Below are 128611 nucleotides of genomic sequence, written 5' to 3' on the forward strand. Positions count from 1 at the left end.
CTTTTTCCTCCCCCTAATTTAATCGCGAAAGCAGAATTGTTGCTATTGGAGTGATTCACCATCAATGCATTGCGCAAGCTGGACCACAATCTGGACAGACGCCAATATTCAAAGCTCCTTTCCAGTGAAAGATACGTCGTCACTGAATAGGAAGACGAAAGACGGAGAAGAGAATGTGGATACGAATGCTTAGAATGGAGCTTTTATAGCGCTGGTATTTCGGGCTCGTTGTCCGAGAACAATACCCCTTACTATTCGTAGCCGTATCCAGATCAATTCCCAAATTAAGCAGAGTTCCTTTTTCTTCTTCCAGGTCAACTACATTTCAAACGTGGTTATTATCAGGAATCATGAGGCTTGCATCCGAAGATTTGCGGGAGGGAAATGAAGCGTCTGAAAGTATAGGGTGCCAGTCATTCAATACCAACAAGTCACGGTAAGGTGGCGATTCTTTGGCATTTTGGGGCGAAGCTCATTTGCAACCCAGAATTAAATATTGAACTTGCTGATTAGATTTATTTATCTACTATGACATGTTAGTGATGGTCAAAATAAGTAATTTATTCATCGTGTGTAGTCCCACTGTTGACTTCCTGAAAAACTACTTTTCCAGTAAGCACACTTCTTCTCATTAAAAATTAAACTGAAGACATCTATTCCAAACATAAATATTATTAAGAATTTTGCATAAACATATTTGCGCATATATGTAAACATATATATTAAACGAAAGCTTGAAACTCGGAGCATGAGTCCTTGAGAATTACCAGTTTTATTACATGAGTGATAAGAATAAAAATTGCGAAGGAATTCAGAATCGTAGAACATGTATCAAGCGAATCAAATCACAGTGTCTGGGAAACATCCAGCCAGGGTTTAATTCAACATGGCCCTAGTTCAAACTTTTACTTTAAATTTAAATCCCAAATAGCGAACGAGTGAAAAGAAAAAGGGAAACGTCAAGGTCACCTAAAGTTGAACCCAGTGTGAACGGGACTTAGCAAACCACCCCCGAAATTCAAATTTGGTTTGACCAGGAGCAGCGTTAAAATGTTTTTGTATGGGCAGGTACAGTTCAATCGAGTAGGGTACCGCCCAGTCATTGATTAAGGGCATTCTCATCATCATTCACTCTACACGGCTAGTCAATGTTTTCGGTACCAGGCTACTTGTCGGCTCTGCACAAGGGCCACCATTCTCCACTCTCTAGACCCTCGCTCGTCCAGCTTCAACTCATGGCTACCTGTTCAAATGTTGCGGAACAACTTAAAGCTTCTCTACTGCCATGAAACCAATGATATTGCGCAATGCTCTCTCTAATCTGCATTATAATATAGTTACCTTTCAAATTTTCTAGTAGGTTTGTTGAGTCCTTTTAACCACGGAGTATCCTTGGATAGGGTGTCCACCATGACGTTGTGGAGGCCGGGAGCATTGCTTAATAATCAACACACTCTTGCTTAATAATCAACATAATGTCATGCCAGTACCGCTGGTGCAGTAAAAACACTCACACTTCTGTCATGAACAAACTATTGATAACCTTTATTTCTATCAACAAGAAACCAGTCGGGATGAAGAATTCTTGTTTAGTCGTGAAATTTGAAGAACGATCAAGTATCGGTTCTATGCGCAGTGTCATTAGAAACTGAAGGTCGTATTCACAGAAAGAAGCATTTGAAGGACAGTGCATTGAAATGTTGGAAGAGAATGTTGCCATTGTGGACGTGAAAGTACTGATAATTTTAGGATATTGTGGATATTGAGATTTGTGAAGGGAATGTTTAAACGAAAGGGATTCAAACGGCTCCCCGTCCCTTCGAAGCGCCTGCTTAGAGCGGCAGATGTGCCAGGGGATTTTATTGGTCAGGGAGGGGCGATGCGCTGCGGGGAGGACGTGGTGGGCAAACATTGCGTCTCTGGATAGGGCAGAAGTGCCGGACGAGACTGAGCCTTCCCCTGTTAGAAGTTCAAACTCACACGTGCTAGGGACGGCTGAGATGACTGGTTTAGATCCTCTGGCGATCGATGTAATGGCATGATGGTAGCCCTTTCTGCGACTGCTGGAGGAGTCCAGTGTAGGAGAAAGATCACGAGAGTCCGCGTCTGACCATGCGAATTCAGAGAGGTTCCAAGAGTTTTTGTGACCGTGTTTCCTTAGACGTTGGGGAAAAGGCAACGGCTACATAATCTGAATCTAAAGGGAGGATTCACCACGTTTGAATTTCTCTTGGCGTGATCATTGCTTTAGTCTGTACTTGCCGATATTCTAAGTTACTTCAGTGGAACTCACTCTATCAACTCGCACATGAAAAGCTACTGTGGTTATGGTTTGATCCTTGCACATGTTTCAATGGTCGATGCACTACTGTAGCTCCAGATATCGAAGGAGCTTTCACCTCGAAATGAATGAGATATTGTACGAGGTGATCGAAGAGACGAAGAAGATATTCTTCTGCTTGAATTGGAGACATGATTGAGCATGACTGTCATTGCAAGATGATGGCCTCCAGCTTTCCCAGGCTGAATAATAGTCAATCGAGTCAAGAATTGTTTTGGCAAAAGGCGAAAAAATCTGCTGATTTCCGTCAACGTTAGGAACCGTTACAGAAGCATCGAAGACAGCAAATATCGCAGACGTCTACAAATGAGTTGGGGGAAACCATCGATTTAACTAGCGACTAATCTCTGAGAGCAAATCAACAACAACGGACTCAAATTCCGTGTGCTCAAGTCGACGCATTAAACTCTCAAGACTGCTATCAATCATTTCGTGAAGCGTCGGCCACAGCTTGCAATGGCAAATTCGATGGGAGTTAGTCTTGTCGACGCGAACTTGGCGGAGGGTTAGAATGCACACCTGAACGAAGCTCCTCACGACTGCAATTCAGCCGTTGCCAAACACTCGCATGGAACAATGGCGATTTCATTGATTTCGTGTTCCTCCAAATCATGGGTGTTCGCACTTGTTTCCACATATGATACTTTTTCAAATATTTAGTATTGTTTCAATAACTACTGGAGTTATTGGTCATGTAAGTTATTATATCAACAATATCATGCTATGCACCTCATCTCTTAAGTTCCATCTCCTTTGCTTCAATCATATTGAAATGTTCAAATATTTTGTAAAAAACATGAAAACATCACATTTAGATTTTATCTTTAAATGTTTTGATGTTCACTTCCAACGTCTATTAATCAAACAAGGGAAGTACATGTTCAAAAGTGCCTTGTGGTTAATCATTGCATAATAAAATTTAAATACCATTTTTTTTTGTCATTAATCATTACAAAGTTTTTTTCTAGATAAAAGTGTTTGTTTATAATTCATTGTTACAAGATTCTATTTAAGAAGGTTATATTTCAAATAATTGTTCTAAAATCTTTCTTATTATTGAACTTAAGTATTATCTAATTTTTAGATGCCACTTATCTTTGCTATTCATTATCTAGAAGCAACCTAGCTTATAGAAGCTTCTAAACTTGATCCTACTAAAATCTATATTATCTGCCAAATTTCAACATTATCTTTAACAAAAGCTTTAATCTTTAAAGCTTAATAATAAGTTGACACTAAATTAGCAAAGAGACTATTATAGAATCTAATCAAATAACTTGCACATATATCTTTGCCTTCACTAAAATTTGAATCTATAAATAAATAAATAAAATTTTAATTTATAATTTGGATTAAAATTTTGTAAAAGAAAATTTACGATTTTTTAAATACATTTTTTTTAGAAGATGTTATCATATTTTAAAAAATAATTAATTTTTTTACATTAAAAATTATAATTTATGCTACTTTAAAGGTTGTTATTTTTGTTGCAGTGCTTTGTTTTATTTAATATTTTTTTCTCTTAAAATAAATTTAGAATTAATTGTATTGTCTTATTATAATTTTATAATCACCAAAATTAAAAGAGATTATATAAAAATATATACTCTTACTTAAAAGTAATATAATAATCATAACAATAATAATCTAGATAAAAATAAAAAATATTAATATCTAGTTGGGCAATTTGCTGGTTATCCTAAAATATTATAGCAAAAACTTATAAATAAAAGGTTGTTATAATACTATTAAGTCTATTTATAAGAATTATTTTATTTTTAATATTATTGTAATATTTAAAATTAATAATTATATTTTACATAATATACTATTTTTATTAGATAAATAAATTTATTTATTTTTTGAACTTGTATCTAATAAATTATATTATATGTAAGGTAAAAATATTTTTTTTATTTTTAAAAAACATATGTGATTACCAATTAGAATATTGAATTGATAAAACTTTAGAGAGGTATTTCTATATATATATATATATATATATATCTATATATATAAAAGATGATACTGAATATGAAAATATGCACTATTCATATATATATATATATATATATATACACACACATACAAAGAGTTGTGTTTGTAATAAAAATTTACTTATAATTTTTTTTAATGTATCCAAAATATTTTTATCTCACAGACAAAAAATATTGGTAGAACTAATAAAAATTAAAACATGTATATATGATCTGTTTAAATATTGATGATCTATTTGTCATGAAAATCATTCATTATAAACAACCAATTTGTATATACTTTATAATATTTATAAAAAAATATTGTATTTTAAAATAAGAAAAAATAGAACACATAATAATGATTTGTGTAAATATCTAAGGAGTGAGAGATGCAAGCATGGAATAAATATAAAGTTAAATAATTATGTTATTTTTGATATTTTTTTAAACTAAAAAATCCATCTAATAACTTTATTGTCACCGTGAATTTTTATTTACTGATTCTTTTTTGTTTTCCAGATTTGATGCTTTAAGTTATTTTCAAATAAATAAGGCTTTTAACTACATCATCATAAGCACATATTACAAATTCTTAATTTTATCCATTCTATCTAACCATAAATATTTTTTAAATATTTCGAGTTCTATTGGAATTTTGATAATTTTTTTTTCACTTTAATGACAAATTTGCAAGTATTAGAAATTTTTGGATTTAAATAAAAATTTAAAATTCTATTTTTTTTTAATATGTCAAGAAAAATTATACATATTTTACATCAAAATAGAAAGAAGTTTTATTACAAGCTTTGAGCCTTTTATCTTATTGTGCAAGGTTTGAAAATAATACTCTTATTTAGTTTTAGTTATTTTAAAGCAAAATTTTAAGTATATCTTACAATGATCTTCATTAATCTAAATTTAATTTAAAAAGAGAATTAATGGATTGAAGAAGTATAAAATTATATAAACTTTTCTAATTTTTAATAAATTTAGTATGAATTTTAAAAATAGTTTTAAATCATATATATACATAAAGATTTTAACATATCAATTGTTTCATTAATCATTCTATTGGCTACATTAAAATTACAAAATAATATATAATTATATTAAAAATTATATATTTGAATATATAATTTAATTAAAGTTTGCTAAAATAATCATGGTGTTATAAAGATGATAGTATGTGTATGATTTTTAGATTTTTATAGAAAAAATAATTTGAAAAATATTTAGAATTTTTAGTTAGATTATAAGAAAAATTAAAAATATTATATTATGAGGCATGTTTAAGATTATTTGTAATTTCTTTGTATAATACATATTATTTGTTAAATTTGTAGAATGAATATTGATTAGGTGTTCTACATGTATTGATTGTGAAAATCATGCATAGTTAATGTTATATTTATTTTGATAAATTGGAATAAGTTGAAGTAAATAGAAGTAAGTTAAATTATGTCAAACTTATAATATTTTTTGAAAAAGCTTCTTAAAAGCTTTATAAATGCAAAATTGACTTTACAAGTGTTTATAGGTGTCACAAAAAATATATATTTAGTCCAATAATTATTCATATAATTAGGTAGAAGTAGGTAAATATAGATTAATTTCATAAAGTCTTCTACAGAAGCTTCTTAAAAGCTTCATAGATATAGTTTTGACTTTAGATGTATTTGTAGGTTAGAAACTTAGCCAACAAGTTAATCATGTGTTGGTAGCTTGTGGAACAAGTTAACTCCATGTACTAGATTATGAAATAAGTTAACTATGTCGCACATACATAAATAACTTGCCTTGCAAATTAAAACATGTAGCTAGCAAAGTCAACTCATGTTGGAGGTCTTATAAAATATTGTCAAGTAGCTCCTAGTTAGAGAGTATATATTGAGGCAAGAGTGAAGCCTTCTTCACTCTTGTCAATGTCTTTTTAGTCCTTAGACTTGTTTCAATACTTTCTAGTCTACTTGTTTTGGGTATTAGCCATTCTATTTCAAAATTATGTCAACTTTGAGTGACTTTCTAGTTCCTTTCAGTGATATAAGAGTGTGTTGAGGATTTTCTTTCTTCAAGATTTATGTCCTTCATAGTTAGATAAGAGTGCTAACATACTTTTTTGTCTTATTATAGAAGTGAGTGGATTACTCCACTTATTATTGTATTTTGAAGGTTTCAAACTATCCACTTTTGAACAAATTTTTTTGTTTTTTAATATTGATATTTTCTTTAAAGACTGTATATTATCCCTCTTTGTAGAAATTTTTATTTGAGATTGTAGATTACCCTACTCTAATTTAATTTTTTAAATTTGATTGAATTGTCTATGGAAGGAAAGATTATGGATGCTACTCTTAGCAAAAGTAAAAATAGACTTGCAACTAGTGCAAATCTTCATGAGCTTTTTTATATTCTAAGAATAAAAATCTCACGTATTTTCAATGTCAATCATGGAGGTACTATGCCTACACCTATGGAAGAAGTTGAAAGTCTGCAGCAAGAAGTTGAGTGGTTGAAAGAAGCAAATAGATCGACTTTACAACCAAATCTAGGGAGTTTTTTTTTTGTAAGTATGATACGAACAAGGATTAGTATGCATGAAAAGTTTGATGGAACAAGATCAAAATTTCAAGGATTTTTCAATAAGTTAAGCTTTATCTAGAATTATACATTTTCCAATACCTCGATGGATTTTTTCAAGTTGGATTCATAGGTGCTTTTCTATCAAGAAGTACTGATTCCTCATTTGTACCCTTAATGAAAAAAGATTTGTGATTCCTTTATGATTTGAATTCATTCCTAGAAGTATTTACGTCCACATTTGAAAAAAAATAATTGAGAAAGAGTAGCAGAGACCAAGCTTTTATTTTTACGATAAAGATTATAATTAACCACCATATATGTTACTGAATTATGATTATCTTCTTCTAATTTAATGGAAGGAATAATTATGGATGCTACTCCGAGTAAGAGTAAGAATAGATTTGCAACTATTGCAAATCTTCATGAGATTGTTAACACTTTAAGAGTAAAAATTCCACATATTTTCAATGTGAATCATAGAAGTACTATACCTACACCTATGGAAGAAGTTCAAAGTGTGCAATAAGCAGTTGTGCACTTCAAGAAAGTAAGAAGATTGACCTCACAACCAAATCCAAGTGCAACAAGTCCAGCTCTATCTTAGGTTGCATCCTTTCCAATACTCCAATGGATTTATTTAAGTCAGATTCATAGGCACTCTTTTCTCAACAAGTGTTCTTTCTTCGTTTGCACCTTTAATGGAAAAAGATTTGCAACTCCTTTATAATTTGAATTCATTCTTAGAATTATTTACAACCACATTCAAAGAAAGTGTTTGAGAAAGAGTAGCGAAGATCAAGCTCCTCTGTTTATAATAAAGATCACAATCACCCACCATATATGCTCATGGATTTCAAAACCTCGCTTGTAATGTGGATTGAAATGACAAAGCCCTTATCAATCAATTTTGATATATATTGAGGAATAATGTCAAAGACTTGTTACTCAAAATACCAAAGACAAAATCTTTAGAACAATTTATTGTTCAAGCTATTGCATGTGAGAATTGATTATTTGAAAGACTTCAAGAGCAAAGATATGTCTAAAGAGGAATAAATCAAATAATGATGGCAGCTCTTAAGTTTTCAAAAACTTATTTATCAAAGCCAGAATTAATGCAAATTAATACAATACGTTTTAAATCCCTCAAAAAGTAGAAAAAGAGTCAATGTTATCAAGAGGACTTATGCTTATATTGTAGAGAAGCTAAACATACTGCTCAACATTGTCTAAAAAAAATAATGCAATTACAAAATGATAAGTGCAATTGCCAAAGAAGATAATGTATCAAAAAATGAGTTGCTCCAACTATAATAGGGACCATGTAACTGGAATCATATGCAACATCTAGCAAAGATCTTATTCTCTCCTCTGATCTTTCACCTTGTTTTACAATAGAAGTCTCTTTAAGACCAAAAAATTACAAAGTCTTAGCCTTGTTGGATTCAAGAGCCTCAACTTATTTTATAGATGAAGACTATGTCAAAAAATAAGATATATTCTTGGTTAAGAAAATCAAACTTGTATATATAAAAGTGATAGATGGACGTTCATTATCTTTTGGAGATGTTATACATGAAACTATTCTTATAGAAGTAGCAAGTAGTGGTTATAATAGTTTAGTAATATATAATGTGATTAAGTCTCCTTCTAATTCAATAATTTTAGAATTATTATGATTAGAAAGATATAATCCTCAAATAGACTGAATTTCTTGTAATCTCAATTTCTCCTACAATATAGTCCACGTAGAAATCCATAAGTCTAGTATATTCAAACTTTTATTGATAAGGTGCAAGAGCTTTCATGTATGCCGCAAATGAAGGGCTATCTTTGGCTATATATGCCATGCCCATTGTTGATAGTGAGAAGATATTAAGTGATATTCCTAGCAAGTATCAAGATTTCCAAGATATTTTTGAAAATAAGAATGCAGATATTTTTTCAAAGTATCGTCTTTATGATTATATTATCAATCTTCAAGAAAGAACTCAACTATCATTGAGACCAATCTATAGGCTATTACAAAAGAAGTTGGTTGTATTTAAAGAATACATTGATAAGAATTTCGTTAAGAATTTTATATGCCATTCTAAATCTCCAACTGATGCTCTTATCTTATTTGTAATGAAAAAAGACAGAACTGTGGATGTGTGTAGATTATTGAGGATTTAATAAAATCACTATAAAAAATAAGTATCATCTACCTTTCATTTCAAGACTTCTTAATCAATTAAATCAAGCAAAGATTTTTACAAAAATAGAGCTATAAGAAACATACAACTTGGTTCCCATTAAAGAAGGAGATGAATGAAAGACCGCTTTTCAAACTAGGTAGGGACATTTTGAATATAATATCATATCTTTTGGACTCACAAATGCACTAGCTGCTTTCCAATATTTAATAAATAATATCTTATGTAAATTTCTTAATGATTTTATCATCTATTATTTCGATAACAACTTAATCTATTCTAAAATATAGAAGTGCATTAAGTTCATGTTTGTCATGTATTACAAAAACTATAAGATGCAGGATTATATGCAAAGATGGAAAAGTGTATATTCCACACTACTCAAGTTGACTTTTTGAGATACATCATTTCTAATGAAAGCCTTATGATGGATCTAAAGAAGGTCCAAACTATCATAGATTAGAAGATTTCTAAAATAATAAGAGATGAACAATATTTTTTAGGCTTTGCCAATTATTACCAAATGATTATCCAAAACTTTTCTCAAGTTGTAGCTCTACTTACATGTTTGACTTATAAAAACAAACTTAAGTAGAACAAAGAAGCCAAAACATCATTTATTACTGTGAAGAAGGAATTTACTTATGCATCAACTTTCTATAGCTTTGACTTTTCTAAGGCATTCTTTATGGAAATAGATGCATCAAAATTTGCCTTGAGTGCAATATTAAGATAAATGGGAATTGATGGCAAATTCCATCTAATAGCTTTCTATTCTAAAATTTTTTAGTAGCCAAGTTCAACTATGAGATCTATGACAAAGAACTTCTTTGAATTATGAATTCATTTCAAGAATAGCATGATTATCTAAAAGGTGCTTTAAGTCTAGTCATATTATATATAGATCACAAGAACCTAGAATATTTCATGTTGGCACGTGTTTTGAATTGTCGCCAAGCTCGTTTGAACATATTATTATTAAGTTTTGATTATGAGAATATATATCAACTTAGAAAATAACATAGCTTATTAAATGCTCTTATCTTGCACCAAAAAAAGGAGATGTATCTTTTGATCAACAAAAAATAATCTCCTTGAAGGTATAGTATTTTCATCTTTGAGTAATGAAATCAACATTGATTCTTGATTCGACCTTTGTCAAATAAATTTAATTAAGTATGTCCTCTGATACTCTTATTAATAATATCAAGAATCTATCTTCTGAATCTCATGATAATTCAAAGTTCAAGTTCAAGAATAACCTTCTCCATTTTGAAAGATGTCTATATGTTCTAGAAGGAGAAGCATGTTTACATATTCTTTAAGCACGTCATGACTTTTCAGCAGCAAGATATTTTGGATAAAATAAGACTTTAGAGCTTATATCCAGAGATTTTTTGTGGTCACAAATGTAGAAGGTAATAAAAGACTTTGTCTAATCATGTGACATTTATTCAAGATCAAAAACTCCTTGTTATCGGTCCTATGGACTTTTCCAACCATTGCCTATAATTAAATAACTTTGGTCTTTCATTTTTATGGATTTCATTATAGATCTTTCAAGTTTAAGTTCATGTGAATCTATATTTATAATTGTAGATTGCTTCACCACAATCGCAAATTTTGCACCACATACAAAATATATTTTAGATGAAGAAATAGCTAAGCTTTCATTGGCAATATCTATCGCTATCACAAATTATCAAAGTATATTATATCACATAAAGGAACTCAATTTGTATCCAAATTTTGAAGAATCCCATTTAAGATTCTAAAAAGAGATATAAAACTCTCTTTGCTTTACATCCTCAAACTAATAGGCAAACAAAACTGGTGGATGAAGTTTCGAGCAGTATTTGAGGTGTACCATCAACTATCATTAAGATGATTGGACAACTCTTTTACCATTGGCAAAGTTTGCATATAATAATTTGATACATTCTTCTACTCAACAAATATCTTTTTTTGCTACTTATGGTTATCATCTATGACTTGATACTTTTGACTTTTTAAAAATTAATAATCTTGCGGGAAAAGATTTAACAAATCGTTTGTCAGAGCTACATGTAACAATGAAGACACAATTAAAGGAAGCTCAAGAACAAGAAAAGATCAACACAAATGCCCATCGCATGGTAAAATTATAATGCAAAGTGGGTGATAAGGTATGGAATTTTTGTCGTAACATCTAGACTACTCATCTTTGTAATAAATTAGATTATTGTAGGCTAACATTTTTTTTTATTTGTAAAAAAATCAATCCTATTGCTTATTGATTACATCAACCTAATTCTATAAAGATCCACCCTATATTTCACATGTCCCTTCTTGAGCTATAGAAGACAACAAATATCTCCGAAAGAAAACAAATGCCACTTCTTCCTAAAATAGTGGATAATAATCAAGAGTGCAAAGTGAAAGAAATCTTAGATTCAAGGCGGCATTAAAATAAGTTGGAATACCTTATTTATTGGAGTAAATATGATATTAGCAAACGTACATGGGAGCCAAAAAAGTATATTGAAAATATAGCAAAGAAAGTTGAGGCCTTTCATCTATGACATCTATCAAATCAAAATGAAGATTTATAAAGCTCTATCAAAGATGATAACATGTCAAAGACATGTATTAAAAGATGATGCATAAACCAATAAAATCCATGTCAATGAAAAAGTGACAAAATAGAAATAAGGAAGTATGTATATTAAAAAAAATTGAAAAGGCTTATAGCCAAAAAACAAGAAAACTTGAGACTCTTGAAACTAGACTAGAAGCAAGAAAGGAGTTGACAAGAGTGAAGAAGACTTCACTCTTGTCTCTATATATACTATCTAAGTAAGGACTATATGGTGATGTTCTATAAGATCTTCAATATGTGTTGACTTTGTAAGATACATGCCTTGACTTACAAGACAAGTTTTTCTATATGTGGACCACATAATTAGCTTGGTCTTCAAACTAACAACATGTGTAGCACATGGCTAACTTATTGATTACTTTTCTAATCCAAAAAGTCAATTATAGATACCTATAAAGTCAAAGCAATGTACATAAAGCTTATAGAAAACTTCTATAGAAGATATTATAGAATAAATTTACTTTTACTTACTTCTACTTATTTCTATTTATTTAAACAAATAATTATTGGCTTATATGTGTATGTCCGTGACATTACCCCCTCTTCTAGAGATGAGTTCTACAAGGATCGATTGTCATATGTTGAGAAAATCTATGATGCAATGAATTGTATTTGCTACATACTTAGATCTTTGTTCTCTTCAAAGATGGTTGATAGGGCCTTTCAACCATCAATAGTGTCCTATATTAGGGCAAAAAGACCACCTTGTTATTTGATCATTGTTGAGGCCTTCATAACTTCCTTCAAATAAAATATTTGAAACAATATTAAGAGTTGTTCCTACCTCTAATAAAATTACCAAACATCGGGAGTCTCTTCCAAGGTCATGATATCAAATGCATTGTATCTTACCATCTATTTGAGGAAAAACATGTCATTCTTGAGGATCTTTATCTCGATTGTATCATCTTGAAGGTTGTAATAATTACAATGTCTCATCCAACACGTCAGCAAATAAAGGCTCTTTAGTTGAATCCATTGGTTGTTGGTTTTCCATCTTTTTAGTGTCACAACTACAAAGAACCTACAAACAAGGATTAAAAGTAGAATGTTATCTTGCTTAGATCTTGTTTCTTTTATATGGAAGGTTTTCATCTTAATTTTGATGGATATTGTCGATGAATAGATTCCACCGCCTTTGTTGCATTTGCAAGATTCTTTGTTAGCTTCCAAGTGCATTCATTAATATCATATCCGCAACAATGGACAAGATATTTTAATTTATTTTGACACCGCCTTGAATCTATGACTTCTTCTACTTCCGACTATTTATTATTGTCGACTTCTATAGGAAGAGATGGAGTTTGTCTTCTTCTTGGTATGTCCACTGTCTTGAATGGTAAAGAAGAGACATGTGGAATACTAGATGGATTTTCATTGACTCTAGTAGGTGTAAACGATAGGCAACTGGATTGATTTGTGTAGATATAGGAAATGGTCTAAGTCTATGATAGTCCAACTTATTATAAAGACAAGTCATTTTGATATTGCAATGAAGTAACCATATCTTCTCACCCTTGTTGAATGGTGCTTGTTCCTTTGGATAGACATCTGCATTGATCTTTTGATATTCTTGAGCTTCTTTTAATTGCGCTTTCATTGTTGCATGTAGCTTTGATAAATGATTTGCTAAATCTTCTTCTACATGATTATTAGGTTTTAAAAAGTCGAAAAATTAAGTTACGAATGATAACCATAATTGACAAAGAAAGGTAATTATTTTGTCTAAAAATGTACTATATTATTATAAGCAAACTCTGCCAATAGTAACAGAGTTGTCCAATCATCTTGTTGGCAGTTGATGGAACATATTAAACACTGCTCCAAAACTTGATTATCATGCTCCGTTTGTCCATCAATTTGAGGATGGAATGCCGAAGTTAGTTTTATATCTACTTTTAGAATCTTAAAAAGAGTCCGCCAAAATCTTGATACAAACTGAGTTCAGTTATCTCATATAATATCTTTGAGTAATCCATGAAAGTGATAGATGTTGTTAAGAAAAAAATTAGATGTTTCTTCACCTGTGATAGATTTTATATATGGTACAAAATCTGCCATCTTGATAAAACGATCTACTATCATGAATATAGAATCATATGAATCTAAGATTGAAAGATCCATGATAAAATTCATAGAAATAAAAGACCATGATTGTTCTAGAATAGGTAATAGTTGAAGAAGTTCAAAAGGTTCATAACGAGGAGTTTTTGATCTTAAACAAATCTCACATGACTAAACAAAGTCTTTTACACTCTTCCATATTTGTGGCCACTAAAAATCTTTGAATATAAGTTCTAATGTCTTGTTGTATCCAAAATGTCCTTTTGCTAGAAAGTCATGACATGCTTGAAGAATACGTAATTGTGCTTCTCTTTTTAGAACATATAATCAACCTTCAAAATAAAGTAGATTATTTTTGAAGTCAAACTTAGAAGTATCTTAGGACTTAGAAGAAGGATTATTGATATTGTGAACTAGAGATCAAAAGACATACTTGATTGGATTTTTTTCACAAGAGTAGAATCAACAGTCAACGTTGATTTCATTACTCGAAGATGAAAATCCTTCAGCTTCAAGAGAATTATACTTTGTTGATCAAAAGATGCATCTCCTTCTTTTGATGTAAGATAAGAATGTCTAAAAAGGACGTCTATCAAACCTTGTTGTTTTTCGAGTCGATTTGTGATCTTGAAATCAAATCTTGATAAGGACATGCTCCAACGGGCTTGGCGACAATTGAAAATACGTGCTGACATCAAGTACTTGAGATTCTTGTAATCCATATATATGGTGATTAGATTAGAAGCACCTTCTAGATGATGATGCCATTCTTGAAATGAATCCACAATTACAAAAAGCTCTTTATTGTAGATTTCATAGTTAATCTTGGTTCCTGAAATTTTTTTGGAATGAAAAGCTAATGGGTGAAGTTTATCATTTATTTCCATTTGTCATAATACAATACCTAAAACATAGTCTGATGTGTCTGTTTCCATAGAAAATGCCTTAGAAAAGTTGATGCGATACAAGATTGGTGTAGAAATAAAGGCTGACTTCAAAGTTTCAAAAGATGCTTCAGCTTTTTTACTCCACTCAAGTTTGTCTTTATAAGTCAAATGTGTAAGTGGAGTTGCAACTCAAGAAAAGTCTTTGATAAAGATCTAATAACAATTCATTAAGCCTAAAAAGTATTGGACATCTTTTACTGTTTTTAGAATCTTTCAATCCATAATTGTTTGAACTTTTTGAAGATCCATCATAAATTCATCATTTGAAATAAGGTATCCTAAGAGGTCAACTTGAATAATGTGGAATACATACTTTTCTATCTTGGCATAGAGTCTCGCATCTCTTAATTTTTGTAATCACAATGAACATGTAGTTCATGTTCATTTGTATTTTTAGAATAGATCCAATATCATATAGATAACAGACAATAATATCATCTAAAATCTCTCTAAAAACATCATGCATTAAATGTTGAAAAGCTGTTGGTGCATTTGTAAGTCCAAAAGGTATGACGTTGTATTCAAAATAGCCATACTTAGTTCAAAACGTAGTCTTACATTCACATGTTTTTTTAATACGTATTAGATTGTATGCTCCTCGTAGATCTATTTTTGTTTAGATCTTAGCTTGATTTAGTTGATCAAAAAGTTTGGATATTTAAAGTAGTAGGTACCTTTTGTTGAAGGTGATCTTATTGAGTCCTTGAGAATCAATAGACATCTACAATGATCTTTTTTTCTTCTTTACAAATAAGATTGGAGCTTGTGTTGGTGATTTGGAATGGTGTATGAAATTTTTGGCCAGATTCTCTTCAATATATTTCTTGAGTTCAGCCAATTTACTTTGTGATAAACTATAGATTTGTCCAAATAGTGGTTATGCTCTTTTTTGAAGGTCAATTGAGTAGTCACAAGGATGATGTTCTAGAAGAGTATCTGCATTCTTCTTCTCTAATACATCTTGAAATTCTTGATATTGGTTGGGAATGCCACTGGAAATCTTTACATCATTAGAAACAAGTGTGGCATAAATGACACAAGATGATCCTTGTTTTGCAGCATGCAAGAAAGCTCTTGCATCTATAAACCTAGGTTTAATTGCAAGAGACTTATGACTTTCTACTGGATTAATTTTACTCTTAATTATACTTTTAGAAAAAATTAGGGTACAAGAAATCCAATCTATACAAGGATTATATTTTTTTAATCATGATAAACTTAAAATGATTGGATAAGAGGGAGATCTAATTATATTAAAGATTTTATAACTATTATGACTATTTATTGCTTCATCTATAGGAAGTGTTTCATGACTAATATATCCAAAAGACAACGGATGTCCATCTATGACTTCTACATGAACAGCTTTGGTTTTTTGTACCAATGGTATTTTATGACTTTTAACAAATTCTACATTTAAGAAACAAGCTGAGGCTCATGAATCTATCAAGACAGATGCTTTATAATTATTAAGTACTAAACACACATCTATTATAAAATAAAGAGAGGATTTTGAGGAGAGGATAGGACCTTCATTAGAAATTGTACACGATTTCAGCCGCACGGTCTCTATTATAGGTTGACAAATTTGTTTTCTAATACATTATCTTCTTTAATAGATGTTCTCTTTATTTTGTGATTTTGTTGCTTCTTTGAATAATATTGAGTAATGTCTTTAGGTTCTCCATAATATAAGTGCAATCCTTCTTGACGGCAATGAATCTTTTTTTGCTTAGTAAGAAGTTAAAAATGTACCATATCAATTTGCATATCCTTTGCTTTTGAATGTATGTATTGAAGAAATGTTGGTATTGCCATCGAATTGTAGTAACGATAAGGCCCATTTGTACAACTGTTAGATCAAAATTTTAAAAGTCGATTGTCACATTTCATAGGAATTTCAATTACTTGACTCAATATTTGAGGATCAAGTAAGTTGAGCATCAATTTCTTTATTTCATATTGTAATCCATATAGAATTTGGCTTATAAGTGCTACATCATTCTACTTGATATCAGTTGCAAGTTGTCAAAAATGTGAAGCATATAACATTATAGATCGATTGTCTTATTACAAAATATGGATCTTCTTGGTTGCAATACAAGTTGTATCATCTTCTCCAGAATTGGATCGGAGTTTCTCCAAAATTCCTCCAATATATCCAATATTGGATCTTGTTGTTTAAGAAAAGATAAAAACTATGATAATATTCAACATGAAAGAATTATACCAATGAATCTAACTTATGATCTTGGAGTTTGATAGCTTTGAGGTTGAAGTTCAATCACAAGTTGTACTTGATTGATAAATCCTTGAAATTTGGATATTGTACCTTCAAACTTCACGGGCATGGCAATGCTTGGTTCTCCAATACTTAGAAGATATTCTACTATGGGTGAAGAGACATGATTTGGTGCGGATGTTGAAGTAGCCCTAATTATCTCTATATCGTCACTTCTTGCCATTCTTGTCAATCTTTGTAGTAGTAAGCTAAGTTGATCCATTATAAGTATTAAATCCCTCAATTGCTCTTACATTTGTGTCGTTGCATTCATCATTTCAACGAACATTGTTATAATAATACTTAAAAAAATATCTAATACTAGTGAAGACAAATAGAAGAAAAGACTTGAGAATAAAGAAAATACTAAGAGCAATATTAGTTTAGAAGAAGATAATCCGCTATTTCTAATATACTTATGTCTTATAATCAGAAAAAGATAATCCACTCTTAATCAAGACTAGATAAAGCTTTGATATTGTAAGTGTACTCTTATCAATCATTCAAGGACATGAACTAAAAGATGATGCATAAACCAATGAAATCTATGTTAAATAAAGAATGACAAAATAATAATGAAGAAGTACATATATTAAAAGAAACTGAAAAGGCTTATTCCCAAAAGACAAGAAAACTTAAGACTCTTGAAATTAGACTAAAAACAAGAAAAGAGTTGAGAAGAGTGAAGAAGGCTTCACTCTTATCTTTATATATACTATCTAACTATGGGCTACGTGGCGATGTTCTATAGGACCTCCAATATATGTTGACTTTGTAGGACATATGCCTTGACTTACAAGGCAAGTTTTTCTACGTATGGGCTACATAGTTAACTTGGTCTTTAAGCTAACATCATGTGTAGTACATGGCGAACTTGTTGACAATATTTTGAATCTAATAATATAATTAAATACACCTATAAAGTTAAACTAGCATCTATGAAGCTTCTAAAAAACTTCCATAGAAGTTATTATAGAATTAATTTAATTTTACCTACTTTTACTTTTTTTTTACTTATTTGTACATGTAATTATTGGCTTACATGCATATATTTGTGACATAACCACTCTTTGTAGAACTTGTCCATAGAAAAGAGAGTAATATCACGGACATATACAATTATCCCAATAGTTACTCATATAATTAGTTAGAAGTAGGTAAATATAGATTAATTTCTTAAAGTCTTCTATAGAAGCTTCCTAAAAGCTTTACAGATGTGGTTTTGACTTTAGATGTGATTGTAGGTTAGAAACTTAGCCAATAAGTTAACTCCAATTAGAAGCATGTGAAACAAGCTAATTATGTGGCATTATTATGTTGTAATATAACTATATGGTGAAAGATAATAATATGGATCTTTTCATAGAAGAGCCAAGTTAAAAGATAAAGAAAAAAAAAATATAGATAAAAGATAAGAAGATATTAAAACTTTTAATAGTAGTACTACTTTTTTAAAAAATTAGCTTCTATTTATTGTGTAGGACCATAAATAAGGCAAAATAAGATAGATTAGAAAAATAAAAGATATAGGCACATGCAAGATAGAAAGAGGAGTTGATTTTAGTAGAATTTAACTCAAAAAAGATAAAAATTATTACCTTGAGAAGACTAGTTATCGATGAGGGTCGAAATCAGACCTTGAGGCACAAAACCAAGCCTTGACAACGATTTTGGGGTTCTTTTAATGACTTGACAATGGGATTTGAGAGGAGACTTGATAGGATTTCTATAAATGATGATTTTGGAAGATTTAAGTGAATAATGACCTAACAAGAGCTTGACAAAGTTGATGTTGTTTTCAATGACACTGATTTTTTAAAAATATAATAGGATTGACATTTTGGACAATTTCATGAATTTGATAACAGATCTATAGATGAAATTTTTTAAGTTTATGGATGTAGTTGTGCTTGATGTGTGTTTTGAATATGAATTTGATATAACTATTAGATTGAAAAGCATGAAGGTTTTGTAGGTTATAGTTTCAAAATTTAGGATTTTGAGGACTTATGAGGTTCTCTTAGATACCTATGAATTATTTATTAGATTGAAACAAAGTTTTTCACATAAGTATTCAGCTTGATTTTTAACAAGTGTATAAAATTTGGATGCAAAGTAATAGTTTAATCAAGAGTAATTCGCTCTGAGAGATTGGGATCAAAGTCCAAAAAAGAGGTTGGTTGACACCTAAGCATATTTTTGAGATTATCGTCTATTTAGTAATTTTGATCATTTTAATTTTTTGGTGATTATTTTTAACTTAATTACTGAAAAATTTGTTAAATTTGAGTTGAAATCAACAGTTCAAACAATAGTTATCGAATTTCAAAATCTATTATAAGGTTGTTTGAAATTTGTTTGAGATTTTAAAAATTAATTAGGATTTGGTTAGGAATTAGGATTTGGTTAGGGTTAGGATTTGGTTTGGTTTAAGGTTGGTTTAAATTTCTTTAGAATTTCTTGAGGATTTTTTAAAGGTTTCTTTAAGTGTCAGGGACAAGAACTCGATGAAAGCTAAAGAGTAAGTGAGACTTTTCTCAAAAAGAAATAGGACAAAATAGAAATATGTATATTAAGAAAGAAACTGGAATGCCTATTGCCAAAATACAAGAAAACTAGAGACCCTTGAAACTAGACTAGAAGCAAGAAAGGAGTTGACAAGAGTGAAGAGGGCTTCACTCTGGCCTCTATATATACTATCTAACTAGAAGCCACGTGGCGATGTTCTATAAGACCTCCAATATATGTTGACTTTCTAGGCCACATGCCTTTGCTTGCAAGGCAAGTTTTCTATGGATAGACCACGTAGTTAGCTTGTTCTTTAAGCTTCCAACATGCATGGCACATGGCTAACTTGTTGACCAAGTTTCTAACCTAAAAGTCAACTATAGACTCCTATAAAGTCAAAGCAGTGTCTATGAAGCTTCTAAGAAGCTTCTCTAGAAGATATTACACAATTAACCTACTTTTACATACTTTTATCTATTCATATAGGTAATTATATGTATGTCCGTGACATTACCCCCCCTTCTAGGGACGAGTTCCACGAGGAGCGGTGATTATATATTGAGAAAATCTAATATGCGGCGAATTGTATTTGCTACATACTCTGATCTTTGTTCTCTTCGAAGATAGTTGATGGGTCCTCTTAGCCATCGATAGTGTCCCATTCCAGGGCGAGAAGACCACCCTGTTATTTGATCACTGTTGAGGCCTTCATAACTTCCTTCAAATAATACATTTGAAACACCATCAGGAGTCGTTCCTATCTCCAATAATATCACCAAACATCGAGAATCTCTTCCAAGGTCGTGATACCAAACGCGTTGTATCTCACCATCTATTCGAGGAAGAACATGTCGTTCTTGAGGGTCTTCATTTCGGTTGCGTCGTCTTGAAGGTTGTGACAATCGCAATGTCTCATCCGGTAAGTCAGCAAACGAAGGTTCTTGAGTTGAATCCGCTGGTTGTTGGCTCTCCATCTAATTAGCGTCACAAAATGCAAAGAAGTTACAAACAAGGATAGGAAATTGAATGTTATCTTGCCTCAATCTTGTCTCTTTTATAAGAGAGGTTTTCATCTTGGTTTTGATGGATGTCGTTGATGAAAAACTTTGACTTTAGCTGATGCATTTGCTAGATTCCTGGATGGCTCCCATGTGCGCTCACTAATATCATATCCGCACCAATGAACAAGATATTCCAGCTTATTTCGGCGTCGCCTTGAGTCTAATATCTCTTCCACCTCAAATTCTTCATTATTATCTACTTCTATAGGAGGCGGTGGCATTTGTCTTCTTCCTTGTATATCCACTGTCTTATATGGTTCAAGAAGAGACACGTGGAATACAGGATGGATCTTCATTGACTCCGGTAGATGTAACCGATATGCAACTGGATTGATCTGTTCAGAAACAGAAAAGGGGCCAAGCCTACGATAGTCCAATTTGTCACAAGGTCGAGTGGTCTTGATATTGCGACGAAGTAGCCATACCTTATCACCCACGTTGAGTTGTGGTTGCTCTTTACGATATACATCTACATTTATCTTTTGTCGTTCTTGAGCTTTCTTCAACTGCGCCTTCATTATTGCATGTAACTCTGACAACCGATTTGCCATATCTTCTGCTGTAGGATTATCAACTTTTGAAAAATCAAAAGTATCAAGTCGTGGATGATAGCCATAATTGGCAAAGAAAGGTGTTTGTTGCGTGGAGGAATGTACCGTATTATTATAAGCAAACTCTGCCAATGGCAGAAGGTTTGTCCAATCATCTTGTTGGTAGTTGATGGTACACCTTAAATATTGTTCCAAGACTTGGTTTACGCGCTCTGTTTGTCCATCAGTTTGAGGATGGAAAGCTGAAGATAGCTTTATGTCCACTTTTAAAATCTTGAAAAGAGTCCTCCAGAATCTCGACACAAATTGAGTTCCCCTATCCGATATGATATCTTTAGGTAATCCATGATAGCGATAGATATTATCAATGAAAAGCTTAGCTGTTTCTTCACCTGTGATAGATTTTGTACATGGCATAAAATGTGCCATCTTGGTGAAACGATCTACTATCAAAAATATAGAATCATAAGATCTTGAGTTTGGAAGATCTGTGATGAAATCCATAGAAACAGAAGACCATGGTTGTTCTGGTATAGGTAATGGCTGAAGAAGTCCGTAAGGTCGATGTCGAGGAATTTTTGATCTTGAACAAATATCACATGATTGTACAAAGTCTTTGACTGACTTCCACATTTGTGGCCACCAAAAATCTCTTGATATGAGTTCCAGAGTCTTATTATATCCAAAGTGCCCTGCTGCTGGAAAGTCATGACGTGCTTGAAGAACACGCAAACGTGCTTTTCCTTCTGGAACATATAGGCGTCCTTCAAAATATAATAGATTATTCTTGAACTCGAACTTAGAAGAATCATGAGACTTGGAAGAATTATTCTCGATATCATGAACAAGAGGGTCTGAGGACATACTGGACTGGATTTGCTTGAGAAAAGTTGAATCAACAGTCAATGTTGATTTCACTGCTCGGAGATGAAATTGCTCCGGTTTCAAGAGGACCGTTCTTTGTTGCTCAAAAGCTGCATCTCCTTCTTTTGGTGCAAAATAAGAACGTCTAGATAGGGCATCGAACAAACCTTGTTGTTTTCCTGGCCGATAAGTGATAATGAAGTCGAATCTTGACAAAGACATACTCCAACGAGCTTGACGACGATTCAACACGCGTGCTGACATGAAATACTCGAGGTTCTTGTGATCTGTATACACAGTGACTGGACTAGAAGCACCTTCTAGATAATGACGCCATTCTTGAAAGGAATCCACGATTGCAAGAAGTTCTTTATCGTGGATTTCATAATTGATCTCGGCTGCTGAGAATTTTCTTGAATGAAAAGCTATCGGATGAAGTTTGTCATCTGTTCCCATTTGTGATAAAACTGCACCCAAGGCAAAATCCGATGCGTCTGTTTCCATAAAAAATGCCTTGGAAAAGTCAACACGATATAAGACTGGTGCAGAGACAAACGATGTCTTCAAGGCTTCAAATGCTGCTTCCGCTTCTTGATTCCATTGGAATTTATCTTTACTAGTCAAGCGTGTAAGTGGAGCTGCAACTCGTGAGAAGTCTTTGATGAAGATCCGATAGTAATTGGCAAATCCCAAGAAACATTGGACATCTCTCACAGTCTTTGGAATCTTCCAATCCATGATTGTTTGGACTTTCTTAGAATCCATCATAAGACCATCATTTGAAATGATGTATCATAAAAAGTCAACTTGAGTAGTGTGAAATACACACTTTTCCATCTTGGCGTACAATCCTGCATCTCTGAGTTTTTGTAATACTTGACGAACATGTATTTCATGTTCTTCAACATTCTTAGAATAAATCAGGATATCGTCTAGGTAGCAGACGACAAAATTGTCTAAGAATTCACGAAATACATCATTCATGAGATGTTGAAAAGCAGCTGGTGCATTCGTGAGTCCAAAAGGCATGACATTATATTCAAAATGCCCGTACCTGGTTCGAAACGCAGTCTTCCATTCATCTCCTTCTTTGATCCGTACTAGATTATATGCTCCTCTTAGATCTATTTTTGTATAGATCTTAGCTTGATTTAACTGGTCAAGGAGTCCTGATATCAAAGGTAATGGATACCTATTCTTGATTGTGATCTTGTTGAGTCCTCGATAGTCAACACACATTCGTAAAGATCCATCTTTTTTCTTTACGAATAAAATTGGAGCTCCTGCTGGAGATTTTGAATGGCGTATGAAATTCTTTGCTAAATTCTCGTCAATATATGTCTTGAGTTCAGCCAACTCATCTTGCGATAAACTGTAAATTGGTCCAAATGGTGGCTGAGTTCCTTCCTTGAGATCGATTGAACAATCGTATGGGCGATGCTCAGGAAGAATATCTGCATTCTTTTTCTCAAAAACGTCTTGATAATCCTGATATTGACTTGGAATGCCACTTGAAGTCTTTACGCTTTCAGAAATAGGTGCAGCATAAATAGCAAAAGTTGATCCTTCTTTTGCTGCGTGTATAAATGCTTTTGCACCTATAGGTGTGAGTTTTACTATACTAGACTCATGGTTTTTTACTTGGTTAATAGAACTGTTACTAATGCTCTGAGGAAAATCAAGTTTACGAGAAATCCAATCTATTCGAGGATTATACTTTTCTAACCATGATAAGCCTAAAATTACTGGATTAGAGGGAGATCTAATTATATTAAAAATTACGCAACTACTATGACCATTTATTACTACATCTACAGGAAGTGTTTCGTGAGTTACATCTCCAGAAGACAACGGACGACCATCTATGACTTCTACGTGTACAGGTTTAGTTTTTTGTATTAATGATATTCTATGACATCTAGCAAATTCTTCATCTAAAAAACAAGATGAGGCTCCTGAATCTACCAAGGCAGAGGCTTTGTAATTATTAGGTCCTAAACGCACATCTATTATAAAACAAGGAGATGGTTTTGAGGAGAGGATAGGACCTTTATTAGAAGTTGTACAAGATTCCAGCCGCACGGTCCCTATTGTAGCTGGACGTACTCGTTTTCCGACATACTGTCTTCTTTGACAGCCGTACTCCTCATTTTGTAGTTACGTCGCTTCTTTGGACAATGTTGAGCAGTGTGCTTAGGTTCTCCACAATATAAGCACAATCTTTCTTGTCGACGACGAGACTTTTCTTGCTCAGTAAGAGGTTTGAAACGTACCGCATCAATTTGCATATCCTCTACTTTCGAAGGTATGTGTTGAGGAGACGTCGGTGTCGCCATTGAATTGTAGTAACGTTGAGGCCCACTTGTGCGACTCTCGGATCGAAATTCAAAAAGTCGATTGTCGCACTTCACAGCAAAGTCAATTGCTTGACTCAATGTTTGAGGATCAGGTAAATTAAGCATCAATTTCTTTACCTCATATTGTAATCCGTAGAGAAATTGACTCACAAGTGCGGCATCATCCCACTTGATATCAGTTGCAAGTTGTCAAAATTGCGAAGCATATAATGTTACTGATCGATTGCCTTGTCGCAAAATACGGATCTTGTTGGTTGCAACACGAATTGCATCATGTTCTCCAAACATGGATCGAAACTCCGCCAAAAAAGCCTCCAGATTATCCAATATTGGATCTCGTCGTTCAAGAAAAGATGAAAACCATGACAATGCTGAACCTGAAAGAAGTGTACCAATGAATCTTACTTGTGACCCTGGAGTTGGATAGCTCTGGGGTTGAAGTTCAATCACTAGTTGGACCTGATTGATGAATCCTCGAAACTTGGATCTGGTACCATCAAACTTCTCGGGCAAGGCAACTCTCGGTTCTCTAACACTCGAAGGGTGTTCCATTCTGGGAGAAGGGACATGGTTTGGTGCAGATGTTGAAGCAGCCCCAATCATCTCTATATCTTCACTTCCTACCATTCTTGTTGCTCCTTGTGGTGGTAAATTGAGTTGATGCATCGCAAGCATTAACTCCCTCAATTGTTCTTGCATCTGTGCCATTGCACTCTTCATTTCAACAAGCTCTGCCATAGTAGCACTTAGAAAAGAGAAGATGTCTAACAACGCTCAAAACAAATAGAAGAGAGGAATTGATAACAAAGAAAATACTAAGAACAATATCAGTTTAAAAGAGGGTAATCCGCAACTTCTAATGCGCTTATGTCTTATCAAGAAAAAGGGGTAATCCACTCTTAATCAAGAAAAGATAAAGCTCTGATATTGTAAGTGTACTCTTGTCAATCTGTCAGGGACAAGAACTCGATGAAAGCTAAAGAGTAAGTGAGACTTTTCTCAAAAAGAAATAGGACAAAATAGAAATATGTATATTAAGAAAGAAACTGGAATGGCTATTGCCAAAATACAAGAAAACTAGAGACCCTTGAAACTAGACTAGAAGCAAGAAAGGAGTTGACAAGAGTGAAGAGGGCTTCACTCTGGCCTCTATATATACTATCTAACTAGAAGCCACGTGGCGATGTTCTATAAGACCTCCAATATATGTTGACTTTCTAGGCCACATGCCTTTGCTTGCAAGGCAAGTTTTCTATGGATAGACCACGTAGTTAGCTTGTTCTTTAAGCTTCCAACATGCATGGCACATGGCTAACTTGTTGACCAAGTTTCTAACCTAAAAGTCAACTATAGACTCCTATAAAGTCAAAGCAGTGTCTATGAAGCTTCTAAGAAGCTTCTCTAGAAGATATTACACAATTAACCTACTTTTACATACTTTTATCTATTCATATAGGTAATTATATGTATGTCCGTGACATTAAGATATCTTTGGAATACTTTAGGATTCTTTTGAAATTCTTTGAAGGTGCTTTTTGATTTCTTTAGGTTTTTTTTAGGATTCTTTAAATTCTTTAAGATTTATTTTTATTTTTTAAATTTTATTTAAAAAATAAAATAACAATAACAATAATTGGACTTAATTGATGTTTGATTATGTTTGTTAAGCTTATATAGTGATTTATATATGATTTTATTAGAGTGATTAAGACTTGTTATTGCAAATCCCTTTTATCTTTTACAGCCAAGTGCCTAGAGCATTCTCAAGCAAGACTTCATGTAATACTACAGTGCATACATAAATAAGTTGCCTTGCAAGTTAAGACATGTGGCTAGCAAAATCAACACATGTTGGAGGTCCTATGAAATATCTCCATATAGATTCTAATTAAAGAGTATATATTGAGGCAAGAGGAAAGCCTTCTTCATTCTTATCAATGCCTTTTTAGTCCTTAGACTTATTTCAATACTTCCTAGTTTTCTTGTTTTTGGCAATAGCCATTTAAGTTCAATATTATATCAACTTTGAGTGACTTTCTAGTTCCTTTCAATGATATAAGAGTGTGTTGAGGATTTTCTTTCTTCAAGATTCATGTCATTGATAGTAGGTCACTCATAGGTTAGAAAATTAGTCAATAAGTTGGCTATATGTTGCATATATTAGCCACTTATATTAAAAAAATTAATACATGTTATACACATTTGCTACTTATACAAAAAATTGATTAGATAGTGCATAAGTCCGAAACATGTATTAAAAGTTAAATACATGCTATGTAATCTATAAGAAGATATCCTAGAATTACTTAGTTAGATAGTATGTATGGAGGCAAGAGTGAGGCCTTTCTATTACTATTAATGATTTTTTTTTTTTTTTTTTTTTTTTTTTTTTTTTATAGTCTTAATTGAAGACTATCTAATTTATTTATATTTGACAATAGCTATTGTAATTTTAATCTTATATCTATCTTTAATATTTCTACTTTCTCTGTTTTTGTGAAATAAAAGTATATTATCTTTTCTAAGTTTAATTGTATTTTATATCATGAGAAATACATATTAAATTTTAGCTAAAATATATAATAAAATAATCATAAAACAATATTTGAATAAAAATATATTACATTATTTTAATTTAGAAATTAAATTATTTTTAAGATTTAATATTTATAACTTAATTTATAGGATTTTATAAATTTATAAATTTACCTATATTCTAAATCTTAAACTTTAAACATAATTATTAGAAGAAATTTTATGACTGTGTTAATGTCAATGATATTTATATCAATATTAAAATATATATATATATATATATATATATATATATATATATTATATTATATTCTATAATATAACATTCAATATTTAAAATTAATATTTTTCCTTTTGAAGTTAATATTTTTTACTATCTTTTTATTAATAGCAGATATTTCAAAAAAAAATCTCAAACAAAACTCTTATCAAGATATATAAACTACAGTACTCCAATCTATATATGCCAAACCAATTTTTTATAAACTATTTGTTTCTTATTTTGAATTTCAAATGACATTTTATTTTGAATTTAAATACATATTTCTGCTTTTTAAGTATAATTATTTACCAATACTAAAAATTGTGTGAGAGATATTGTACACCTAACTTTTGCATCAACAGTAACTTTAAATTATAAGATTTAAAGATAATTAGATTGATATAATGAAAATTAATAAATTTATAACACAACTATTCAAACTTATTTTCAATTTTTAATTTAGAAATCCATCTTATTATACTAGTAAGAATATATATATATATATATATATATATATATGTTTCTTTGAAAAAGCTCTCAATTATTGTCATATTTATAAATAAAACTAAGTTTTATATATATATATATATATATATATATATATATATAGTATTTTATAATAAAATTTTTATGCACAAAATCATTCTTATTGATATTATATGTATAGAATGTCAAATGATATTTATAAAATGATACTTACTTTTCATGAAGTAAATTATTATTTTTAAATATATGAAAGTGTGATGTTTAAAACCATTGTTTGAGTTTTTTTTTTTTTTTTTTTTTTTTAATTTTTGAGAATATATACATAGATTAAATTAATATTATAAAAATATATTTTGGATGTAATAAAATTATTATTATTTTTTAAAATCACTTGTATTTGATTCAAATTGATCGTAAGTTTACAACAGATTTATGTTTAAATTGAACATATTATTTTGATTTTTGGTGGTTGTTACGAAATTTTAGGTATACTCGAAAATTAATGATTTTTTTTCTTTGTTTGTTTTTTTTTGTTTTTTTGTTTTTGTTATGAAGGGCACATCTTGCTTCTCACATTGAGGTATTTCATGTGTTTCCAACATACACATGAATAAATCATATAACTCAAACTCAAAGAACAAGGTTGAAGCTAAGATCATGCCCCAAGTTACCATACGCGCACCCATAATGTCTATACACACACCCATATTATCTTTACACACACCAAAGACTTCCCATTGGTTCATCTAGATCCCATTTCCCTTGTCCTTGCATGGATCCGGGTCCCTTTTCTTCTCTCCCTTTCCCCTGAGCGGGTCCCGGTCCCCTTCCTTTCTTGTCAACATTTCAAAAACCTCCTAACTGAGCACTTTTTGTCAGCATTGACGTCCCTGAATTCGCGAATGCTCCGCAAATGGCTCTTTCACAATCAGAGCTTCCTCGAAAACCATTGCTTTCTTTGGAAGTAGGTACTACAATTTTAAGTCACTTAAAATATTGTATGCATATCCTATGGGTTCTGGGGAGTAGGGATCCACAGTTGAGAGACAGTGAACGGTATATTGACTCTGATCTCGCAATGCAAGGATCATGTCCCCACTCTACAATTAAGAAATACGCAAGTGGAGCGAGTGTTTTGACTGTACACGATGAAAAGAATCTTCCCTCACATGAATTCATACTTCTTCTCCAAAAAAATGGGGCTAAGCTCACACTTTTTCCCCTCTCAGCATTGATTTTGTGACAGTGTTGATGTGGGCAAAGATAATGTCATGAGGGATCACGACTTAAAAAAGTCATGAGCTACACAACTCTACAACCTAGCAGAGTTTGCCGGAAGCACAGTAATCTTACCTTTTACCCACAGAGTACTGAAAAACACACAGTGGATTCCCCGTGATTTTGTACAGATTAACAGCGTGGAATCTTAGAATGCAAGCTGTGAATAGATTTCGCCAAGTCAACCGCCGATCTATAATCACTTCTTTTCAGTATCAAGACGCGGTAAAAATCGTATACCATTTCTTGCGAGATAACGCAAATTCCTAGCATTAAATTTTGTAGAATAGAGGTTGCAAAATGTTGCTAGGTTGCAGAAGGGAGTAGTGAGATGAACCATAACTCCGTTCAGATTCTGCGGGGGTTAAGACGTTGAAGTAACATCAGTCGCCACGCAACCGAATTTAGGGGTGCTTCATCGAAAGTGGAAGCAATTGGCAGTCCTCACACAGTGATGGCAAACGGGTTCAGAAGTCGGAGCAGGAAAAAAGGGAGCATCCGCAACGAAGAGGATGGCAGAGTTCACGTTTGTGATGGGATGAAGAGGGGAGAGAACGACAGCGCAAGAGTCATAAAGCTGTGAAGGGATAGAAATTAACACAGACCGAGTCCGTCTCCTCCGCGCTCAGGGGAAACGAAGAGAGGCGGCAAGACCCTGTTAGGGAATGGAAGGAAGAGAAAAGGACGAGCAGGAGGGGACCGGGACCCATGCAGGACAAGGGAAAGGGGATCTGGATGATCCCAAGGAAAGTGTGTGTATAAACATCATGAATGTGCATGTAGCAACTTGGGGTGTGCTTGTAGCTTCGTCTGAAGAAAAATTCTGTAACATTTGTTATTAAAAATGTGTTTATTTTCTTTATTTATTTGAATTTTTAATCTTATTAACGTTTTTTTCTTTTCAGGCTTTTGGGTTTATTAACACACATGCATATATGTATGTACTTTAAATGCAACTCGCTCAATAGATAAATATTGTTATTTTAAAATTAATGATTTTAATACTTGTTTCTGGACATTTGATGTATACATTTCTAGACATTTAATGGACATTCGTGAATAAATGATCCTAACATATTTTTTTATTGTTTCTCTATGAACATTTCAGAAGTATTTATTATGTTTTCTCAGTGCCATTTCACAAATTTACCATATCGAGGTCCATCTCCAGAACTTCGCTGTGTATACCCTGCGATAAGTTTTATATCCGGCCTGATGCTTCTGTTGGTCCGTCAATTGCACAGACCATGGTCGCGGGTTCAGGTCACAGGCAATCCCGTTTGTCCGGGGAGCACCTATTTCCACGTATTCATCCAATATCGTCCGATATGTATCATCCATCTACGACCAAGAGCTTGTGAAGAAGAAGAACACGGATCCGTGTGCGCTCTTTCTCTCGTCTTCGGCCCCGTCGTCGTCGGTAGCGCTGTGAGCAAAATTTGCCGCTATGGTAATGATTCTTCTCCATCTCTATGGCTTTCGTTTTATTTGTTTATTTTATGATTTTCTGCGATTTCCCATTTCTCATTTTCTGGAATGGAGGTGATAGATCTTGGGTGTCAGGTGGATTATTGAGTTTAGGGTTTAGGGCGGCAGTTCAATCTGGGATTAATGTTGAATGTTTCTTTTCTTCACGTTGAAACGGATTTATGTAATCGTGGAGTATTCGATAAGATAACTCGCAGTGGAGCGTATTTATGCTGTGAATTCTTAGGTTTACTAAATTAGGGTTATCGGTATTTAGGGACCAGTCGATTGTGGTGAAGGATCATGGTTTTGTAAACGATAGTGGCTTCCTTTCAGCTGATTTTAGACGGCCAGACATCGTAACTGTCGTTGGAAGTTGCACTGGAAGGGTTCTACTTTGTGATGTCGGTATCCTCGGGGCGTGAACTCTGAGTTGCTTATGGTATGGTTTCTGCGTTGCACAGGCTTCAGAAAAGAAGATGCAGAACTCCATGCGGGAGATTAAAGTGCAGAAGCTTGTCCTCAACATCTCCGTGGGAGAGAGTGGAGACAGATTGACTCGTGCATCCAAGGTATTTTGCAGATTATTTTTGTATGTCCATTGATTGCTGTTAGCTAGGTTTAACTTCTTTGTAATTTGTGTCAGTACTTCTGCCATTCTTAAGCCTGTTCGCTTGCTCACGTCAAGCGGATGGTCGTAAGATGGGCTGGGGCTGGTCCCTCATTTATGCTTCATTTTCCTTTCAGGTGTTGGAGCAGTTGAGCGGTCAGTCCCCCGTCTTCTCAAAGGGTACGTATTTATGCTTGTTCATGCCTCATGATATCTCATAAATGGATTCTCAAATAAGGGTTAATGGCAATCATACCTTTGGAAGCAAATTCAGAGTTATTAATTTATTTTTCTTACACGAGCATCCGCTTTGCAGCAAGGTACACTGTGCGATCCTTTGGTATCAGGCGTAATGAGAAAATTGCATGCTATGTCACCGTTCGTGGTGAGAAGGCGATGCAGCTCCTTGAAAGTGGGTTGAAGGTGAAGGAATACGAGTTGCTGCGCCGCAACTTCAGTGAATCCGGATGTTTTGGATTCGGTATCCAAGAGCACATCGATCTCGGCATTAAGTAAGTTCATCGCTCGGCCAGCCCTTTTGACCTCTGAAATACGTTTCCTCCAGAATGAAGATCTATTTCGTATCGGAGGAATGCATCTCACCAACTGATCAGTTATATTGCATCCTACTAAGTGAAAGATAACTCTTGCTTTTTACCCGTGGCTCAACATTCATGCCCATTTGTCTTCAGGTACGATCCTTCCACAGGTATCTACGGTATGGATTTCTACGTTGTCCTGGAACGCCCAGGATACAGAGTGGGCCGAAGGAGGAGAGCCAAATCCCGTGTTGGTATTCAACACCGTGTCACCAAGGAGGATGCCATGAAGTGGTTCCAAGTTAAGTACGAGGGAGTTATCCTGAACAAATCGCAACAAATTGCCTAGATCTTCATGTCTGTTGTGTTTGTTAACTCCTAGTCGTTTCACTTTATTGAGGATGGAGGCAGGCGAGTCTTGTACCTTCACGTAACTGAATCTAGCGAATTCCAACATGATACGAATTCCTGATACTTAAACAGGCTTGGCATGCTAGCTATTGTGGGGTGTATTTTTCTCTGAGCTGGATGTCTTTTTGGCGTTTGTGTTTTTCTTTGTGACTTCCGTTGGCGCCGATTTCATTTTGTAATAGTTTGTGCCCTCATCCATATGGTTTTGACTTGGAAGTGTATGATGTAGTTTTGTATAATGGAGTAGTGATTATGGAGTGTATGATGTCTCGTGTCTTGTGAACTCAATGGGTCAGTTGCAGCAGAAATTTTCAAAGTGATATCTGAACGTTTTCATTGTCCTAAAGCACCTCAAACGGCCTTGCAAAATTACTTGAACTGCCCTAACAATCAAAGACCCTCCGGTGAATCAGAATGTATTATCGTGTAGTTGTACCTTGCCTTTGCTGTCGGGAATTGTCGTGCACAATTATCGCTAATGTTTAGCTTTTGAGTTGAACCTACACTACTCCAGTAAAAAGCCCATATTAGTCTCTGAAAGCGTGAACAGCTGTGAGGTAGTAGAATCAACTCACCCTCCCCTAGACCCTTCGGTTATTTCATCTGGAATACTGATGCAGCCTTCGCAATCCACGTCTGAGACTGTAGTAAGATGACGGAAGAAGGGTCGAATAGGTCACTGAAGGACAACTCGTCTTCAGAATCCTTTAAAAGCTGGAGAAGAGGCTTAAATCCATAATCATGCGCAATTTCCTCTTCCATCTGACTATTGACTTCTAATTACAACCTCCGCTTGTGGACAATTCGCATAGTCCTAGTGTAAGTTCTGTGCACATGGAATCGGGTTCTTGTGAAGCGAGTGTTCCTGGAGTGCACATTGATTCTTCTTAAAAAGTTATGTATGGGTGCCGAAGTCTAACACAGTCCACCTTCTCCTGCTTTAGAACCCAGAGTGGTTAATTTCACAGAGAAAAAAGAGTTTAGTGTCTCTGTTGGACGCTTCTTTAACATGCTGGCTTCGCACAACGCGGCCAAACCGACGTCTCAGGCATATCGCCCAAACCCGAAATGCCTTCATGGCAAATCCACTGGCCTCTCTTCTATGCCTATGGTCACCACTCATAATAATTTGCTGGCTGTTGAAGATTTAACAAACACCTTGACGTGATGAATGCTTTGATTGATTTGTCACTTAGGTTGTAACCTCGCTTTGGTTCGGCTCCTAGCGACGTTGCATCTTTTCTAGTTTTTTGAAAATCGAAACGTTGAAAAGGTGGGGCGGTTGTCATGTGGTTACGAAGGTGAACTTGCGGAGTCGTTTTCAATAGTTTTGTTTTGTTTCTGAGTGGTGAGGTGTAAGCATTCAAAATCACTCGGAAATTAAGGAAATTAGGTTTTGGGTAGGGAAAAGTTGTCGCGGAAGTTTTAGTTGAGTTGTTGTTTTTCGGTGGTTTGTGGCAATATTCTGCTACGTTGATTATCAACTAGACGATAGATTTATTGCTTTCGTGGGAGCTATCCAAAAATTGGCAAGCAATGGTTGTCTGAGAGATTTTTTGGAAATTGAAGAATCTGGACATTGGGGCTTAGTGTTAGTCAGAACAGAAATCCGAGCCTAATTTTGAAGATCTCTCTGAGGATTTTAGAGTAAGTTTATCTCGTTTCGAAATGTGAAGGAGACTTTCGTGCAATATAAGATTATGGAGAGAAGCTTGTTGAATTGCAGGTTTCCTGATGTTGAAACTGGAAAGCAGTATTATGAGCCAACTGATGGGAAGTCTGTAACTCTTGAAAATGAAGCCTCAAATAAGAGACGGCGCACGGATCTGTATGAAAGGCCGTCTCTCATGCAGCTCTGCGTGCATCAAGCGACACTAATTTTGCCTCAGCTTGCACACCAGCTCCGTTTTATTCCAAACGATCTTGTTGTAACCCTTCTTCAAGGTTTCCTAAGGAGGTTTCCAGCTCCATCCTTATCAGAGCTGAAATTTGTCTGCGAGGCTTCCTGGAATCCCCAAAATTTGAGTCTCTGTGGAGTGCAGCCGATAAATTCTAGGGGTGTGCAATGTATTTCTATTCTGCCTAACCTTGTGCGGCTTGATTTGAGAGGATGGTCATGGCTCATGAACCTCGATTTTCTTCCTGGTATGTTACTAATTCGTTGAACCCTGAATCTTTTGTGGTTGGATACTGTCGGTTCTCTCTTTTCGTGTGATTGTTAACTTAAGTTTCGATTAGAGGACCCACTAGACATCCATAGCGCCAATTGCGTGCACTTTGTTTACTCAGGTTGTAAAATACATTGTACTTCACCCGAATTTGGATCTGAATTGATTTGCAGGTTTGAATTGTTTGGAGTGCCTGGTTTTGCGAAATTGCGTGCACTTACCTCCCGAAGCCCTTCTCTATATTCGAGGTATGGTATCTCTTTTTCCCTTTTTGATCGGTAACTCATTGTATACTGCACGAAATTCATATTCTCTTCTCTTCCTTTTCAGTATCATCCTTCAAATGTCCACCACATTGCACTGAAGTTCTTCGTCTTATTGGCGGCCCACAATGTATATTTTAATCATCTCTTACCTTCCTGGAGTGCCTTTCAGAGGACACAAATCTGATGAAGACTTTTCAAAATTAGTTAGTGTTTTTGCGTGCATGTTGTGCTATCCTCGAGGGTATGTAGAATGGCATAATCTGAAAGAGTGAGTCTGTGAATGATGTGAGTGCAGAATTACCTCAATTGCAGTGCTTAGATGTCGAAAATGTATCGGCCATGACTGACAATCTTGCCACTTACATCGTATCCGGTACTGCGCCTTCTGTTTCGCCCTTGCCTTATTATTTCCACGTCCTACTCTCCTCATGTTTGGGTTGTGCTGTTTGTCTAATACTTTTCAGTGTCTACGTGAACTCTTTCTCAGTTTTATACCTTACTGCATATTATCTTTTGACCCTTGATTATTAATTGTGTTTTAGAGTTCTCTCCACACTGTTGACAGGAACCTGCAATGAGTGCAGGGTTGACACGTCTTCGGGCTTTAAACATTGGTTACACCTGTATCGGTGACAGCTTGGTAGAGGTTCTCACGTATGGATGCCGTTTGCACACTTGGGCCTCCCATCAAGACGAGACCAGAGTCGAAGATATCAAGTTAGTTACAGAAAGTGGTCACCATGGAGTAGAAACTCTTCTGAGACAATATCCTGTTTCCAGTTTGGTATATTGGCGGCTTCAATCCACTCAAATCACGGATGTTGCTGTTGCTCACTTGCTAGGTGAGATGCATGCTTGGCCCACGTTGCAATTATAAGTGAATCTACAAACCTATCTTGTTGGATACGTTTATTATAACTTGCAGCAACTGAACCCCACAATATTGGTTTTCGACAGCGATACCAGATTTGCAACTTCTTGACGTGCGGCTCACAAACGCGACAGGCAGATCGTTGTTTGCTCTGAAAGGTGAGCAGCTACAGTCTGCATTGGTCTACTGCATTGGTGTATTGCATAGGTCTTCAAAACAATGCAAATGTATGTCAATTTACGTTCTAATTCAATTAAAATAATTATGAAAAAATCATGTGACGTTACATTATTAATTTTTTGATTTTGAAAGGGTACACTTCTAAACTTTTAATGTGGCTAAACAGCTATGCGCAAATTGATTGCGCTGCCGAACAATGCTAAACTAGCAGCCCGAACAAATGCAATGTTGGCCGGAGTATTGGAAGGAGATTGCGGCTGCAGGGCCATGGCACGACAGTCCAAAGCCTCAAACTCGGATGCGGTCACTGATGAGCTGGATGCTTTGTGGCAGCAGGCTTTTGTCCAACTTCTACAAAGAGCAAGCTCTGAAACTCCGCAATGACATCGATCATCTCATGTTTCCTGGATAATATTAAATGGTACCATTGTGTTGCACCTTTTACATATGGTAATTCCAATAGAGATTTTGCTCGAGCAGTGACTGTACGACGTAATCGAGGTTGGCTTCTGTCAGATTCTGATGCCAAGAGTAGAGGTGCAACAGCCTGCTTTGTCGTGCATTTTATCACACGGCAAGGAGGTGACGGACAAATGAACAAATATTACCTTGTTCTCTTCAGTCATTGCGTGCGTCAATTTTGATGCTAGCTGTTGGACTCATGAAAAAGGTTACTAATTACTTGGAACACAAGAAATGTATGTACATAATTAATTAATTGAAAACCTTAGTGGTTACTACCACTTGACCCTTCAATATTGGTCAAGTGTTCAAGCGCTCTGTCATCACTGTTTGAAGGGCCCTGTAATCAGTACAGGATAGGCACGTCGTGGGGTTGAAAACATTGGTTGCACCTGTAATGGTAATATCGTAGTCGAGGTTTTCATACATGAAAACCATTTGCGCACTTGGTCCTCAAAACAAGAAGAGACTAGAGTTGAAGATATCATATTAGTCGCAGAAAGTGGTCACTTTGGAGTGGACTCTCGTCTGATTCAATATCTTCTTTCCTGTTGGGCAAATTTGCGGCTTCAACGCAATCACGTCACATGTGGCTATTGCTGACTTACAAGCTGAGATACATGCATGGCCCACATTGTGATGACTTGAATCGAGACCCCTGTGGATTCCAGGAGATATTAGATGGTTCCAGTGTGATCCACCTTCGACAACCAGGATGTCCAGAAAAACTTTTGTTCAAACACTGAGTAAATTCCGCATTTAAGGTTGGATTCTGTGAGGTTTGATGCCAAGGGTGGAGGTGCGACAATCTGCTCGTCGCACATTATGCATGTCCCGAAAGTGGGCGGATGACGAATCACTAAATACTAAATCGTCCACATCAGTCATTGCACTGCTTAATATCAAATTCTTAGCATAGGTTACTTGGAGAATCGATGACCGAGAAGGAGAGATCTCCGTGTTTTTTGTTTCTACACCTTCGAAGAAAAATAGCAGGCGTGGCTGTTGCGCCCACCTAGTTTGACAAGAGTGGAGCATTAGAAAGCTGAAACATAGGCAACCTTGACTGCAACCTTGACAGCACAAGGGGGGGTTTTTAAGTTGTTAGGATTTTCTTGTACACTTGACACAATGAGATCATATGCAAAGCAGTGGCCTCCGTTTAGAGAGCAAATCAATGTTCAAGGGAGATGAGAAGCCAAAATGAAGTCCACACCACTCTTCATGCAAGAAGAACAATATCTCTTTGTCAACATTGGATTGTTTATTGGGAAAGATAGGCCACATCCAACAAGATTTTACATTGGTGAGCAACTTTTAAGTGGTTAAAGACCTAATTATGCTTGTTGTAGTTGTTCTTGTTTGTTTTTATTTTTTTTGTTTTTATTTTATTTATTTACTTATTTTAAAAATCAAAACATAAGAAGGTTAAAATTGATTTAAATATAGTTTATGTTGAAATAAAATAAATAATCAATCATGCTATAATTTTTATTTTATTTTATTTTATTTATTGGAAGAAATGTGTAAAACGGCTTCTTAACTTATATAAGTTATGGTAATTAAAGAAAAGTTTAGGAAGATACTTCTTCTATTTGAAAGTAAAAAACAAAAGACATACTTAGGAAAATCTTCATTTTTTCCTATTGTACCTTTATAGTGATGTACATCTTTTAAACATAGGATCCTAATTTTGATTCCAAGGTAATTTGAAACTCAAAAACAACTCAAATTAAAGAGGAGTTTTACAAAAGGAGGGCAAAACAATTCTTAGGTATGTACAAAAATCTACAACTTGCTATCTAGAATACTCGATAAATAATACAAATAAACTACAAAAAACAATCAAGACGTTAATAGAAGTAGTTAAAGATGTCTTTTAGATTTGAGAATTGATCAAGGTTTATCTATTTGTTGGAAAAAGCTAAGTGCAACAACTTGAGATGTTTTAAAGTGGAAAAAATTTGATTTATAGCTCTCATCTTAATTGGCAAAAAAAAAATAAAAAAAATAAAAAAATCAAGATTTATAAAATAAAAGATAAAAGAGCTAATTATAATAAGAAGTAAAAGATCAATTTTAGAAGGCTTTCAGCAAGCAAACAAGAAACATGTAAGTAACACCACAAATAAATTTATTGTTATAAAATTAATAGGAAAAGAAAAGGAAATCAATAATAGAAAAAAAGAGTCAACAAGAAAGTAGTTGTTAGAGGCAATATGATAATTTGAGAGATGAGTCCTCACTAAGACATACAATAAGATTGGACAAAGAAACTAGTGACATCTATGAAAACTCAAGCCAATGCTCAAAGAAAATAAATTTTCTAAAAGAATTTGGCATTGTGGAAATAACATTGTCCATACAAAGTATTGCATTAATCTTTAAAGATAGCTTAGAATAATCTCCAAACATACAACAATAAATAATTATTGAAATATTGACAAAAAGTAGATTTAAAATATTAATAGAATAGACTAATTTAGATGAACAAACTTTAGATATGAATATTATAAATCCAATAATGTGTTTGCAATATGCCATATAATTTGTAGTAAATGAAGAGACAAACCACTAAAAAATGAATGTGAGCCATAATTAAGAAACATAGGATTTTGATACTTAAGGTAAAAAGAAACATAAGACAAAAAAACCTTCTATTTACTACTTAAAAATAAAATAAATATAATACAAACTTGTCTAGATGTTGCTATTAGATTAAAGTGATTAAAATAAAGAAAAATCTAAAAAAAGATGATTATTAGATAATAGAGCAATAAAAATAAATTAAAGTAGGCATGAAATTATGAAAGAACAAAATGGACATAGATTGTTCAATATATGACAAGAATTTCCAAACATTGGATATTTTTAAAGATAATTTACATCTTTTTTAATAAAAAACTAAAGAGTTTAATTACATTGGAACTCAAGACAAAAAAAAATTAGCCTCTCTTTGGTACTACTGATTTTAAGAAGAAGTTTAGTTTGTATGATTACAATAAAGCAAATATTAATTTTTGATTAAGATTCAATTTAATAGCTAAGATTACTATAAAAAAATGAATTGGAACCAACAATCTTTAGTATAGGAGATCCTTAGGCTACAAATGCAAGGATAAAAAAGTCTTTGTTGGAAAAATATAACTAAATAAATAATAAAAAAAATAAAAGAGATGTAATATATTACAACCAACCTAAATTTTAAGGTAATTCAAGCACATGGAGAAGATGCATAGAAACAAAACAAATGCAATGGAACAAAAATGACAAGAAAAAAGAAATATAATATACAAATGAGATGGTCTACAAACTCAACCTTGATTAATTTTAGATTAATTGAACAAAGCATCTTTTTTTTTCCAATTTATCTCAATACCTTACTTTGGCGATTTCAAAAAATAAATAATTCCTAAGGAAATATTGAAATAAAAGGATGTTTTCATTTTTTATAATCTAACTTAAAAATGGTACATAAGTGATTTTAAAATAAAATAATCGTATTAATTTCTTATAAGATATAAGAAGGAATTTTTAAAAATATCAATGAGATTAAATGTCCAAATATATAAGTTTTTAAATATCTATATATTTTTATAAATTTAAATCTTATTTTTTACAATAAAAAGAGGTTAAAATATCAAATTAAAGTATCAAAAATAAGGAATTATATTTTTAATATTAAATCTAAATATAATATATTTTTTTGTCTAAAAACATGAACTTTGCAATGAAAGAGCCTAAGGCTTAGAGACAATATTATTTGAAGAATCTTATTTTTATATTTTTGAATGAACTCTATGTTATACTATGAACTTAAATAAAGCCAAAGTTGAGGGAGTAAGTATTGTTATATCAACTATATTAAATAAATAGTAAACAATGTAGATTGTCAACTTTATAAAAAGCTTCTATAGATCATCTTTAAAGGATTATATACAGATACTTTTAGCATTGCTAACATCTATGTATTAAAGAAGTATTTAAAATACGAATGATTATTAAAAGACATGGTTGGTGACTTTAAAGAAGACAAATCTTAAAACATTAGAAGAGACTAGTATTACAAATATACAATAGAGGAAGATTCTAAAAGCTTCTACTTGATCCTATAAGGTTCTAGAAGGCTCTTGATGGTTTTGAGAATGCCCTAATAGATTCTAGTAGACTTTAAGAAGGTTGTAGAAGGTCCTAGTGGATCTTAGATGGTAATAGAAGATTCTTTGGAACTTTCTTTATTTCTAAGTATCAAGAAAATTTCTCAAGAATCTTCTTTGTACCTTGTATATATAAGAGTCAAGGTTGAAGGAATTCTTAGTCTCAACAAAGCAATCCGAATGGCTTATTATATGCATTGTAGTCTTATTCTTGTGCCTAGTCATAATTTCTTATTTAAGATATAAAAAAATATCTAAATATTGAATCTTGTGAATTCTTGGAGTATTATTTTATTTAAATGATATTTTTGTAAAAATTTGTCAAGACTAATATAACATAATATTGGAATATGGTCTTCTTAAATAGAAAGCAGATTATCCATCTTCTTAAAAATATTAAAACACTTAAGAGTTTGAAAATTATTCTCTTTTAGATTGATTATTTCTTCTTGTTTTATTTCGATTAAAAGAAGTTAAGAGGCAAATTTCAAAATAATCAAAGTGGATTCAATTATAAATACTCTTGAAGCATTAATAGTCTAGATAGAGACCTTCTTTTAAGTAAAATAAATATTTCCATATTACCATATATAATAACCAAAGAAAAAAATGACAATAGCTACTCAATAAGTCATTCTAAGAAGTTTATTACTAAGGTCTATTTTAATTTAAAAAATATATGTATTTTAGACTATAATTTAATATAAAAAAAAACTAAAAATTAATCTTTTAAAGAAATTTGATGGAATTTTTTTATAATTTTGTGGCTTTCTAAATTAAATAAAAATTAATTTTTTTATTTCAAATTCAACGGTTTTTCACAAAAGCATCTTGTATTGGTCCAGTTAGAACCTTTCTTTCAAGTCAAGCTTTGTCTTAGATTGCTCCATTAATTAAAAATAATTCTTCCATATTTCCTAATTTTGAAATATTTTTAGTGATATTTAAAAAAGAATTTGATAAAAAATATAAATGTTTATGCAACAACTATAATTTGAAGCCTTTGACAAAAAACACACTTTGCATAGGTTTTTGCCTTGGATTTTTGACAATTAGCATTATTATTTTAGAAGAAAAAAAAACCTATGAATACATTAGGCATCTCACTATGGAAGAATTTGATCTTATCTTGAAATAGGATTTACAATCTAAAAAAAAAAAAATACATAACATGTTTAAAAATCTAATTTTAATAATTTTAACCAATCTAAAGTATCTTATTATATTCTATTTAATTTCAAGTAAATCTTAAATAATTCTTTAAAAAAACCCTACTTAAATTCTAAGAAAATCACAAGAAATTTTTAAAACATCTTAAAGAAATTATAAAGAAAACTTCAAAAAATAAAAAAATTATATCTATAAAAAATATAAAATAATCATAAGAAATTTTAAAATATTTTTACATAATTCTAATTAATGTCTAATCAAATTTTAATTAAATTTTAATAGAATACAATAAAATATTAATCAAGCCTTAAATAAATTCCTAAAAACCTTATCAAATTTTAAATAAATTCTACAAAAAGTTTTCAATTTTAATAATTATTTATTTAATTATTGATCTTGGTTTAATATCTTTTTATATCTTGATTTATTAACTCAAAATAAGAATAATTTTTTTGAAAATAATTGAATTTATTTATTAAGAGAAAATGCTCTTAATTTACTTGGATATTAATTGTCTTCTTTTGCCAATCTCAATGTAAACCTTCTAGCATCAATATCTCGTTTTTGAACCAACTACTTGCTTTTAAAATTAATGCAATTGTTGGAAATTAATTTAAACATAATTTTTTTTTTTTTTTTTTTTTTTTTTTTTTTTTTTTTTAAATCCAACTACTAAACCATTCAAAATCTTAGAAATCCTTATTTACCTAAAAATCTAGTTGTCCAATTAAGATTAATATTATATTACACATTAAATATAATTACGTTCAAAATTCCACAAAGTTTCTATATATATATATCTACTATCAAATACAAAAAATTCATCAAAATTTAATCCTACTTTATTCTACAAAAAATAAAGTTGCTAAAAACAATCATAACTTTGTAAAGTTTTCACAAAGTCATAAAATTTTTTAATTCCTAAAAACAAATGCTTAAAAAAATATAGGCAATGTGGATAGATTCTTCTATGTCATAAATTAAAAAAAAGAGATTATATATTAATATGTAATCCTTCTTGTGTCTTTATTGTACTAGTATGTTTGGATGCCTAAGAAATAAATCTCTTCTTTTAGTAGATTTTGGAATCTCTTTTTGCTTTAATGATTTAGAATTTTTAGCTATGTATAAAAAAATTATAATTAAAAAATCTAAGGTCGTTTATATAAAGATCATAGATAGTCAATTCTTATTCTTTAGAGATATTACTCATGAAAATAATCTATTATAAGTAACATAAAAATATCATAGTAATTAAGTTATATTCAATATCATTAGATCTCTATATAATTCCAAATTTTAGGACTTTCTTGGTTTGAAAGATATAACTCTATATAGATTAGTTATCTTATTTTTTTTTTGAAGTAATATTACTTGTTATCATTAAATTTGATAGAAAACACCATACATCTTATACATCTAAAACCATTAAGTCTTTTTTTACTGGATTTAGAGTTTTTATAAAAGCAATTAAAAAGTGTAATATTTTTGTTGTTTATGCAAATCCAATATTCAAAGGAAAAATATTTAAATAATATTTTTTAAAAAATAAAAAGACTTTAAAGATGGATTTGAAAAGGAAAATGGGTTTATCTTGCCAAAATATTATCTATACAACTATGCTATTGATCTTCAAGATGGTCCACAATTATCTTTTGCTTCAATTTATAACTTATCAAAGAATGAAATTATACAATTCAAAAAGCATATTGATAAGAATTTAGCAAAGAATTTTATTTGACATATAAATTTTCTTATTGATATATCTATATTCTTTGTAAAGAAAAAATATGGATCTTTGTGGATGTATGTCAAGTACTATGGTTTCAATAAAATTATTCATAAAAAGTTATTATTCTTTGTCATTAATATCTAAGCCCTTTAATAAAATGGATTAAACTAAAATAGATATTTATGGAGCTTATAATCTAGTAAGCATAAAAAGGATATAAATAGAAGATTACTTTTAATATAAGATATGGATACTTTGAATATAATGTTATATTTTTGGCCTTATAAATGCTCCAATAACTTTTTTATATTTAATAAATAATTTATTCTATGAATTATTTAATAAATTTATTATATTCTATTTTTTTAAAAAATAATTTATTCCAAGACTTTAAAATATGCATAAATGATATATTTTTTTCTCTTGCAAAAATTACAAGATATTAAAACATATGGCAATTTGGAAAAATATATGTTTTATGAGCCCTAAAGAGAATTCTTTATTTTAAAACCTTGTGTATCTCATATTGGCTTGTATTTTAAATCATTTGTGATGCCATTAGAAGATGTCTTTCTTCAATTTTAACTTCAATATTACATATCAATCATAAAAAATAATAATTTGTAGATATTTTATCAAGATAATTCTGTCTTTTATCAAAAGAAGGAGAGACAATATGCAACTTGCAATAGAAAACACTCTTGAAATCTAAGAAATCTTGTATTTGAGCAAGTATTATATTAATTCTAATAGATTCTTTGTTTCTTCATTAAATTCATACAACCTTAATTTTAGACCTTCTTATTTTTGTTGTTTAACATTATTCTAATACCATCCACAATGATTTTAATAAATTCAAGTTTGAAGATTGTCTATTATACTTAGGAGAATATTTTATATTCCAAAAGAGCTATTATACCTTTGTCTTCTTTGAACATATTATGACTTTTTAGTTGCAAGATATTTTTAATTCAAAAAGACATTGAAATTCACTTTTAGAAATTTTTTGTAGCCTCAAATGTAAAAAGATTTCGAAGAATTTTTCTTTTCTTACAATACATGTTCCAAATTAAAGAATCCTCAACATTACCTATATAGACTTCTTCAACCATTGATATATTATAATACAACTATTGAGTGATTTTTTTTTTCTTTAAGAAGAACTTAATTAAAAATATAAAAAAATATTAATTTAAAAATATAAAAAAGTAATATATATATATATATATATATATATATATATATATATATATATATATATATATCAAATAATTTAATATTAATGCTATATTTTTGTAAAAAATATTTTTGTTACTTTGTAGAATTATAAACAAGAAAAAAAATAGATTAGCAAAAAAATATTATAAGTATTTTTACATGAAGGTAAAGAATAAATTTTAGAAAAATTTACTAAGAAAAACCTCAAAATAATATCCATGAAGAATTGGTTGTGAACCAAGGTTAAAACCACACCTCAAAGCACAAAACTAAATACCTATAGAAAATTTAGGATTCTTTTGTTACTTAAAAAAAATTATTGATTGGAGACTAATTCAAAGACATCTAAGATATTTTTTGTATTAGCATATAATATTTTGTGAATATTTATGAAAGCTATATTTTTAAATTTAGCTAATATGTCTCAAAAGATATTTGAATTCCATCAATAGCATCCTTCTAGATCTAAAGTCAAAATATGTGTTAGATAATACTCTTATCTAATATATCTAAATATTATATATTTTAGACTTTGTAATATTTTTTAAAAAACAAATAGAAATACATTCAAAATTTTTAGAGCTCAAATTTTATATACGCATTCACTAAAAATTCTAAAGTAGTCTCATTCCACATTAAGATTGCAATACAATGACTCAAAAAATTATTTTAATGTTTACATATTTTGAAAATAATGGTGTATTATAAATGAATTTTAGTGAATAATAACACGTGGTTTATATATCAAATAAATTACTCCTTTATAGCTACCAAATGAGCCTATGTTGAAAGAAATCCATTATGTAATTGCGGAGCTATAACCAATCTAATTTGGAATAGTATTGGAAATGTTTTTTGAGTGTGGTGTTTAATTTTTGGATTCTATCAATTACTCAACATTATAACATTTTATCATCATTAGATTTACTATGATAATATTATTACTAATCTAATGACATCATTAATGCTTATTAGTAGTTATAAAAGCACCATTCTTAATTACAATTCCTAGTACGGATATATTCTAAATTACCACATTCTAAGACTTTTTTGAATCTTTTGCAAACTTTTAGAACCTTCTAGATACTTATAGAATCTTCCATAATCTTTTAGAAAGTTCCATAGGCTTCTAGAAGACTCTTTAGACTTCTAAAAACTTCTATAGAAAGTACCTTGTTGGTTAAGTTTTCAACCTATTAATTACCAAAATATAAATATAAAGTCAAATTGATGGAATTCAAATATGTTTATGAAGCTTCTAAGAAACTTATCCATAAGATATTATTAAATTTATTTATTTTTAATTACTTCTATATAATTCCTTTAATATTAGTAAATATAAATATTGATTATGTTTGTGATAATAGCCTATAATAGAAGACATTGGTGATTATTATTAATTATAAGGATTGATGAATCTTTTAACTTAATAAAGATAGCTTAAATATATGGCAAACATTATGCCATACATCTTTGATCTCTTTTGCTTTTGATTAATTTTAATTCTATTTCTTTTTATAAAACTTGATGATAAAAAGAGATATGATGTTCACAACATACAACCAAATTGCTAGACATATAATAAAAGAAATTCCTATTTGATCCTAGAAGATTTTAAAAGATACTATTTAATTTTAAAAGGTTCTAAAAGATTTTAGATGATTGTAGAAGATTTTCGAGGGTATTATTTACCTATAAATATTAAAAAAAACTTTAAAGAGCTTCTTTATACCTACTATATGTAGAAATTAAGATTGAAGAAATCCTTAGATTCAACAATATAATTCTTATGGCTCAAGTTGGACCTTATGATTTTATTCTTCTACCTTGTTATAATTCTTTGCTTATGATATAAAGTGAATTTCTTATGTTTCAATTTTTAAAATTTTTAGAGTCTTTTTCTACTTAAGTGGTATGTATATAATAAGTAAAATATAAAAAAAAATAAAGAAGATAATTCTTTCAATTTTGGAAATATTTTAGCAAGATAAGAAGTAATAACATAGAAATTATTTAAAACTAGAATATGATTAGAAGATTTTTTAAAAAGCAATCACTTCAAATATTTATGAGAAAATAAAAAAAAATTGAAATAAAAGTACTAATAAGATTTCAATTAAGAAAAAATCGCTTCTTTTTTAATTGAATAAACTGATATTTTATTAAAGAAGATGTAGCTCTCGTAGACACCTTCTATTAGAATTAATAATACAATTAGATCAAAGCATACTAAGATCTTCTTACATAATGAATGTAAAATATCCAAAAGACATTGAAGTCAAAGATCAAATCCATAAGACATGTTCTAAAAGATGGTAACTTCTCTAAATTTTTTGAATAATTTATGAGATTCTATTAACACTATTACAAAGAAAAAACCTCAATAAGAAATAGGTATATCATAAATACCAAAATTAGATAGAAATCGTCCAAGCTAACATCTAATAAGACCTCTAAAACCTCAATTTATAACAAGTTCTTAAAACCTGTTTGAAAAAGTTTTCAAATCATAAAGATTGAAAAATTGATAGCCAAAGACTAAGATCTAGGATTTATTAGAAAGGACAAGGAGATATGTGTTCTAAAACATTTGTTAATGCACATTAGTAAAGACATTCAAAAGCTAAACTTAATTCTTTTCAAGACCAATATGGCAATCAAAATAAATAAACCAAAATAATTTTAAAATGCTTATAAAGAAATTTTGTGCCAAACTATATTTATATCACAAATCTTTTAGAAAAGAACTTAAAATGTATAATATAATAGTACATGAGATTCTAACCAAGTTTATAAAGAATATGATTTTAAGTTTAGTCATGCTTATCACTACTTCTAAATTATTTGAGGCCATCAAAGAAATAAAAAGAAAAAAAGTTCTAAAACTTAATTAAATTTTTATATAATTATTTAAAATATTTTGAAGACATATCAAAAGTATTACATAATTATGGTTGATTTTATATATATATATATATATATATATATATATATATATATATAGATATAATAGACTTTTTTAATATGTATAGTAAGAAGAAATGTTATACTTTTTTACAAAAGAAATAAAGTTCTTTTTAGGCAATTGACATCCTATAATACTTTTCTATTCTATATATAATATGTTTTCTAATTTTCTATAAAAAAATACTCAAATAAGTCCTTATAGAAATAATTAGTCCAAATTAGACTATTTTCTTGTCTTTGCTACATGTACATATACTCAATAATATGTTAGTAGTTCAAAAAGCAATCAATTAATCTAAGAACTTTAATCAACCTTTATTACTTATAAATAAAAAAATTATAAAATTTCTATTAGAATATTTTAGAAGTATTTATTTATTATTATTAAAAAATAAAATTCCAATAAAAACTACTATTAATATTAATAGCTATCAAGGTATTCTTTTTCACCTAGAAGCAATAATTCAAAATTTTACATGGAGTAGCATATAAAAACTCACATGTAAAATAACTACTTAAAATATTTATTGCACATATTTTTTTAATAAATATATAGAAATTATAGATTAAAAAAAGCCATAATGACCTTTCTTTGTAAATAGATAATAAAAGTCATATACCTAAGAAAATATTATATTTAATATTTTATTAAAAAATAGTTAATAAAACTATTTTCAGAGCCAAAACTACCTAATAGTCTAACTATCAATGGATACTAATTTTAAATCATAAGTGGCCACCAAATTCTAAGAAATTAAAAAAAAAAAACTTATGATAGAACATAGAATTGCCAATCATCAGATCTATTATTCATCCTAAAAAAAAATCATATTTCTACATAGCAAAAAGATGCAACAACTAAAAAAAATTATAACTATAATTTGTAAAGATCTTTTATTAAAAAAGGAGCCAAAATCAAAATTCAACGTCTATGTAGAAGCTATTCCATGTTGAGAACATATTGTAACCTTCTACTTAAAGTATCAATAAAAATTAGTCAAGGAAATTTCAAATCCAAAATCAAAAGATTAAATAAGATTATATAAATCAAAAGATGATACTAACCTAATACTAGTTTCCTAACTATAAAATCTACTACAAAGCATTGAAGAAGCTGGATGGTTTGCAATCCTAATTCTTTTTGCAACTCTAATCTATAAATTTGGTGCTAAGTCAAGAATTTTGTTTTTTGGATGCCAATTTCTTTTCAAAGCTTGCACAAAGAAGGAAAAATATAGGCAAAAGATATAGCATTATAGTAGAAGGATTTGCAAAAGTGTTAAGAATTGCCAAAGTCTTAAAATCCAAAAAAAAGAAGTGAAGATACATGTATGTTGATTTGTGACTTAATATTTAAATTTTTCTTTAATCCACTTTTACATTCATGAAATATAAGCTCAAACTTAATGACTTAGTAAAATTTGGTAAACAACCTTTCAAAAAAGATAAACATCTAAAAGATCTATTAGCCAAAAAATAAAAAATATTTTAGAAATAAAATTTTAATTTAATTAAAAACACAATTGACTTAAAATAAAGGTCCAAAAAAAACAAACAAACAAATAAACAAAAAAAAAAAAAAAAAAAAAAAAAAAAACAATATTAATATTCTTTGGGCACAAAAGTTTAGTACTCAATATGTAGCAAGCTAAAGAAAGTAACGAGACTTTTCTCTATTATTTATTTTGCATCCTTAGAATAGATAAGATAATTTTATACAAACTTTGAGACTACAACTAGATACATAGAATATAGGATTAGACTACTTTCTTAATATAGGATTAGACTACTTTCTTGATATTCAAGCTAAATTTACATACTAGTAGATATGGACCTTGGAAAGCCTTCACTTGGTAGCAAGCAATATTTGCCACTAAATCAATTCTTAAAATTCAAAAGATTTAGAGTCTTATAGAAAAAAATTACAAAACATTTGCCTTTAGATGATATGGATCCAAAAAAATGCTTGAACATTTGTATAGAAGTAGTGGGTTGATTCTAAGATAAGACAAATTATATTATCCAACTTCCAAGAATATAGACATATGACCTAAAACGCCACAAGCAAGAACATCTCTATGAAAACAAAAGTCATCCTAAAAAAAGAGATAAAAGAGGGAATGAAAATTCATTGGAATACTAGATATCCTTCCAGCAACCTCATCATCCATACGATAAGTGAGAATCAAGAAGGTGGGATTACGAAGCATTCTAACATACTTACCCCAAAGAATTAAGGCCTAGGCAGTCTTCATCAATTAATTTATACTATTCATATACCCCAATTGCTGTGTCAGAAAGAAAGGAAGTAAAGTCTAGGTTACTAAAAAAAAACAAAAGGGAACACAATAGTTATTTGTAATTTGCCGTTTACCCTTCGTCTCGGAAGGCTGGGTCCATTTCTATCCACATTCCGCAACCGTAAGCCGAATCTGAGCCTTCATCAAATGCTCCAGCTAAATAAACAACATCGCAAATTCCGGACACTTTGCAGGCATTGCAATGTCACAACCGCAGTTTGGAGCTGAATGAACTCCACAAAGGCAAAACCGCTTTGGTCAAACCCTTCTCCACAACACACGATTTCTGCATTCAGCCAAGCAGAAAGAGCTTCTAACGCAGAATCCGCAAAAGCCAACCTGTGCATTGGGGGTCATGTGCATTGCAAGCGGCTTTGCATTGACAAACAGAACCCCGCTCATGTTCTGGAATTGCTTGGGTATTAGCATGGTCACAGCCAAGCTTTACAATCCAAGTTGACCCAAACTTCTAACCTTGACCAAATTGACAAGATCCAACAAAAGTTTCACAATCTAGCTCAAAAGTACCTGCAGCCAGAAGACATCCATTTCCGTTATCTTGATCACCATCCGCGCCCGCTTACAACGATCTTTTAAGCCGACAAAGGAAGAAACGTGGCAGTGCTATTTCATGTGAAATGAACATCCACAGCTAAAACCGCAAAATTCAATGCACTTGAAACGTCGCAGTTCGAGCAGTCATTCCAGCTGGAAGCATATCCACCTTACGCCGACTTCCAGCAAGCAAACCCTCGCGGGGATCTCGAGAATGTGGTCAAAAGTAACTGAAACGAGTAAACGAACATGGGATGCATGACTTAAGAGTGGCAAGTGAGGCTGGGTGTGAAGTATAAAACTTTATGAGCGTGATCGTAGCAGCAGCTCCGAATATAGATTCGACCACGCGCTTGATTGAATTATTCTCGAAAATCGCAATCAGGAGATTACCCAGCCCTGCACTGCAACGCTCGTCCATCCACATCGGTAATTTGCATAATTCTGGATCACTCAAAAAGGAAAGAAGGCCAAATCAAGAGAGACGGAAGGTGGATATTACAAAAATAAAATATTCTTTTCTTAGGAAACTAATACATCTTTCTACAATAAATGTGTGAGTATATATATATATATATATATATATATAGATATTTGTGTGTGTGTTTTGTGTATTTTCTCTCTGCTTTAGTATACAATTAACCTGAAAAATTAATTTAGTTGAAAACTTTAATCTGTTAAACATTAACGATTCCACTGGGTTTTGATGACTAAAGACGGTATATGTTGTCAAAAACAGCGGCAGCTGAAAAGAACCCAGCTCGTATACATCCCCCAGCCACCAATTAAATTTTCAAGATTCATCTCTGACAGATTCGCGTACACGTAGCTGTCATTAAAATTCACGAAAAGAAGTGAGAAGCATCCAACTCAGCAAAGACGCGGAATCTCAAAAGCGGCGACCACACATTGAGAATGCTATTGGACTTATGACTACATCAGAAAAATGGAGGTACATCAACACATTTTATGTCATCGCAGTCAAGCCTACCAGACCTTGATCCTCCTCGATAGCAGTGAGAAACGTGCTATGTTCGGCTCAGGAAGACGAGCATTACCGCTGCCACTGTAGGTGCAGTATCCACCATTCCACGGCCCTTTGGATTTTGGTGACTTAAGGTCCGATCCCGGCCAGCTTTGGCGTCATAGCATGACGCACTGGATTCGCTGCATTCGTGCTGCCAAATCGAGGAACAATCTTAGTAAAACGAGGATTATCTACCCATTCATGCAGCTCCTTGAATCATCGAAAAGTAGTACCATCATCAACGTTCGCGTAGTGTCCGGTTGTAATCTCTGCTAGAACTCCGCATCCGACTCAATGTCTTTGTGCATTGTGTTAGTGCCCCAAGTGTTCGAAAATTGCGATGTATGGTCTTCCGGGGGGTCCTGCTGTTTCCGTCGTGTGGAGCTCTGGATTGCAGCAGGATGTTCCTTCACACTGTCAGACGGACTGTACCTCAAGATACGAAGCATGCAAAAAGCTCTCCAATGTTCTAGTGACGCGCCATCGGCGCCTCACGTGATTCGGACAGTAACCGGACGTTCGTGCTCGTGGTTGTCCGACGACATGCAGTGCAACATTGCGTCCAACCAGTCGAAAATGGATGAGTCTGAGAGCACCCCACCTGAACTTCGTGGGTTACTCAACGGCATTCCATCGCACAGGTTGCATTCTCCAACACCATCCGATGCGCGAAGCGAGAATGGACGACAGTTCCACTGTGAAGCGTGCGGTCGAATGGCACCCACAACCTCCATCGAGACATCAGCAAGAACCCTCACATTACGTCAACCGTAGCCCAGATAGAACCCTAACATTACATCGGCAGTACAGGGTAGTGCGAGCTGAAAGTGCTTCCATAGATGGCAAGTGGCAGCACTCTTGGTGCAATCAATTGTGTATGTACCCCTTAAGGTTGAAAACATGGTACACGGCATTCCTTCACGCCAGAGGTGCTTCGCACTACCAGCCTGGTCGGGAATCCTAAAGAATGTAGCAAGGCTTGAATCGTGCCTCAATAAAAGAGAATAGAAAGAAAAACAAAATATAACAAAATAAACCAAGTATTGTGATAGTTCTCAGTAGCAGAGGAGGATGATGATGATGCAGATGAACTTCAATCTCTAGTGCAATTTACAATCTCCTGCTGTGCGGTGCCTCAACCGAAGCCAACACCGGCACCCAATTCCACGGCTTCATGCGCCACACGTCCGTTCCTTGTGCGTGCGGTGACCACAGGCTCGCACCACCTCTGTTCAACAAAGATCCTCCACGCGCAATCTCTTCGTTGCATCCGTGCCAGAGCCCAACCCCACCCTCTTCTTCGGAACGAACGTGCCCGCCATCTCCACAGCTGGATACCGCGCCGTGTAGCTCAGACCCAGGCTCTGTCGCCCTGTAGATGAACCTGCCGAGCCTTGAGCGAACTTGCGCGTCGAGGATGACACAGGCGGCGCAGGAAAAGACTCCGGATCGGATAAAGCCGTCGTTGCCCTCAGGGGGAAGTTCAAGAGTGCGCGCGAGCCTCGCAACTTGAGTGCTGCCCTGTCGTATGCCAATCCCGCCAGCTCGGCCGTGTCGAAAGTTCCCAGCCACACTCGGGCGCCATTCTTTGCTGGATCTCGGATCTCGGCTGCGAATTTTCCCCACGGCCTGTGCCTCACTCCTCTGTAGTGCGGCTGCCACGCTGTTTGCTGCTTCGCGCCCTTCCTCTGCACCGTCATCTTCTCGTGCTGTGAGGGTGGGGAGACCTTAAACCCTACTTCGCCAGCGGATTCCTTCGCATCCGCGCCGGCGGATTTGGGCTGTGAAGCGGGCTCCTCCAGCAAATCGAACAGCGACGACATATCGTCGCCGATGCTTCCGTCCAGTGGAGGTAGTGCCTCGTCGACCTCTGAGAACTGCGCAGCAATGGACTCCGACCCTTGGAACTGCACTCGTTTGGATCCCGATGGACTCGAAACCGTGCGAACTACGGCCACATTGACGGTATCTCCAACTACGGCTGTTCGCGTCTGCACTTTCCCAGGTATGTCTAGCGCCAGCAGCGGCTTCAGACTCCTGCATGGCCTTGACTTCGTGCTCTTCATTGCGTTAACCGACCCCAACGTCGAGTATTCGGCCACGTTGAGCGTGTTCACGAACGCTCCCACTGTCTCACGCATCTGCTCTGCCAAGTTGGTCCCCAGCGCCTTCTTCAGGCTCTGAGACACCGATGTCGCCCAGCTCAGTCCACTGCTCGGCTCACGCGCGTTGCTAGCTTTCCAGCTCCCCTCCGCGACCAGCAAACTTTCGCCAGTGCTACCATTATCGCTGGAGTGGTGCTCGAAGTCGAACTGCGAGTCCAATTTCGGAGACTCCATCAAACTCAGGTAATCCAAGGCGAAACCAGCGTTCGGAGTAGGGAGACAGTCAGGAACCGCAAACTGGAATGGGCTCTCGGGAGCGCGCATCGCCTCCGGCCCAGGCTCAATCACGCCATCGTCGTCCAATTGCGCGCAGTGTCTCGCGGTATCCACATGTGTCCTTCTCGCCCGCTCCGCATCCTCGTACCACAACCCCCCGACCTGCGCACCACGCCACTGGCTTGCATGAACTGCAGCACTCATGTTCTGAAACCCACGTTATCGATGAACTTCACGCTGTTTCTGCCTCACTCGACACCCTATCACTACGCCACTCCGATCTGAATTGGTCACTGCTGGAACAAATCCCTCCTGAATCGCATCACAACTTTCTTACGCATTCCCTACGACTGGATGCATAAATACTTCCGTCGGCCAGGCTGCTGATGCAAGGATCGACTCGAAGCAGTCACGAATGTGCGGAGAGATTGACTGAGACGGTCCCCACAGATCTAGTGCGCTTCCAGGCGCTGACTGTAGGAAACACAACCATCATCACAATCATTAAATCCTGAGCTTCGCGCGAAGCCCTCACACCTGACACGCACGAAAGGCGCAGCCGCATCTCTGCAGTGTAATGATAAGAGAGTGTGTTTGGCAATCAAGTTCAAAAAGATAGATTTGGACACGCTTTCACATTGATTTTCATGTTTTTCAGGACTGAGACAGCGAAGAATTTTAGGATCTGGATTTTTTGAGTTGGGTGAATTGTAAGTTACTGTAGGCATTTAAAAGATCTTAGGACTTAATGAAGATTACAACAAATTTATTTTATTAGCAACGTTTGCAGTTTTGAACTATAGAAATGGATGGAAAATTGAAACCTAAATAACCTATATTATGTAAAAATTAATTACTAAATAAATGAATAATTTTTTTATTAGTTTTTATAAATAAAATATTAGATATCAATTTTATATACATATTAATAATAGAATCAAAGAGTAAAAAGTCTTATCAATAATTATATACAATAATTATTATACATCATTTCATATAAAAGATAGTAACAAATAGAATAAGCAAAATTAGCAACCATATTAGAAAATTTAAAACACATAGTTTAAGAAAAGATCTTAATAAAATAGAATTAAGTACTAAGCAATTATTAAGAATTCTAGATAATTTTATCATATTGCAAAGACATTGCAAAATCTGCAAAAAAATAAAGATATGAGTTAATTAAAACCAAAACATTAGAATGTTAAGAATTAACCATAATCATAACAAGATATTTTTTCAACTCAAATTTATGCTTTTATTTTTAAAAAGCCAAAAAAATATATATATAAAAATACAAAAAAGATAACAAATAAAAAAATTCAAGTCTTATTATAGTTGCAAATTTTTTGGTTTTTAAGATTAATTATTTAAATTTTAAATAAAAGAAGATTCCAACTATAGAGCATATATACCACAAAAATAACTATGTATAAAAGCATGAAATCTATAATACTATATTCTAGTGTTATGATGGATTAGGTTATTTCAATCTTAATAAAACAATTATTCAAACTAGGAATTTAAAGTTACTTATATCAAGATGTCACATGCATAGATGATTAGCTAGATAAGAAGTGTTTGGTAGAAGGTAAATATTAATAGGTTTGATAATATCTTATAGACAAGCTTCATGAACACAGATTTGGCTTTACATGTATGTATAGGTAATTGATAGGTTGGAAATTTGGCCAACAAGTTGGCCATGCATCATACATGTTGGCAACTTGTGATATAAGTTAGACATGTGGCACATATGTAGGAAACTTGTGTTGCAAGTTAGACACGTATTGGAGGTTCTATAGAACATCGTCATGTAGCTTTTAGTTAGACAATATATGTAGAGGCACAAATGAAGCCTTCTTTATTCTTGTCAATGCCTTTTTTCTTCTAAGTCTTGTTATAAGTGTATCTAGTATTCTTGTCTTTGGCTATAACCATTCTAATCATAATATTATACCATCTTTGAGTGAATATCTGTTCATTTCTAATGACATAAGAATGTATTGGCCCTTTGGTTCTTTTTTATTTATGTCCTTTATAGAAGATACTAAACCAATATAATCCAATAGCACTTACCTATATAAGAATATTGCACATATATAATCTCTTAACACTCACTTATATTGATATAATAAATCCATATAAATCTACAATACTTGTATATGACAAGATAATGTACCAATTCAATATTGTGACATCTATAAAATTCTAATATTATAATAGATCTATCATTAGTGGAAGAAAAAAAACCTATAAATATTTAAAATTATTTTAATTTATATTTTTAATATTTTACTAAGTACCACCTTTAAGTAATGCATAGTTTATTAAGGATTGAAATAATTTTTTTAATCTATAGCATTAGTTTTATTAGAGCCAAAAAATACAACATTGTACTACAATAAATAGTCTTTTTTAACAAAACATTATTTTTTAATACCACATTATCATACAAAATCAATATATAATTTTTATTATTAAATTAGAATCTTGATGCAACCTATATTAGAACAAATTGCTAAAGTACAAAATATGTAGTTAGAGTTGAGAGTTCTTATTGAAGAGTTAAGAAGGTAAAATCTATATAAAATACAAGTCTCTCATTTCTTCAAATTTCTTTAAACAAAACTATGTAATTTTATTATGTAATATTAGAGATTTAAATGATACACAAAGAATCTATAAACAAAGATATAATATTTAAATAAAATTTAATCTAAATTAAATATTTAAAAACCAAAATTTTCTAATATATTGAAATAAATAAATTAATTATAAAATTTAATAAAATACATAAAAATCAATTATCTACTTAGAAATTCCTTGTAGTAATTATAATTTTTATTTTTTAAAAAATACATAATAAAATATATACTATTTATGTAATATTTAGTCACCTTTAACTATTAAATTTGGTAATAAAAAGATATTAGAACTAATACTCTTTTATGGACCTTAAGAAATTAAAATCAAAGATTAGATTAGAATTTACTTTGAAAATATTTTAAATAAATCTTAAAGTATTTTAAGTTTGATTAGGTAAAGAAGGTAGAATTGATGGTCATTTATTCAAAAAAGAAAAAAAAAAAAAAAAAAAAGAGACATTCTTCAATGCATATATATATATATATATATATATATATAACCAATGAATCAACCTTTATTTTGAAAATAAATTCCAATTAGTATCTTTTAAAGAAGCTCAAATTAATTAAAGAGGCTCAAATAAAGTCAATGTATGACATGCAACACAAGGTTGTAAAATGGCAAGATATATATATATATATATATATATATATGTGTGTGTGTGTGTCCCTAGAAAATTCTTCTAATATTATTTGTATCTCTGGACAAATTGATCTTTGACTCCAAAGATCAATAATGAATTGGAGATCAATCTCCAAAAGAATACAATTAAAAAAAGTCTTGAACTTTTACAAAATTACATAATTTCTACTCCTATCCAACGTGCTAAATGGCATGGTATTCTACAGTGAGACTTTCACATGCAATGCAACATTATGTGGGACAAGAGTAGAAAAGAAAAATAAATAAAAATAAATCATACCTCATATGTTTCATGCATTATAAGAGAATTGCTGTGAATGTATGTGATTATATGGAGAAAAATAATTTGCAAAAACACTAATTTCCCTGACTATCATAATTCGGCCAGTTTCCACATCAAGCACTGCAGCACCTTGATACCCCACCGCGGCGTTCCGACTGGCGTTGCAATGCAAGGCTTGACATCTCTCCGGATCACGAGTCCCAAAACTGTTCACTCAAGGGGGCCCTCGAAATGAAAATTGAAGCTTCTGCCATCCTCAAATCATATGTCCTGGTTCTTTTCCTTCTCCTCCCAGTTACCTGTGAGCACCATCTCGACACCACCCCTGCGAGATTGCTGTCTGGAAGTCGGCGTTGGTGGATTTGCATCCAGCTGGAAAGGCTACTGAAACTGCGACGTTGAACAGCTGTAACGATGCCAATGCCCTTGCACCTCCAGAACATGAGCGGGGTTGTGAATGTCAATGGAAAGCCGCTTGCGATGCGCTTGACCTCCGATGCACGGTTGGACTTTTGCGGTGCTGCGTCAATGACTCTTTCTGCTTGGCTATATGTAGCAATCGTGTGTTGTGGAGAAGGGATTGACCAAAGCGGGTTTGACTTGTGCAGTTCATTCAGCTTCAAACCATGGATGTGACATCGCATTGTCTAGACAGTGTCTGGACTTGGTGATGATGTCTATCAGGTTGGGTTTTGAATGATGCTTGCGATTGCCCAATGTGGATGGAAATGAAGGTTAAACGGCAGGTTAGAGACAACTATTGTGTTCCTATTTTATAGTAACCAATGCTTTGAATCTAATTTAGTGCATTAGAAGTGACGCATAAAATGACTGATGTGAATGATTTAGGATTTAGGATTTTGTGATTTGTTATCGGCTCACTTTCCGTAAATGTGTAATGCGCAACGAGCAAATTGTCTAAGCTTCAACCTTGACTTTAAACCTAAAAGAATCCAACCTTAAAGCCGGAAGTCTTCCAGTGTTCGCGCAAAATCTTTTATGGACATTGTGGATGTCGAAGGTGGAACATACTGGTACCATCAAATGTCTACTGGAAGCCACATGTGTCCGATGCAAGAGGCATACCACAGTTATTGCAGTGTGGGCCATGCATGAATCTCAGCTTGTAAGTAAGCAATAGCCACATGTTACTTGATTGCGTTGAAGCCGCAAATTTTTTCCAACAGGGAAGAGGTTATTGACTCAGAAGAGAGTCCACCCCAAGGTGTCCTCTTACTGTGACTAATTTGATATCTTCGACTCCAGTCTCTTCTTGTTTTGAGACCCAATTGCGCAAACGACTACCATGTGAAAATCCTGACCAAGGTATTACCAGTACAGGTGCAACCAATGTTTAAATGTCGAAGACGTATTATTCGTGCATTCATTGCAGGGTCCTGTGTACAGTGTAGATAGAACTCTTGAATACTTATCCAGTATTAAAGAGTCAAGCTGTAGTATCCACTGAGTTATTCAAGTTTACAGAAGTTTATGCAGACACCGAAAAGTAAAAGACGGACATGACAAACCAAACATAGCGGAAGGGCGTGAAATCAACAAGCTCAGCATGAAGCAGAGGCGCATCACGACAGGTGCTGCGCCGGGAATGATGTACGCGCTCAATCAACAGTCATTGTCGGGATACTTACGTGAACTTGGCACTGCAGGTTAGTTTGTTCTGCATGCACGTTGTCCATAGCCATCCTCTTTCTTAACATGACAATCTAGCTACTCTCGCGAATATCATAATCTGGACAACTTCTTTCCTCGTTTCTGGGTTCTTGAAATACATATTTCCTTATAAATACTATTTTCGTAGTTTCATTCGTATGGCTGCAATAAAATTCTATCAATAAGAATAAAGTGAAAATGACCATAACAATAAAATTAAGAAACTCAACGCCAGCATTTGCTACATTCTTGTGTATGTGACATAAGAATAATGGTTTCAGGAATTTGTAGTTTTAGAACTCTACCAACAATTCTTGCTCTTCTCGTGAAGGACTGTGGATAAAGTTTATGAATTGAATGTGCATTTGAACTCTGCTGATTAGGCTTTAAGAGTTTAGTTAGTACTATTCATCCTTGCATTCTATTGCTTTAATTGTATTATGTTTTGCAATATTCACAGTTCATGAGAAGATAATAAAGTCCTCCGTTTCATTTTGCGCTTGAAACATATTCATATGTGAATATATTATTTCTTTTTTCTTTCAGAACTAGTCAACTTAAGTTTAACAGTCTTTGCTGTTTCAAAAAGAAACTGTAACTGCAGTCATGACACTATTTTTGCCTCTTTTTTTTTCTTTTTAAAAAAAAAAAAAAAAAAATCGTCTTCGAGTGATTAAATAATTCCTTTATTCTACAATAGATTACATTTTTAAAAGTATCTTATTTTTTAATCCCATTCTTATTTTAACTTCTCCATGTGTAGCTTCGTGGAAAAAACTCACGTGGCTATATGAACAAGGGATATGAATGTCGATTCTCCACATTTGGGCAATTAAAACTCTGACCTTGCTTTTTGTCAAAAAATTTAAAAAGGATAAAACAGTTTCAGAATAACTGTGGTTGAGCCAATCAGGTCACCACCTACGTGAAAGCTAAAAACAAGACCACCGCAAAGAATACAACAATACCATATAGTCATAAAACAACATACCAAGCAAGTAAAACAAAAACCAGTTTCGAAGAATATCAGCTACAATCATAAAATCGCTTCGGGATGTTCTCAAAATAATTACATACAACTAGATCCAAAGCGACTCTACAACAGAGAAATTGCAATTGCAGACAAGAAGCCATCAGTGCAAACTCCAGAACGATGCCTCTTCCTCCCACAGACAGCACGGGCATGGGAGCCCGAGCCTGGGTACATCTGCGCTGGTGCCCGTGCCACGTGGCTATCTTTATATGTCACACTACGTCGAATGTCGTCACGTTTTCAAAAAAAGAAAAAAAAAAAGGAAAAACGCGTGCTTAAACTGCTGCCTCGCTTATAACGAACCCGCGAAATTTCATGCGGAAGCTCGGGTTTCTAAATCCAGTTGTCAAGTTTAATTAAGAAATACACAGAATTAAAAGATTCTCGCTTGCGCACATCCTTAGTTAAAAAGGATTATCAAAGGAACCAGTTCTCAGTCCATTCCCAATGAGGGAACGGATCGGGGGTATGGGGAGGTGGATAATGACGCGTGGCAAAAGTGGAAGTGTGTGCCGAATTGCTTGGAAATTGGGACTGCATGAAATGGATGAATGAATAGTTGTCCGCAGGTAGTTACTTGTTACACATCGCACGAATTTCAGTGGATGAAAGTTAAGTACTGAGAATGGTCATGTTATTGAGCCCTTAGGTATACTTCACATGGCCCAAGGGCTGAATAACATGATCTAAGAATCTGAATAAAGATTTCAAAAATCTTTTGTGGATAAAGTTTGTCCAATGCACTTTCATCCTTTCCTGCCGCATTCTTTAAGTTAATTGGTTGAAAGTTAGTAAGTATTTTGCATGTATAGAATGAAGTATTTAAAGAGAAAGACCCCTTTAAAAAACATACAAGAACAAAGCACACCATCAAAAGAGTAACGAAAAGCACAAAAAGTAGTAGATGAATGATATCCAAAAATTATAAAAAGTGATGTGATCAAAAAAATTAAAGACATTCATGTTTGATGATATTATAGAGTTTTGAAATATGGAAGGTGTGGTTTCTAGTAAAACTTCTATTATGAGGGTTTCAAGGTCAAAGACTTCAATATCTTTTTTCCTCCCTCTCGGACACTTTAACGTTAAACAACGAACATATTGGCAGTTGAATAGAAAAAGTTTCGAAAAGACTACAAACAAAAAAAAGAAAAAAGAAAATAAAGTGTGAAAATCGTAGACCTTGTGTCATGAGTGAGTATGAGCCAATTTTCAGAAGTCACACTCTACAGCTTCAGAAGTGAAGACATATTGAATCCATGATCTTGTGTCAGAGACGACTACAGTGACACCTTGTTGCAAGAGTCGTGGACTTTTCTCAATTGAATCCAGAAAGAATTGACAACCTCATTCTCAACTACATGAGTTGACTTCAGTTGGAAGCATACCCAATTGTAGCGTGTTTAATGAAGGCCCTATTTTGAAGTGGTGGCTAAACTTAGTACTAGACAAATCCACAGGGAAACTTGCAACTGTCGCTAATCGCCTCCTTCGTCGAACTGGCTCCAGTGGTCAAATCCCCAGGAGAAAATTGGTCAAACCCACGGGGACCACAGTTTGTTCGGCGCAACGTGGTGCGTGATCAACAGTGCCGATGTCGGATATTAGCAACTTAGGGATAAAGGTTTGTGATTGCCTGCAGCGAATCTATTGGCAGTTGGCCTAGCTGGTTTTTGTGGCTCGTAGGTGCTAGCTCACTGCAGGATGGCTTGCCGGAACAAGAGCGGTGGCACGGATAGCAACTGTACAGTTTCTAAAAATTCTGCGCTTTTTTTCCCCCCTTCTTTCCCATGATCCCGTTGTTGCTTTAGATTTTGGTCCAAATTCAATGTCTGGTGGAGGAAAACCCAATTTTTCCGTTCAATGACAAGCTTCGTTTCTGCGAAACTCTAAAGCGTTGATCTGATAGGATTAGAACGTGCTGGTAGTTGGGACCCTAGCCTGTGGTTGTTTATTGCAGACTTGAATATTGCACAGGACAATGTTCCTAATTTGTCCTTTCTTATAAAGGTGTTCTGGAAAGGATGCAGCTTTGACGTGAGGTGGGACCCTTCAGGTGGATTGCCGAAAGTCCCCGTACGGCTTCGAAGATTCTTCCGCGACATGACTATCTTGCAAGTATCGCTACCCGATTTCAATGCATCTCTGCAATCGCTTCTGGATCGAGTACATGGGTGGGGAATGCACTCCCATGCTTCAAGCTCAATTCATGTCTGTCAGTTGCCCGTCGTGTTATCGATTTCCTCCAAATTCCGCACCACCTGAATACTGCTGAAGACTGTCTGATTTCAAAAAAGTTGACTTGATTCTTGTTATTCTGTAAAGAACAATAAAGGAATCCTTCAGTAGAATGTTCACCAAATTATTGACGTACACAGAACTATCTGAATTTCATGTTTCAGGAAAAATGTGCAACTGAGAGAGCGTAGGATGGTAGAGATTAGGGTTTGAGGTAGCTTTGGCTGCTTCGATTGACACAAAAACATCTAAGCATGACCCAGGAAATTTGAGAGCAACCAATGTGAGTATAGGAGCAGATAGAATTTGTAGAACGTAAAAATAAATAAAAATAAATAAAATAAATAAATCAGACTATCTTTTCTTTATTTTAGTTAGAAATATATACATGGAATTATATGTAGCAAAAGTGTAGAATAGAAGCTTGAGTGATGACAAGACCAAAGCATGAGGATACCCAATAAGCAAAGTTACTTTTTAATCAAACAACACAAACATTTAATATAAGATGGCAATAGGGTTGGATGAATTATAATTAGTTAGCCAAAGTTATCTAATAAAATTGTTTCTTGGTGAGAATATTCTAATTGGATTTGAAGGTATGGCTATGCTCAATTCTTAGTGGGAACAAACTCTCATAAGATTCATGTAGATTCAAATTTGATAAATATATATATATATATATATATTTCTTCTAAATCATGTATTTTTTTTATTACAATTTGTAGTTGATTGCCACCAATGGATCATTTTGTTGAATAAGAGCTTAAAAAAGAAAATAAATTCTTTTTGTGTCCAAATAATTGATATATATATATATATATATATATATATATAATTAAAAAAAAACAAATTTTGAAGGTATCTTTTAAAAAATTCTAAAACAATTTTTGTAAAAAAATAAATAAATGGAATACATACATTTTAATCCTAAAGCTTATTATATGATTTTAAGTTGGTGAAAAAGAATTTTATAATTTTTTTTAATATTTTAAAGACTTCAACTTAGATTATGCTAAAAAAATATTTTAGACAATTCTTAAAATATTGCTTTTTAAGTAACAGCTGATATTTGACAGTTTTTTGGAACAAGTCCAAATAATAATAAAGTGAATAAGTCATACTTCTATATTTTAGTCAAAGTAAGATAATGATGGAAATTGGAAGATTTAATAACCAACATGGTCATAAAAAAATAATTGAAATTTCTTTTAACAATCTTTTAATAAGAAACATATTTTATTTGACAAGAGAACATTAGATTTTAGATTTTTTTAATTTAAAATTATATAAAAAATTACAAGTATGAAAATAACAATATCAATTTTAAAAGACAAAAAAGACCAATAACAACAGATGTTTTGGACACAAGTAGAAGAAGCAAACATTAAGACTTATAAATGCAAAATACAACAAATAGAGATACAATACAAAGAGATGAAGAAGGTTTTATTCTTATAAGGGATATATAAAAGAAGAAGTTGGCTCAATAAAGAGATTCAAACTTCATTTTTTTGAAAAACCAAATAACTCAAGATTCAGTAGTGATATTTCTAAGATTACTTAAAATATTAAATCTAAAATGTTGTTATTAAAATTTTATTACCATCTTTAAATTTTTGAAGTATCACTTGATATTTTGGTGATGTATCAAATGATATCAAGTCGACCTAACATATTGATTTACATTCTACATCCATCCTTCTCACTCTTTTTTACTATTTATTATACCTTTTAAGAAGTTCTCAAGCCCTACAAATAGTGGTAAAATAAGTCATTTTAGTAATAATGCATATGCCACAATTGTCCATCAGCTAAAAGATCCATCAAATTTAAAAAAACTCCATGGTTCTAGTAAGACATAGGTATGCGGGAAACACATGAGTAAGATTGGAGCTTTGATGCAACAAACTGTCCAGATGAACAAAGAATCAAAAGGCAAGTTCAAACTTTTTGGAAAAAATATATTAGGTCGATTATATACTTTTAAAGCAAAATTTGTGGTTGTATAAAACTACTAAATGGATACCACATTAGCGCCAATGATAAGAATTGGACATGAGATATATACACAATAGTTGCAAAGTTGGAAGACTACTATTTATTCTTCAAAAAGATACATGCTTTGTATAATACAAGGTCAAATGTGACCTTGTTCTACAAAAAAAAAAACTCCAACATAATAATGGACACAATGCCATTGCAAATTTCTATGATAGTATTAATAACCAATCTACCAAATCTATCATCCGATTTAAATTTGTTGCCTAAAAAATTGCTACTTGAGAATACTTGGGAGGCTTTACTACAAGATAAATTTGATAAATTAGAAGAAGTGTATAAAGAAGAGCATAACTTCATGTTATTTTCTATTTTTCTCTTATCTTTGTCTATTCCATCAACATTGCCTTTTGTATGATGTCCATTGTGTGACAATACTCCTATTATCACCCCTAAAACGAGAAGTCACCTACTTGTCTCAAAGTCCAAAAAAAAATCTATGAAAAGACGCTATATGATAGCCAATGCATTTACAAAATCATCATAATAGAAAACTAGTGTAATAACAAAGCTCTTGGCTCTATTAAAGCAAAAAAGTGAGAGAGCTAAGGCTTATTTGTAAAAAAAAAAATTAGAAATAAAAAAATATTAAAAAAGAATAAGATAGCATTTGAAAGAAAAAAAATTAATTGTAAAATAGGAAGAAAAGAAGGTGATTCAAAGATATAATAAAAAAGATAAGTTCTTTAATCTTATTTAATATCAATTAATTCAAAAAAAAATTATAAAAAAATAAAATAAATTATAACTCTTATAAATAAATTATATAAATAAAAATTTGGTTTTTTATTTTAATTATATTCATTATTTTATGTTTTAAATTTTATGATTTGCATTGCCAAGTTGCACCATTATCAACCTTAATACTTGATGTATTAGCCTAATATTTATAATATAGGATTAGCACAAGAAGAGGTGAAGAAGCCTTAGGTGTAAGATTCTAGAGACCTTGGATGTAAGGTTTTAGCATGGCCTCAAATGTAAGGTTTATGGTTCTTTGGATAGAAGTTTATAAAAGCCTTGGATTTTTGAAAACACTACTTTTTGAGCTATTGTACACAACTATGGAATTTGATGGATTTTGTTATAAACCTTAGAATAACACATTACATTTTATAATAAATTTAGTCTTACAAAGTTTTTCTATTTTATTACATTGTATTTCTTAGAAAATAGCCAGTCTTACAAAACTATAGCAATTGGAGCCTTTTCTACATAAAACCCAAAACTTAGCAATAAAAATAAAAATAAAAAACAAACCTCTTATGGCTAGGTCTAAACTGACTTGTTTGGCTTAAGAAATAACTATATCTTATACAGAGTCTTAACAAGTCAAAATTCTATACAATTTTAGTTGGACACTTAGAGAAGAAAATCCTTTCAAGTAAGATATATCTATAGAGACCAACTTATGTAAAACTTCATTGATGCTCCATGCAATGAAGTTGCTAATATAAAATTCGTGCTTTTCAAATTATTCTGTAACATGGATGTCTTCATTGATGGCAAATAAGCTTAATCAAATGAAGAATTTATTTCAATCAAAGAAAAAGGAATATGGTACCGTAATGAAGCTACTTCAACTGAAGGCTTATGGTTACATTTACACATTGTTGCAATGTCCTATGTTTCATTATATTGCATAGAATCTACAAGACAAGAGATGTCTCGTGTTTCATGATATTGTATGAAATTTAAGAGACTAAAGAAGGTACTTAGGGATAGTGCATTACAAATTCAATATAAAATGACAAATAAAAGACCTATGGTGAATAGAATTAGCTCCTTTTAGATAAAAAGACACCCATAAATTTTTTAATTACCATTACAACTAAATTAGATAAGTAAAATTAAAAGTAATTTTTTACCAATGATAGCTCTTCCATAATTCTTTTGAGGTGCTCTACAACTTTTATGTTTTATAGTTGACATAATATTTGGCTATAATATGAAATTTGATTATAATAAGGAACATTTTGTTATAATATGTAATATTTGTTTATACAAAGAGGTATTGAATTAAGAGAAGGGGTGTTGATATAATCCTCTAAATACCGCATGTATCTTAAATTCCAATATACTACATCATATAATTTTATTCTACCATTGGCACTTCTCTTATATCAAAATCACCAATAATAAATCACTTCTACCTACACACTTATTTTCTATTTCTTTACACATTAATAAATTTTAATATAGAATATTAGTACAAATATGTATGGTATATAGGATATAATAGCCATATAAAAAAAATGAAACTCTACTCATCTATTACTCTATTTTTTAATTTACTCTATTTTTTATAGTTTTAGGTGCATTGAGATTTTACAATACATTGCACAATAATACAAAGATAAAAAAAAATACAATTAAAATCAAAATGGTTATTTTTATTCTTACTTATGCAATGCACAAAGAACACCATATATTGATAATTCTAATGGTTGAAGATCCTAAATCCTATACTTGGTTGCAATAAACTAGTATGAATCTTGCATTGGTATAACACCTAATGTATAATTGTATGCTATGGCTTTATTTCAATTTTTTTTTTTGAAAAAAATTGATGCTCTTGACAAGGAAGCAAAATTCTTTGATAGTTCTTAGTTAGTCTCTATGAATTCAATCATCCATACATTGTCCAAATTGATCAATATATTATGTAAAATACAACACTCAAAAATATAATCTATACTAAATTTTATATCTATTATTTGAATGAGTTGGATATTGATTTCTTTGAATAAAGCCTACATGTCTTTTAAAATCTCAATGCAATGCTCATTTTCAACTTGAGCTTTAGGAAAATAATAATTAAATTTTATATTGATCAATTTTTCATTGATTAGAGATTTATAGCTAAAAATAATCATCTGGCTCATACCATATGCCAAATCTACCAATAAGTGCTACTTAGAATCAAAGTATTTTTTAAATTTTTTGAATATTTCCATCTTCTTGAACACTGTTATGTTTGTATACAATCCAAACCACTTAGTAATTAACTTGATGATATGGTGGTCAAGGCCACAAACAACTAGGGCATTAACAAAATACTTCTTTTTCATGTCAAAGAATGTATCTCTATCATCTTTAAAGCATTGGTTTAAAAAAAACTATATTTTATTGATAAGTTTGATGAAACGTTTAGATCCTAAAAGACTAAAAGATTGGCTAATTTGAAGCATGTGGATAATATTTGTCTACCATAGATACTAATTTTTGAATTAAAAAATTACTTGAATTATCCAATTTATAAAGATACACATTGTGATATTGCTAATATTCCATGTTTTTTTCAATCTCCCAACATTGGTTCTATTCTTGTATAATTTGAAATGCTCCACTACTACAAGCAATTGCCAAGCAATTTTACTTTGCGGGCACTGATTTTCATTTTTAAAAATAAGGTGGTCTTTAATAGCTAAAGCACCATTTAAAAGCCCTCCCTTGATATTTTAATGGTTTGGCAAAACTAGGCATCATGTTTTTGCATAAAATAATTCAAAATCTAATCAATCAATTTGGATATAACAAGTGCTATTGATTGTGCTATGAATCACAGCAAGTTCTTTTGCATCATCAAATTCAAAGAAGTTGTCTTAGAACTTATTGTCAACCTCCTTGTACTATTCTTCAAATATTTTATCAAATTCCTCATCAACTACAAAAGTGGAAAATATTTCTAAGTATTGGAGAGTTTGTTGCTTTTTGGAGCACCAAGGCATGGCGAAGTTGTAATGTGTTATGGAATCAAAGAGGTTTAGAATTTGTTATTTTTGGAGCATAGAAGAAGGGTGAGGTTGCAATATAATATGAAATCAAAGAGATTTAGGGTTTGTTTTTTTTTAGAGTGCAAAAGCATGATAACTTAAATGTATGATATAAAATCAAAGAGAGAAGAGAGTTGAGGCAAGCAATATAATTTTTGATATTTTATGTATCTTTTTTTGATATTTTGATTTAGTGAAGTATCAAGTGATATTTCAAAATATCATGGAATACTTTGAAATATCATCATCGGTAAAATATCACCTAAAAAAGATAAGTTTCAATCTCCTTAATATTTACATTGAATTAAGCCTAAAACTATATATTTTGACATATCAAGTTCTTACAAAAAAACATATCCTAATCAAAAATTTAATATTATTTTTATTAAACCAAAATTGACTAGCAATTGAAACTATTAATATTCATCATAAATTAACCAAAGTACCAAAGCTTTATCAAAGGATTTTTTTTTAATTGAATTTAATTAAATGACAAAGATAAAGAGTATATTATGGTGTTATACTATTAATCATAAGAAACAAAAGTTGATAATACAAGAGATTTTAATTTTAAAAAATAATTTAAAGAATAAAATTAAAATACCTTATGTAATTAAAAAAAAGAAAGGAATAGAAAAAGGAAGAAAAAAAAGATGAAACAACAAAAAAATAACATTTTAAAAATAAAATCTATAAAGTAGTCCAAAACTATAAAAAAAAAAATTAATTTTTTTTATAATTCCTTATATACAAGGTTTAGCTAAAATTATTTTAATAATTATGTAATCTAAAAAAAATACAATATAAAAATACTATTACTTAGTTTGAATAGATCATAAATAGCCATTAAGTTATTTGGATTCAAAATAAGCTAAAAAATTATGATAGTTATTTAAAATATTTCAAATATAAATAATAAAATATTCTCTATTTTTTAAAATTTATATAAATTTTCTATTTTTAAATTTTATTAATTTAAAATTATTAAAGATTAAGAAGATTTTACATAATTACCTCTACATAATATTAAACCATAATAAATTACTAATAGTGAAAAGATAGCAAAGAATTGAATTACATTATTATAGTAGGTAGGTTAAGAAGAATCTAAGATTAAGTTGGGTATAGCAAAAAAGGATGAAAATAATTATAGATGAAGTTCATCTATAATAGATGTAAACTTAACCTATAAATAAAAAGTGTTTGATGTGAGAATTATCTTACTCAAGACTTCTTTATATACAACCTTGTTGATGTTAAGTATTGTGGTGTCTAACTTCTCTTTCTTCATTAGGTTATGGATACACTCATATTTGTTCATGAGTTTTGAAGTTATATGAAGTCTGTGTTATTATGTGGAGTAAATTATGATGTTTTTGCCAGTGTTAGGATTTAGAATCTCCTAACTTTTGGATTTAAATTTAGATCTAGATCTTAGTTTGATCTAATTTGTTGTTAAATATATTTTAAATTTGGAATATATTTTACACCTTAAGGTGATGTTATAGAATACTTGAATTATGTTTTTTTTGTTGAATTAGATCTTTGGTTGATTAATTTTGTAGTTTCATGTATTAAAGAATCTTAAGAGACTTAAAGGACCTCCTTTGGTACTTAAAGGTAGTTTGTGAGCATAAAAGTCATATAAAAGTAGAAAATTTGGTTTGAAATGTTTATATAGTTCATTGAACTTATGGAAAGTCCTAGAACTAAAGTTGATAGTGTTTTGAGAGTGAAAACACTAGTTTATTCCCAAAGAGGGTATTTTGAGATTGTAAGGTATCAACATCTTTTTGCTGATTTTGAAAGCTTTGGGACTATTTCTTTTCATCTTTTTTAATATATCTTTCCCACAAACATGGCTTCAAGTGAAGGTGAAGGCTTGAGAGAAATTGAAAAATTTAGAGGTAAGAATTGCTACCATTGGATGGTAAAAATGGAGCTTTTGTTGGCTTCTTTGGACCTTTGGGATATTGTAGATAAAAATCAAGAAACTTCAAGCATACATATTGATATACAAGAAAAGAACGACTACAAAATTTGTAAAAAGAAGGCTTTTGAATTGATTGCATGCAATGTTGATGAAACCAACTTCTCCTATATTATCTCTTGTAAAGGTCCAACAAATGCATAGAAGACTCTTAACAACATCTATGAAAGCAAGATATTATCTAAAATCATCTACTTCTAAGAAGGAAGAAGTTCTTTACTTACACAAAAAAGAAGTTCTTTACTTGCAAGATGGAAAAAGGTAAAGATCTCATGGCACACATCAATAAGGTGAAGACACTTTCAAATCAGCTTACAATTGTAAACAAGTCCTTAAAAGATGCATATATTATCATGACTCTACTTATGAACTTGTCTAAATCCTATAACTACCTCATTATGGCTTTGAAATCCATAAAGATGAAAGAATTCACAATGGGCTATGTGACAACAAGATTTAGCCATGAAATAATTAAAAAAAAAAAAAAAAAAAAAAAAAAAAAAAACTCAAAGTGAAGTTTCAACATTCTATTCATGATAAGGCAAGGGCAATTATTCAAACCATGCATTCACAACAGTAAATGGCACCTCTATGGCTGTCATGTCAAGATGAATTGTAGACTAAAGTTGTTTCAAGCATATGACATCTTATAAGTATTCATTTAAGACTTATAAAGCTATTCTAGTATCTTATATAATTTTGGCAGATAATGAGATATATAAAACCATTGGAATTGGTTCTATTATGATGGAGATGGTTGTAAATAGACAAATCAATAGGATCAAATTCAAAAACATCCTCCATATACTGAAGATGAAGTAAAACCTACTTTCAACGAGTAAACTTGTAATAGAAGGTTTTATGGTTCAATTCAACATGAATGGATGTTTTGTGAGAACATTGTATAGAAACATGGTTGCCAAGGGCTTTAGAGAGAGGAATTTATACTACCTCAAGTGTAAGAAGGTTAATAGAATGGACGTAGTTGCATTTGCTGAATTTACATCAAATCTAAATAAGTTGAATATATGGCACCATTGCTTTGGCAATTTGAATTGAAAGAGCATAACAAAATTTAAATCTATCATAAAAGACTTAGATCTTAGCAAAACAAGTCAAAATATAATGCAACTTATATGTAAAGTCTATATACAAGGCAAACAACCAAAGGCCTTATTTTTAAGTGGTTTAGTAATATGTCCTACAAAGTTATTGGAGATTTTCCATTTTGATGTATATGGATCTATGAAGATCACAAGTATTGGGGGAGCAAGGTATTTCTTTACTTTTATTGATAATTTTTCAAAAAAAATTGGACCTATATTCTTAAAGCTAAGAATGAGTGCTTTTAGAAGTTTAAGAAATTTAAAGTACTTGTTGAAAAACAAAGAGAGTGCAACTTGAAGGTGTTGTATACAGACAATGAAATTGATTATATTTCTAAGTAATTTTATATTTATTTAAAAAATGAAAGAAATACTAGACAAACAATAATTCCATACACTCTACAACAAAATAATATTATTGAAAGGATAAATTGAATGATTGTAGAGATGATAAAGAATATGCTTCTTGCTCAAAATTTTAGATATGGATTTTGGATGAAAGCTATAATGAATGCAATATATACAAGGAATAGATATTTAATAAGTATTATTGCATCAATGATACCACAAAAAGCTTGGACTAGATGAAAATCTTGCATTTTATATATGAGGACTTTTGGATGCATTACATATACAAAGATGCTAGATTATATGAGGTTCAAACTTGATGCAAAAGTTACAAAGTGTGGTTTCTTAGGATATTGTGAATGTATCAAGGCATATAAGCTTATGTGTTTGGATACCAAAAAAATCATCAAAAGTCATGATGTTGAATTTTTGGAGGATAAAAGTACTTGTGAGCACTTAGAGATGTGTTTAAGTAAGAATAATGGTGTGTTTGTGGACACATCTTCAAATTCAGCAAAAAAATAAGAAAATAAAGAAAATAAAGATGGTGAAGATGTGAATGAAGGTGAAGTAAAGAAGATGAAGAAGAATGCCTTATAAATTCCTAGGAAAAGCAATAAAGATATTGAAGATTATGATGTTTATGATGATGAGGAGTTGCAACCTTTGAATGAAAAAAGATAAGCTTTAAGGGAGAAGAAGCTTAAAAAAGAGCATAAAGTGCAATAAGATGAATCTTCTTCAAATAAAAGGACATATTTTTTGAAAGAAAGAAGACCATATGGTCAATGGTAGAAGAACCACATCTTTCTTGAAGTTAGTAAAAAACATGCAAATGTTGCTCTTTTTGCTGATCCATTAACTTTGTGTGCTACTAATGTCCCAAGATATAATCAAATAGGAGAAGGCTATGAAAAAAGAGTATCAATCTCTTATAGACAATAGCATATGAGAATTGACACCTCTTCCAACAAATTGATCTAGTATTGGGTGTAAGTGGATGTTTAGAATTAAAAAAAATGAAATGAATGTGGTGGTGAGGCATAAGATAAGATTTGTTGCTAAAAGATATTCACGAGTTGTCAATGTTGATTTTAATGAGATTTATGCATCCATTGCCAAATTCATAACTATTAAAATCATTGTGGCAATTGGAAGAGCAATGGATTTGAAAATGCACCAAATAGATATAAAGATGGCCTTTTTGATGCAACAAGTCATTATGTAATAGAAGCATGTTAGATAAGGCAACTCTTAGAAGACATTGGACTAGTGTAATTAGAAGTAATTCTAATAATATGTGACAATCAAAGATGTCTTATACTTGTCAAGAATCTAAAACACTATTTAAGAACCAAGTACATTGATATTCAATATTATTTCATATAAGAGAAAATTGAAGATGATATAATAGGTATGAAGTATCGTGCTATAAAAGCATTAGTAAAGGATAGACACCACAAATTGATAGAAGAATTAGGCTTGAAAGCCTTTTGACAATTAAGAAAGTGAGAGTGTTAAAGATCAAGATCTTACATAGTTGCCACCATATATAGTTAAATCATAATAAGTTGCTAATAGTCAAAAGTTAGCAAAGGAATAAAATAAGTTTCTATAGTGGTAGCTAAGGTTTTAGGTGGCAACTAAGTTAAGAAGAATCTAGGATTTAATTAGATGTAGCAAAGAAACATGAAAATAATTATAGACAAAATTCATCAATAATATATATAAACTTCAATTATAAGTAAAGAGTGCTGAAAGTGAAAATTATCTTATTCCACATTTTTCTTTGCTTAAATTAAATTTTATTTTATTTTATTTTATTTTATTTTTATAATTTTATTTTAAAATATCAATAATAATAATTTTAAATTTTAATATTTAGATTTTATTTGTTTTATATTTTTGATAATATTTTGAATAATGATAAAATCACTATCATTAGAAAACTATACAATCAATAAGTATTTTTTATTGTTATTATATCATATAAAAAATTATCTATTATACTAAAAATAAAACCATTATCAACAAAATTAATAAAAATTTAGTGGTACTATGCATATAATGGTTACTTAAGACAATACAAAAAAAAATTTAATTTGCATGTAAGAAGTTCTTTTTTTTGCATAAATTTATTAGATTGGTCTATATCCATGTATTTTTTATACCTTATGTTAAAATTTATTTATTATAATATAAAATAAAATAAAAATTTAAATTTTAAATTCTTAAGTTAAAAATGAATATTACTGTAAACTTATAATTATGTTTTAATTAAAACATAGATCATAATTATTTTTTATACTTTAAAGATATAATCTTAGAATTTTAATTTTCTAAAATATTTAAATTATAAAAGAAGATTTTGATTTTATTTGATGCTAAAAATTAATTATTTAAATTATTTAAATATATATAATTATTTATTCTACAAAGAAAAAAAATCTTTTTTTAATTATTTTATTTAAATCTTTAAAAACTCATTATTTATGTTATATATACTTTCAAGCTTATTTTATAAAAGAGGTTTTATTTTGAATAAAAAAGAATAGTTTTAGATATGTTTTAATAACTTACAAAGTAGCTTAGAGAAAAAATTATATATTTAAAAATTATAGAGTTGATGAAAGATGTATAGAAATTTTAAACACCTACCAAATATTTTAAAAAATAAATTATTATTTAAGTTGATTGGCAACAATTAAATTCATTAAAAAAATTAATGGTAAAAATAATTATTTTAGATATATATATAATATTGTCTATTTTATAATATTATAAACCTTATTAAATAAAAAAATTTAAACACCAAAAAGCAAGGAAATTATTATAAAATATGCCAATTCTAATAACAATTAGATTTTGAATTACTAGTACTTTTATTGTTTGTAGGGTTTGATTACTAAGTTATTTTTTAGACTACAATCACCAAAACTAACTATTTATTTCTCTATAAAATTTTAATTTGTTAGCATATAAAAATATATTTTTTAATTTTATTAAATTTAAATCAATTTAAATCATATATATATATATGATTATTTTCTAATTTCTTTGTAATCTTAATCTACAAAGGATTTATGTATATATATATATATATATATATATATTCATACATATATTTTAAAAGAAGAATTTGTTTAGATCTTAAAATATTCATATGTTTCTTGTTATTTTTATGACACACCCAAATATGTAGTTCAAAGTTTGTATGTTAGAAATATAACTTAATATACTGTTGTTCTAATTTCAAACAAGAGAATTGTAGACCTATGAGGGCCACAACGCCATGTTGGCCCTCATAGGTCTACAATTGATACATTTCAACTTCTTCGGACCATATTTGCATAACACATCGTACTACCTTGTACTCCCCTAACCCTACTTAGAATCCTGGACTTGAGCTCCCAAATTCTACTCACTAAACCCTTTATTTTATTTTATTTTAACAAAAACACTACTAGGGCAGTACTCTGCAATAGGTATCCATACTGAATACTCTACTGGCTCCCTTCCGTTGCTGGCGGTAAGCTCCATCCCCACCTCCATCGCCTTCAGCAATCAACGTGCATTTAGCAAGCTGGAAAGATGTTCTGTATGAGAACCTTTTAGCCGTAAGTAAAGAATCTCACAGTGTACTGAACAACTACACTGACAGGACGTTTGTGAGATTGAATGGAAAAAGAAACTTTTCAACAGTTGGGTACAGAAGAAAAGACTGTATTTTGAAACCCATTCCTAGCGTCTTCACATACAGGATAAGCCTGACAACCTCCTAGTAGCTTTCATGCGTTGTCAAGCTTATTCTATTTGGGAAGACGCTGGGAATGGGCTTCAAAATACCGACACCAGTCTCAAGACCTTGAGATTCGTACCCAGGCTTCTGCATTTCATATCATGACATTATATATATATATATATATATATACACACACACACACACACACACTATTACCTCTCCTAAGTTATCTCCCAATATGTTATAATCCTCAATAAGTTTTGAAAATTTGAGGAACCGACCTGGTTACACTGTGGTTAAGTTATAATTCTTGTAAGTTATCAGTTATGGCTTAGGAGGAGAAAAAAATAAAATAAAAGGTTATAACTTTGTAGAGGGTATAAATAGTAGGAATTCTAACTTAGCCAAGAATCTAGCATACAGGGGTTGGAGGGCTTTTGTATGCAACTTCTTCTAAATGTTGCAAAGGGACTTGTAGATAGTATATTAATCTACATCTCCAACGTTCAACATAGAAATAACCACAAAAAGGCTCTACAGCTTCTTTATGCCCATAAACAACCATGGCACATTGTCTTCTTCAAGGATATTGTCAAGACCTTTGTCTCCCTCTACTTGATGACAAACAAGCTCAACAATTTTGTGATCATCTACCTCAATATGTGCACTTTTTACTTTGATTGGATTGAGTTGGTTTTGGATTGATATTGAATTCCATAATGGAAGACCCCAAATTAAGCCCACTAGTTCTTCTTTGATTGTTTCTTTATCAGGGATTTTTGCAACTTTGGGTGCCTATTTAAACAATCTAATATGCCGAAAATAATTTTGTATTGTTATTGGAGATAATTTTACCCAAGCCACAAGTGACCACCACATTGCCAACAATTGGTTGACCTTATATAAGTTGATCTCATTTTGCTCGTCCCACTCAGGTACATTCTGCAAATAAAAGTACTAGTAGTGTTGCTTAAATACCACAATGATTCCACCATCCATTGGCTGGATCTTTGAAGTTGCATTTGGGAGAAACACATTGATATCTACATTGGAAAAAATCTGGTCATTCGTATTATACAATGGTGCATTATCTATGAGGAGCAAGATTCGCCAACATGCCCTTTCCATTACTTTGTTAAGATTTCTAAGCTATTTCTAGTAAAAAAAAAAAAAAACTTACTCATTCAAGTTTTTTTATTGGACCAATAATAAAAATCTAATTATTTGCATGAGCAACAATTAAAGCAGTGGGATTTGTGGGCATGGTCAATAAAAAAATGGTAGTAATTTGTCAATCCTATTAACATAAGTTATGAATGCAATGATAATCTGTGGAGTTTCCTTCTTGTAGCTGATAATTTGTTGTTGAGTAATAATTTGGTTTGGCACCATTTTATAAAATAGTCTCGTTTCATCTATGTTATGCATATTGCACAAATCATAATTTGCAATGCGGATGCACAAAACATGCATATTTGCATCAATACCAGCTTATTCAACTAGGACTGTTTCTCTATACATTCTAATCACTTTCAACTTGTGGCAAGAGAGAAATTTCTCAAACCAACCATTTAAAAACTCTTTTTTGCTTATAGGAATTGCAAGCATTTTTGCAAAGTATCAATTGCGCTCTTTCATGAGCTCCATTTACAACAACACATTTCGAGATTGCCATTGTAAAATCCATAGAGCAAGTGATTCATTAAGGATGAGAAAGTGAATCATCCTTAGATACTTTGTTTGAGTTGGTGCTAGTCCATGGCTTTGTATTCATCCCATTTCTTTAAGATTTTGCTAATAGTGACTTGTGAGGGTGTTTTTGTAAGCTTAAACTAAATTTTGGCCCAGTTTGCAAGAGCTATCTATGAAATTGAAGGCTGTGCATCCATTTGCTTGCTGATCAATAATTGTTAGGCATTTGTGAAGCTCAACATTATATGGACCATGCAAGTGTTGGGAATGCAAGATGGAAAGCACTAGACTAGCAATAAGTGGATACTTGAGTTATATTTAAACCTCCTATAAGTTATGTTTTAGGAGGTGAATTGATCCTAAAACTTACAAGAGATAATATTGTGTGTGTATATATATATATTAGTAGAGCTAGTTGTCGATATTTATTGGGACATGCGTTTGCGAATTGTCATGTGTGGTATCCATTAGATTGCAATTGGAATAGTTAACTCCTATTTGTTCACTTTTAACACATCAATTTCACAAATCAGAATTTGGATTCAGATCTCCATTGCATACCTGATGACAACATGGAAATTGATAATATGGTTTAAAAATTCTACAGCAAAATTAGAGATACCTTCTGTTTTCCTTTTTCTTCTTTAGGAAGTGTTTGAAAGGAAAAGATTATGTGGAATGCGCACGATGGGGTCCCACGGAACCACAACCCTAACATGTGTGCACTAATAGTTGTCTCCGCAGCCTATGCAATTCAAATAAGTTATAGGTAATAAGATTTATTACTAAATACGGTAACCTAGGATCGAACAGTCGGTAACAGAGAACCTTCTCCTCAACTACCATGGAACTTCTATAGCACGTGGAAAAACCGACTCCTGTTACGATTTGTCTCCACGCTACTGGCGAGCATTCTGAGGACTGAAGTCATTAGACGTCACACAGGCTGTATCCTCTTGTTCCATATGAACGCGAACTTTGGCTGCACAACAGTGAAGGAACTCTTGAGTCCGTGAAGCGTTCTTTTAGAAACGGACGCGACGGAATCCGGTACAGAGAGGTGCTTCCTACGCTGCTTCTCAATCTGGGTGTTGATTCAAGGCTGTGTCTTCAGATGTGTGGAGAGAGGGTTTAAAAGGATCATTCAATGGGTGTAGACGAACACAGACATAGCCGTACACAAGCTCACTCAGTTGAGAGTATTTGAGAGAATTGAAAGCGTGAAGTGAAACATAAGTGCGAAACTTGAGATATAGAGGTAGGCAAAGGTGCAGATCAACACACACAAGAATACTTTTGGTTGTAGAAGTTTGAGAGGCTTGAGAGCTTGAGGTGATAATCTGAGTGAGGAAGCTGTGGAGTAGATACAGAGCTAGACGAGAAGCGGAAAGGCAGAGAAAGGTTGAATCATCTAGGTTGGCTGAGAATGACAGCAGAAGTGGAGTTTCAGCAGTTAGACTTCCTGTCGCGGGGATTGCAGAGCAGGGAGGGGGTTTGCTACCCCCAGTATACGGCCGATCTGAAGGTGTCCGAGAGCTGGGGTCACCATTTTTCTGTAGACGATGTGGACCAGCAGCAGTTTTTTCCTCAATCAAATTACGATTTGAGCCCCTCCACCTATCTTGCCCCAGACTTTTCGAAGTCACCATTTCTGCTCGACCCATACAGTTTTCATTCTTCGCCAGACCAACTAAACGACGGTGCTTATAGCCTTCCTTGCTCCTCAGGTCAGTTGAGTGATGGAGCTCGCACCAGCGGCGTCACATCCCTCGATGAAACGGACGAAGTCTGCAGCATATCGTCCCAAAACAAAAGCAAAGGACTCAACAAATTGACCAGCACCTTGAAGAGGAAGTTTGGGGAATGCTTCATAGAGGAAGTACGCTCGACGATGAAACCGTTTGTGAAGGAACTGAATGTGGACGATTATCTCTGCTTAGACAACGTGCAAGAGCAACCTGCAAGCGCATGGGGAGCAGAGACTTCGACCCCTGAAAACGCATTTACTGTTACGCACTCTGCGACTAAGCTTAGCTCAAATTCCCTTCCAAACCAGCGTCCGGCCCTAGGATTTCTGTATATCCCTTCATTAGCAGAATCCGACATTCCAGCTCCTGTTCCTTTGAGCCCATGGCGCTCCAAACGCGTTCAGTGCCAAACTCCGGACGAATTTCGAACGGAATCGTCGAAAGCTGCGGAACCTTTGTCTCTGGAACCAAACGAATCCGAAGAAGCATTCAACTCATTCATCAAGAGTTACTGGAATTCCACCACTGATTCCTCGACCCCGCAAGAGGTTGCTTCTGTTCCTGTTGAAAGCATCGATGACAAAGTGGAGCAGGAATGCCAAACTTCAACAATCACAAAGACCAAGCCCGCGAATAAGAAAACCTCCTCACAGCCGCATTACAGAGGCGTCAGGCAAAGGCCATGGGGTAAATTCGCAGCCGAGATCCGAGACTCATCGAAAAATGGTGCCCGGGTATGGCTGGGAACTTTTGATAGTGCGGAGCAAGCGGCATTGGCTTACGACCGAGCAGCACTCAACATGCGAGGCTCTCGCGCTCTCTTGAATTTCCCCCTCAAGGCCACAACTGCTCTGTCCAACCCTGAGTCATTGCCACCCCCTCCTGTGTCGTCCTCCACCTCACGCACTTCCAAGAAATCCTCGGCCGCTTCAGCATCACTTCTATCCCAGCAGCAGCAGTTCTAGAATTCTTCTCTTCTAGGCTCCTTTCTTGAACGATATGCCAGGCAAGGAAGCAGAAACCCTCGCATCGAGAAACCTATCGAATCGAGCAGGACGACGCTCGCGCAGCAGATCATCACGGAGAGCATGGAAGAATCTAAATTACCACAAATAGGCGTGATCGATGCGAAGAATGAGAAGCTCTAGGTCATATTCCTCTAAAAGGCCACCGCATTTGGTACTGTTAGCGAACTTACTAGGAATCTTGAGCGCCTCGAAGCCATTGCTTCCAGAGACCCTCCAATTTTTACAAATCTTTGTGTAGGAAGCGCGAGATAGCACTTCCTCGGGATATTGTACAATATGAGACTGCTACTACTTGAAATTACTGGAGCATGAACTAAAATCTTAATAGCTTCTTGTCTGGATTTTCTCTTGGTTTGTGAGTGACTTGGTGATGCACATTGATGACTTTGAGTGCTGAGTCCTTCAATTTCCTACGACTTTTCCAGTTGAGGAAATCAAAGGTGCGATGGCGCACTTTGTTTCTCACTGTTTGGCCTCCCAAAACGGATTGAAGATTCTCTCACAATCAATACATCATTGGAAAAATATCCAACCTTTCTTACCGTAGTAGGTCATTTTGCCCGAATGTTGACATTTTAAAAATTAGTTGCAACTGAACTATTTCAAATGTATCCATTTCAAGTAGAGCCTCTACCAATTCCTGCCACTGCTGAAACGGTCGAGGATATTTTCTGGCATTTCAAAAAAATGTAAAATAAAACCTGAATACAGTGAAAAGTGCATTCAAACACAAAGTCTAAAGAATGTCGATGGCACTACTTTGTAGCATTAAATGCTATGGCAACTGCGTATGTACAATTAAAGTGGCTCTGAGGGTCAGAACTCGACAGCCAAATTGTCATTTACAAATTCTTGCATCTACGTCTTTCTGTTACTGCTTGCCTAGTTGAATTTCAGTTGAATTTCATCATCACTACTCACGAAAGAGGGCTGAGCTACTCTCAATCCAATATCTCAATCACAGCACTCACTTCCCGAAGAACAAACACTGTGACAGTTGACCTGCCTTAGTAGCCGAGAAGAAGCAACTTCAAGAGGGCCATCCGAATGTAAAGACCGTTCTTAGCTTGCCGGAAATAAGCAGCTCGGGGATCACTGTCCACCTCCACAGTTATCTGTTCACAAATAGAAGAACATGTTATAAACCGTGATCTTTAACCTTCGCTCAAACAGATGGCACTTCTGCACTAAAAGAACAATTATCGAGGATTAGATAGTTAACATGAATCATTGCAAATACTTTACGTGGACACAGTAGGTACTCTTCTAACATGATGCAAAGTGTGAGAAAGCGTGTCACAGAGCAGTCTTAACGCACTTCATCAAGCCGTGGTAGCGGATGGAGGACCACTCCGTGCTTGGGCAACACATCCATGACTTTGGTATCCACTATGTACTTCCCTCGAGCCTCATTGTAGAGGTCGATGCGATCACCGAACCTCTCTTGTTGGATGCGAGTCTGGTATATTACATCACACTTTGATGCCACTTGCATCAAATCGGAGGATTCTTCCCAATCCACTCCTGACTCGGTTAAATGATCTTTGATATCATCCTGCAAAATCAACGTTTCACACTAAATCAACCATTTCCTCAATTTCTAACATGTACGAATGTCTGGATAAGATAAGTAACGCAGAAAATTAGTGGCAATAAAAAGATGACGTCTTAAACATTACCTTCATTCTGACCACATCAGGAGCAACAAAATATATCTTAACTCCCTCATACTTGGCGAGAAGATACGCCAATGATCGTACAGTACGCCCATGAGCTAAATCGCCCACCAGGCCCACTGTGATGTTATCCAGACGCCCAGTCTCCCGTTGTATGGTGTACATATCTAGCAATGCCTGCAGATAAGAAATTTGTCAGGTGTTGCTAAACTTCGCATACAGCAAAAGAGGCGAAACAAACGTCGTGAGTATCAGCCTGGCTTTGAAAGTGGACGCAGGAAGCTAATAGCGTTTCCTAAAACCAACATTATCGTCTCATGTTTTCAACTTTAGAACACTCAGACAACTATTACAAACTATTCAAAACGCCGTGATAATCATGTAACAGTTCAATTCTTCGTATAAAATAGAAAACCTTGTCTCATCTACAGGAAGAAACCATTGCCATTAGAGATTCCATCAGACTGCCAATGACATCTCATTATTAAGGATTGACATGGGCCACTAAGTTATTTCTTTCCAATATCCAACACTTGTGTAACAAAACACATGGCCGGTAAGGGAAAAAAATTGTCACTGCTCATATTACAGACCTGTGTTGGATGCTGACCAGGACCATCTCCAGCATTTATAACAGGTATATTTGCTGTATCAGCTGCTTTTTTGGCTGCCCCACTTTCAAAATGCCGGAGCACAATGATATCCGAATAGCCCTCCACTGTCCTGATGCTGTCTGTGATCAATAATCATTTTAGATATTTCGCATTATTCGAGCTAAGAATAACGTCAAGTGAACGGACATTACTTCTATTATTGAAAAGAAAAGCATAAGAAACAAAACAAAGCGAAGTGCTGACCTTCCAAGGTCTCGCCCTTAGCAGCTGAAGAAAATTCACGAGCATTTTCGGTTGTCAAAACTTCTCCACCCAACCTCTTCATAGCGGATTCAAATGATAGCCTTGTACGAGTAGAGGGTTCATAAAACAGAGTTGCCATCAAGAATCCTTTCAGCAGCTGGGATCCAGCTGAATCCCTCTCCACTTCCTCCATTTCCCTCGCCACCTCAAAGATCGAGGTCAGAAGATCCCTGTCAAACTGTTGCGCTTCTAGTACATCTTGTAGTGGGAACCTGTTGTTCAAAGTGCTTTGGTGTACATTGCTCGTTTCTTTCGTTGGAGGAACAGCCCCAACTGTCATCATAACACGATTTCCCTCCTGTCTTTTTCCTATGCCAATGCCCTGCCATTGCAATCTGCACCACGAGGAAGCAGTTCGGTTTCTTAAGCAAGCTTGACAAGCACAATATGAACCACCAAAACCCCGATGTAACTACAACAGTGACGTAAGGCACGAAACATCGAAAGGAACTGCAACATGAGGAACTCGAAATACATGTTCATTCTCCTAAACAGAGAACAGCTTCAGCTTAATACGAGAACCAGGCCAAACACAGTCCAACACTAAGCTTTCAGAGCTGCCAAATGCTAATGGATTGCTCCAGTCATTCATCATTCAATCTCAACAGCAGAGACAACGACGCAAATACGCAGTATACAGAACTACATAATTAGCTCAAAATTAGTAAATGCTCATACAGAATCCATCCTCGGGCTCAAGAAAACGATAACAAGTGATAAACCACCGTTGTCGAAGCGTCCTATCAACTACATCAAGAATCCACGTTCATTGCAGAAACAAAATGGACACAAGGAACGCCAATTCCTCACGAATCTCAGAAACGTTCTTCCTCTGCTTCTTCTTCGTCCTCTAACTCCTCACGAGCCAATTCAAAACACTCAAAGCATACCACATTCAGCAAAAGAAAACGTGCTCAGAATTCGCTTACTTGCATGGCGAGAAATGAGACCGTCGGCTGAACGACGACTCCAACCAGCACACAGACATGGATTCCAGTCTCCTCGCATGAGTGTCCAGCGGAGACGAGAATACGCCGGGTCGCAAAAACGACGCCGCCATTGCCATCGCCAGAATCAATCTGCGAAAATCCACGAACGAGGACTCAGCTTGGCGAAGGATTCCCTGCGAGGGTTTAGAACCTTGTGTCGAATGAGGCTATTCAGCGACCAGAGGACGGCGACTAGTCTTCTGTTAGGGGAGCTTCCCCGTCCTTTGGACGCCTCCCCCCATTCTACAACTGGGGCTTTCCTAGCGTAAAGGTTTTATGCTATTTCCATTCCTCCACATATAGAACATTATTGCCCGGAGTTGGATGGATGAGATCTCGCTGTCCACTCGTTCGTGTATTTCATTGATGTTGATATGGACATGGAACTTTGTCGTGAGAGTATTCCTGCGAATATACTTGGCTTTCAGAAAACCTTGATAGTTTATTGGATTTTTTTCTTTTCTATAAGCATGTCGTTCTATGCTTGTGAAAAATTTCTTGACAATAGGTGCAATTCAAAACCCAAATCATATTATGTATTTTTAAAGAACTTTAAGTATTCTTTGATTTTTAAATTTTCATTTTGAATTTTAATAAATAACATCCATATCAAATTAGTTTATGTAGTTACTACACATGTTTTAATAATATAATTTGATATTTCAAATTTAAAAAAAGAGCTAAGAATGTCATAAGTTTATAAGTAATGTAAATAAAATAAAATAATAACAACAACAACAACAACAACAACAACAACAACAACTTTAGATTAAAATACCTTAGCTAGGTATAAAGAAGTTGAAAGATAGTATTTAATAAACATCTTTTAAAATAAAATAACTACCTAAATAAAAATATCAAAAAAATACAAAAAATATTACAAAAAATTATAAATAACCTAAGATTTATTTTGTAATTTTTGTTGATTATATTAGCTTTAAAGTAATAGAAAATACTCTAAATATAGAAAGATGATAAAGTGACTCAAATTTTTACTAAGTCAACCTACATGTTTGAACCATCATTATATCCTTTCAATCCCATTTCCATTTTTAACCATTCCACTATTCCCAACCATCACTCTCATTCCCCTATTCTCATCCTTGTTCTTTTGTTTCCAGCTCCCTACTCCCATCTTCAGCAATGGTTGGAAATAGAGAATGAGTGGGAACAAGAATAAGGGCTGCAAGGGTGCAATGATGGTTAAGATAGAGTGGATTACTTCAATAAATATTTAGGTCACTTTATCATTTTCCTAAAGATAATATGTTTTTTGAGTTTATTATCAAATGTTTTTATTTATTTATTGAAATACTTAAAATTAAAACTACTATAATAAAAATAAAAAAATAAACTAAAAATGACATGTCTACATATTTGTATATATATATATATATATATATATAGACATATATACATATAAGTAATATTTAGAATTTTTTTAAAAAAAATATCTAATTTTAATTTTAATTAAAAACATAAAAAATATAAGATATTTAGAAAGAGTAATATAAGAAAGATTTTATAATTATAAAATTTTAGAAACAAAAGACTAGAATGTCATATAATATATATAACATGAAAATAATGAGAAATTATGGATTCCACAATATTGTGATAACTTAAAATAAGAAAGTAATATCACACATATACAAGCACCTGACTTATTAAAAGACACAACTTTTTCATGAATTTTTAAATTTGAAAGAAAAAAAAAATACAAAAATACAAAAACACAAAAAAAAAAACATAATATTATTGTAATACAAAAAATCATTAATTAATTAATAAAGTATCAAATGAATTTTTCAAATATACACATATACATATATTTAATATAATTATTTGAATGTAATTGAAAGAAAAAGGACATTCTTGGATTCCTGACATTACAACATAAATAAGTATAGTTATAATTTCTAGTATAAAACACATCATAGGAAGGTAAACTAATGGAATAAACCAAAGGAGACAAATTTGATTTTGATTGGCTATATCTTTTTTTTTTTAATCAAAAGTGAAACAAAAGTGAAGAAAAAGTTAAATTATGGAGCAATTTACAAGGCCTTGATAAAACTAGATTTACAAATTCACATGGCCTTAATAAAAAACATGATTCACTTCTACCTCAAAAAAAGATGTCACATTGCCTTTCAATTCAACCATCATTGTTTTCATCAAAAAAATTTATTGAAACATGATTGAATGATGCAACAAAGCATTCTCAATTATTCTTGTTTTTGTAGAAGACCACAACAAGTTACAAGACAATTTGTGAATAGTTGATACATCACAATTTTTTTTTTCTTTATTACTTCCTAATCAAACTAAAACAGTAAAGAATATTATAATAAAGTACATTTGTATCAAAACTTAAATTCATTTTACTTTGGTTTTGGAATCTATGCATATTAAAATAATTGGCTAGCTTATAAGCAATTAAAATTAATAAATTGTTTTTTTTCCCTCAAGCTTTCACATTGCTACATACCTTTGGAAATTCTTGTTACATCAAATAATATAAACCTTAACATAGTAGATATTGAGATTAGTTTTAATTTGGATCAAGTTTTTGTTGATACTATATGACTTGATTTTATAATCTAGAGTGCAATATTAGGCTTTGAATGTGTATTTTTGCCTTTTATGAACTTTTAGATTCAATTCTTAAGTTTGATATGTTTGTTGCAATTAATTTGATATGTGTTTCATTAAGCATTGGATAGGAATTTATAATTTTTGGGTTTAAGGCATGATATATGATATTATACATTTGTGTGCAAAATTGGCTTCTATAAACATATGTACAATGGATTTGAATAGTGATACATGCTTTGCATTGTTTAGGCGATTTGATACCCCAGGCATATGATTGCCAACTTCTTCTTTGCTTCACTTTAAAGATATAATATGCAATCTTTGGGTTTAGATTTGCAGTTGCAAGTTTCACATTCAAGCTTAAAATGGACTTACATTCAATTCTACATTTGATTTTGGACTAAAAAAATTTGAAGATTTGGAGTAGCTATCCAATACAATTTAAATATAAATAGTCAGCCAATTTCCTTAACCAATTTTTGGAGTTTAAATTGATAAGATCATATGACATGAGATGCAATAGGATTACATATATTTGCATATAAGAATTTTGTATTGCAAAAGAGAGTTTTATAAGAAATAAGAGGAATAGTAAAAAGCTTTAGCATTGCTTTTTGCAAAATGAATGATAGAATATGCTTGGTTGTAAATCCAATGTTCTAGATTATATATACATATAAATAGAGTTGTATTCTATGGCTAGATTGTATATTAATTGAGATGGTATAACTAAGTGTGTAGAGATGCTCAATCCATATATATCAAAGTATTGAATATAAGATCTGTGTTGCATCTACTTTATGTTGGAAATTAATTATGAATTTAGCCAAGAAGAGGATCTCCTAAATTTTCTAGGAATGGAGACTAAAGTGTTCATGAATATAGATGCATTGATAAGAAAAAAGCACCTTCTCACTTGATAAGTTCAAGTACCTTCTTCCTTCTTTATGAGCAAAGCTAAAAGATGAATATAAATATACATTTCATAAATGTATTTTCATATTTACAAAATGTGATTCCTAGAAACATGACATTTTTTTTAGGAGTCTTGCTTAAAATTACAACTATTAAAAAGTGAGATGCATTGATTTATCAAAGGTAAGTTTGATTGTAGATACTAAAATTTAAGGCAAACATTATCTTAGACTTGAACTTCTTACACCTTCCTTTATGCATACAAATTTTGAGAAATTTGTAACTTCTCCTTTAATTAGACTAAAGAAAAGGTTCACTTCAACTTTATTATCAATTTATCCCATACTTCATATAAACCCTTGTCCATTTTTAAAAGATTAAATTATATTAAAATTTAACTATTCAAAGAGAAAATTAGATAAAATTAATTCCAATTTCTCTTTTAGAGAAATTTTCTCACATATACAACATATACATTGAGAACACTAAGTTGTTTAGCTTCTAAATTGAATCCCATGTGTTTGAAGTCCACTCCACTAGAACCTCATCTGTTGAGAGTTTTCCTCCTTTATAAGAGCTTTACGAACATGTATATCTGTTGTCCTAAATAACATTTGTTAAGGAGTAGTTTCTTAAACAGCTTTAACTTATTTTTTGCATGTTTTTTGTGACAACAGCTTGGATTCAACTATTTTAATGGGAAAAATTACGTATAGATATATATGTATATATATATATCTATATGTATATATATATATATAAATATATGTATTGCCTAAATCATAATGCTATGAATCAGAAACCAAGCTAACTCAAGTTAGTAAAACACAAGTTCTGTGTGTGCATTGAGTTTGTATATTAGTCGTCAAAGTTGTCAATTTTGATTGGAACAATGTCATCAGCAACTTCGAATCCTCCAATTAGGGGCTAAGAACTTCAACTCTTGTTCATGTGAGTTACGAATGTTCTCAGCCTGCAACCCCAGGCCAAAGATAATAACTTATGAGAAGATGGTTCAAGTTACATGGCTGCTTTACGTTCTTTCAAGTATTAACGACCAATCACCTTAAGTGAGACACTTAAATCACACTTAAGCCTCTAAGCATGTTCACAGAAATACAGGTGATACCTTGAAAATCACAGCCATTAAAACCTGATGGACAAGCTCAGAGAAAAAGAAATACCTTCCGAAACCCATGTTTTACCCCTTCATACTCAACAAGAGCAATAGGAATACCCTTCATCCTAGCTGCATCATAAATCATTCGTGCCTGGTTTGGTGGTACGACCTGCAGTGACCAGAAATTATAGACATCCTCAAACGAGACTCCATGGAATATAAACACCAGCAGACAGATCAAGTACTCAAGGAAAGAGACAATGGAGAGCTTATTTTAACTTCAAGGCTCTGAAACAGGATAATAGGACATGAGAGCTTCTCGAGAAAGTTGATTGGAGAACAGTTATGTGCGTTCTTTTCCAGGACATCCGCACAACCTGACAGTCACCAAAGTTTACATTGGAAACTCTCCATGATGCACTCATAGAGATATAGACGAGGAGAGATGAATCAGTAAACACGCACCTTGGAATTCTAATCTGCTTACAGGCGGAGATCGTGAACAAACATGCGAATGTTTACGCAGGATATTAAAATAAAATTTAAATTATATATGGAGCTGAAATCTTAGGAAAGAGCCGAATCGGCATACCCAGAAGTTTAATCAGGTAACGAGATTCGAACTTGTGCATATCTGATATGCAGCTCTTCAAGTCACTTATCTGTCACGTTGCATTGAACACAAGGGATCTCAACTAGTTATACGACGATACAAATAACAAACGCTGAAATTGTAATGTTTCACTTGTGGAGCTTGAAGAATTGTGTAAGAAAAAGGGAACCAAGGAAGAATTTGATACAACAATTCTGTGCTGAATTCAGATTTACCTTGGTCCATCCTAGATCAGGACTCATTCTCAAAAATGTGGCGCATAGGATCAAATCTTTCACTTATAGCACTACGTACATAAACCAATCAATGGGGCTATACACAACCGTATATGCACAACCCATAAACCCATAAACCTGAGCACCCATCTATGCACAACCGCTTCGGATCAACCTCTCCTATTTTGACCTGCAATGCTCACATTCGCAAACACTTTTAGAAACAAGAGAACTAGATTTAACTTGGGTAGTCCTAGTTTTCAGACCAAAAGCATATAATACTACTGAAACTTTACAAAAATTTCAAAAGTTACATGCAAATTACACATAAATATGATCCCTGCTGGATTAAATGTGAGAGACTGTAAATTGGACATGAGCATTGCTTCTAACCTTGAGAAAAATCAAATGAAGGCTCTGAGGAGATACTAGATGTTCAGCACAGCTGCAGCAGTCATTCACATCCACAATGCTCCATTGGCCGTAGAGCCGCACCCGATGAGCCCTTCAGTACCCTGCTCAAAAACCTCCCGTCAAAAATGTGACAGATTGATATGAAAGGAGACTAGTATACCTTAGCATGCCAAACATGCACACAGTACTTGCTTTGGTAGGGCACGAAAACTAAACAAATCACTTACCTGTGCTACCTCCATAGTTTACATCAGCAATAGCCCAACCTCGGCTTGCCTAGTACTAATTAGCAGGATCTAGAATTGTGCTTGCTTCAGCTGTTGGACCCCTATTACAGCAACACTTGGAGCTTATCAGAGTACTTGAAGAGTTAAAATGCAGAAAAGTAATCAGAAACACTCAAAATGTAACAATTCCGGACTTCGAGTAATTGAAACAAAGGGCGCATCTCTTAACACGTAAAAATTCTGCGTGAAGCATCTGATTGGCACAAAAACACCGCTTACATACCATGACTCCTTACGAGCAAAGGTGGTCGCTCTCCACATAATGTGATACACACATCAATCAATGTCGAAAAATTTATAACCCTCGGAGCACTGAATTAGGGCTTGTACTGCTCCATGTCAACACCAATCGATGACCACAGCACTACGTCTTCACCAGCGCCCTTTTTGCCTTCTGCAAGAGAAACCTGCAACAAATCGTTTCTGTGAGATGAAAGAACAGGCCATTTTGATTCACAGTGATACATGTTGTAAGAGACAAAAGATCATGCAATGCCGTTAATAAAATTAACACTATGATACTGAGCATAGCCAAAACGAGTCCCTGCCTTCGAGATGTTATTATGAAGAACTCTTGACTAACCCTATTTAATGATCCATCCATTCAGAGAAAGCTACAAAACGGCATCATAGAATGCCATCACACTTCTAAAAAAATATTTAAGCCAGATTCAAACCTTCAGAAGCCCGTTCACATTGCAAGGTCCAAGTTTAGCATGTATAATTGGAGGGTTAGCATGAATCCTAGAGAAAGAAAGCCATCACCTTCACAAGATATATGTTCTAAAGAACTCCCTCACCTTCACAAGAGAGAGCGTGTCAGTGGGTAACCCAGCGCTGAAAGGTACTTTATTGCCATGCACGAACTGTTATTGCTAAAGACCTTCAGTCAACTCACAAAGTTTCCAGATGATACATGAAATCACCACTGAGATACAAATCAACCAACTGGACCTATGCACTCACTCATCAAAGCCACTTGACTTAATGCACACGATGTTGACATGTCCAGTATTCAAAGAATTTTGCTAAAGAACTCCCTTGGTTACACCTAATCTGAACAATATAACTAGGTAGCAATCATATGGCATGCACCCCTCTCTAGTATATATTGATGAAATACATACCAGATTGTATATGTCGGTAAACGTGTCTTTAACAAGTGATAGTGTGCCAGAGGATAGGTCAAACGTTGCTAGATGAGATGCACCTCGTTGTCTGCACATGAGAAAAAACTCATAAAATGTTTCTGACATAGCCATCCGTGCACAGTTTCTCCTTGAATGTGGTGTCCTCCAGAAATGAGGTTGTATAGACTTTTCATCATATGTTTCTGGACCATGTAGTCAAAACGTGTGACGCCACGTTACGATTCTTTAGTTACACATGACAGAACCACAATGGGGACTTGAACCAAAAAATTCACTGGAACCCTTTCTGACGAATTGCTGCCAACAGAAGCAGAATCCAGTGACAAGACTGGACCAGGGATAAAAACCTATAAGTGCATACAATCTGATCTCCAGAGTTGCCAATGAAAGCATATGAAGAGAAACCAAAAGCCCAGAATGGTGTTGCAAACTCAGCGTCCATCGGACGCAATGATGCACCTTTCCCCCAACACCCTGACCAGCGACAAATGTGAACTTCACTTTAAAAATCCAAGCTGTTGCATGCATCAGCGCAAAAATCCAAGTGAGGTGTTATTCATTTCTAATTTTTTCAATAGTTTAGTGCAACGATCGAAAACAATGTGGATTTTCAAATGGAGGAAATCATTTTCAAAATCCACCTCCACAATCTGAGACAAAGATCAAGTCACCTGAATTTGCCCAGAAAGTGGTATACTTAAAGCATTGCATAACCATGATCACTGTGACCTAGGGGATTCAAATTTCACAAACTGTTACGGCTTAAGAAAGTAAAGACGAACTCAACCTAAGCAATTGCACCACAATACCGAAAGAGGATATCGAGATGGGATTGACAACATACCTTTGGGTGACCATTTTGGCTCAGTCGCAGACTCCACGATGTCATCATCTCCCGCTACACAAGATGAGTTTCTTATGCTCCTGTATGTGTAAGCATGAAGACAAATACCGATTTTTTCCATTTTCACGCACGTGTGATGCACTACCAGTGAATCACCAGTAAACCGGAAACAAGATATGGAATTGTACTTATCTCCATATCTATCTTGCTGTACATTCATGGGAGTATTTAGCAAATCACTTGGTGTGATATAACAATTAGTGTCAACACCCAACTGCAACTCATCAAAACACAAGAAACAACCAGCAAAACTCCAGAATCTCCCGTCATCTGAAATTTTGCCAACCCATATAGATATACGGTCCCAAGGCATATTAGGGTGAGACGATTCCATCCAAGCAAGCATCTGACCATCTGGACTCAGTCTTGGGAACATATAAAAGTCCCTGGCTTTCACTAAAACCTCTGGTTCTGAAACCAGTCACCGAGTGTCAGACGTGCACCAAACCAGTAACAATGCAAAAGACCAGCTCTTCGGTCCGCTATAGTTCATAACAAAGGGGGCACCCAGAATTCGCATACAAAAGCAGATGAGTCCATGTCACCAGAAGAATGTCAATATTAAGGCTTCAAGAACAAATGCCAAGTTTAGTTTCGCCATCAAGAGACCTGGCTACAATTTCGTCAACGGATTCCACCCCCTCCAGGCGACAATCTGCAGGGAAGAACACGCAGCCCACAGCAGCTTCATTGTTATAGCTCCATGACAGTTGAGAAGTACCAGGTCTTTAATACAAAAGTTCTAGATCCAAACTACGATTGTGCAGGTAGAGGCACTCATTATATGCAACGTACTGCTCAGCATCAACATATCATCGTCAGCCACCCTGCAACCATGGCACAGTGCTCATCTTCCCGAACAACGACAACACGATTGAATCTTTCGTCAAACGTTTCATCCGCATATCTTACTGCGTCATTCTCGTACGCTGTAGGTACTGGCATGGGAGTGCGTTCTGTTTCACTTGGGAAAAATCAAAAATTATGTGGGATTGGAATAACTTGTGGAAAGTACAATATCCTGACCATTAATTAGATCGAGAATTTCTGAAAGCTTTTTGAGATAATGCTATGTGTGACAAGCAGAGATATCAGATGATTGCAGGAGCACAAATCGCGGGAGATCACCACCGATTGGAAGTCCAAATTAGTGAGAAGTGTACCGTCTTTAATCGACTGTTTATTCAAACTCTGGTCTGCGTAATTGGAGAAAACTACATTATCTTCTTTCACTGCGAAGTTTCCTCCGCCACACTCATGCAGTTGAGAGCGGACGCCAAAAACCAGATGGAGTTATATCCTCCGGGTTGGATCCAGGTTGGGCTCCTTCTCTCACCAACACCGCACAACTGCGCGTAATTCAAAAGAAATTAGAATACAGATATAAGATATTACACAGCATCTCACCCAAAATTCAGTGCTCAATGATGAAAATTACTCGAAATAATTGTGAAGTAAAATTAAGCGAAGAAGCGAAACACCAAAAAATTGCTTGGTGTGGGAAAACCTATCAAAACAACACTCTCTTCACATGCAAATATTCAGCTCAGATCTTCCACCCTAACTCCCCGACTGCTGTGCAATATTAAGAGAATCATCAGACCAACGCACAAAGCAAGAGAAAGTTAACGATTCAGTTGATTGCAAACTAACCCAGATTTAGAGGATCGATTTTCGAGCCAAATCCACTGGCCGTCAGAATCAACGGCAGCCCCTTCAAAGCAATCCAACGACCCTGAAACAAATTCTGCTGTCAACGGAGACTTCCAAGCTCCGAACGGAGCCTCGCACGCTCTTATCCCCATCATCGCAACACCAAGAATGCCCACGGAACATGCACTCCACAAAGGAATAATCACACAATAAACTGCTTGCTCTCCCCAATGCAACCCACCCAAAACATCCCCCAAGCAATCCGCGGATTGTGCACTAACGCCCTTGCAGAACGAAACATACACACCAAACTAGTCTCCATTCAACCTTCGTCTGGTCTGGTGCATTCACAAGGAACTGACAGTCGCGGGTGAAACTGCACTTATTGGAGATCAAGAGGATGACAGCTGCTTCAGCTCTCTCGCAGCGATGCCCATTCACAGACGACATGCACCATGCAACGATCCCGCACTGCTCAGTGTGCAGGCCAGACTGAGCCATAGCAGTGACGTATCAGTGGGTCTGTCGGCGTGGACTCATCAACCAACCAGTCCACAGACGACTTTTCCCAACTCTGTGTATCTGAATATGCCTATATCGCTCTGCTTTCCAACCTCGAAAAGGAAACAACCATGCACGTCAGACACAAGGTTTTGATGCTAGGTTTATTTACTTGAATGAGTATTGTTGTGTCTACATTCCTAAGGATACATGGTACGCACATAATCATGTGCCTCCGCAAGAATTATAGTGCCTCTACTTAGACATGCCAAAGTAATCTTAGGAGTAACGAACAAGGTTTGCCATGCATTAATATGATGGAAAGTACCATAGCATACAAATTTGTTGTGTACTATTGTGAGTCAAGGTATTCTGGCTGGTATAGACAAGGCATTAGAATCTTATGCTGACAGAAGCTAATGAATGCAACGGACACTCAAAGATTAGCCAAAGTATTTCTACATTACGTGTAGAAAAAAGCTTCACAAGTCTTCCGTTGATGCAACGTCCGTTTTTACTTTACAATGCAGATGTTGGTTAGAGTTTAGGGCTGCTTTGACACAATGAGACGTTGGTTTGATGATATTAACCAGATGTCAATTACTGCGTCTTCCTTCTCAATTATGAGGCTAACGACGAAATAGAGGATTTCAATTAAAAGGATTTCACGGCAAACATGCGCAGGTTAGCAAGTTCCATCTTCATGAGCGTGACCTGACAGTTCGTGCTTCACAATTTGAAGCCATGAGTGAGCTGCTCATCTCATCTAGGAATTCAATGTGAACAAGAGGTGATAGTGATTTAGTTCAAGGTGCGTATGCACCAAAACGAATGCTCAGGTTGTAAAGAATTCAATTCCACATGGAAAGAATGTAAGAAGATAAATAGAAAATTAGTTTGTTTGTGCTTAAAAACATTAATGGAGGACTGATCGTGATGGACCTACGGCAGCCTAGCTTAGCAATTGTAGCGATAAGGTTCTAAAACTCTTTTTAAAATAAGTTTCTCTTTCACTAAATGGAGAGGTCAAGCTTCAGTAGAGCCGGCGGGGGCAAGCTCAGGAGGAGACATCACTCCTTGCTTGTAAAGAATGTTTCTAACTGTATCTGATGGTTGTGCTCCCACTGACAGCCAGTACCTGCAAACGATAGAAAACACTTGAGAACCGTTATTCGTTAGTCTAAAAAAACACACACATCCAATTAGATCAACTCAGAATACTGATTGGGAGGGGTTTGCATTCATAGTTAATTAAGGCACCAATTGCAGATGAATGAAGAGATGCCTCACTTGATCCTTTCGCTGTCAACCAAAATGTCTTTCTCACCATTCTTATCTGAAGGACGAGAACAACAGTAGGTGAGTAATTATAGAAAGGTGAAAAGAGATCATACGAATCAACCGAATCCCACTTCTCCGTGCACAACGCCAATGATGTTGAAGGGCAGCCCCAGATTGAAGAAAGTATCCACCATTCTTTGCGTTTGTGAAGGTGGTGAAAAATTAGATTTCAGCCGCGTTTGAGAGAATCTTACCGGGCATAGGGTTGTAATGGCCCACCATCTCAAGGAACTTTCCATCGCGGCGGGAGCGGCTGTTGGCGATGATGATACGGTAGTAAGGAAGTTTCTTTCTACCTATGCGAACTAACCTAATCCGTACACCTCCCTTTCCTGCCAGTCCCTCAGCGGCTTCAATCCTCAATGGGGTCTTCATCACTCCTGCAATGACAGCAGCTTACAGCTGAGACTTTTGACATTCCTACATAGAAAGGTTGTTACAGAAGAGTCCAATAATATCCGACGGCGCCTAGAATTCGAAACAGTTTACAAATTATATGACTCCTCTGTATCTCCAGACAAGGCTCGTATTAAAGTAATGATGCTAATAATAATGATATGATGTGAAACAACCATATATCCACAACCATCAGGTTCACTGAAGAACACAGAAACAATCAAAAAATCGTTATCAGGAAAAAATGAGTGGGAGCAGCTTCAATGGGTCGACAAAATGTCACAAAGCGCCTGACAGTCTCACGCTCACAAATCACGCAAGAGGAGGCAGAGAAGGCATACGAATTCCACTTAATTCTGTTTCACAACTACAAACCCTGTGGAAATTGAAAAGCCACGCAATGAGCTCGACCAATTCAGAATGAAATGCCAACTGTGAAAAAGGACGTGAGCGACAAACCTTGAGCAGGGGACGGCAATGCGGGGCGGGCTGAAGGGGCAGCATGCAAGCCATTGAACTCTTGAAACGAGGAACTGCGGAAAGACAACGACGCCATGGACGACGTGACAGCGGCTGCAGCCATGGCTTCCTGGCTTTTCCGCAAAATCACTGTAACCAGCTCCGAGAAAGAGGAGTGCTACGGACTCAGCTACGAAAGCCTCTCTCTCTCTCTCTCTCGCTCTCTCGCTCTCTCTCACCCCTACGATGATGACGATGATGATAAACTCTCGCAATGCAAATCGTGAACAAAAAGGGCCCAGCGTTCAGACCACATCCCATTCTCCAGAGCCTTATCCGAATGAAGGCTTCATTCACGCCCTCTCTCTCTGTGCTTGCTTCCGAAGCCCTCTTCTCCTCACACCTGATTTACCCCCCTCATGCGCACACTTGTTCCCACAATTGTTCCCCTCTGGTTCCATTGACGCTCCCATGTTCCCTTGCATGGGTTTGCTTCGGGTTTTGGAACTTGACTTGCGGCGCGTTCAGGATCACAAGCCGATTCACACCTTGTTGTTTAATAAGCACACTAATTAGCACGGGGATGTGGAATGTTCCCGCGCTAATTAGTTCTAATTAGTACGCTAATACTTGCGTCAAATAGTTACATGTTCTTGTGAGCTTCCTTCAATCTCGATTTTAATAGAAGAGTAAAAATATTTTTTACATAAGGAAACGAACTATTTCACACAAAAGGAGCCATGAGTAAGATGAAAATTTGATATGTCCAAATTGATGCAAGTAATAATTTGGTCATTGATTTACTTTTTCTTACCCTTATCTTTAGCAAAAAAAGAAGCAAAGAAGATGATAAAAATAAAAATAAAAAACAAAGTATAAGAAAACATATCATTGATGGTAGTAGAAATTTTCCATAGAAGGTTATTTTGGTAACAAAAACACTAATTTTTAAAATATTTAATAATACTAATAAAAAATATATAAACTTAATAAAAATTAATATAATCTTTTATCCTCTTTCTATAACCACTACACTTTTTAGTATTTATTCTACAATAAAATATAATTCAAAAATAATTTGCTTATACAAAAAATACTATACACCTAAATTCAATTGGTAAAGGTTTTAAACTTCTACTTGAATAAGGAGACAAATAAAATAGTTTTATAACATATATATTCAAGATTCCTTTTTTTCCTTTTTTTTTCCTTTTTTTTTTTTTTTTTTTCTTAAATGTTTGGTTTTAAAAAATTATTACAAGGGCCATGATATTTTACAAACTTATATCAAAAGACTTATAACACATACTTAAGTATTTTTTTTAATACATTTGAGTAATAAATAAATGTATCATTAAGAAAAAATTAAAAGAATAAAATATTTAAGTTATTTGATATATTTATTTTCTCTATATTTAGTATGAAAGTATGAAAAATAATAAATTATATACATATGTATATATATATATATATATATATATTTCAGATATAAAACAGATATCATTTAGAATAAAAATTTAAATTTCGAAACTTAAAAAATCAGCAAAAAATGGTTTATGATTTACCAGTTATGTTTTATTGTATCACAAGTAAGTTTCTTAATAATTTATATTATTTTGAAACCTCTTTTATAAAATAATATGAATATAATATGAGAAGAAAGAACTAAAAGAATCTAGTGAGAAGCTTCTAGACTCGAATCTAGTGATGCTCCCATATTCCCTTTTTGGGGACTTCGTCTTGCACCTCATTGGGAACAGCGAGGATGTGCTAATATATATTCCAATGAAAACATGAGGGATCGTGCTGTTACGAAGAAGACGAAGCCCTCTGAGCAGATGGCTGTTGTATCGGACCAGTGAATAAATTTTGGTTGCACTTCATTGCAGAGTTTGTTGAAGCCACCATCTACATGCACAATTCAGTCGTATGTGTGGTGGTTTGAAAGCATCGTTCATCATGGACTCAAGGAGTGCTGACGTGCCTTGAGACAATACTTCCTGCACGATCCTGTTTGGAGACTTTGATGTCCAGCGGAGCCCCACTACCTCCATCGTTTGTGCAGTTCTGAGTTTCTAATCTCAGTAATTGGCGCTGATTCGAGGTTTCACCGGTTCTTAGAGATTTTGATGTAATATCTACGTTTTTCGTGAGGGGTGAGTGATTTCTGACTGGATGACACACCCTTCGACATGTACGTGATGGAAATTTAAGAGTGCTTTTCTGTTTTTGGGTTTTTGGTCGTCAGTGGATAGGGTTAGGTCCATGACTGATCAATATTACGGGGAATTCACTGTAGCTTGGGTAAGTATTCATTAATCCTGAAGCTCTGGCAGTGTTTTTCTTTTGGAAGTGACATTGTCGTAATTCATTTGTTTGATTTTTTACAGGTTGTATCTCAGTTACCAGAGGTTGATGGTGTTTCTAATTCACACTAGTGTGACCGGAATAGTATAAGTTGATTGCGATTCATGCAAAAAATCCTCAGTATTTTTTTTCAAGTTAATCTTCTTTCAAATTACCTTGTGATAGATAATTCATATCTGGTAGCGAATGCTTATCTGGTGTTGCCATTTTGCCTACGTGTCGTTTTATCTTAGTTAAGATATTTGTGTTCATGTTACCGCCTCCAGGCTTATAAACTTGTACACTTATCAGCACGCTTAATTTAGAATTATCAAAAGGTTTGTCAACTGGCTTATGTTCGTTTTTCATTATATTTTTGAATTCCAAGCAAGATCTTATTCTCTGCTAATGTGATTTTGAAGCAAATATTCTACAAGCAACGATGGAAGATGACTGTACGGATTGACTAGGCTGGATATCTGGTGGACCTCTCATTCGACTACTTTAATTTTTACCAGTTTGTTCGTTACTGTGGAATGAGGTCTTTCTTCATTTGCGTCCGGATCTCGCAGGATCTCGCCGAAACAATTTTTCAGGTCTTCACAGAAATTTGTCTAGGGTCTGTTGTTGTGATCGTTCGAACATCTCATGTATATCGATGGAATTTGTTGAATTTGGATAAGGATCTTTCTCACGCTCTATGAAGACAATTTCGCTCTGATTTGATACATTTGACACGAGTTGTGGCTGCCTTATCAACTCTGAAAACTTGCGTGAGAACGGCAATGATGATGTTACTCTTTGTTAGAACATTGTTGCTTAAGACACACCATGTCGCTATTGAATCCAACATTATTAAGTAATTTGGTGCCAGCATGGAGCAAATTGCCTTCTTCCATAAGCCAAATTGTGAACTGCGATGGGAGATTGGCTTCAAAATGGCTATTATACAGTATTTTCCCTGTGGTCTGATTCACGTGGTCGCCTATCTCTTGGACGTAGTTCTTCCTTACAGTGATCCTAGGTGAGAATATTGGACAATAGTTTGTTGTCTGGACATCACTAACACTTGATTTTGAACTTGGGTATTTCATTTCCAAAAATGGTTTGCAATACAGGGTCTTAGAGCAATGCTGGGATCGATAATTTCATCATAGCCGTGGCATTTCTTTGGCAACGAATGATATTTTTCCACATTAATTCTTATCGTAGTTTGAGATTTCTGAGACATTAGAAAACAGATCCTTAGGAGTGATAATTCTTGCATCATTAACGGATTTTGATAAGCATCTTGATCATATCATTGGATTGATCTTGATCCAATTTTCTTTGATTTCAGAAGAGGCTGGTATCAGGAGCTCAATATAATTATGTCAATTTCTTGCCATACATGCTGTATGCTCTATTGTATATTGCCAGTTCTTTATTCACCTTCGACCCATGTGCCTCTCGGGTCTTTTCTGTACGATGGTAGCATGACTTTGAGTGCAACGTGAGTAAATTGACCTATGGGAAATCTTGTTGTCAGTACATAAAAACGCACATTATAACCTTATTTGTGTCGTAGGTTCGTTGATCCTCAAATAAGCAAATCTTCAATTTCTGCAATTTTTTTGAATTATTCCTTTTACCACAGTCGATTTCAGTCATTTATCATTTTGTTTGTCTACTATGTACACATTTCTCAGCTGGATAATACAAGAAAGAACTACAGTGAAGAATGCCTTTCAAATTTCGGGCTACTCTCCTTGTTACTCGTGAAGTTTCTCATCCACATCTGCTATTTTAACGGCTCTGCAAACCAGTCAGTCATTGTTACCTCTTAGATTATTCAAAGAACTTGATTTACCTGGTTCATGCCTCACGAAAGACTTTACACAAAACGTCACTATGTGAATGATAGCACCTATCTAAGGTGCTACCATTCTGACTTGGAACTTTGAAGCCGTGATGTTGATTCGATTTTGGACTCAAATCCTTCTGTAAACAGTGATAGATGCTTTCCATCTTTGATACTTGTGAATTACATGAGTTCCTCTATTTAGAAATAAAAACATCCATTTGGGCACGCTAAAAATCTAGACTTACTCAAGGTTTTGAATTGGATGAATATGCAGCACCCACAGTCGTCCGTCTGTGGTGCAAATCTAAGGGTAGTTTCTCCTTGGACTTGGCACTGCTGCACTGATATTTTAGGACAGTTATCACTGTCAGTATTTCCAACATTGAGTGCAGAGTGGACAATGTTTCCTAAAATCGCAGCAGCTTGTTTATTTGATGTTGTAGTGTAATGTGGTTAAGGATGTATCAAAAATACTTTGGTATGATACTTACTGATGGATCCACTTTGCTTCTTTCCTATATTGGAATGAATCAAACTATTTCCTATAGCTGATTGCCATCTTGGTCAAGTCAACAAATCTTACACATGCTTATTTTGTGGTACCTGATAGGTCCTGAACTTCATGCAGCTATATATGACTACTGAGTTGCTTGGTTGCCTTGCTTGGAGAACCATCCTCTTTGAGAGCTTCCTATTTTTAGTTTTTAAAATCCTAAAGCACCTGATTTCTACATATACTGGAGGCTTCTGTAATAAGCTTTACTGACTTGTATGCTGTGTGTTCCAGGGGTGCTGGTAAAATTTCTAGTGTGCACATCTCAAGTGAGTATCTTAATTCATTTTCCTCTGTGTTTGACTATGTTATGTAACAAAAGTGGTTTGCTATGAAATCCAGTCAAAAGTTGACAAATTCAATTAGTTCGATTGCTCAAGAGAGTTGACCGTTTGATTTCTGGCTGGGCTGAGATAAGACTACAATTGAGCATATTTGCTTTGAATAGTTGAGCAGATAGCAGGCTTCAAGAAGACATGGTACTGGGAATGCCATGCATCACCAGGGTCTTTCAATCGTATTGGTCTTGTGGTAGGTGTTAAGTTATTTAATTGCTGTTGCAGCCCCTCTCTTTTCATTCACACAGTTTCCATGGCCAGTGTGTACATGTTGTTCATGGACATAGGTGTGAACTTTTCAACCTTGTTCCAATATCTGTAAATACAATTTTGGATGGCCAAGATAATTTTTCCAGTGGAGGTCACAAACCTTGTGGGATTTGTAGGGGTCCAGATGGTTGCTTGCATGATTTATCATGCAAGTGAGTATCCAAAGATAACTTCAGGCTTGAAATTCACAATTTTTTGTATTATTTTTCTTGTGCTTCTCCAAATATGTTTGTTAAAGTCTATACATGTGCTGCACAATCTAGTTTTATATTCAAGAACTTGTTAATACAATGTTAAAGTTTTTGTTCATCTCTTAGTAGGGTTTTGAGAGAAAATTGGCTTAATTTTCATCTATTTTGTGCATTTCATAGCTTATGCTTTACATCAATGACCATAGAAAGAAGGATAAAGAGACTAAATATCATGTATTGGAACAAAAACTGAGATACATTTGTCACAAGACATGGAATGAAGCAAATGCTTGCATCCATTAATGCACTTAAATGTGCTTATTTACATACCAACTTAGAATTGTTGCTATTAATTGCTTTGAAGTTTTTATGTACATGTTTGATATTTTCTATTAGAAAAATGATAACTGTCATCTAATGTTTGTGGTGGAATAAGCTTACATGATTAAATGATCTTAGCTAGCGACTCTAGTTAGATGATCCTATCATTGTAAAATGGTGAGTGCTCCAACACTCTCCTTTATATTACTATTTGATATTGCCATGATTAGTCTTCTTCCCCTGCAATTGTCTTAATATTATTTTTAGATATCAAAGGATTGTCATTTGTTGGGTGTTGTTATATAGACATCTTAGCTCCTATTACAAGGATTGATGTAGTCTCTACTTAATTTCATTGTTAACATAACTTTTCAACTCAAGAATGTTCATTTTGACAACTTTGAAGTGAAAAGATATTTATTGTCTATATTATTGGATGATTTAATGTTAAATATATGAATTTGAAAAAACAAAAAATTTTAATGTATTTTTACATATTCCTATTATTTAGGTAATAATTGAAATAAATATATATATCTGTGATATCATCCCCACTTCTAGAGACAAGTTTTAGGAAGAACAATAATTATATTGTGTCACGGACATACATATAATTACCTATATGAATAGATAAAAGTATGTAAAAGTAGATAAAAGTAGGTTAATTGTGTAATATCTTCTAGAGAAGCTTCTTAGAAGCTTCATAGACGCTGCTTTGACTTTATAGGAGTCTATAGTTGACTTTTAGGTTAGAAACTTGGTCAACAAGTTAGCCATGTGCCACACATGTTGGAAGCTTAAAGAACAAGCTAACTACGTGGTCCATCCATAGAAAACTTGCCTTGCAAGCAAAGGCATGTGGCCTAGAAAGTCAACATATATTGGAGGTCTTATAGAACATCGCCACGTGGCTTCTAGTTAGATAGTATATATAGAGGCAAGAGTGAAGCCCTCTTCACTCTTGTCAACTCCTTTCTTGCTTCTAGTCTAAGTTTCAAGGGTCTCTAGTTTTCTTGTATTTTGGCAATAGCCATTCCAGTTTCTTTCTTAATATACATATTTCTATTTTGTCCTATTTCTTTTTGAGAAAAGTCTCACTTACTCTTTAGCTTTCATCGAGTTCTTGTCCTTGACAGATTGACAAGAGTACACTTACAATATCAGAGCTTTGTCTTTTCTTGATTAAGAGTGGATTACCCCTTTTTCTTGATAAGACATAAGCGCATTAGAAGTTGCGGATTACCCTCTTTTAAACTGATATTGTTCTTAGTATTTTCTTTGTTATCAATTCCTCTCTTCTATTTGTTTTGAGCGTTATTAGACATCTTCTCTTTTCTAAGTGCTACTATGGCAGAGCTTGTTGAAATGAAGAGTGCAATGGCACAGATGCAAGAGCAATTGAGGGAGTTAATGCTTGCGATGCATCAACTCAATTTACCACCACAAGGAGCAACAAGAATGGTAGGAAGTGAAGATATAGAGATGATTGGGGCTGCTTCAACATCTACACCAAACCATGTCCCTTCTCCCAGAATGGAACACCCTTCGAGTGTTAGAGAACCGAGAGTTGCCTTGCCCGAGAAGTTTGATGGTACCAGATCCAAGTTTCGAGGATTCATCAATCAGGTCCAACTAGTAATTGAACTTCAACCCCAGAGCTATCCAACTCCAGGGTCACAAGTTAGATTCATTGGTACACTCCTTTCAGGTTCAGCATTGTCATGGTTTTCATCTTTTCTTGAACGACGAGATCCAATATTGGATAATCTGGAGGCTTTTTTGGCGGAGTTTCGATCCATGTTTGGAGAACATGATGCAATTCGTGTTGCAACCAACAAGATCCGTATTTTGCGACAAGGCAATCGATCAGTAACATTATATGCTTCGCAATTTCGACAACTTGCAACTGATATCAAGTGGGATGATGCCGCACTTGTGAGTCAATTTCTCTACGGATTACAATATGAGGTAAAGAAATTGATGCTTAATTTACCTGATCCTCAAACATTGAGTCAAGCAATTGACTTTGCTGTGAAGTGCGACAATCGACTTTTTGAATTTCGATCCGAGAGTCGTACAAGTGGGCCTCAACGTTACTACAATTCAATGGCAACACCGACGTCTCCTCAACACATACCTTCGGAAGTAGAGGATATGCAAATTGATGCGGTACGTTTCAAACCTCTTACTGAGCAAGAAAAGTCTCGTCGTCGACAAGGAGGATTGTGCTTATATTGTGGAGAACCTAAGCACACTGCTCAACATTGTCCAAAGAAGCGACGTAACTACAAAATGAGGAGTACGACTGTGAAAGAAGACAGTATGTCGGAAAACGAGTACGTCCAGCTACAATAGGGACCGTGCGGCTGGAATCTTGTACAACTTCTAATGAAGGTCCTATCCTCTCCTCAGAACCATCTCCTTGTTTTATAATAGATGTGCGTTTAGGACCTAATAATTACAAAGCCTCTGCCTTGATAGATTCAGGAGCCTCAGCTTGTTTTTTAGATGAAGAATTTGCTAGATGTCATAGAATATCATTAATACAAAAAACTAAACCTGTACACGTAGAAGTTATAGATGGTCGTCCGTTGTCTTCTGGAGATGTAACTCACGAAACACTTCCTGTAGATGTAGTAATAAATGGTCATAGTAGTTGCGTAATTTTTAATATAATTAGATCTCCCTCTAATCCAGTAATTTTAGGCTTATCATGGTTAGAAAAGTATAATCCTCGAATAGATTGGATTTCTCGTAAACTTGATTTTCCTCGGAGCATTAGTAACAGTTCTATTAATCAAGTAAAAAACCATGAGTCTAGTATAGAAAAACCCGCACTTATAGGTGCAAAAGCATTTATACACGCAGCAAAAGAAGGATCAACTTTTGCTATTTATGCTGCACCTATTTCTGAAAGCGTAAAGACTTCAAGTGGCATTCCAAGTCAATATCAGGATTATCAAGACGTTTTTGAGAAAAAGAATGCAGATATTCTTCCTGAGCATCGCCCATACGATTGTTCAATCGATCTCAAGGAAGGAACTCAGCCACCATTTGGACCAATTTACAGTTTATCGCAAGATGAGTTGGCTGAACTCAAGACATATATTGACGAGAATTTAGCGAAGAATTTCATACGTCATTCAAAATCTCCAGCAGGAGCTCCAATTTTATTCGTAAAGAAAAAAGATGGATCTTTACGAATGTGTGTTGACTATCGAGGACTCAACAAGATCACAATCAAGAACAGGTATCCATTACCTTTGATATCAGGACTCCTTGACCAGTTAAATCAAGCTAAGATCTATACAAAAATAGATCTAAGAGGAGCATATAATCTAGTACGGATCAAAGAAGGAGATGAATGGAAGACTGCGTTTCGAACCAGGTACGGACACTTTGAATACAATGTCATGCCTTTTGGACTCACGAATGCACCAGCTGCTTTTCAACATCTCATGAATGATGTATTTCGTGAATTCTTAGACAATTTTGTCGTCTGCTATCTAGACGATATCCTGATCTATTCCAAGAACGTTGAAGAACATGAAATACATGTTCGTCAAGTATTACAAAAACTTAGAGATGCAGGATTGTACGCCAAGATGGAAAAGTGTGTATTTCACACTACTCAAGTTGACTTTTTAGGATACATCATTTCAAATGATGGTCTCATGATGGATTCTAAGAAAGTCCAAACAATCATGGATTGGAAGATTCCAAAGACTGTAAGAGATGTCCAATGTTTCTTGGGATTTGCCAATTACTATCGGATCTTCATCAAAGACTTCTCACGAGTTGCAGCTCCACTTACACGCTTGACTAGTAAAGATAAATTTCAATGGAATCAAGAAGCGGAAGCAGCATTTGAAGCCTTGAAGACATCGTTTGTCTCTGCACCAGTCTTATATCGTGTTGACTTTTCCAAGGTATTTTTTATGGAAACAGACGCATCGGATTTTGCCTTGGGTGCAGTTTTATCACAAATGGGAACAGATGACAAACTTCATCCGATAGCTTTTCATTCAAGAAAATTCTCAGCAGCCGAGATCAATTATGAGATCCACGATAAAGAACTTCTTGCGATCGTGGATTCCTTTCAAGAATGGCGTCATTATCTAGAAGGCGCTTCTAGTCCAGTCACTGTGTATACAGATCACAAGAACCTCGAGTATTTCATGTCAGCACGCGTGTTGAATCGTCGTCAAGCTCGTTGGAGTATGTCTTTGTCAAGATTCGACTTCATTATCACTTATCGGCCAGGAAAACAACAAGGTTTGTCCGATGCCCTGTCTAGACGTTCTTATTTTGCACCAAAAGAAGGAGATGCAGCTTTTGAGCAACAAAGAACGGTCCTCTTGAAACCGGAGCAATTTCATCTCCGAGCAGTGAAATCAACATTGACTGTTGATTCAACTTTTCTCAAGCAAATCCAGTCCAGTATGTCCTCAGACCCTCTTGTTCATGATATCGAGAATAATTCTTCCAAGTCTCATGATTCTTCTAAGTTCGAGTTCAAGAATAATCTATTATATTTTGAAGGACGCCTATATGTTCCAGAAGGAAAAGCACGTTTGCGTGTTCTTCAAGCACGTCATGACTTTCCAGCAGCAGGGCACTTTGGATATAATAAGACTCTGGAACTCATATCAAGAGATTTTTGGTGGCCACAAATGTGGAAGTCAGTCAAAGACTTTGTACAATCATGTGATATTTGTTCAAGATCAAAAATTCCTCGACATCGACCTTACGGACTTCTTCAGCCATTACCTATACCAGAACAACCATGGTCTTCTGTTTCTATGGATTTCATCACAGATCTTCCAAACTCAAGATCTTATGATTCTATATTTGTGATAGTAGATCGTTTCACCAAGATGGCACATTTTATGCCATGTACAAAATCTATCACAGGTGAAGAAACAGCTAAGCTTTTCATTGATAATATCTATCGCTATCATGGATTACCTAAAGATATCATATCGGATAGGGGAACTCAATTTGTGTCGAGATTCTGGAGGACTCTTTTCAAGATTTTAAAAGTGGACATAAAGCTATCTTCAGCTTTCCATCCTCAAACTGATGGACAAACAGAGCGCGTAAACCAAGTCTTGGAACAGTATTTAAGGTGTACCATCAACTACCAACAAGATGATTGGACAAACCTTCTGCCATTGGCAGAGTTTGCTTATAATAATACGGTACATTCCTCCACGCAACAAACACCTTTCTTTGCCAATTATGGCTATCATCCACGACTTGATACTTTTGATTTTTCAAAAGTTGATAATCCTGCAGCAGAAGATATGGCAAATCGGTTGTCAGAGTTACATGCAATAATGAAGGCGCAGTTGAAGAAAGCTCAAGAACGACAAAAGATAAATGCAGATGTATATCGTAAAGAGCAACCACAACTCAACGTGGGTGATAAGGTATGGCTACTTCGTCGCAATATCAAGACCACTCGACCTTGTGACAAATTGGACTATCGTAGGCTTGGCCCCTTTTCTGTTTCTGAACAGATCAACCCAGTTGCATATCGGTTACATCTACCGGAGTCAATGAAGATCCATCCTGTATTCCACGTGTCTCTTCTTGAACCATATAAGACAGTGGATATACAAGGAAGAAGACAAATGCCACCGCCTCCTATAGAAGTAGATAATAATGAAGAATTTGAGGTGGAAGAGATATTAGACTCAAGGCGGTGCCGAAATAAGCTAGAATATCTTGTTCATTGGCGCGGATATGATATTAGTGAGCGCACATGGGAGCCATCCAGGAATCTAGCAAATGCATCAGCTAAAGTCAAAGTTTTTCATCAACGACATCCATCAAAACCAAGATGAAAACCTCTCTTATAAAAGAGACAAGATTGAGGCAAGATAACATTCAAATTCCTATCCTTGTTTGTAACTTCTTTGCATTTGTGACGCTAATTAGATGGAGAGCCAACAACCAGCGGATTCAACTCAAGAACCTTCGTTTGTTGACTTACCGGATGAGACATTACGATTGTCACAACCTTCAAGACGACGCAACCGAGATGAAGATCCTCAAGAACGACATGTTCTTCCTCGAATAGATGGTGAGATACAACGCGTTTGGTATCACGACCTTGGAAGAGATTCTCGATGTTTGGTGATATTATTGGAGATAGAAACGACTCCTGATGGTGTTTCAAATGTATTATTTGAAGGAAGTTATGAAGGCCTCAACAGTGATCAAATAACAGGGTGGTCTTCTCGCCCTGGAATGGGACACTATCGATGGCTAAGAGGACCCATCAACTATCTTCGAAGAGAACAAAGATCAGAGTATGTAGCAAATACAATTCGCCGCATATTAGATTTTCTCAATATATAATCACCGCTCCTCGTGGAACTCGTCCCTAGAAGGGGGGGTAATGTCACGGACATACATATAATTACCTATATGAATAGATAAAAGTATGTAAAAGTAGATAAAAGTAGGTTAATTGTGTAATATCTTCTAGAGAAGCTTCTTAGAAGCTTCATAGACGCTGCTTTGACTTTATAGGAGTCTATAGTTGACTTTTAGGTTAGAAACTTGGTCAACAAGTTAGCCATGTGCCACACATGTTGGAAGCTTAAAGAACAAGCTAACTACGTGGTCCATCCATAGAAAACTTGCCTTGCAAGCAAAGGCATGTGGCCTAGAAAGTCAACATATATTGGAGGTCTTATAGAACATCGCCACGTGGCTTCTAGTTAGATAGTATATATAGAGGCAAGAGTGAAGCCCTCTTCACTCTTGTCAACTCCTTTCTTGCTTCTAGTCTAAGTTTCAAGGGTCTCTAGTTTTCTTGTATTTTGGCAATAGCCATTCCAGTTTCTTTCTTAATATACATATTTCTATTTTGTCCTATTTCTTTTTGAGAAAAGTCTCACTTACTCTTTAGCTTTCATCGAGTTCTTGTCCTTGACATATTGTGATAAAGTGAAAGATGCAATGAATTATGTTTGCCAAATATTCTAATCTTTGTTCCTTTTTAAGGTAGTTAATAGATCGCCATAGCCATTAATAATGTTTTATTCTTTGTTTATTGTTGAGATCTTTGTAAATCTTTTAAATAAAATATTTATATCATTATCATGAGCTATTTCTACTTTTGATAAAATCACCAAACATTGACAATATCTTCTAAGATTGTGATATCAAATACATTGTATCTTGCTATCTATTTGAAAAAGAACATGTCATTCTTAAAAATCTTCATTTCTATTATGTCACCTTAAAGGCTTTGATAGTTACAATGTCTTATTTGATAAATCAGAAAATGATAGTTTTTTAGTTAAATCTACTAATTGTTGATTTTTCATCTTTTTTGTGCTACAAATATATAAAAACTACAAACAAGGATGGAAGATAGAATGCTATCTTCTTTGAATCTTATTTCTTTTATAGTAAAGATTTATTATGCTTCATCTTGATTTTAATGGATGTCACTAATGAAAAGCATCAATCTTCTTTGTTGCAATTACAAGATTTTTGAAAGGCTCCGATATACATTCATTAATATCATATTTGTATTAATGAACATGGTATTCTAATCTATTTTGGTATTTCCTTGAGTCTAAGACATTTTCTACCTCAAATTCTTAATAATTATTCACTTTTATAAGATGGAGTGGCATTTATCTTCTTGTCAAGCTATTTATTATCTTATATGATTCAAAAAGAAACATGTAGAATATGGAATAAATCTTTATAAAATTTGATTGATATAATTGATAAGCAACTAGATTGATTTGTTTACAAATAAAAAAATATTGAAGCCTATGATAGTCTAACTTATTATAAGGGTGGTTAGTCTTGATATTGTGATAAAATAATTACATCTTATTACAAAAATAGAATTGATGTTTGTTCTTACATAGGCATCTGCATTGGTCTTTTATCATTCTTGAATTTCTTTTAATTGTACCTTCATTATTGTATGTAGCTCAAATAAATAATTTGCCAAATCTTTTGTCATATGGTTATTAACTTTTGAGAAGTCAAAAACATCAAGTCGTAGATAATAATCACGATTAAAAAAATAATAGTTTATTAGCTAGAAAAATATATTATATTATTTTAAGCAATTTCTGCTAATGGCAAAAAAGATGTCAAATCATATTATTGGTGATTGATGGTATACATCAAATACTACTCCAAAACTTAATTTATGTGCTGTATTTATTCATTGATTTGAAGGAAAAAAAATAAAAAATAATTTTATGTTTATTTATAAAATCTTAAAAAGAATTATTCAAAACCTTGATTCAAATTGAGTCTATCTATTTGATATAATATTCTTGAATAATCCATGATAGCAATAAATATTATCAAGAATTGTTTTTAGTATTTCTTTACATATAATAGATTTTGTACAAAATATACCATCTTGATAAAATAATCTACTATTACAAATATAAATTATGAAAAATTGAGATAAGAAGATCTATAGTAAAATCCATAAAAATAGAAGACTATGGTTGTTTTAGAATCAATAATGGCTGAAAAACATGTATTTTAATTTGCAAGGCAAGTTTTTTATATGTGCACCACTTAATTAGCTTATTCTTTAAGCTACCAATACGTGGTTAACTTGTTGACTAAGTTTTTAACCTATTAATTAATTACAAATATATATAAAATCAAAGTATTATCTATGAAGCTTCTAAAAAGCTTATCTAAAAGGTGTTATGAAATTAATTTACTTTTATCTACTTTCACCTACTTCTACTTAATGATACAAGTATTTTTTAGAATACATATGTATATTTGTGATAGCTTGTCTTATTACAAAAATCCTTGAAATATTGTTGTAATTCTATCAAACTTCTCAAGTATACTAATCCTATCCTTCCTTGTACTTTTAGAAGCATGACTTCTTAGATTTGGTTATGAGGTCTATTTACTTGTTTTCTTCAACTGCAAAACTTTTTGGCATAGACTTTGGACTTCTTCCATAGGCATAGGAATAGTGCTTCCTTAATTAGCATTGGTGATGTATGAAATTTTTACAGTTAGAGTGTTGAAAAACTCATAAAGATTTGTGATAGTTGCAAATCTACTCTTACTTTTGCCAAGTGTAGCATCCATGATTTTTTATTTTATTTTAATTAATTTATTATATCTATAAATCAAATAAAAGAGCATAATCCACAATCTATACTGTCGAAAAAGAAATTCCATAAAGAATGATGATCTACTCTCTTTAAGAAAAAAATCAAGGTTTAAAAAAATAAAAAATATTAGTTTTAAAATGGATAGTCAGCAACCTTTGAAATACAACAATAGAAACGAAGTAATTCATTCACTTCTAAAAATAAGATATAAAAAATAAATTAGCACTTTTAACAATCTATTAAAAATAAAAATTTTAAAATATATATAAATAAGTAAAAAATAGATAAAAAATAATAATAAAATAGAAATAAAAAATAAATATATTTAATAAAAAATTATAATAGCTATTGTTGAAGATTAAAAAGCTACAGAGTCTTGAAACTAGATTGAAAGCATGAAAAGAATTAACAAGTGTAAAGAAGATTTCACTCTTTTTTTTATATATATATTATCTATCTAAAAGCTACATCACAACATTTTATAGGATCTCCAACACATGTCCAATTTGCAAGACATGTGTCTAACTTATAAAATAAATTTCTTATATGTGCACTATATAGTTAACTTATTCTCAAGTTACTAACATGTGCAACACATGGCTAAATTGTTGACCAAATTTCTAACCTATCAAGCATTTATATATGTGTATAAAGGTAAAAAGCTTCTAGTAAGCTTCTCTACAAGATGTTATCAAATTACTTTACTTTAACCTACTTCTACTTATTCATATTATCTAGATAACTATTATAATAAATATATCCGTGATATATAGAATCTTACATTTTTTAGTTTTTGTAATATATTTTAAATATAAAGTTTATATTTTTTATATTTTTAGAGCAGATTAAAATATTGTCTAGATAACATACAAAAATATTGTCTAAAAATTCTTGAAAGATATCATTTATTAGATGTTGAAAAATTGGTGGTATATTTGTAAGTCCAAAAAACATGACATTATATTCAAAATGTCCATACATATTTGAAATGTAATATTTCATTCATTTTTTTATGCATACTAGATTTTATGCTTATTATAGATCTATTTTTGTATAGATTTTAGTTTAATTTAATTTATCAAGAAGTCTAAATATCAAAGATAAAAGATATATATTTTTAATGGTGATCTTATTGAATTTTCAATAATTGAAATATATCCATATTTTTTCTTTACAAATAAAATTGGAGCTCTTGTTGAAAATATGAAATGGCATATGAAATCCTTTGTCAAATTCTTTTCTATATATTCTTCTTAAGTTCAGCCAATTCATTTTATAATAAATTTTAGATTACTCCAAATCGTAGTTGAGCTCTTTTTTGAAGGTCAATTGAATAACCATAGAGACAATGTTCCAAAAAAATATTTGCATTCTTCTTCTCAAAAACATCTTTAATATCTTGATATTAGCTTGGAATGCCGCTTGGAAACTTTTCACCATTTGAAATACTATTGCATAAACCTTATGGCATGAATAATATAAGGTGATCTTTTTTTTTTTAGTATGGAAAAAAACTCTTGTACCTACAAATATGAATTTGGTTGCATTAAACTTATGATTTTTTATTTGATTAACAATAATTTTAGTTATATTCTTAAAAATATCAAAACTACAAGAAATCTAATTTATTTGAAGATTATATTTTTATAGCTATAATTAACCTAAAATAAATAAATTAAAAAGAGTTTTAATGATATTAAATATTAAAAATTTAATGTAATAATTAATTGCTAATTCTGTAAGAAGCATTTTATGAGTAATATTTTTAAAAGACAATAGACAACCATCCATGACTTGTATATGAATAGATTTTTTTTTTTTCACTAAAGATATGCTATATCTTTTAATAAACTCTTTATCTAAGAAAAAAATTAAGGCTCTTGAATCTAAAAAGATAGTAGCTTTGTGATATTTAGGACCTAAATTTATATCTATTTTAAAACATTGAGAGATTTTTAAGGAAAGAATAGAACCTTTACTAGGTGTTGTATAAGGTTTTAGCCACATGGTCCCTATTTTAATTGGACAAATTCATTTTTTCACATATTATTGTCTTTGATAATCATATTTCTCATTTTATGGTTGCATCATAATACAGGAGAATTTGAAAGAAGTATATTAATAAACTTAACTGATGATCTTGAAATTAGATAGCTTTGAGATTAAAGTTCAATCAGTACTTGTACTTGATTGATGATTCCTTGAGATTTTGATCTTATGCCATTAAAATTATCAAATAAGATTTTTTTTCTGTTTTCTAATGCTTGAATGATATTTGATTGTAAAAAAATAGCATGATTTGATATAGATGTTGAAGAAGCTTGAATCATCTCTATATCTTCACTTTTTAGCAATCTATTGCTCTTTGTAGTAATAAATTGAATTGATGATTAGCAAGTATTAATATCCTCAATTGCTCTTACATTTGGGCTATTGCACTCTTCATTTCAGCAAGCTCTTCTATCATTACACAATAGAAAAGAAAATGTTTAATATTTCTTTAGATAAATAGAAGAGATAGCTAGGAAACAATAGAAATTTTAAGAATAATATCAATTTAAAAGTACATAATTTGCAACTTCTAATACACTTATGCCTTATTATAAAAAAAATAATAATAAAAAAAAAAACATTCTTAATGAATAAGAGACAATGCTTTGATATTGTAAGTATAAACTTATCAATTTATCAAGGAAAAAAATTCAATGAAGGCAAATAAATAAGTAATATTTTTCTAAAAGAAAGATTAAAAATATATATATATATATATATATATATATATATTCAAAAGAAACTACAATGGCTATTTCCAAAAGATAAGAAAACTAAAAATCCTTGAAATTAGACTAAAACTAAGAAAAGAATTAGGAAGATTGAAGAAGGCTTTACTCTTGTATCTATATATACTATCTATCTAAGAGCTACGTGGCGATGTTCTATAGAACCTCTAATACGTGTCCAATTTGTGAGACACATATTTTAACTTGTAAAACAACTTCCGCATGTGTATGCCACATTGTTAGCTTGTATCACAAGCTACCAATACATGCAACACGTGGCTAACTTGTTGGCCAAGTTTCTAATCTATTAATCACTTATTGACATGTATAAAAATAAAACCACATCTATGGAAGTTCTAGGAAGCTTTTCTAAAAATATTATGAAATTAATCTATTTTTATTTACTTCTACATATTCATATTGTCTAAACAACTATTAGAGTAAATATGTATGTCTATAACACTTATTGTCATTAATATTCTTAGCTATAGTAATAAGAGATAATTTTTTTTATTATTTAATATATATTTTTTTAAAAAAATTACATCCATAGTTTGCTATTATACCTATAAATATCAAGTTTTTTTTTTACTTCATTTATGTGAAAAATATTTTAGATTTAATGATTCTTTTCTTTATATGTAAATGTAATAGATCTTTCTCTAGCTATAAGATGCTAGTGGTTGTCAATTGATTTTATCTTGGTGATATGGGATATAATTATAAGCTTTCAAAAATGTGTCATTTCTAATAACATGTATTGATGTTGTACTATCAAGGTACCAAAAATTATCTCTCTCTTTTAAGTTCATGGCTAGTATTGCAATATCAAAAAAGAATTGTTCACTTTTCTCTTACATATATATATTTTTTTGATTTTGGTTTCTTTTCTACTATTTCTATATTTTTTTATGGATTTATTCTTTATCCTGGTTAATGGAAGCAAGTGCATTTGTATGCTTAATGATCCCACTACTTGTAATTATTACACCTTTCATTTTTCTTAATAGATTTTTTAATTAATTCAAAAGAGTATCTTAAATCGAAATATGTTAATCGATTTCTTTATACATCTTTTGTATTGTATCTTCTTTCAAAAAATAATTCTTTGCTATTTCAAAAAAATAGTGTCTCATTATGATGTATTCTTTAGCTTAAACATCTTGATTCTTTAATAAGAGTCTTCTTTATAAGCTTCTCAAAGTTGGAGAATTTGTCTAAGACAATAAGACCTTAGACAAGACTATCATATGCTTGGAATAAACCATTTAATGTAATATTAACAAGTCTCAATTTATATCCTTCTTTTCTAATTGATTATAATTATATTGTGATTTCACTAATCTTTTGGATGAAGTTTGTGACTAAGCTTGTTTTATCCATTGTGGTAGAATGCAATTGATTAAATAATAGCATCATTTGTGCCACATTTTTGTTGTCAAATAGATCATGTAAAAATTGCCATAGTTGTATTGGATCATCAATGTTGGCAATGTAGTAGATAATATTGTCTTTTACAAATATTATCAACATGGATAGCACCTTATATTTATCATGTTGTTCATGTTGTAATGTTGTGGTACTCATCAAATGAATATCTTTGACCATTTTGATTATGGTGTGCAACAAAGTGTCTTGCAACAAAAACAACATATCAAACTTTGCATCTCATAAGAAGTATGTGCATTTTTACCTTTTGTATTGAGAAATTGTTGGCACCTTCCAACTTACGTAGTTTGGCCATTGGCAAGGTCAAATTCATGTTTGTGGTGCTCAAAATAAGAACAACTATCTTCCTTGCCTCAAAGTTGCCAACTTTTGGACCATGAGAGTGCTGAAAGATTTGATATTTGGCACATTTAGGATTATCAAGTGCTGCAGATTATTGAATTGCCATAGTGTGATTTCTTTGTCTTGTACTCTTCCTGTTGGTTCAAGGATGTGAAAATGATTGTATGATGGTGGTCATTCAATTCACTTTGTGGTTGTGGAAGTTACTAATTCTTCAAAGTTAGTATTGTGACAAGTGCTGCAATTGATGTGTTGCCAAAAACTACAACCTTCTCTCTTGTATCATGAAATTAGAATTAAATTAAAAGTAAAAGTTTCAGTCTGAACTTAGATATGATGAAGTAACTACAAAATACAGCCTCTGATAGAGGTAAAAACAATGCTCACAACATTCTCAGGCTCGTCCTTCAGGCTAGCAGAAGACATTTCATTTGCTCAGATTAGTGATCTCAACCTCATTTTATCTCTCATGTGCAACAGTGCAATCTCCCAACATTGCTGTTGATCAGAGTTAGAGATAAATCATGCTGGAGAGGCAGTGCTTTTTACAACCTATTCCTTCATCAAATCAAGATCCAATATCTACAACACTCAAGAGGATGTGCTTATCTTTCTTCTTCCAAATCATTGGATAAGAAAGGACACCTGTACCCAGAAAGTTGTAGCAATACGACAAGTGATAAACCAGAGATTATCCTGTAGAGAATTTTCACTATGGTTGAAGTGATGTTTGAAGAGAAATCCATTGGTGGTTGATGATTTGACTTGGCTATTCACATGGTACCGTTGTTTGCAAAATGATCTGTATACATTGATCATTTTGGTGTGGTGGTTTTAAATCTTGTTGGAGGTACAAGCTATTAATTTCGTACAATTTTCAATCTATTTTTAAAAATTACTATATTTGGCAGTAGGAAAGTATTCACCTTCAAACACCATTGTTGTTGTTGAGTGTGGGACAAAAAATAAGATGTATAACATCACCTAAAAGGTAGTTTTACACGTTTCCCCATAATTACATAACAATTTAAAAATCTTATCCATTAAAATAGAAGAAGAGTACAGTCAGCCATAGTTGCATATTATTAAATATTTGAGGAGTGGTCTTCATTCATGTTTTACAAAAAGAAGAGGAAAAAGGTGTAATTTTTAATTTTTCTAATTTTAATTTAATTCTAACGTGTACTTACGTAATCCCATAACTCATCTCCCTGTTCAAAATAACCACATTTCAGGGTGAAAATTAAGATGGATGCGTGTGCCTTGCAAATAAGGAACCAGGCGGAGAAACGAAAAGTGGACAGAGTGGTTCCACACGGGGTGGATGAATGAAAAATTCCATGACACAGGACAGAAGGGAGGGCTTCCAGCGACGTTGGTCAGTGCAATCGCAGAAAGCTCCAGAATGTTCTTCCTCATGATTCACCAGACAAATGATTGGGCAAATATCTCCATAAATATCTGCTCCAAAGGTCGTTACTAATTCGCCACGTGGCGAAAACAGCCCGCCAGGGTGTACATAAATTTGCGTGACGTGGATCCCCCTTAGCTCAATCCCTCATTGGAAGAAGTCCCATCCCCCCGCTAGGACTTCTCAGCCAGTACTTCTACTGCTTTCTTTGGCTTCGTTTCATTTCACTTGGATGGGAGAATCACATCCAGTCAGATTAATTCCATGTGTAGGGAAGAGCTGACGTGGCCGATTTCAAAAAGAGATTCAGCACGAGTTTCCGTACCCGTCCCAACTTCAGATCTTTGCGGGGGAGCAGAACTTCCTTTAAAGAAAAATTTAAATCAACGCAGAAGTGAAGTTGCGCAAGCAACTTTAAAGTCCAGATGCTAAGTTCAGTGGGGGGCGACAGGCGTGGTCGGATCCGAGCCTCAGAAATGTCTAGGGTCTCGCCACATCGCATAGTCATCGACGATTCGGAATAGCACTTTTGGGGTCGTCTCGTGGGAACGCGGAATGCTGATGGGGTGCCACTCTCACTGGTTTAGATATTTGAGCCGTGGTAGGGTCCAGGACAACGCGGTATCTTCCTGTCCTGGTCAGATTCTCAGTGGTGCATCACCTGTATACCATACGAAGCCCGTATCTGTAATACTGTAGTATTTCCTGGACGTACTGTAGCATTGTGTGCAAATAAAGGAGCATCTACCATGATTTTCAAAGTTCAAACAAGCATTCTATTCGGTCGAAGTGTGCTGATGGGTGTATAGTGGCGTGTGGGGAACACACATTGGACACATCAGTTCATGGAAACGAATACATACATATGCGTACATACGAACCAAGTGGGCACGAACATCTATGCTTTGGTGACGAGTGCTTTGACCGTCAGATGGATTCGCATCTAAAGTTCGGGAATCATCGGATGTCGAATCCGCAAATTCGTAAGATTCGTGGCTGTCTCATATGCTTACATCCATCGATGTGTGAAATATCCAGGCCTTTCTAGAATGCTTGTTATCCATCTTGAAAATTCCTAGATAATCCTTTCCCAAGGTGTAGCGCTTTTTCCTATCTGACACTCCAAGACAAGTTGCACTTTTCAAAGCTACGCCCTCCCCCTCCACCCTCCCACACTTCGATCGGCGTCTTCAATCTACGCCTCGTCTGTGCAATCTAGCCTTTCTACTCTCCCACCAGCTTTCTCGACGACGACGACGACTACGACTACCCCAAGCTTCTCACTCACCGATCGGAAAGGGTATGGCTATGGCGGCTGTCTGATGAGCCTGGTCTTGCTTCGTATGGTTGTGAAATGAGATGCCTCGGGGATTTTTGAAGCCGACCAAGTGCCGAAAAGGATTGTGAGGTCTGAGAGGTAGAGTGAGAGTTTTTGAGGTCAGATGACTCTTAGCGGTTGTAGTTGGTGTTGGTCTCTGAGTTGTGGTGCTTGGTGTGGGTTTTTTGGGGAGTTTTTTTTATGAGGTTGGCGAGTGAGGTTGAGGATGATGTGTTGCGGAAGAGGATTGAGGCTTCAAGGAATGGATCGAGGGACATGTAGCCGTGTGAGGAGTGTAGCTAGGGTGAGGAGCATTGTCATGACTGTAGTGGGGAGTGATGTGGATTTTTGTGATATGATAGTGCTTGAGTGATATATATATATATATATATATATATATATATAACGATAATGGCAATATTTGTAAGATTGTTCTCGGTGTAGATTAGGTTGCCCATGTGTGTTCACTATGGAGGAAGTGATTTAGGTGACGGAGAAGAATAAATGCACGATGCGGAATTGAAGAATGTGAGGTGTGGCATTGGTAGTTCCGTGGTCTGTCTTGGCTGGGTAGGCGTCGATGTAGTATTTTAGGGCTAAGGGTTTGGTGGTTGTAGTTGGACATGGAATCGAGGGTGAAGCCCGCGAAGTGGAGAATAACGGGGATACTTAACACTGTGTTGGGTGTGCCTAGGTGCTAGATCGTGAGGAAGTTTTTTTGGGGTAGAGAAAGCATTGACAGGGTTTTAACAAGTATGGAAGACTCTAGCTCCGACTCACCACCAGCCAGGGCGTTTAATGGCATGTCTGTGTTTCCCTTGACGGAGATGGTAATTGATGGGACGTCGGAGGTTTGGCCAACCTTTGGACGACCTATTTCTGTTTCCGCAGTCCTGAAGATGGATCGACATGGGTCATTTGTGGAATTTTCTCGGATTCCGCCACCAGGAGCTGAGGTCGAGAAGGTGGAGCTCTTCACAAGGTGCTATTTGCATTTGTCGCAGGTGGGTCCAACTGTACTACCTGCTGATGATTTTACTACTTGAAATAAAATTTTGTGATTTGAAGTATGCATTTGTTTTGTTTTGGGTGCGGCAGTCCAGTAGAGCTTTGAACATGCTCATGACTTGATACAAGTAGCGCTTAACACTTTGTATATTTTCTCGTTCCTTCCAACACCCGTTCTAGCGCCGTTATCTCGGTTTGTGCAGCAAAATATTTCTGATTGGTCAGCTACTTCTTGGTTGTCTAGAGACAGGTTAAGGCAATGTATTTCGAGAGGAATATGTTGACCCGGCATTAGTTAATGGATGTCAGAAGAAACGATTGTATGCTCAATTCATAGACCCTCACTTTTTCTTTAGAAAAAACCCATCGTCTTTGACATCAGAGGATTATGGTACTGACTGGTGTTATGCTTACTTCAGCAAGCAAGTTTGAGATAGTGGTTTATGTTGCTGACTGGCCGTGTATTCTTAGGTCATGAAAGCAGGGCCGAAGCTTCAGATGTGGACTGTTAATGACTCAGAGGATACCGACGGACCTTCCAAGGTATGATTGCACTGTGGTCATTTCGAATACGGTGTTCGATTGCAGCTTCCTCACTTTAATCATTTGATTAAATCTTTTCAGTATGGTTTGAGTATGGATCTTGTTTCAAATTCAGTTATCTCTTGTTACCTTCATACTTCACTGCAGGTTATGGATTAATACTGAAAGAGAAGTCCTGCTATTTATAGTGAACTCAGAAGAATTAGAGTTCACTAGATTTGACCTGTTATACTTTAGAACTCTACAATAGGCTTTGAATTGTCAACTAGCTGTGCCGAGACATGTCGTGAGTGTTGTTCTTTGCATGGTAATACGGAGTTTAGTTGCCTCGAATAAATACTGGTTTCCTATTCCCACCAACAAACAGCTTTCCGCCTCCGAAAAGGTTCACTATTCATGCGATTTCGGTAGAATATGTTGAAACCCGTAGTCTTTTTGGTTTTGATGCAGATGCTAGCCTTTGGATTACAATTCGGTTTGCAGAAAGAGAATGATGAATTTCACTCCGCGATTCAAGAACACAGGAACAATGCTACAAAGCTAGGTACTCTCTACTTACCCAGCTTGTCACATGGTTGCATATTGAGCGAAAATGCCCGGATCCACGGTTGGGGTTGTTCTGATGGGCCTTTCGTTCTCGTCCTCTAAAAGGTTGAACAGTCTGGTCTTAGTCGACTTGTAAAATTGTCACTGATGTTCTGTGGATAAATCACCATTGTCTATATATTTGTAGCTTAACATTTGATACAAATTTTCCATATTGTGCAGAGACTGTGGATTCTGGCACCATGAGCATATCGACTGAGAACAAATTCGAAAGAAAGATTGAGTCATCGTCCGCTAAAATGTACTTTCATTATTATGGACAGTTGTTACATCAACAAAATATGATGCAGGACTATGTCCGAACAGGTGGGTTCAGGTCTGTATGCATTTATTTTTTGAAAATTATTTTGTTTACTTGAACCCTACTAGGTTACTGCATCCATGTGACGAAGAGACTCCAAGGAATCTATTATCTACAAGGGTCATTCTCTCTCCGTCCATCCAAAACTTGAAGAATACTTGTTCCAATTTCCCAAGCTCAGTGTAGGATGGATTCTCAGAGTCTCTGCGTACATATCTTTGATAAATAATTGATCGTGACCATGCCAAATTTCTTCTTTAATTCTCAAAAGTATAATATTTGAAGAAAGCCGCAAATCAATGTGCTTAAAATTTCCAATATCTGAATGTTCTCGAAGTTTCATATTTTAAACGAATCCTGGAACAAATGATCTTAACGAAACCAAGTGGTGTTTTTGAATATTTGATTAACATGCTCGTTTAGGAGAGAAATTATTTCGAATGTACTCATTATATTGGAGGTGGTTTTACTAGATCTAATCATTCATACATGATCTACAGCACACCATCTGGAAATTTTGTTTATGCATGGTTATTAAGTTCTATTAACATGACTATTAACTATCAGACTTCTATCTCATGTATTACGTATTCTCTGACCTTCCTATCGTTTTTTATTGAAATCGGCGAGTAGGTACATACTACGCAGCTGTTATAGAAAATCATGCAGACTTTGAAGGTAAAATTGTGGTTGATGTTGGAGCTGGCAGCGGGATTCTGTCACTTTTTGCGGCTCAGGCAAGTACCAGCTTTCCACTGCTTCTAGCATCTTTCCATCAGGGAGGCAGGTTCACAAGTTATTTTTTGTCAAAAAGTTTTAGTTAGAAAACACTCTATGAGTACGTTAAATGCATGTATGGATTACCGAACATCTTCGTGTTTAACTTTGTTAGCAATGTCTTGTTGTAGAGGGTGCAATATCAACTATGTTCGTCTTTTGTGCTGTCATGAACCAATATGTTTGTCGGATCAACGTTACTCTCTCTCTCGTTTATATATATATATATATATATATATGTGTGTGTGTGTGTGTGTAAATAGGTTGTGTGTGTGTGTGTAAATAGGTTGTGTGTGTGTGTGTGCAAAATGCGTCTCACCTTTTCCTTTGGCACTTATTGTGGTGCTACACAGGCAGGTGCGAAGCATGTTTATGCTGTGGAGGCTTCAGCTATGGCAGAATATGCGCGCAAACTTATTGCTGGGAACCATCCTCTGAGCCAACGCATTACTGTACGATTTGAAATTCAACACTTTTTCGTAGCACTGTGCAACCTTTCCTTTTTCTTTTAATCGTTTTCTGTCTCCCGGTTAGTCTTGTTTTTGTGAATCAGTGAGTAAGTGTGTCCCTTCTTTTTTTGGGGTTATCTTATGAGATTTGAGGCAGTCACGTGATAGTTACTGCTGATTGATGGGGTTTTGCATTCAACTTATTAGAATCATTGATTTTGCAGTGTAGATCGCAACTTGTGTAGTAGGGTTGAGTGGTTTGATCTTCTTGCAGGTTATCCATGGCAAAGTTGAGGAGGTTGAGCTCCCAGAGAAAGCAGACATTCTAATCTCAGAACCTATGGGTGAGGGCTTAACTTTGGTACTCTTTAAGCTTATTACATTGAACTGAGGGATCTTGTCACTAACAAAGTCATAGTACTATAGGGCTCTGAAAGTTGAAGAGTAGGAGTGAGCATCCTGTCCAATTTTCTTCAGTTTTTCATTACGTGTTTTTTACAATTAAGCCTTGCAGAGTTGTTTCTGGTATGAAGTGTTAAGGAATTAAGTAGCTAGCTGGGCTACCTTCGGGGAGCACACGTTTGCTATGAACTAGTTCGTTAGTTTACGCAATCGACTTATTCTATTATCATTGTGACTCTTTTCTTTTTAGATGAACTATATATTTGATAATTGGGTATGCATATTTACGTGCTGGCTACCTTGTTAACGGCATCCATGCGTGATATTGATAACGTCTTCGGATGTCTTTGTGCAGGGACTTTGTTGGTGAATGAACGGATGCTAGAATCATACATAATTGCTCGTGATCGATTCCTAGTGCCAAATGGCAAAATGTTTCCCTCCAGAGGAAGGTGAGTAGTGCTCTTAGCTGTATGTATGCTTTCTCCAGTCTGTTTTGTGTTGATTGTCACTTTAAAAAGGTAGACCATTACAAATGAAATTAGTCATCTGCTCTCCTGAAGTTTTTAGTTACTTGATTTACTTCACTTCATTTTCGCATGTTTGTCTAGGGTATTCAGAGTTTTTCACTTACTTTTCGTATCTTGTACAAGATGATAATAAATAGGTAATGCATCCCAGATTCTGCTAGTCTTATTCTAATTTTCTGACGCTGTTGGTAGGATACACATGGCTCCCTTCAGCGACGAATATCTATATGGCGAAATTGCAAATAAGGTATTTTTCTGGTTGTTGGATCAGTGGCGCTTGGGTTCTGTATCCTATGGGTTTTGCATATTTTCTGGGATAGAGATGGATAATGACAGTGTTTTCTCAAATGTTCGATCTTTGTAGGTTTATTAAATTTGGGGAGCTGGAATGAGTCAAGAAGATATTTGATAATTTCACCTTAGAGATAGGATCCATAGATTTTTAGGTTCCGAAGGTGTATTATGTGTACTGAAATAACTCCGAAATTTAAAGCTTTCTGTGCGAACAAATTTCTTGATGATTTTACGAGGACTGTTCTTAAATTTAACTTGTGATTTGCAGGCCTTGTTTTGGCAGCAGCAAAGCTACTATGGAGTGGATCTCACTCCGTTGCGTGACACTGCTTTCCAGGGGTATTTCTCGCAGGTTCGCATATCTCGAGCATCCATAGAGTCTATATGGAAGTCGTGTTCTTGAGGGTGTCCATAACTATTTTGCCTTCTCATATTTCTCACCATCTCCACCTTTTTTCTGCTTTGATCCAGGAGCATCACAAGGCCTTGGCTAGTAAAGTCTGATGGTACGTCCTAAAGAAGATCGGGAACGTACTTGTCTTTTCTGTGAAATTTGCTTGTACATACTTTAATCTCATATTTGTTTGTGCAGCCTGTGGTAGATGCGTTTGATCCAAGATTATTGATTGCACAGCCTATCATGCACAATATTGACTTCCTAACTGCAAAGGTACTCACATTTTAGCTCACTCACTCTAGTATTATTGTGATGAGGACTCTCAGTGACGAGCATCTGCTAGTGATGCTTACAGTATGAGCTCATTATTATTACTATGCCGTGGCTATCTCAACTTAGATACATAGTGAAGAGAAGACCTCGATTGCTGATAGTGTTTAGAGATGATTCATGCTGATAAAGAGATTGGTATTTGATAGGAGGAGGATCTTTACGAGATTGATATTCCGCTGGAGTTCAAGTCATCAGTTGCTGCGCGAGTACACGGCTTGGCATGTTGGTTTGATGTTCTGTTTGATGGCAGGTAAAATCTATCTGATGTTGATTGGATTAGTATTTCTAGTTCCAACAAAATGGTCACCTAAGTGGAATAGCCCTCATGAGAATAATCTGTCGTTTGCCTGTGGCTGCAGCTTAAACACCTCGACTAGGAAATCAAAAGATATTTGTCTCTATCTAACACGTACTCTAGTTCCCTTGAAAACTTGTTTCTTTGACATGCGTATTAATTTCTCAATTCAATTACAGTACTGTTCAGAGATGGTTAACAACGGCTCCTGGATCTCCCACGACACATTGGTATCAGATTCGATGCGTACTTTCACAACCACTTTATGTGCTGGCTGGCCAACCTATTACTGGTCGTCTTCATTTGATTGCACATAGTTCTCAAAGCTACACCATTCACCTCACTATGTCAGGTAGCTCTCGTCTCAATGAACGCCCATACGTGCTCTTCGTACAGTTGAATGCCCTGCATATCTCTGCTCAATAAGTTCTACTTACCAGATTCAATGCGTACTCTCATCTTATTATCATTCTATTTTTGAGTGGGGATTGCGTCGCTAACTTCCGAATGACCTTGTGCAGCGTCCTCAATTATACCAGGCTCGAACCGTGTTGGAACGCTTCAAACCTCCACAGCGAAGCTGGACTTGAAAGAGCCATACTATCGTATGACGCAGTCCCCAGCATTCGCATGGTCTCAACAAGAGCAACAGCAGCAGGTTACTTCTTGGCTGCCTCAGTAAAAAGTTTAATATCCTGTCAGCCACCAGAGTAATTACTGCATATTTCATTGCTGTTGTGTCCACTTTTGAACATATTTTTGCCACGTAGGTTGAAGAACTTCCTGCCCCGCAAGGCGTAGTCATGATGCAGCAACCATTTTCCGCAGACAATGAAGATGTCAACCAAGATCTTCAATCTCAACAGTTTGTAGTATCGAATGGGTTACAACTTCCTCAACACAATCCACAACAACTTCAACAGTATCAACAGCAGAATTTTTGGTCCTCTTAACTACAAATCATGATTAATCATTGTGGAATCTCCTGCCCTTCGGATTCTGATCAATTATCAGAAACACGTCTTGTTGGATTAGGCTCCTCATTGAATGATGATGTAGAAGCTTTATTCTCTGTGCGTCATTATCTCAAGTCAGATTGTTGAGGAATCACTTGTAGAGTGAGTTTATTGATATGTGGCTGTTTAGCAAGGGAGGTACTACAATGCATTCTGCTTCTGATCGAGTTCATTGAAATACTAGGGAAAGAAAAGCTGGATGTAGCTTTGATGTTGATTGAAAGTGACCTTAAGTTGAATGACCTCGCCACTTTAGGCACTTTTTACACACATGAAACATAGTATGGGATTGAATTGGATTGACTCTCTACCACGCGGTAAATGGGATATACATTGTAATAAGAATCAATTTGCTAGTGCCAAGCTAAATCTTGCAACTCTAGTAGAACCAAATAGTATATATAAATTGAACTCCAGTTTGTACTGATTTCTTGTCTGGCAATAGTAACATTGGAATTCTGAAACATATGATGAATCCACATGTTAGTGATACTCAAATGGGTATTTCGGATTTCAGCAGCTGGCAACAACACAGGTAACTCGACAATTCACTGATGTTTTCCAGAGCAGGATCAGCGAGGGAAGTCTAGAAAGCACCACAAGTACCTCGTTAGCTCAGGAAACTTCTCCCTAACCCAGATTCCCACAATGGATTATCCTCACCAGATCCTGGAGTCGAGGGTGTGATATCAAAGTGTTAGAGTTTCAGGGTTTATAGTACCATTTCGTTTGAAAAAAACTAGACTTTACTACATGCCTGAAGCTAACTACAACTCTTAGGTCAATTCACTAAACAATTTCACAATAAAGTAAGACAAACACCATGTCAACTTATGACTTGATGTAATTTATTTTAATCCTAATTTTTAAGACTTCTTGAACTTCTTTTCATGAATAAAAATGTGATTGTTTTGTACAAAAGGTTTATTTGACTCATACAAATAAACCTCTTAAATACAAAAGGTTTATTTAACCTAAATTATGAGACCACTTTGTAGAATTCTTTAATTCCAACAAATTGTTTAATTTCCTTAAAAACTTAGAGATTATCCATAATTTTTTTTGTCCATACAAAAAGGATGTGCTATTGTCTTATTTTTTTATTATTTTATTTTTTATGATTAGTTTCAATGCATCCAACCAAAATAAATACTATTTGATTGTATGATTTTTCTAGTTTGTCGGTCATTTCATGTCTTACTATAGAATGATAAGGCATTGCATTATACTTGTATTGTCCAAAGACACAAGTCTCAAAGTAGAATTCATCTCATTTGGAATCATTTGAATTTATTAGAAATATTGTCGTTAAGGTTTGTTTCAATGTAACATGCTTTCTAAGGCATCAAGTATCTTGGATTAGTAGTTAGTTTATCAAAACAAATATTGTCTAATTCTAAATCTATCTAACTTTGAGGGCAATTCTAAGAACTATAGATTATTGTTCCTAAGAGACTTGATACACATACATTGACTTTCAAAACTGAATCAATTAGCAAAGCAACAAGTTTTAGGAAGCCATATCTTGAAGAGTATTGGATGAGATGTGCACTAAGCTTACTATCATCTTTCAATTGTTAACCTGAAATTGGTATCCATTATAGTTGATGGACTAGATAATAATGTAGACATGAGGAATATTTTGATTGAATACTTGAATGTAGTAGTGAACACCAAGACAATTAACTTCATGTGCTGCATAATTCAAGTCTTGGATTATTAGAGAAACAAAAGAAGTTATTCCTCACAACCGAGAATGTGCATTGCAAGTTAGAATTTGGTCAACTTCATTAAGATTGGACTGTCTATGATTGATATAAGGTGATTTTTAGTGATGAGACTAAGATCAACCAATTTCAGTTTGATAGTTAAGCTTGATGTTAGATGAGATATAGAGAATCTCAATTATAAGCTTGTCATATGAATCAAACAATTAAATATGGAAGTCGTGCAATTTTTATATAGGATTGTATGACTTTTTGTGGCATTGGTTATATATGCAAGTTAGAAGAGAAGATGAAATAAGATTTTTATCTTAACATTCTTCAATATGAACTTCTAAAAATAATGAAATAGTATTGTTTCAATTCTTTTGTGTCATATTTTAGTATGATAATGATCCTAAATATATTGAAAAACCAATCAAGAAATGGTTGATAATGATTTTATTTTATATAATTACTTGGTCTTCTCAATCACATGACCTAAATCCAATGGAGCATGTGTGGCACTTCTGAAATAGAAATTAAATGAGTACCCATCATCAACCAAAGGAATGCTTTAATTGTGGGAGTGTGTACAAGCTTATTTTAATCCCATTACAATTGAGTAGTATCAAAAGTTCTATCATAGCATGCCTAATCCTATTCAAGTTTTTTTAGCTTCTAAAAGAAGGTGAAAAAAATATTGATATACAAGTAGATGTAGATTACAAAACTAAGTTGATACACCTAAGTTCATTTAAAATGCAATTTCTCTCTTATTGTTATAATTCTCAAGCTGAAATTTAGAAGGATGATAGCCAACTTGGTTGCGTATCTCAAAAAAAATTGGTTTGGCAAAAAGATCAATATTCCTCTAGATATGGCTTTCCAAAATTTGTTGTTTTGTTAATTGACTCAATTTTGGGAGTCAATTTAGTTGATATTTTTTTGAGGTTTCTCTCTTAGATTGTGTCTTCCAAGAATTTATTGTAACTCTATTATAGATTATAATAGATCAAGCAAGTCAACATAACTTCTTTCTCTTTATAATCGTTATGGAAATTAAGATTATTCCTTTTTACTTGTAATATCTCTTGAATTATTTTTTGTGGTGGATATTAAAGATGATGCTATATCTTTCTTATTATAACAATTAAGAAGGCTTTCTTTTATAGCAAGTACAAGAAAATAATTTAATTTAAATAGTAAGATGAGAAATTACACCTCCTTTGCTAAGTAATGAATTTCCTCCAACACATCCAGCTCCAATTATTGACCATTTTTTAAGCCAAAAACTTACGTAGATTGAACTTCTTCTATTAGTTGAGCTACTTTTGTTTCTTATTGACCTTTAAAGTATGGTTGGTTGGTATTGACATCTTTGGAACTCATTATGAAGCATCAGAGTGGTAGTTGTACTTTGCCTTCTAAACTTTTTCATGTATATCAAATTTAAAAACCAATTTGCATCTATTAGTGTTAATTTTGAAGTAACTATTTTTTTTCTACTAAGTTATCTTATATTCTTGGCTTGATGATTATTTTGCATAGCTTAGAATGATCCATCATTCCTTCAAAGACTTTTATTTTTTATTTTTAAAATTTTATATCTAGACAAATGATATAAAGTATTTTTTTCTTCTTTAAAAGATAAAAAAAACTAAAAGATTATAAAATTAATTCTTAAGAATTAGAATATAGAATATATTACAGACTATTTCTTATTTCTTCTATTTATTTTTTAAAATTAATATTACTTTTAAATTATGTATAATATTTCATTCAATTTTTTTTACTTAATTTAATAATTACTTTATTTTAATTTTTTTATTTACTCAATTCTAATATCCCTATTACCACAATTTTACATTTTGATAAACTATGTATTATAGTTATTATATTTTTACACAATAGTCTCTAGAAAGGTTGGATTTTAAATAAGTAAAACTTACTCACAAAAAATTGCAAATTAGTTTCTATTATCAATTCCACAAATTCAAGATAAAATACAAATTATTCTATGTTTGAGTTATCATTAGCTTGAGTTTTTTGATATGAAAGGTTTCTATTGAAATTTTAAAATAGCGACATTCT

General features: G+C 33.6%; 8 protein-coding genes and 2 long non-coding RNA genes across 28 annotated transcripts; 5 read left to right on the forward strand and 5 right to left on the reverse strand.

The window, feature by feature from the left end:
- The first annotated feature begins 30329 nt into the window (after positions 1 to 30329).
- LOC112285970 (large ribosomal subunit protein uL5z) lies at positions 30330 to 32023 on the forward strand. Its single transcript, XM_024527404.3, has 5 exons — positions 30330 to 30377; positions 30859 to 30966; positions 31142 to 31184; positions 31321 to 31516; positions 31697 to 32023. Exons 1-5 carry the CDS (start codon positions 30375 to 30377, stop codon positions 31890 to 31892), a joined length of 546 nt encoding a protein of 181 aa, XP_024383172.1. The 5' UTR covers positions 30330 to 30374; the 3' UTR covers positions 31893 to 32023.
- Positions 32024 to 32633: 610 nt separating this feature from the next.
- LOC112285951 (uncharacterized) lies at positions 32634 to 36213 on the forward strand. 3 transcript variants are annotated; one of them, XM_024527392.2, is made up of 7 exons: positions 32634 to 32773; positions 33681 to 34099; positions 34296 to 34370; positions 34684 to 34761; positions 34973 to 35230; positions 35346 to 35417; positions 35606 to 36213. In XM_024527392.2, the coding sequence occupies exons 2-7, from the start codon at positions 33802 to 33804 to the stop codon at positions 35821 to 35823; spliced, it is 999 nt and encodes a 332-aa protein (XP_024383160.1). In that variant the 5' UTR covers positions 32634 to 32773; positions 33681 to 33801; the 3' UTR covers positions 35824 to 36213. The 3 variants fall into 3 exon arrangements, with proteins under 3 accessions (XP_024383160.1, XP_024383144.1, XP_024383151.1); XM_024527383.3 differs by lacking the exon at positions 32634 to 32773 and adding an exon at positions 32917 to 33227; XM_024527376.3 differs by lacking the exon at positions 32634 to 32773 and having other exon boundaries at positions 32813 to 34099.
- Positions 36214 to 49445: 13232 nt separating this feature from the next.
- LOC149989838 (uncharacterized) lies at positions 49446 to 51761 on the reverse strand. Of its 2 annotated transcripts, XR_016501888.1 has the most exons (3): positions 51629 to 51761; positions 50997 to 51413; positions 49446 to 50444 (listed from the first exon to the last, which is right to left on the reverse strand). It is a non-coding gene; the product is annotated as an uncharacterized LOC149989838 (long non-coding RNA). The 2 variants fall into 2 exon arrangements; XR_016501885.1 differs by having other exon boundaries at positions 50997 to 51761.
- Positions 51762 to 51865: 104 nt separating this feature from the next.
- Positions 51866 to 54055, reverse strand: LOC112292405 (uncharacterized). Its single transcript, XM_024540846.3, has one exon. It carries the CDS (start codon positions 53610 to 53612, stop codon positions 52260 to 52262), a length of 1353 nt encoding a protein of 450 aa, XP_024396614.1. The 5' UTR covers positions 53613 to 54055; the 3' UTR covers positions 51866 to 52259.
- Positions 54056 to 77212: 23157 nt separating this feature from the next.
- Positions 77213 to 79740, forward strand: LOC112287044 (uncharacterized). Its single transcript, XM_024529654.3, has one exon. It carries the CDS (start codon positions 78066 to 78068, stop codon positions 79350 to 79352), a length of 1287 nt encoding a protein of 428 aa, XP_024385422.1. The 5' UTR covers positions 77213 to 78065; the 3' UTR covers positions 79353 to 79740.
- A 412-nt stretch (positions 79741 to 80152) lies between these two features.
- LOC112287051 (aspartate carbamoyltransferase, chloroplastic) lies at positions 80153 to 83139 on the reverse strand. The gene is made up of 6 exons (XM_024529667.3): positions 82938 to 83139; positions 81949 to 82343; positions 81685 to 81824; positions 81095 to 81268; positions 80734 to 80970; positions 80153 to 80530 (listed from the first exon to the last, which is right to left on the reverse strand). The coding sequence occupies exons 1-6, from the start codon at positions 83072 to 83074 to the stop codon at positions 80423 to 80425; spliced, it is 1191 nt and encodes a 396-aa protein (XP_024385435.1). The 5' UTR covers positions 83075 to 83139; the 3' UTR covers positions 80153 to 80422.
- Positions 83140 to 87138: 3999 nt separating this feature from the next.
- On the reverse strand, positions 87139 to 93497 carry LOC112281125 (peptidase uncH-like). 13 transcript variants are annotated; one of them, XM_073532434.1, is made up of 10 exons: positions 92868 to 93188; positions 91155 to 92563; positions 89383 to 90377; positions 89100 to 89200; positions 88852 to 88973; positions 88459 to 88648; positions 88223 to 88292; positions 87910 to 88007; positions 87695 to 87799; positions 87139 to 87483 (listed from the first exon to the last, which is right to left on the reverse strand). In XM_073532434.1, exons 6-10 carry the CDS (start codon positions 88483 to 88485, stop codon positions 87409 to 87411), a joined length of 375 nt encoding a protein of 124 aa, XP_073388535.1. In that variant the 5' UTR covers positions 88486 to 88648; positions 88852 to 88973; positions 89100 to 89200; positions 89383 to 90377; positions 91155 to 92563; positions 92868 to 93188; the 3' UTR covers positions 87139 to 87408. The 13 variants fall into 13 exon arrangements, 5 of the variants coding, with proteins under 5 accessions (XP_073388535.1, XP_090104580.1, XP_090104577.1 ...); XR_012217066.1 differs by lacking the exons at positions 87139 to 87483; positions 87695 to 87799 and having other exon boundaries at positions 87885 to 88292; positions 89383 to 89566; positions 89925 to 89959; positions 90287 to 90377; XR_012217067.1 differs by lacking the exons at positions 87139 to 87483; positions 87695 to 87799 and having other exon boundaries at positions 87885 to 88292; positions 89383 to 89566; positions 89960 to 90025; positions 90287 to 90377.
- A 744-nt stretch (positions 93498 to 94241) lies between these two features.
- Positions 94242 to 95815, reverse strand: LOC112291588 (uncharacterized). The gene is made up of 4 exons (XM_024539203.3): positions 95565 to 95815; positions 94904 to 95089; positions 94659 to 94704; positions 94242 to 94506 (listed from the first exon to the last, which is right to left on the reverse strand). Exons 1-4 carry the CDS (start codon positions 95686 to 95688, stop codon positions 94395 to 94397), a joined length of 468 nt encoding a protein of 155 aa, XP_024394971.1. The 5' UTR covers positions 95689 to 95815; the 3' UTR covers positions 94242 to 94394.
- A 1564-nt stretch (positions 95816 to 97379) lies between these two features.
- On the forward strand, positions 97380 to 98257 carry LOC112281359 (uncharacterized). Its single transcript, XR_002969590.3, has 2 exons — positions 97380 to 97720; positions 97955 to 98257. It is a non-coding gene; the product is annotated as an uncharacterized LOC112281359 (long non-coding RNA).
- Positions 98258 to 117603: 19346 nt separating this feature from the next.
- On the forward strand, positions 117604 to 125122 carry LOC112285713 (putative histone-arginine methyltransferase CARM1). 4 transcript variants are annotated; one of them, XM_073532444.1, is made up of 16 exons: positions 117604 to 117845; positions 118558 to 118867; positions 119343 to 119414; positions 119865 to 119958; positions 120183 to 120326; positions 120955 to 121062; positions 121456 to 121550; positions 121822 to 121891; positions 122305 to 122401; positions 122672 to 122726; positions 123042 to 123125; positions 123366 to 123443; positions 123650 to 123753; positions 123978 to 124150; positions 124320 to 124456; positions 124569 to 125122. In XM_073532444.1, exons 2-16 carry the CDS (start codon positions 118619 to 118621, stop codon positions 124749 to 124751), a joined length of 1743 nt encoding a protein of 580 aa, XP_073388545.1. In that variant the 5' UTR covers positions 117604 to 117845; positions 118558 to 118618; the 3' UTR covers positions 124752 to 125122. The 4 variants fall into 4 exon arrangements, with proteins under 4 accessions (XP_073388545.1, XP_073388549.1, XP_073388556.1 ...); XM_073532448.2 differs by having other exon boundaries at positions 117703 to 117982; XM_073532455.2 differs by having other exon boundaries at positions 117840 to 117962.
- The last annotated feature ends 3489 nt before the right edge of the window (positions 125123 to 128611 follow it).

The sequence above is a fragment of the Physcomitrium patens genome, chromosome 1, assembly GCF_059467195.1.
Source record: "Physcomitrium patens ecotype Gransden chromosome 1, ASM5946719v1, whole genome shotgun sequence".
In the NCBI taxonomy this organism is placed as follows: domain Eukaryota; kingdom Viridiplantae; phylum Streptophyta; class Bryopsida; order Funariales; family Funariaceae; genus Physcomitrium; species Physcomitrium patens.

Coding starts and splice junctions, on each gene's coding strand:
- LOC112285951 (XM_024527376.3), top strand. CDS start 33,655: ATGGAGAGAAGCTTGTTGAATTGCAGGTTTCCTGATGTTGAAACTGGA. Junction 34,762..34,972: donor TGCCACTTACATCGTATCCG/GTACTGCGCCTT, acceptor CAATGAGTGCAG/GGTTGACACGTCTTCGGGCT. Junction 35,231..35,345: donor TGCTGTTGCTCACTTGCTAG/GTGAGATGCATG, acceptor GGTTTTCGACAG/CGATACCAGATTTGCAACTT.
- LOC112292405 (XM_024540846.3), bottom strand. CDS start 53,612: ATGAGTGCTGCAGTTCATGCAAGCCAGTGGCGTGGTGCGCAGGTCGGG.
- LOC112291588 (XM_024539203.3), bottom strand. CDS start 95,688: ATGGCTGCAGCCGCTGTCACGTCGTCCATGGCGTCGTTGTCTTTCCGC. Junction 94,705..94,903: donor CCATTACAACCCTATGCCCG/GTAAGATTCTCT, acceptor CTCGTCCTTCAG/ATAAGAATGGTGAGAAAGAC. Junction 94,507..94,658: donor GTTGACAGCGAAAGGATCAA/GTGAGGCATCTC, acceptor TATCGTTTGCAG/GTACTGGCTGTCAGTGGGAG.
- LOC112287044 (XM_024529654.3), top strand. CDS start 78,066: ATGACAGCAGAAGTGGAGTTTCAGCAGTTAGACTTCCTGTCGCGGGGA.
- LOC112281125 (XM_090248454.1), bottom strand. CDS start 91,590: ATGTTCCCAAGACTGAGTCCAGATGGTCAGATGCTTGCTTGGATGGAA. Junction 90,785..91,154: donor GCCAAAATGGTCACCCAAAG/GTATGTTGTCAA, acceptor GTCGCTGGTCAG/GGTGTTGGGGGAAAGGTGCA.
- LOC112285713 (XM_073532444.1), top strand. CDS start 118,619: ATGGAAGACTCTAGCTCCGACTCACCACCAGCCAGGGCGTTTAATGGC. Junction 121,551..121,821: donor CTCTGAGCCAACGCATTACT/GTACGATTTGAA, acceptor ATCTTCTTGCAG/GTTATCCATGGCAAAGTTGA. Junction 122,727..123,041: donor ATGGCGAAATTGCAAATAAG/GTATTTTTCTGG, acceptor TGTGATTTGCAG/GCCTTGTTTTGGCAGCAGCA.
- LOC112287051 (XM_024529667.3), bottom strand. CDS start 83,074: ATGGCAATGGCGGCGTCGTTTTTGCGACCCGGCGTATTCTCGTCTCCG. Junction 82,344..82,937: donor TCTCATTTCTCGCCATGCAA/GTAAGCGAATTC, acceptor CTCGTGGTGCAG/ATTGCAATGGCAGGGCATTG. Junction 81,825..81,948: donor TAAGGGCGAGACCTTGGAAG/GTCAGCACTTCG, acceptor TATTGATCACAG/ACAGCATCAGGACAGTGGAG.
- LOC112285970 (XM_024527404.3), top strand. Junction 31,185..31,320: donor GTCCCCCGTCTTCTCAAAGG/GTACGTATTTAT, acceptor TCCGCTTTGCAG/CAAGGTACACTGTGCGATCC. Junction 31,517..31,696: donor CACATCGATCTCGGCATTAA/GTAAGTTCATCG, acceptor ATTTGTCTTCAG/GTACGATCCTTCCACAGGTA.